The 144,179-nt window shown below is 37.6% G+C and overlaps 5 protein-coding genes and 1 pseudogene across 5 annotated transcripts; 4 read left to right on the top strand and 2 right to left on the bottom strand.

Annotated features, from left to right (window-relative positions):
• The first annotated feature begins 47,249 nt into the window (after positions 1-47,249).
• LOC104218959 (probable serine/threonine-protein kinase At1g01540) lies at positions 47,250-50,929 on the top strand. The gene is made up of 8 exons (XM_009769587.2): positions 47,250-47,864; positions 48,483-48,796; positions 49,363-49,467; positions 49,554-49,676; positions 49,771-49,941; positions 50,053-50,182; positions 50,270-50,479; positions 50,566-50,929. Exons 1-8 carry the CDS (start codon positions 47,580-47,582, stop codon positions 50,731-50,733), a joined length of 1,506 nt encoding a protein of 501 aa, XP_009767889.1. The 5' UTR covers positions 47,250-47,579; the 3' UTR covers positions 50,734-50,929.
• Positions 50,930-61,690: 10,761 nt separating this feature from the next.
• LOC104218958 (protein BPS1, chloroplastic-like) lies at positions 61,691-64,215 on the top strand. Its single transcript, XM_009769585.2, has 3 exons — positions 61,691-61,804; positions 61,907-61,983; positions 62,992-64,215. The coding sequence occupies exon 3, from the start codon at positions 63,007-63,009 to the stop codon at positions 64,063-64,065; it is 1,059 nt and encodes a 352-aa protein (XP_009767887.1). The 5' UTR covers positions 61,691-61,804; positions 61,907-61,983; positions 62,992-63,006; the 3' UTR covers positions 64,066-64,215.
• Positions 64,216-69,459: 5,244 nt separating this feature from the next.
• Positions 69,460-76,601, top strand: LOC104218957 (mitogen-activated protein kinase homolog MMK2). The gene is made up of 6 exons (XM_009769584.2): positions 69,460-69,902; positions 71,466-71,595; positions 73,093-73,230; positions 75,046-75,378; positions 75,642-75,825; positions 75,948-76,601. Exons 1-6 carry the CDS (start codon positions 69,739-69,741, stop codon positions 76,118-76,120), a joined length of 1,122 nt encoding a protein of 373 aa, XP_009767886.1. The 5' UTR covers positions 69,460-69,738; the 3' UTR covers positions 76,121-76,601.
• A 129-nt stretch (positions 76,602-76,730) lies between these two features.
• On the bottom strand, positions 76,731-79,566 carry LOC104218955 (probable polygalacturonase). The gene is made up of 6 exons (XM_009769581.2): positions 79,468-79,566; positions 78,598-78,951; positions 78,032-78,152; positions 77,762-77,936; positions 77,599-77,669; positions 76,731-77,500 (listed from the first exon to the last, which is right to left on the bottom strand). The coding sequence occupies exons 1-6, from the start codon at positions 79,468-79,470 to the stop codon at positions 76,794-76,796; spliced, it is 1,431 nt and encodes a 476-aa protein (XP_009767883.1). The 5' UTR covers positions 79,471-79,566; the 3' UTR covers positions 76,731-76,793.
• A 165-nt stretch (positions 79,567-79,731) lies between these two features.
• LOC104218956 (putative UDP-rhamnose:rhamnosyltransferase 1) lies at positions 79,732-83,006 on the bottom strand (annotated as a pseudogene).
• A 14,560-nt stretch (positions 83,007-97,566) lies between these two features.
• LOC104218954 (putative UDP-rhamnose:rhamnosyltransferase 1) lies at positions 97,567-99,277 on the top strand. The gene has a single exon (XM_009769580.2). It carries the CDS (start codon positions 97,789-97,791, stop codon positions 99,184-99,186), a length of 1,398 nt encoding a protein of 465 aa, XP_009767882.1. The 5' UTR covers positions 97,567-97,788; the 3' UTR covers positions 99,187-99,277.
• Positions 99,278-144,179: the final 44,902 nt, after the last annotated feature.

Below are 144,179 nucleotides of genomic sequence, written 5' to 3'. Positions count from 1 at the left end.
CACTCAAGGAGTTAACTAGTCAGTCCAAACTCGAAACACAAACATTACACTTGCCTTATCAGAATAGGAGGGGGGATTTAGACAAACACGGAGGTTTAAGTAAAGTGAACAAACAAAAGTTGATAAAATCAAAACAAATATGAACAGATTTTTTTTCAAACAATCAAACGGGCTAAAACAATAAAGGAAAGAAAAAAACTTACCTCAACCGCAAAAGATCAAAACCTTAACTCGGACTTGGTCAGGCCTTTCTTAAGGCTGAACGGACTTTAAACGAAGTGTTTCTCAGATGAGAAACATTTTGATTAAAGTCCATTAGACCTTAATCTCTTCGGTTGAACCAGTGACGGAACATGCACAGGGAAAACTAGAGTTCAAAAACTTAGATCTGGGATTCGTGTTTCCCTGGTTAGATTCGGACCAAACCAAGTATGGTTTGGTCACGAGGAGGGTCTGGGGAGTGTCTGGTATGAAACTGGGGTTGGTTGGGTTAGATCGAGTTTTGACTCGAATCTTCAAATGAAGATTCGAGGATCTGGGGGGTGATTCGAACCATGGGGTTGGTAGATTTGGGTTCAGGATGGCATGGGGGTTCTATGGTGTTCAGGGCTAAGCCACCGGCGTTCATGCCGCCGGTCTTCATGGTGAAGAGTACAGGGGCGGCTCTAGGGTTTGTGGGTTTGGGTGAAGACGACGAGGCTGGGGTATTGGATAGGGGGGGTAGGGTAAGGATCTAGGCTTATATAGTTAGTGGGTGGGTTGATCTCAACCGTTAGATCAATCTAGATCTACGGTTTGGATCTGAGGGTCTTAAGTGAAACGGTGTCGTTTCAGGTGTTGAGGGTTGGGGTCGGTCCGGGTGAGACGGGTCGGGTTTATCGGTGGGTTATGGGGAATTGATCTTGGCCGTTGATCACTCTGAGATCAACGGCCCAGATCAGGCACGACTCAAACGACGTCGTTTGGACGTCCCAGGCATCAGGTGGTGTTGGACCGGGCAGGCTTGGATTTTGGGCTGTTTGTTTGGGCCAATTTTGTTAAAATTGGCCCAAGTCCGGAAAGGAAAGGGTCTATTTTTATTTATATATTTATTTATTTTTATTATTATTTCTGATTTATTTCAAAACAAAACTAAGCCAAAAAATCAAAATTTAAAATTAAATACACACTCAATACAATTATTTGCACACACACTAAAGTATTTCAAAACAGGTAAAGTCAAACCAAATAAAATCACGGACGAAAATGCCTATTCATGATTTTCTATTTAACGACCGGATTACGGTTTGAATTATGCAGGACACATATATTTTTTGATTTTTATTTTAATAAAGTAAATAAATAAGAATGGGCCAAAGTCACAAATAAATCCACAAGGTGCCGCACAGAAATCCGAAATTGTACAGCAGGGCCAATTATATATATATATTTTTTTTTTATTTCTTTTTGGAGCGATTGTCGTGTGAAACAAAAATCACGTGCTCACAGCCCCCGCGAGGGGTGAAGGAGTTTTTCCAATTAAAGGACAATCGAAACGGGATTTATTTGTTTATTTCAGAGTCGCCACTTGGGAGATTTAGGGTGTCCCAAGTCACCAATTTAATTCCGAATCGAGGAAAAGAATGACTCTGTATTACAGTCCGCGAACCAGAAATCCGGATAAGGAATTCTGTTAACCCGAGAGAAGGTGTTAGGCATTCCCGAATTCCGTGGTTCTAGCACGGTCGCTCAACTGTCATGTTCGGCTTGATTATCTGATTTTTATACAAATACGAACTTATGTGCAGATTTTACTCTTTACCGCTTTCATTATTATTATTTATTATAATTTTACAGGAAATTGCAACGTTGTGGAAATGTATCTCGAACAGCGTCACAATCAATGTACCCGTGGTCGTCGACACACTTTGACTCCGTTGAGATTTGGATTTGGGTCACATAAATATGCACCCGAGTTTAAGAAAATTAAATTATTAAAGGCGCGCCTAGAGCGACTAGCGTATCATTTACTGTGGGTAGGCCGTGAAATTTTACTAAACGGTCCATCCCGAAGTCTAAGCAATTTTAAAACAAATATTTACTGAGGGCCCCGCAATTTTGTATTTTTATTCGACGAGGCTCATCTCATTCTTATTTTTAAGGGGATTTGCAACGTCATGGACACGCATCTCAAACCACATCACAATCAATGTACCCGTGATTAGAGACATATTTCGATTCCGCTGAGATTTGGATTTGGGTCACATAAATGTGAACCCGAATTTAAGAGAGTAAGATTAATTAAGACGCGTCCTAAAGAACTAGAGTGTTGTTATTTTGGGTAAGGCCGTGGAGTTCGCTAAGCGGCCTATCCCGAGTTCTTAAGGAATAGACACATACACTTTGTGAGGGCCCCGCAATCTATGCGTTTTATTTGGCGAGGCTCGTCTCATTTTATTTAGAAGGTCGTCCTATAGTGGCTATGTTTTCTATTGAGTTTGTCTCTAATAATGAAAGAAGAAGAACGGTTCAACTTTATTTACATGCTTACAAGTTAGTTATAGTCGGGTTTCGAATATGATTTGCAAAATCCGAATTTGAACGCATATATGGACAGTCGTTTAGACACTACGGGCCCAGGCCCAATGTGCATAACGTTTAAACTCGGCTGGGCCACCCTTATTCCAATTGGGCCTATTCAACTTATTTGATATATGTTTGACATTTATAAAAAAGGGGGGAGGGGCTGAAATGCGATGTACTGCTTGCCTTAATCAAGCCATATTCCTACCAACTTAAAACAGGCCATTTGTTTAAAGAAGGAACTGTTGGGTACCTAACATGCTTCTTGACAAAACAATAATGAACTAATAGAGCGTGGATACTACAACATTAATCCCTTTTAATTATAAGCAACACATAGAGTTTTCCAACTAAATAATATGTATAAAAGTTCAGTTACATCACAGCTAACTACATAGTTCTATTAGGGAAAGTAAATTATCATGCAGACAACCTATTTTCAATACATTTTTAAAGCTAATTCGAAATAACTTCAACCCTTCCAATTTTCTTTGTATTCATGCTTCAAATTTCAGCTTACATTGACAGTGTATCAGTAGTGTACCTGGTATAGGAAAGCAAAAGAAGAAAGAGGAATAATCAGTGCAGCAGTAGCACATACACACACAGCAACACAGTAGCGAGAGAAGCAGCACTCAGCAACCAACAACCCAGCAGGCAAATTTTTAAAACCAAAACAAACCCCAGCAAGAAAATCCAATAATAACCACAGGGGAACCAGCGACAGATTTGAACCAAACAGGAGACCAATGAATCTTCAAACAAACAGAAAAAACCAAGACACTCAGCTGAAACAGTGCTTGACAAGTAAAGGACCCAGTTTGCAGCTTAACAACATCAAAGCAGATACAAGCTAAGCAGAGAAGGAAACAGGTGCAGAAAAGCAGTAGCTTCTGACTGTTATGGTAAAAAATTCAGCACACCCTTCCTCTATAATATTCTGAAATTAGACTGAGCTATTCAAGGTTGAAAAACCAACCTTGTTTTTCCTTTTTCTTTTTATCTCTCAACACTCAAAACTGTCCAGCCTTAAAGTTAACTCTCCCTCCCTCAATTTCTGATCTCTAACCCCCTCCTATTGTTCTGAATGAGCTTATTTATAAGCCAAAAGGGCAAGCACCAGTTGCCTTCATCCCTTCAGCCCTTACCTCCTTAAACTAATCCCCAATGCCCATCCTTCTGACAGCCCCCTAGCATGTGTTTTCTGCCCAAAGGTATGGGCAGCCTATAATATTCAATTACCCTCATGCTATCAAGTTTTGTTCCCCACTATTGTATTAGTTTAATCATATTACAGTACCCTACTGTCAGCCCCACTTAAACTAAACATTTCTGATCTTTTCATATCCCCAAACTACCCCTGTTAGCCCCTGGTTATTACTGTTTTACCCTACTTCAACATCAGGAAATTTTGAACTTCTGAAAGTTCAAATACAAGCTGCCCTAAACTGAGTTCTAACCATTTCCCACGTGCACTGCAACCACAAACCATTCCCAGCTAAATTCAAATAATCAGCTACATCACAATGGTTTGATCAAACGCGTGAGGCTTATCAGAAACAGACCTTTTGAACATTCAGCCCTGTACAACTAATCGACGACGTTTATCTAATCGACTATACTAATTATAACATAGAGCAATCAATCGATTAAACAAATAATACGAACAGGGTCCCAAATGGCTTCAGACAACTTTGCTCGACACAAGGAATCTATATGAATTATCTATTCGACGATATTAATCAAATTGAAATATGTATATCACCATACGTATTCAACCATAAACAGAAGAGTAATTGACCAAATAAAAAGGTCTTACGAAGATGGAGGAAATTGAAAGAAAAATATCAGAAACATCATCCAAACTAACTAAACATGCTAACAAACATAAACACCATTCAAACAAGAACAGAAAAGGAAAAGAGAACTTACTCTGGAAGCTCAACAACAAACGACCCAAGCTTGAACCAGACTCGATCATTTGAGGTTGAACAAACTTTAATCGAAGTGTTCTCAACCGAGAACACTTCGATTAAGGTCTATTAGACCCCAACCCTCCATTTAAACTGGCCGGATTCCAAAGTTCTTGTGTTCTAGGGTTCGAACAATCCGATTTGGGGCTTGAGGATTTGTGGGTAGATTCGGACCAAACCAAGCTTGGTTTGGTCACGATTGAGGGCAGGGTAATGGCTGGTATAAATCCGGGGTGGGTTGGTGTAGATCGGGGTTTTGCTCGAACCTTCAAACGAAGATTCGAGACGATGGGGAATGATTCGAACCCAACGGTTTGCAGATCCGTGTTCAGGGTGGTTGGGTGCATCAGGGGTGTTACTTTGGTAGTCACCGGCATCGTTGTTGCCGGGTTCACTGTGAGAGTGTATGGGGGCGGCTAGGGTTTGGCAAGGGGTGTTAGGTTAGTCTCTTGAGAGAGACAATGAAAAGGGGGAGGGGTGTTCGAATAGGGGGCGTGGGGTGTGATGAGGGGCTTATATACTGAGGGGGAAAATGGATCCTGGCCGTTGGATCAGGTAAAATCGAGGGCGAGGATCCCTTCACTTAAAGGGAACGGTGTCATTCCACTTAAAAGGAGGTCGGGCGGGTCCGGGGTTAAATGGGTCGGGCATATGGGGATGGCTTGAGGCCGTTGGATGGGATTGGGTTAATGGTTGAGATCAGATGGCCCTATACGGCGTCGTTTGGGTAAGTGAATGGCCTGATCTGGGCCGTTCATTTGAATCAATCAATGGCTCAAAATGGGGATGCTAATACGGCGTCGTTTCATCATCTGTGAGACCGGGTCAATGTGGACTGGGTCAGCCATAGATTGGGCCTGATCTGCTTGGGTTGAACATGAGCCCAAAACCGAGTTTCTCTTCAATTTTGAATTCTCTTTCTTTTTCTATTTTTAATTAACAATCAATAAAATTCTAAAAATAACTTGTAAAACCAAAATTATCCTACAACACTATTAAACTTTAACAACAATTATCACACCAGGTTAAATATTTAATTAATTAAAACAAAATTACACAGCGGCTCACATAAATGACAAAATGCAACAAAACTGCATGTTTTGTAATTTTCTTTCTTTTTCCATAAAACATGACTCCATTAATTTCAAGACGTACAATTAAATCTTGAATGTGCATGCAACATGTATTTTTGTATTTTTTAATTAATCTCATCAAAGGTAAACATTTACGGACAAAAATAATTACCAAAATGTCACGCAAATTCTTAAAATTGTACACAGATGAAATTTGTTTTATTTTTTTGATTTCTTTTGGAGTAGTTTTCCGTGAAGAAAAAATCACGTGCTCACAGCTGCCCCTCTTTGGCCGAAAACACAAAGAGTTTTCGTGCAAAGATAAAGTGAGCGATTTTTGCCCACCCGAGTACTCCGTGTGAAGCATTTTTTTGAAAAGATTTAACCGAACCTTTGCTTCAAAGGTTTCCTACATATCCCTGGCTAAAGGGGAATCAGGTTAATGTAGTTCGGGAAGTTTTGATAGCTGGGACTACCATGGGACTGCAATGTTGCTGTTGTTGCATGCTGCTATCACTGCTTACCGATCCCCTTGTTACACCGTGCTTAAAAGAAAACAAGAAGCTAGGCTAGACTACGGATCATAAGATCTCATCTATCTTCAACTTGTTCTTGTTGCCTTGCTTTCTTGTCGGCTTGTGTTTCTTCCGGTGCTTTTCTTCCGAGAATTTGGGGACGACACTGGCCTTTTGCTTTTCTGAATACCAGTTTTCATCATTTTGTTCGGTCTGCTGGGGATATGGCTTCCTTCATTAAACTTTTCGGTGGTTCCTCTGGGGATACGGCTTTCTTTATCAGATTTGTTATGTTGGGCATAATTTAATGTTCACAGGCCGCTTCTTTCAAGACGCGTCTTTTCTTCCTTTTGACTCATGCGCTTGAATTTGTGTTGGGACCTCTTGTTGCAACCTTCTGCTTTCCGGTGCTGAGGATTTTTATTGTTTCCTGCTGGGGGTTCCTATTGTAACCTTCTGCCTTCCGGTGGGTTACTGATTTCAAGATCTGCAGTATAAGACTGAAAAGTATTCCTCTCGTTATACAGGTGGGCGCCTGAAACATGAAATGTAAAGACTGAAAAGTATTCCTCTCGTTATACAGGTGGGCGACCTAGTTAACTAAAGTATAAAAATATTCCTCTCATTATACAGGTGGGCGCCTATTTATCTAAGACATAAAAATATTCCTCTCATTATACAGGTGGGCGCCTATTTAACTAGGACAGAAAAGAGTTCCTCTCATTATACAGGTGGGCGCCTATTTAACTAAGCATAAAAGTATTCGTCTCATTATACAGGTGGGCGCCTATTTAACTATGACATGAAAATATTCCTCTCATTATACAGGTGGGCACCTATTTAACTAGGACAAAAATGTATTCCTCTCATTATACAGGTGTGCGCCTATTTAACTAAAGTATAAAAGTATTCCTCTCATTATACAGGTGGGCGCCTATTTAACTAGGACATAAAATATTCCTCTCATTATACAGGTGGGCGCCTATTTATCTAAGACATAAAAGTATTCCTCTCATTATACAAGTGGGCGCCTATTTAACTAGGACAAAAAAGTATTCCTCTCATTATACAGGTGGGCGCCTATTTAACTAAGCATAAAAGTATTCCTCTCATTATACAGGTGGGCGCCTATTTAACTAAGACATAAAATATTTCTCTCATTATACAGGTGGGCGCCTATTTATCTAAGACATAAAAGTATTCCTCTCATTATACAGGTGGGCGCCTATTTAACTAGGACAAAATAGTATTCCTCTCATTATACAGGTGATCGCCTATTTAACTAAGCATAAAAGTATTCCTCTCATTATACAGGTGGGCGCCTATTTAACTAGGACCAAAAAGTATTCCTCTCATTATACAGGTGGGCGACTATTAACTAAGCATAAAAGTATTCCTCTCATTATACAGGTGGACACCTATTTAACTAAAGCATAAAAGTATTCCTCTCATTATACAGGTGGGCGCCTATTTAACTAAGACATGAAAATATTCCTCTCATTATACAGGTGGGCGCCTATTTAACTAAGACATAAAAGTATTCCTCTCATTATACAGGTGGGCGCCTATTTAACTAAGCATAAAAGTATTCCTCTCATTATACAGGTGGGCGCCTATTTAACTAAGCATAAAAGTATTCCTCTCATTATACAGGTGGGCGCCTATTTAACTAAAGCATAAAAGTATTCCTCTCATTATACAGGTGGGCGCCTATTTAACTAAGACATGAAATATTCCTCTCATTATACAGGTGGGCGCCTATTTAACTAGGACAAAAAAGTATTCCTCTCATTATACAGGTGGGCGCCTATTTAACTAAGCATAAAAGTATTCCTCTCATTATACAGGTGGGCGCCTATTTAACTAAGACATAAAATATTCCTTTCATTATACAGGTGGGCGCCTATTTATCTAAGACATAAAAGTATTCCTCTCATTATACAGGTGGGTGCCTATTTAACTAGGACATGAAAATATTTGAATTTGTTTCCTCGTTCCTCCGAGAAAATTTTTGACAACGGCAGAAAATATTCTACCCCGGTTTTGGTGACCTTCCTTGTGGGGTGTCTTTTTGCCATTATCAACCTTTATTTTCCTGTAGAAATCAAAGAAGATTTTGTTAGTTTTAACATGGTGAGTGATCGTGTCACTCCCGCTGGGGGATGATTCTTTCTTTCCTTTTCCCTTGCTCTGTGCTCCCAAAACTGGTTGGGGATGAAGTTGCTTGCTGGGGATGGCGTGTATGTGGGGGATGGTATTTCTTGCCGGGGATGGTTTTCCATTTATCCCTTCCCCGCTCTTTTGTTTCAAAACATGTTGTGGGAGTCCTCTTCAACTCCAAAACTACTCCCTTAAAAGTTTATTTTCTCCCAGCACTGCAGGGCATAAAATGTTATCACCTGGGGATAATGTTATTGAGGATAGGACTCTTGAGGTTATCTTGCTGCGGATCAATTCTCTCTTCCTCCTTCCTCCTTTCTGCAGTCTCTGACCACCTTGGACCTTGGTCCGTGATCTATCAAAGTTCTGCTGGGGATCTTCTTGGAACTTGGTCCATAAGCCCCTCAACCGTCGTTTTCCGCTTTTCTTCATGTCCCCCTTAACTATCTAGGCCAGTTTGTCATTTGGTTTTGCAACAAACGCCTTTTGTCTTATTGCCTTGACTTTGTCTAGTCCCATTCGCCTTTTGCTTTGTACCATTTTGGCCCCTGATAGTAAACTTCGAAAAATCCTTCTCAAAACAAATTTCTGGAAAAAGTCTTTAGACAAAGAAATGAAAAAGATAGAAAAGAAAAAAAATCTTTCTGAACAAATGCTAGGGGAGAAGAAAAGGAAAGAACTTATCTGGACGGTATGACTGGTCCCAACGATCATGTCGTGCATTACGGATTAATCGACCCAGTCTATTTGTATCAATCAATATTCCTGGTGGCCTCACCTGCTGGGGATAAATAGGTGCCCATCTCTTCGCAAATGCGGATCCTTTTTGCCAATCTATCTTGTCGCCTTATAGTGCCCTTCGAGGGGTTTTCACTAATAAGACTCTCTTCTTTCTCTCAGCTCCTGTCGCCTTATGGTGCCTGTGAAGGTTTTCACCGATAAGACTCTCTCGTTTTATTTCTCTCATCTTGCGTTGCCTTATGGTGCCTGTGAAGGTTTTCACCGACAAGACTCTCTCATTTTATTTTTTCAGCGGGGGATTGGAGTGCTGCCGCTATGACTCTCTCTTCCGGAGATTCTTTTCGGCTATCAATTCATTTCCAGTTTATGATCCTCTTCTTTGTTGGGGATCAGTGTATTATTCTCGGCTTTCATTTGCCTGACTTGGCAACTCTTGGCTATTGATCGGGAGGTCTTTTTTGGACATTGATGTTGGTTTTGTGTAGGGTTTAAAGAATGGCTAGCAAAAATTCAAAAATAACTTCGACGGGTGAAACACTACAACTCTTGGAATCAACCCTTTTTGAAACTTCAAAAACATAACTCTTGCCCCAGTTTTCTTGCTTGGGGATTTTCTTATTTACACTATGTGGAGCTATGCACACTATGAACACTATGCACTATGACCGAGCCGTGAGGCGCCTACGTATCCTCTTTGAGGAATCAGGTCAAACGTAGTTCCCACGGTTCCTCTATTTTCTTATGACCTTTATCTTGTTTTCATTTTTCTTTTCTTTTCTCTTTTTCCATATATTTTCCTGTTAGTGATTCCAAAAGAGGGGTATGAAAGAATAAATAAGGCTCAAAGGGGGGAAGCAAAGGTTAAAAGTGTTTGGATAGAATAAAGAATTGCCTCTGTCATTTCATTATCCAATAAATACCAAGTACAAACAAACAAACCAATAACTATCATAATCAAAGAAATTACGCATAATATCTTTTGACTGCATCAGAATTGATACACATGTCAACGCATATTCCTTCGATATCTGTTAGACATAAAACGCCATTGGATAACACTCTGGTCACAACATAAGGCCCTTGCCAATTTGGGGCGCACTTGCTTTTGCTTCGATCTGATGTGGGAGTATCCGTTTCAATACTTGTTGCCCTACTTCAAATTTTCTGGGGCGCACCTTCTTATTGTATGCCCTCGCCATTCTTTTCTGATACAACTGGCCATAACACACTGCTGCCAATCTTTTTTCATCTATTAAGTTCAACTACTCCAGTCGAGCTTTGACCCATTTATCGTCGTCAATCCCGGCTTCAGCGACAATTCGGAGGGACGGAATTTCGACCTCTTCTGGTATTACTGCTTCAGTTCCGTATACCAACAAATAAGGAGTTACACCTATGGAAGTCCGGACTGTAGTGCGATAATCCAACAAGGCAAAGGGTAATTTCTCATGCCATTGTCTAGATCCTTCTACCATCTTCCTCGGTATCTTCTTGATGTTCTTATTGGCTGATTCAACTGCTCCATTCGCCTTGGGACAATATGGGGTGGAATTGCGGTGTGTAATCTTAAACCGTTGGCATACCTCTCTCATCAAATTGCTGTTAAGATTTGCACTATTATCCGTGATGATCACTTTTGGGACCCCAAATCTGCAGATGATATGGGAGTGAACAAAATCCACCACTGCCTTCTTGGTTACCGACTTGAAAGTTTTAGCTTCAACCCACTTGGTAAAGTAATCGATGGTCACCAGAATGAACCTATGGCCGTTGGTCACTGCCGGCTCAATGGGCCCAATGACATCCATTCCCCATGCGACAAATGGCCATGGCGCTGACATTGTATGCAACTCCGCCGGCGGAGAATGAATCAGATCTTCGTGTATCTGACATTGATGGCATTTCCTCACGAAATTGATACAATCATGCTCCATAATGAGCCAATAGTACCCTGCTCGAAGAATCTTCTTTGCCAATACATATCCGCTCATATGTGGCCTACAAACTCCCGCATGCGCCTCTGCCATAACTGTAGTGGCTTGACCGGCATCTAAACATCTTAGCAATCCCAAGTCTAGGGTTCTTCTGTACAACACTCCTCCACTGAATGTGCAATAAGTTCGCCATCCATTTCCTCCTCTACCACATTGCAATAAGCATGCTGATCACGAACCTGAATGTGCAACGGGTCAACATACATTTTGTCGGGGTGGTGTAACATTGATGCTAAGGTGGACAATGCATCGGCAACCTCATTATGAACTCTCGGGGTGTGTCTGAATTCCACTTATCGAAATCGCTTGCTCAGATTGTGCAAACATTGTCGATATGGTATGAGTTTCAAATCCCGTGTTTCCCACTCACCATGAATCTAATGCAGCAGGAGGTCCGAGTCTCCCAAGACCAAAACGTCCTCGACTTCCATGTCTATAGCTAATCGCAAACCCAAAATACATGCTTCATACTCGGCCATGTTGTTGGTACAATAGAAACGTAGCTGAGCTGTAACAGGATAGTGATATCCTGATTCTGAAATGAGTACCACTCCTATTCCAACCCCCTTCGCATTTGCGGCTCCATCAAAGAAAAGCTTCCAACTTAGTTCCACGGGTAATTCCAGCTCACCTGTATGTATTACTTCCTCGTCTGGAAAATACGTCCTTAAAGGCTCGTATTCTTCATCAACGGGATTCTCAGCCAAGTGGTCGGCCAGCGCTTGGGCTTTCATGGCCGTCCTCGTCACATAGACGATATCAAACTCTGTGAGCAAAATTTGTCATTTTGCTAACCTCCCTGTAGGCATAGGTTTCTGGAAAATGTACTTTAATGGATCCAAACGGGAAATAAGATAAGTAGTATATGAGGACAAGTAGTGCTTCAACTTCTGAGCCACCCAAGTTAGGGCGCAACATGTCCTCTCGAGTTGAGTGTACTTGACCTCATATACTGTAAACTTCTTGCTAAGATAATAAATGGCCTGCTCCTTCCTTCCTGTAATGTCGTGTTGCCCCAACACGCAGCCAAACGAATTCTCCAGGACCATCATATAAAGAATCAATGGTCTCCCCGGCTCAGGTGGAACCAACACGGGTGGATTGGACAGATACCCTTTGATCTGGTCGAAAGCCTCTTGACACTCCGTCGTCCAATCTACCGCAGCATCTTTCTTCAGCAGCCGAAATATGGGTTCACAAGTCGCCGTGAGTTGAGTGATGAACCTGCTGATATAATTTAGTCTTCCCAATAGACTCATTACCTCCATTTTGCTCCTTGGCGGTGGCAAATCTTGGATGGATTTGATCTTGGATGGGTCCAACTCAATACCCCATCGACTGACGATGAATCCTAATAGCTTTCCTGATGGAACACCGAAGGCGCATTTGGCCGGGTTGAGCTTAATATCATACCTTCGAAGCCTTTAAATAAACCTTCTTAGGTCCGCTACGTGGTCTTCCTGACGCCAAGACTTTATGATCACATCATCTACGTACACTTCAATTTCTTTGTGTATCATGTCGTGAAACACAGTAGTCATTGCTTGCATGTACGTTGCCCCAGAATTCTTCAATCCGAATGGAATTACCCGGTAGCAGTAAGTTCCCCATAGCGTAATGAAAGTCGTCTTTTCCGCATCTTCTTTGTCCATTAAGATTTGATGATATCCTGCATAGCAGTCCACAAAGGATCTGATCTCGCGCCCAGCGCAATTATCAATCATGATATGGATGTTGGGCAATGGAAAATTATACTTAGGACTAGCCTTGTTGATATTGTGGTAGTCGACATATACCCTGATTTTTCCATCCTTCTTCGGCACAGGTACCACATTGGCCAACCACTCGGGATATCGAGTGACCCGAATAACTTTTGCTTGCAGCTGCTTGGTCACTTCTTCTTTGATCTTCACACTCATATCCTTCTTAAACTTCCTCAGTTTTTGCTTGACCGGAGGGTATGCCGGGTCAGTGGGCAACTTGTGAACCACTAGATCGGTGCTTAATCCTGGCATATCATCATATGACCATGCAAAAATATCTTTGAACTCGATGAGGGCTTTGATCAATTCCTCCCTGATGTTTGGCTTAATGTGGATGCTGATTTTGGTTTCTCTGACATTATCTGCATCCCCTAGATTTACAGCCTTGGTGTCATTCAGATTAGGCTTGGGTTTCTCTTCAAATTGGCACAGTTCTCGGTTTATTTCTTCGAAGGCTTCATCTTCGTCATATTCAGACTCATCATCATAACCGATCTCTTGTATAATTAAGTCGGAGTCAGATTGATTTATTAGACTAGGTCGAAGATCCGTTGTGCATGCCATGTCATTAGAACCAGTAAAAAGAGAACTATTCAAAAAGAAAAAAGAACAAAACAAAATTAAAACGAGACAGGAAAAGAGAATTTTATTAAAAATGCGGGATAACAGGGTTCACACTTTACAAAATAAAATGGGATTTGGATTACACCCTGGAATAATCCGAAAAACAAGAAAGAAAAATCAAAGCCTACTACCAGGACTCCCCCCGGGTAGGAAGAGGAGTAACCGTCCAATTGTTGGTTTTGGCCTCAGGCCCCACAAACTGTATGCCTGCTCTGCTGGAACCCTCTCCAACTTCTATCACATGGACATCAGCGAACAGTCTTTCGAAGCTCTGATTCAAATCCCCGTCCATCCCAATCAATGGTCCGAGAATTTTCGGGACCGGTGACCCCTTGGCACTTACTCTAATAAAGGATCTTGAGAGACATGGAACGGGTTTGGGAAGAAACCAGACTCTCTTCTTCATTTTCCGCGCTCGCTTTACATCTGCCGTAGTCGGTTTGAACCCCAATCCAAAGGTCTCTAAATTCTTGGGCAAGGAGACAGGTTGAACAATCCCCTGAAGCTCAGCCCCCAGGCCTTTTCCTGGCATAAACCCATTACCCAGCATCTCTGAAACCATCATGACAGTTGCGGAAGCTACCCTGGGGTGTGGAATGCTTTCACCCTCGGGAATCTTGTTTGCTGACACTGCATCGAAAATCTGGTAAACCTAGGGACCTTTGTCATCATTGGTTTCTATGAAGGGCACAATGGCGCCTCCCATGGTGCACGCAGTGTCTTCCCCATGCAGCACGACATCTTGTCTGTCCCATTCGAATTTGACCATTTGATGTAAGGTGGATGGCACCGCTTTGGCCGCATGGATCCACGGTCGTCCCAACAAAGGGTTATAAGATACCGCGGCATCCAATACCTGGAACTCCATGGTAAACTGGACCGGGCCGATGGTCAACTCAAGTATGATATCCCCCACAGTGGTCGTTCCACTTTCGTCAAATCCTCGGACGCAAATGTTGTTCTTGTGGATTCTACCATGGTCAATCTTTAACTGGTTCAGGGTGGATAATGGACAATTATTGGCACTCGAACCGTTGTCCACCAACACACGAGTAACTGCCGAATCTTCACATTTGACAGTCAAGTAGAGAGCTTTATTATGTTCCGTGCCTTCCACTGGCAGATCATCATCAGAGAACGTTACCCTGTTTACCTCAAAAATTTTGTTGGCAATCGTTTCAAGGTGGTTTACTGAAATTTCATTGGGCACATGAGCTTCATTTAGTATCTTCATCAAGGCCCGGCGATGTTCATCTGAATGGATCAATAATGATAACAACGAGATTTGGGCCGGTGTTTTCTTCAATTGTTCGACCACGGAGTAATCCTGCACTTTCATCTTTTTCAAGAAATCCTCCGCCTCTTCTTCTAACACGGGTTTCTTTGTTACGGCTGGGTTGGATCTTCTCAACTCCACTGGAGCAAAACACCGTCCCGATCGAGTCAATCCATGTGCCTCACAACTATCCTCCTCCACTTGCTTTCCCTTGTACATCACCACTACCTTTTCATACTTCCAAGGCACGGCCTTGCTATCAATCACTGGTAATTGGACTACCGGCTTTATGGTGACCAGTTTCCTGCAGACCCCTTTCAACACAACTACGGGTGTGGATGATGTCCCTGATACTACCAATTTGGCTCGCTCTGGTTTCTTTGTTGTGGTGGACGGATTCTTCCCTAATATTACCACTGGCTTGACATCTTCCCCCTTCAACTGTACCCCTGGTCTCCCACCGGTCGATTCTTCTTTTGGAGCGGCCTGGATCATCATCACTGTCTGTGAGGGCTTCCTTGGCTCTCCTCCTTTATACACCAACTCGATCATGTGTGCTTCGTGGTGTGCTGGCAATGGGTTCTGGTTGATGTTGGGTGCCTCCGGCGTCTGGACCTCGATCTTGTTGGCATCAATAAGATCTTGTATGGCCTGCCTCAACCTCCAACATTTTTCGGTATCATGCCCTAGCATTCCTGAGCAGTACTCGCAGCTTATCGATCGGTCCAAATTTGGGGGTGGGGGGTTTGGCTCTGTAGGCTCGACAGGACTCACCAAACCTAGCCGCCTCAATTTGTGGAACATGGCGGTATAGGTCTCTCCCAACTCAGTAAAAGCTCTATGTCTCTGTAGCCTGTCATTTCTAGCAGCTTGACTTCCTTGAAAGCCTGCCCCTGGAGGGTTCCTGTATGCTCTTGGCGGAGGATAGGCGTTTTGTGGTAGAGGGTATGTGTTTTGTGGTGGTGCACATGTGTTTTGGGGAGCCGGAGCGCGCCATTGCGGGCGAACCGGAGGTTGAGTGTATGTTTGGGCTTGGTGCACGAAGAAGTGTGGTTCTTGAGGTGGATAGTAGTATTGTGGCGTGCTGTATGGATAATTTGGCCTGTGGGGTCTGGGTTGGTTGTAGTATGGTTTGCCGGACCTAGACCACCTGTTTGCCTCAATCGTGGCGACTTCTTCTTTCTTCTTCCTTCTCAGCGCACCTCTTGTGCCGCTCTGAATAGCCTGGGTCGTTGCCTTGAGCGCTGAGTAATTCAGGATTTTATCAGACCTCAGCCCCTCTTCTATCATAACCCCTATCTTTACTACTTCATTGAAGGATTTTCCAATCGTCGTCACCAAGTGACCAAAGTAAGTTGGATCCAGCGTTTGCAGGAAGTAGTCCACCATTTCTCCCTCTCTCATGGGAGGGTCAACCCTGGCTGCCTGTTCTCTCCAGCGGAAACCAAACTCACGAAAGCTTTCCCTAGGCTTCTTTTCGGTCCTCAGTAATGTGAGACGGTCAGGGACTATCTCGAGATTGTATTGAAAGTGACCCGCGAAAGCCTGCGCTAGATCATCCCAAGTGTACCATCTGCTGGGATCTTGCCTAGTATACCATTCCAATGTTGATCCACTCAAGCTTTGACCAAAATAAGCTATCAGTAGCTCATCTTTGCCGCCTACGCCTCTCATATTGCTGCAAAAACCCCGCAAATGTGTCATAGGATCACCATGCCCTTCATATAAGTCAAACTTAGGCATCTTGAACCCAGCCGGGAGTTGGACGTCCGGGAAAGGGCATAGATCCTTGTAGGCCACGCTGACCTGGTTGCCCAATCCATGCAGGCTCCTGAAGGATTGCTCTAGGCTTTTGAACTTCCTTATTACCTCATTCTGCTCGGGCACCTTAGCCGGCTTTTCGATCTCCGTCGGGTCATCTGAGTGTGGATTATAGGTATGGGGTTCTGGTGCATTGAATGTGGGTTCAGGGGGATAGTACTGCGCATCGTGAGCCTGAAACAACGGCTCACTAGTCGATCTTTGCAGTGTGGCTAGTGTGGGTCCCATAAAAGTGGGAACATTTGGTGGTGGGAAAGGTTGATGAGGTGGTGGAGCTTGGGAATCATAGGGGCTTCTCTCCCAATAATAGCGGTGATTCGGGAGGCTTGTTGACGGGCCAGAGTGAGGGTATTCCGGCATATGCCCTGGTGTAAGAGCAGCGGGTGGTTCAGGGCTCTTCTGTACTTTAGCCAAGGCTAACTGCATTGCATTCATCTCCAATTCCATCCTCTCTATCTTCTCCATCGCCTCTTTCAGCAACTGGCTTACTGGCCTCTCTTCCTCGGCACTGTTTTCTGAAGTAGTCATGATTGTCGGTACAGGTCCCTTGGATCTGGTTTGATAAGGATGCGTTGCCAGAACGCTTTAACAACTCACTGTCTGATATTTGTGGAAAACAACAAACTTTTTAGCGTTAGAGTTTAACAGATTTGGAAATAGCACATTGGGGATGCAATGCTTTCTAAACAGTTAACCATTTCTAACATGTTTTGCTTCAACCGCATGCGTCATCCCGGCTTGCTTTATTTGTGCTTTTAAAGTGTTTCGGGAACCCCCACTTTTCTCTCTATTATTCTTTTTTCTTCCTTCTCTCTTTTTTTCCTTTTCTTTCTTTTTTTTCCTCTTCTTTCCTTTTTTAGTGGCGGTCGAATCTTATGTGGATTGCCTACGTATCACGTCCCCGCATGAATCATACCGGGCGTAGTTCTGCCACAAAGTAAAAACGCAAAATTCTTTTGGAATCATTCAATTTATCACCAAAATTTGCTATTACAAACTACTTATTTTAAACAAAGAATAGCAATAGTACAGATTCCAAAATTCTTAACCTGACTCGATAAAAAACAACATAGGGGAAGATAATGGACCCATAAAGTCAACAAACAAGACTCGAACTAGGGATACATTAAGGATTTCAACTTAGGTGCTCGCGAGGCATCGTTCGGCCTTTCCGCGGGCTTTGGTGTGAGACCTCTTTGTAAGCTTTTCAACTCATTCATGATCCTGTAAACATAGCCTATGACAGAGGCGAGTAGGGTATCACGAGGCATCTGCTCACACGCCAAGCATCTCCTGTAAATGTAGTGCCCAATCTCGTCAATTTTATCTCGGATATTGTCCTTTTCCCTGAATAAGTGCTCTATTAGCCGGTTTTTCAGTCCCAAAGTGCTTGAACATTGTTGGCGAGTCGATCCTGGAACCTTTCCATTTGTTTTTCCATTCTGGTCATCACATCATAACAGTGCCTTCTGTCAGCTTGGGCATCTCGGGCTTGTTTGAAGATCCGCTCCTGAAGAGTGGAGTTCGTTTTCCTTAATAGCCCGATGCTCATTTCAGAATCCCTTATGACTTGTTGCAGATGCTTCCTCCGGGCCATTGTACCTTTTGCCCATCTGACCCTCATTCTTGCTATGCAAGCTTCAGATCTCTCCAAGTCCTCTCGGCTTTTGCTGACCTGACTCCTCAGCTCTGCTATCAACCTCTCATTGGACCGATTTTTCTGTTGGTCACCGGCATTCTTTCTGTCTTGGCGGATTCGGGCTCTCAGGGCCTTGTTTTCTTGAGTCAACTTGCTTTTCTCCCCTGTATCAGCATCAATTTGCAAGCGTTGTCAAATTCCAGGTCCCTAATCTGTTGCTTTAGCTTGCCTATTTCTGCCCTGTAGTTTTCTTCTTTTGCAAGCCAGCCTCATTGTTCTTGCGATGACTCAACAAAATCTTGGAGGTGAGGTCTTTTGGTTGGCCGTTCTGGTTCGTCTCTCGCAGTGCTCTTCTTTATGCCAAGAGAGATAGGCAGGTGAGACTTCACCTCTGGATATGTCACACACTCGAGTATTCGCCGGCAAATACTGGCATTCGCTCCATATATAACGAACTGTTTTTTCATGAAATTGGCCGTCGTTGCTGACCTCGACCGCATAAATACTGAGATCTTCGTCTGGGTGTACTACCTGACATCTTCCCAATTGTCTCATCACCCGGTAAGGAGCATAAGGCTGAACACCTCTGAGTCCCATTAAGAGGAAGTAAGGACCAGTGGCGGGCATGTACACAATTTCTTCAACAGGAAGCCAACCCAATGTCCAGTCTATTTGTTCTGCGGTAATGGCACGGAGATAGGATACCCAGTCTTCAAACCCTTCCGGTAATCTGAGCCTGAAACCCTCAGGTCATATCCTTCGATGCAGCCTTCGTTCGTAGATATATAGTGCATACACTGAGGATGATGACATAAGTTCTCGATCATCCACATCTACAATAACAAATTTCACCCTTCGAAGAAATCTGCCCCGGCTTTACAGGCTATGAGAGCTCGGTATATCTTGGACACTATCATAGGAGCAAGCGTGCTTTTGTCGTTGGTAATCAGGACTTTGACGATTCCAACCACCTTCAAATCGATATTTCTATCTTTCCGGGAAAACACCACAATGCCCAATAATGCTACCATGAAGGTGAACTGCCTATGTTCATCCCACTTTGTCTGATTCCCTCTGCTACAAACACCGCTTTCCGGATCATCGAACCCTCCTATATGCCCATGTAAGCACGTAATTTTTGCCCTATATGAGAAATACTCTCAAAAAATGCAAAATAAAATGATTTTCCATGGTGTGCAATTTTGAGTATTTTTGTGATATTTTTGGATAATTATTTGTATTTGTATGTGTTTGCTTATTTGTTAAATTAATAAAAAATATAAAAATATGTCGCATTTTGCATGTAGGATTTAATTCTACAATTGTTAGTAATTAAATTAGTTTTACAAAAATTAAAAATTACAAAAAATAGGCATCTTTTGCATTTTTAGCATTTAATGTCCAAATGAACAATTTTATGCTTAATTATTACTTAATTGTGCGTTAATTGTTATTGGAAATTAATTTGCGCTTTTATAACTTAATTTAGTTCTTAATAATAATTCAAGTATTTTTATAATTTGGTTTTAGAAAATAAAAGAAGAAAAGAGAACAAAAATACAAAGAAAAGTCGGATTGGGCCACTTCTTCAATTTTCAACCCCAGGCCCAAACAATTGTCCAATCTTCCCCATGACCCAGTCCACTTCAGACCGGGTCGACCCGGTTCGCCCCATTTAACCCATTAACCCAACAACCCCTCTTTATTTTTCATCCAACACAAAACAAAACAAAACAAAACAAAAACCCAAAAAAAAAACCCTAAAAAAGACCTAAGCTTACCCGCCCCCCTCCATCTTCTTCCTCTCCAAAACCTTCATCCCAAGCCAACTATGGCTACCACCCCATCCATGGCTGCCTCCCATGGCTTCGTCCTTCTCCTTCGACGACCACGGCTGGTTCGTCATCGTCGTCACCACCAAGCTCACGTCAAACCCCCAGCTCCCCGCCACCACCAAACAACCAGTCAAGACCACCCTCGCACTCCCCAGCAGCGAACCAAACACCACGAACAAAGCTCCAACCATCGCCACCACCAAACGACCCTTCCGGCGATCCACCATAACCCCACTCCCCAACACCTGAATCCCCGGACCCCCGTCGAGCAGCAGTTGTCGCTGCTGTTGCTGCTTCACGTTCTTCTTCATCCTCAGCCCTACTCCGTCACTGCCCTCGTCGTCCAGCCCGTTCCGCCATGGACGTCGTCGACCAGCTGCTCATGTTCTGCCGCACTTCGTCTTCTTCAGCTTGAGCATCGTCATGACCAAGTTGTCTCCGAGTTGCTGCTTCATCTTCCTCCTCGACGAACAGCTGCTCGACGTCTTTAAGCCAAACAGACCTATCGAGCTGCTGCTACTGTTTCATCTTCTTCATCTTTGCCATCGTCGACCAGCTTCTTCTGCCTCTTCCCGTTCACGATGATGTCGAGCCCGTCGGAAAACCTTCCCAAACCATCATAGCTTCTATGGTGTTTGCCGTTACTGTTTCGACGTACTTCTTAAAGTCGAGTTCGTCATTGAGTCCGGACAGATTTATTCCCATTTGAGGTTTGTCGAAACAGTCCATACAATCTAATTCGTCGTTGTTCATCTCCGGTTAGTAGTTTTGAGTTTTATTTTGTCCGCATTTTGTTTTGATATTTTCGAATCTAAAATCGGCAAACGTTTGTTTTGTTCATGTCTATGGTTAGATATTTGATTTTTGGTTTTGTTCATGTTCATGTGTTTTTGTTGAATTAATTTTCAGATTTCAAATGGAAGTTAATTAGTTATTTTTCATGTTTATTTCATGTTTGTATTGTTGTTTAAGTGAATATTTGTTAGTTTAATGTTTGTTAGATTCAAATTGAAATTTAATTGGTTATTTCTTCAATTTGTTTCATGTTGTTATGTATTTTCCAGAAATTATTAATGTTGTTTGAATCATGTGAATCCGTCATGTTTTGTTGCTTAAAAATAGATTTAATTCATGTTCGTCTTGGTTTGAAGTTCATGTTTAAATCCAGTGATTTAATGTGAGTTTATGTTTGTTTTTGATTGGTTTGATTTAGTTTGAATCATGTATTTTGTTGTTTGTATTGTTGTATCCTTGCTAAATTAACTAGGATTGGTTCCCAATATGGTTAATTTGGTTCCATTAATTTGGAGTTGTGTTGTTCATCGTGTTCATATAATTGTTGTTGAAGATTATTGAGAAATTGGTCATCTTGACTATATTTTGGTCAAGTTATGATTAATTGATTGTTTAGAGCAGAGGGGTAATTTGGTAAATTGCAGTACGTTCAGGGGTAGTTTGGTAATTTCAGTAAGGTCGGAGGGGTAGTTTAGGTATTGTACATTTTGTAATTGTTTATATGAAGCATGGGGGACAAAATGAAATGGGGTGAGTTGTGATATAATTGTTTAATATAAAGGGGGGACAAGACAAAATTTAGTGGGGGAATCTTGTATTATTTTATGTTAGGCATGGGGGACAAAATTTAATGGGGTGGTGTGATATGTTTATTTAATGTAATGGAGAGGAGTGGGAAGATAATGGGTTGGGTAGAGAAAAAGTATTGATTTTAATTAATTGAAAGATTTATGGGATGAGTTATAAGAAGTCTTGAAATCAGAATGGACAGATACGAGAGAATACAGAAGAGAAAGAACGAATCTGAACAGAAAGAAAATAAGAGAGAGAAAAAAAGGCTGAACATTTAAGAGAGAGAAAATTCCGAAAAATATTTAAACTTTCAAAAAAAAACTAAAAAAAAAATCTTTTGCTTTCTTTCATTGTTTGAAATCAGAATTAATTGTTGTGTCATCAAAGCTTGAAGCTTTTGTTTTTGGGATTACTACTTCACCGATTTGCAAATCCGGTTCCTGGGTTACTGTTGCTGGACTGTTTGTTGCTGCACTGTATTGTCATTACTACTGCTGATTCTTATCTTCATTTTCTTTTTGCTTCCAATATCAGGTACACAACTGACACGCTAGTTATTGTAATCCGAAATATGAAGCATGAATACAAATAAAGAATAGAGTGTTAAATTTTTAATTTAGTTTTAATTTTTTTTTTGTATTGTATTTAGATTATTCATGTATTATTATTCTGTCAATCACTGTCATTTGGCATAATTAGACATGTTATAGCGATATATTAAATAACGCCTTAACCGGATTATTAGGAAATATATTCAAGACGGATTACTAATTAAAACTGTTTAATAATCAAAATAGAAGAAATAACGTAAAAAAATGGCGTTATTGAATCAGTTTGGCAAAAATTGATTAATTCCTTATTCATAAGGTTTTTTGTCAACATTAAGTTAATCGGAATCATGTAGTTAATTTCAGTTAAAACATGAATTAGTTTGCGAATCAAGTATTAGGACATGATGTGAATTAAAACAAGGTTAGTTAAGTTTAAATTGTTTAACTTTTAGAAATATGGTTTAGTAATCAAGTTTTTTTTTAATTTTCAGTATTTGTAAATAATTAATTTCAATAAGCTTAAGTCATACTAACAATATGAATTTTAATCCAACTATGGGATAATTAGTTTTTATTTTTATTTTTGACAATTCCATGTTGTTTGAAATTATAATTTTAGTAATATTACTTTCCATTAATATTTGTTTTAAATTAGTAATTAATATGTTATTTTTAAGTATGTAGAGATTGACTTCATAATTATAGACAAACTTAGTAATAATAAAGACGTAGTCATTAAAGAGTATTCGTAAAATAAGGGAGGATCTCGCTAAAAAATAAATAAATATAAATAATACAAAAAATTGCAGTCCTCCAATCTTATTTATTTATTTATTTTAATATAAGAAAATATCTAGATTCCGAGATGGACGATTTAGTAAAATTCACAGTCCTACCTAATAGTACCATAATACGTAGTATTTTGGCGCATATTTAATAAGGTTATTTTTTTAAATACAGGTGTACATTTATGTAACCCAAATCACGATCTTGACGAAGGCAAAATGCGTCAACAAATCACGTGTGCACTGGTTGTGGCGTGGTTCGAGATGCGTTTTCGCGACGTTGCAATTTTGTATAAAAATAAATAATGATAAAAGCAGCTTTAAAAGTTAAATTTGCATATAAGTTCTTAATTGTTTAAAAATCAGATAAATGAGCCAAATATGACAATTGAGCGACCGTGCTAGAACCACGGAACTCGGGAATGCCTAACACCTTCTCCCGGGTTAACAGAATTCCTTATCCGGATTTCTGGTTCGCGGACTGTAATACAGAGTCATTCTTTTCCTCGATTCGGGATTAAACTGGTGACTTGGGACACCCTAAATCTCCCAAGTGGCGACTCTGAAATAAATAAACAAATTCCGTTTCGACTGTCCTTTAATTGGAAAAAACTCCTTGTACCCTCGCGGGGCGGAAAAAGGAGGTGTGACAGCTCTGGCGACTCTGCTGGGGAATCTTATCCCAGAACCACTAGTTCAGGGTTCAAGAATTCGAGCTTAGAATAATTGTTATATTTGGCTTTATTATCTGATATATATTGCATGTTCTGACATAACATACTAAATGTTGTCTTTTACCGCTTTGATATTATCTGAACTGTATATAAACTGTGCCGAAACCCTTCTCTTCTTACCTCCGGGGAGAAGCTCGCTGGTCGAGGCTCCCTATTCTGTTAGTGTCAATACCTGAAATAAGAAAGAGGACGGATAAGTTACGAAGCCGGATGGCCTTTTGGTTCCCGGTAAGTTGCCCCCTCCTCGACTCGAGTTGTCCGCTCGGGTACACAGTCTAGAACATATACCCAGGTTATAAACCTAGTATAACGAAACCTCATGCCGGATCCCTAGTAGGAACGCTTATTTGCATCACGTTGCATTTGACTTAGGGGACTCAACACAGGGGTTGGGTCCGTCTAGGACTAGCAACCTGAAATGAAAAGACCATTCTGATGCATCCTACTTGCTCTGTACATATATTTGTTTCGAACTTGCATGTTGATCGGTTTCTGAATCTCAGGAAAATTGAAAAAAAAAAGAAAAAAAAAGGGAAAAAGAATATATCAGTTAGGGAGTTAATTGATTATTTTAGAAAAAATCAATGACCAATTACTGGCGAAACTCTGCCGAAATTTTGAAGAAAAAAAAAGAGGAAAATATTTTATTTTGTTTTACTAAAAATATATATAAAAAAAAGAGTCTTTTATTTTTGGAAAAATAGATTATTTTATTGTTTGTTGAAAATGAAAAAAAATCGTTATTTTGTCTTTTTCAAAAAATAGAAAAGGAAAATAGTTTGTCTTGCCAGGAAAATAAAAATGGAAAAGAGTCATGTTTTAAAATAGTTCGGTTAATTTGCGCGAACTACGCGGGTTTGATTCTCACCGGATGTGAGATACGTAGGCAACCCTCATCGGGTTCAACCCCCTTTTTGCTAAAATAGCCAAAAACAAATAAATAATTAAAAAAAACAAAATATATATATATATATATATATGTCAAAATTTTAATTTTGTCATGAATAAGTCGGGTGATGCTGTTTTGTCAAAAATAGCCGAATGTTCCCGAAAGGGACGCCGGAGGGCTGACTTTTCATAAACAGCCACTTTTCCGGTCATGTTTAAGATTTGGTCTAGTGGACCCCCACAGCCTTAAAAATCTTCGTCCCCGAGGCGTTGAAAGGCCGTGTTTGCAATGTTGAGTTTTCTATTTTTGAAAAATGATAAAAAGAGTCATAAATAAGTCGGGTGATATTGTTTTGTCAAAAATAGCCAAATGTTCCCGAAAGGGATGCCGGAGGGCTGACTTTGCATAAACAGCCACTTTTCGGGTCATGTTTAAGATTTGGTATAGTGGACCCCCACAGCCTTAAAAATCTTTGTCCCTGAGACGTTGAAAGGTCGTGTTTGCAATATTGAATTTTCTATTTTGAAAAAAAAACGATAAAAAGAGTCATGAATAAGTCAGGTGATGTTGTTTTATCATAAATAGCCGAATGTTCCCGAAAGGGACGCCGGAAGGCTGACTTTGCATAAACAGCCACCTTTGGGTCATTTTTTTTAGGGATTTTGGTCCAGTTGACCCACACAGCCTTAAAAATCTTCGTCCCCGAGGCGCTGAAGGGTCGTGTTTGCAACACCAAGTTTTTATTGTAATTTGAAAAAAAAAACAAAGAGTCAGCGGTCAGGTGAATACCGTTTGGGCTTTTGGTCAAAGTAAGTCGAGCCAGCTTCGGCAGTGTCTTAAACCGTTCTTGCCGAAATATCCTTAGAGTATCTCTCAATTGTCGAAAGGTTATTTTCGTAAAAGAATGGACAAGTTTGTAAAGTGTCATAAAATAATCCTCCCCGGCCTCAAAATTCATGTGAAATTTGGAAGGGGCCACGTTTGCAAAAATAATCGTTCGGTTGCATTTGTCAAACGGAGAAAGGAAGCTGGCCATTTGTTTTTGGAGTTTGTAAATCTTTTATTAGAATATGTGGGTTGTTTGATTTTCGAGTTTGTAGGTCATCTTCAAACCTTTGAAATCCAGTTTGTTTTAATATGAAAATCGAAAAAATGTTGTTTATCTTTTATTGGTCCGAACTACGCAAGGTCTGATTCATGTGGGGTCATGATACGTAGGCAATCTCCATAAGATTCGACCGCAACAAAAAAAAAATGAAAAAAAATCGAAAAAAGGAAAAATGAAAAAAAAAGAAAGAAAAAAATGAAAAAATCGAAAAAAAAAAGAAAGAAAGAAAGAAAAAGAAAAAATGTTGTTAATAATGAGGACCGACTGAATCCATTCTAACCTGTTTGTTTCGCAAAGAAAATTAAGGTGGTTGGTTTGTGGTAAGCCGGACAATGACGCCCAGAATCCTTTGTTTGCACCTCATGATATACACTCTGCGGGGATCAGGCCTGATAACAGAAGCACTTGAATCCTATTGGAAACTTGTTGACGGAGGTTGATGATATTGAAGCTGGTAATGGTCTTGGCAGTATTGATGCGAAGCTTAGTGGCTAAGATGCCAGTTTTGATAAAGTGGGAGTACGCTCCGTTCCTTGATTAGCAAGAGAGAAGCTTTCGGTGGCTTATTTTGTTGTCATTTCTATTGTTCGGGTTATTAGGATTGCAATTCAGATATTGTTCTGTGTCAATATCTTTCCGCTTATCTTTCCGTTTGGTCATAGCAGTTTGTTTAAATTTTGTCCAGTTTGTTTTAAGATTTTATTTTGATTTGTTTTGTTCGTCTTGTTATTCAAACCCTTCCACCGGTAATCTAATGCAAAATCCGGTCTTTTATTTCCAGTCATCTTTTTGTTTAGTCCTTTTATCGTTTTTATTCAACGCCGATTCTAGTGACATGACATGCGCACACAGTTTGGGCCTAGTCTTTAAAGTTAATCATAAAACCCTGGAGAGGTGATCAGAACATTTAAAGAAAATAAGGACGGTTTGAGATTATTCAGAGCTCGAGTCATACAGAACTAGGGCAAGTAAAACATAAAGAAAACCGTTAAAAGCAAGATTCACCTTTCATGGTAATGAGAGTGAGAGTGTCGCCCAACGGTGCTTGAGAAGTGACAAATGAACAAGCAGATGTTGAATATAATTGTCAAGTCCAGCACCATCGGAAGAGGCTGCAAATTTTTGTTTCATTGTGTTGTTTGCATTTGGCATGTTTTGAAGACTGGAATGACGAAGGCATTTTATTCTGCTACCTAAACACTTTATCCTTCGTTACCCCTTTTGAGCCTTATTTATTTTTCTTTCATACCCCTCGTTCGGAATCAGTAGCAACGAAAAAAAAAAGAGAGAAAGAATGAAAACAACAAAACGAAAAAAAGAGAAAAAAAAAAGAGAAAAGAAAAGAAAATGATAACAAAGAAAGAAAAAGAAAGTCAAATGAAAAAGAGGAATTGGGAACTACGTTTGACCTGATTCCTCAAAGAGGATACGTAGGCGCTTCACGGCTCGGTCATAGTTTTGAAAAATGAAAAAAAAATCAATTAAAATATCCCCAAGCAAGAAACTGGGGCAAATGTTGCGTTTGTTATAAACAAATCTAGTTCCGAAGGTTGTAATTAATAACCCAAAATCGATGCATTTTTGAGCTTTTAATACCCTTTCTTTCTAGCCTGTCCAAAAACCCACATTACGGTCCAAAGAAAGACCTTCTGACCAGTCTGCAAAAGATGTCAAGTCAGACAAATGAGAGTCTTACCGGTGAAACCATTACACTCTGTTCCACAGCAGAAAGGACTCTAAGCCCCAGCAGAAAGAGTCATGCCGGCAACACGCCAAATCCCCAACTGGAAAGTCAGACAAATTAGAGAGTCTTATCGGTGAAATCTTTACGGACACCATAAGGCGATGAAAGCTGAGAGAAAAACCAAAATGAGAGAGGCTTGATAGTGAAAACCCTCCGGGCACTACAAGTCGAATAAGATTGAGAATTAGATGGGGAATTGCCAATTGAAGATCTTGAAAGATGATTGGCGGTAGAGGATAGGCCACATGCGCATGTCATGACCATTAGAGTCGGTATCTGCATTTGATAGATTTTTATTCTTTTGTTAAAGAGTCATTTTTTCCTTTGTCTTTTTATTCTATTCCCTTTTATCTTTTTCCTTTCATAGAAAAATCCCCTATAGAGTCTGTTTGGTCAGAACAAGTGTGAATTGACTTCAAAATATGCCATCAGCTTCCCAAATATGCAAGATGAGATCTGACTAGTACATCCAAGTGGTATAGTCAGCGAGGAACAAGCGCGAGGCCAGTGTCAAAAAAGATATCCCCAGCAAAAGGGAATTGACAAAAGGATTGACGAGTGGCAAAAGGGATATCCTTGCCAAAACCAAGGTTATAAACCTCAAGGCCAAGGCCCATGAACAAAGAAAGGAAAGCAGTGAGCATGATTTGGAGAAATTCATGCGAGACTAAAAGGTCGGAAAAATGCAAGTTTCCGAGCTATGCCACGAAAGAAGAGGGATATCCCCAGCAGAAAGGGATTGTCCCCAGCAAATAATATCATCCCCAACAAGTTGTGGAACACACAGCAAGGAAGGAGAAAGGAAAAACCATCCTAGTAGGAGTATCACAACCAACCACCACGTTTTAAACTAACAAATTTTGTTTGATTTGAAACAGGTAAAGGAAATGGCATTGATGCCAGAAATGCATGCCACAAGGGATATCATCAAAACTGGGGCATAAAATTTTCCTTCCATTTAGAAAATTTTCTGGAAGTCAGGTACCCATTTGGGGAAGAATAAATATAACACCAGTTTCAAGGGAAGTGGTCTCTGAACCAGTGTTGCCCCCAACATAATAAGTTTCAATGGAGGAAGTTGTTCCCCAGCAGACAGAACAAAGGGATGAATCTTGTGCTCAGAAAAGCAAAAGGCCAGTATCATTTCCAACAGCCTTTCGAAGAGTGAAGCACTAGTTCTGAAAGAATCAGAATCCCCCAGCAGTGTTATCCTCGACAGTGTTATCCACAGCTGATAACATTTTATCCCCCAACAGTGTTATCCCAAACAGTCTCGAGGAGTCCAACACAAGTTTAGTGAAAATCGGTATCCTCAGCGGTTCCTTTCGGGGAAAGGCTCGTAAGGGAGGTAGTCTTCGAAGGAAGAAGCTATGTAAAAAAAAAAAAAAAAAAAAAAGGGAAGTAGTTTGCAGAGGAATGAAACATCCTACTCAAAAGGAAGTAATTTTGGAAGGAGTAAGATAACATATTTACTCAGCAGAGTTATCCACAGCAGTGTTATCCCCAGTGGATCATCGAGATGTAGAAGCATCCTCGACAGAGTTTCGGGCAACCCAGAGTGGGTAAGGAAGAAAAGGAAAAGTCATCCCCAGCAAAATAATCCCCAGCAGTTTCGAGGGAAGACAACACAGGTAAGTAAATAATTCAGGAAGAAGGAAATGGTTCACGCATAGGAGAGGCATTTCCTCCTAAGTTTAGTTTTACCCATAGGAGATGCATTTCCTCCTAAGTTTGTTTTAGTTTCACCCATAGGAGATGCATTTCCTCCTAAGTTTGTTTTTACCCATAGGAGAGACATTTCCTCCTATGTTATTGTTCAACCAATAGGAGAGGCATTTCCTCCTAAGTTTAGTTTCACCCATAGGAGATGCATTTCCTCCTAAGTTTGTTTTAGTTTCACCCATAGGAGATGCATTTCCTCCTAAGTTTGTTTTAGTTTCACCCATAGGAGATGCATTTCCTCCTAAGTTTAGTTTCACCCATAGGAGATGCATTTCCTCCTAAGTTTGTTTTAGTTTCACCCATAGGAGATGCATTTCCTCCTAAGTTTGTTTTAGTTTCACCCATAGGAGATGCATTTCCTCCTAAGTTTAGTTTCACCCATAGGAGAGGCATTTCCTCATAAGTTTGTTCTTTTACCCATAGGAGAGGCATTTCCTCCTAAGTTTGTTTTTTTACCCATAGGAGATGCATTTCCTCCTAAGTTTAGTTTCACCCATAGGAGAGGTATTTCCTCCTAAGTTTGTTTTTACCCATAGGAGACACATTTCCTCCTACGTTTAGTTTTACCCATAGGAGATGCATTTCCTCCTAAGTTTGTTTTAGTTTTACCCATAGGAGAGGCTTTCCTCCTAAGTTTGTTTTAGTTTCACCCCATAGGAGATGCATTTCCTCCTAAGTTTAGTCTTACCCATAGGAGAGGCATTTCCTCCTAAGTTTATTTTACCCATATGAGAGGCATTTCCTCCTAAGTTGTTGTTGAAATCAGGAGTCCGCCTGGAGAATAGAGACATTCAATTTCAAAATTAGCAGTCAGGAGTCCGCCTGGAGAACAGAGACATACTTTTCAAGTTTGATGTCAGGAGTCCGCCTGAAGAACGGAGACATACAGTTTAAATTTTAAAAGTTGGGAGCCCGCCCATAGAACAGAGGCATACATTTCAGTCTTTTCATTTCAAGTGTTGAAGTTGGGAGCCCGCCCATAGAACAGAGGCATACATTTCAGTCTTTTCATTTCAAGTGTTGAAGTTGGGAGCCCGCCCATAGAACAGAGGCATACATTTCAGTCTTTTCATTTCAAGTGTTGAAGTTGGGAGCCCGCCCATAGAACAGAGGCATACATTTCAGTCTTTTCATTTCAAGTGTTGAAGTTGGGAGCCCGCCCATAGAACAGAGGCATACATTTCAGTCTTTTCATTTCAAGTGTTGAAGTTGGGAGCCCGCCCATAGAACAGAGGCATACATTTCAGTCTTTTCATTTCCAAGCATTGAAGTTGGGAGCCCGCCCATAGAACAGAAGCATACATTTCAGCCTTTTCATTCCAAGCGTTGAAGTTGGGAGCCCGCCCATAGAACAGAGGCATACATTCAGTCTTTACATTTCAAGAGTTGAAGTTGGGAGCCCACCCAGATAACAGAGGAATACATTTCAGTCTTTAATTTTCAAGTGTTGAAGTTGGGAGCCCGCCCAGATAACAGAGGCATACATTTCAGTCTTTACATTTCAGTTGTTGAAGTTGGGAGCCCGCCCATAGAACAGAGGCATACATTCAGTCTTTACATTTCAAGCATTGAAGTTGGGAGCCCGCCCAGATAACAGAGGCATACATTTCAGTATTTATATTTCAAGCGTCGAAGTTGGGAGCCCGCCCAGATAACAGAGGCATACATTTCAGTCTTTAATTTTCAAGTGTTGAAGTTGGGAGCCCGCCCAGATAACAGAGGCATACATTTCAGTCTTTACATTTCAAGCATTGAAGTTGGGAGCCCCCCAGATAACAGAGGCATACATTTCAGTCTTTAATTTTCAAGTATTGAAGTTGGGAGCCCGCCCATACAACAGAGGCATACATTTTAAGATCAAGTCAGAGGACAATAAAACAGAGGGTTACAATAGGAATCCCCAGCAGGAAACAATAAAAATCCCCAGCACCGGGAAGCAAAAGGTTGCAACAAGAGTTCACAGCACAAACTCAAGCGCATGTGTCAAAAAGAAGAAAAGCACCGGAGGAAACACAAGCCGACAAGAAAGCAAGGCAACAAGAACAAATTTCAGTCTAGCCTAGCTTCTTGTTTTATTTTAAGCACGGTGTAACAAGGAGATCGGTAAGCAGTGATAACAGCATGCAACAGCAGTAACATTGCAGTCCCACGGTAGTCCCAGCTACCAAAGCTTCCCGAACTACATTAACCTGATTCCCCTTTAGCCAGGGATATGTAGGAAACCTTTGAAGCAAAGGTTCGGTTAAATCTTTTTCAAAAAAAAAATGCTTCACACGGAGTACTCGGATGGGCAAAAATCGCTCGCTTTATCCTTGCGCGAAAACCCTTCGTGTCTTCGGGCAAAGAGGGGCAGCTGTAAGCACGTGATTTTTGCCCTATATGATAAATACTCCCAAAAAATGCAAAATAAAATGATTTTCCATGGTGTGCAATTTTGAGTATTTTTGTGATATTTTTGGATAATTATTTGTATTTGTCTGTGTTTGCTTATTTGTTAAATTAATAAAAAATATAAAAATATGTCGCATTTTGCATGTAGGATTTAATTCTACAATTGTTAGTAATTAAATTAGTTTTACAAAAATTAAAATTTACAAAAAATAGGCATTTTTTGCATTTTTAGCATTTAATGTCCAAATGAACAATTTTATGCTTAATTATTACTTAATTGTGCGTTAATTGTTATTGGAAATTAATTTGCGCTTTTATAACTTAATTTAGTTCTTAATAATAATTCAAGTATTTTTATAATTTGGTTTTAGAAAATAAAAGAAGAAAAGAGAACAAAAATACAAAGAAAAGTCGGATTGGGCCACTTCTTCAATTTTCAACCCCAGGCCCAAACAATTGTCCAATCTTCCCCATGACCCAGTCCACTTCAGACCGGGTCGACCCGGTCCGCCCCATTTAACCCATTAACCCAACAACCCCTCTTCCTTTTTCATCCAACACAAAACAAAACAAAACAAAAACCCCCAAAAAAACCCCCTAAAAAAGACCTAAGCTTACCCGCCCCCCTCCATCTTCTTCCTCTCCAAAACCTTCATCCCAAGCCAACCATGGCTACCACCCCATCCATGGCTGACTCCCATGGCTTCGTCCTTCTCCTTCGACGACCACGGCTGGTTCGTCATCGTCGTCACCACCAAGCTCACGTCAAACCCCCAGCTCCCCGCCACCACCAAACAACCAGTCAAGACCACCCTCGCACTCCCCAGCAGCGAACCAAACACCACGAACAAAGCTCCAGCCATCGCCACCACCAAACGACCCTTCCGGCGATCCACCATAACCCCACTCCCCAATGCCTGAACCCCCGGACCCCCGTCGAGCAGCAGCTGTCGCTGCTGCTGCTGCTTCACGTTCTTCTTCATCCTCAGCCCTACTCCGTCACTGCCCTCGTCGTCCAGCCCGTTCCGCCATGGACGTCGTCGACCAGCTGCTCATGTTCTACCGCACTTCGTCTTCTTCAGCTTGAGCATCACCATGACCAAGTTGTCTCCGAGTTGCTGCTTCATCTTCCTCCTCGACGAACAGCTGCTAGACGTCCTTAAGCCAAACAGACCCATCGAGCTGCTGCTACTGTTTCATCTTCTTCAGCTTTTCCATCGTCGACCAGCTTCTTCTGCCTCTTCCCGTTCACGATGATGTCGAGCCCGCCGGAAAACCTTCCCAAACCATCATAGCTTCTATGGTGTTTGCCGTTACTGTTTCGACGTACTTCTTAAAGTCGAGTTCGTCGTCGAGTTCGTCGTTGAGTCCGGACAGATTTATTCCCATTTGAGGTTTGTCGAAACAGTCCATACAATCTAATTCGTCGTTGTTCATCTCCGGTTAGTAGTTTTGAGTTTTATTTTGTCCGCATTTTGTTTTGATATTTTCGAATCTAAAATCGGCAAACGTTTGTTTTGTTCATGTCTATGGTTAGATATTTGATTTTTGGTTTTGTTCATGTTCATGTGTTTTTGTTGAATTAATTTTCAGATTTCAAATGGAAGTTAATTAGTTATTTTTCATGTTTATTTCATGTTTGTATTGTTGTTTAAGTGAATATTTGTTAGTTTAATGTTTGTTAGATTCAAATTGAAATTTAATTGGTTATTTCTTCAATTTGTTTCATGTTGTTATGTATTTTCCAGAAATTATTAATGTTGTTTGAATCATGTGAATCCGTCATGTTTTGTTGCTTAAAAATAGATTTAATTCATGTTCGTCTTGGTTTGAAGTTCATGTTTAAATCCAGTGATTTAATGTGAGTTTATGTTTGTTTTTGATTGGTTTGATTTAGTTTGAATCATGTATTTTGTTGTTTGTATTGTTGTATCCTTGCTAAATTAACCAGGATTGGTTCCCGATATGGTTAATTTAGTTCCATTAATTTGGAGTTGTGTTGTTCATCGTGTTCATATAATTGTTGTTGAAGATTGTTGAGAAATTGGTCATCTTGACTATATTTTGGTCAAGTTATGATTAATTGATTGTTTAGAGCAGAGGGGTAATTTGGTAAATTGCATTGCATTCGGGGGTAGATTTGTAATTGCAATAAGGTCGGAGGGGTAGTTTGGTAATTGAACATTATTTTGATTCTTTATGTTAAGCATGGGGGACAAATATAATGGGGTGGGGTTTTTGATGTACTTGTTTAATATAATGGGGGACAAGACAAAACATAATGGGGAGGAATCTTGTACTTGTTTAATGTAGGCATGGGGGACATATTGTAATGGGTTGGGAATGTGGTATTTATTTAATGTAATGGGGAGGAGTGGGAAGATAATGGGTTGAGTAGAGAAAAAGTATTGATTTTAATTAATTGAAAGATTTATGGGATGAGTTATAAGAAGTCTTGAAATCAGAATGGACAGATACGAGAGAATACAGAAGAGAAAGAACGAATCTGAACAGAAAGAAAATAAGAGAGAGAAAAAAAGGTTGAACATTTAAGAGAGAGAAAATTCCGAAAAATATTTAAACTTTCAAAAAAAAAACTAAAAAAAAATCTTTTGCTTTCTTTCATTGTTTGAAATCAGAATTAATTGTTGTTTCATCAAAGCTTGAAGCTTTTGTTTTTGGGATTACTACTTCACCGATTTGCAAATCCGGTTCCTGGGTTACTATTGTTGGACTGTTTGTTGCTGCACTGTATTGTCATTACTACTGCTGATTCTTATCTTCATTTTCTTTTGCTTCCAATATCAGGTACACAACTGACACGCTAGTTATTGTAATCCGAAATATGAAGCATGAATACAAATAAAGAATAGAGTGTTAAATTTTTAATTTAGTTTTAATTTTTTTGTATTGTATTTAGATTATTCATGTATTATTATTCTGTCAATCACTGTCATTTGGCATAATTAGACATGTTATAGCGATATATTAAATAACGCCTTAACCGGATTATTAGGAAATATATTCAAGACGGATTACTAATTAAAACTGTTTAATAATCAAAATAGAAGAAATAACGTAAAAAATGGCGTTATTGAATCAGTTTGGCAAAAATTGATTAATTCCTTATTCATAAGGTTTTTTGTCAACATTAAGTTAATCGGAATCATGTAGTTAATTTCAGTTAAAACATGAATTAGTTTGCGAATCAAGTATTAGGACATGATGTGAATTAAAACAAGGTTAGTTAAGTTTAAATTGTTTAACTTTTAGAAATATGGTTTAGTAATCAAGTTTTTTTTTAATTTTCAGTATTTGTAAATAATTAATTTCAATAAGCTTAAGTCATACTAACAATATGAATTTTAATCCAACTATGGGATAATTAGTTTTTATTTTTATTTTTGACAATTCCATGTTGTTTGAAATTATAATTTTAGTAATATTACTTTCCATTAATATTTGTTTTAAATTAGTAATTAATATGTTATTTTTAAGTATGTAGAGATTGACTTCATAATTATAGACAAACTTAGTAATAATAAAGACGTAGTCATTAAAGAGTATTCGTAAAATAAGGGAGGATCTCGCTAAAAAATAAATAAATATAAATAATACAAAAAATTGCAGTCCTCCAATCTTATTTATTTATTTTTTTTAATATAAGAAAATATCTAGATTCCGAGATGGACGATTTAGTAAAATTCACAGTCCTACCTAATAGTACCATAATGCGTAGTATTTTGGCGCATATTTAATAAGGTTATTTTCTTAAATACGGGTGTACATTTATGTAACCCAAATCACGATCTTGACGAAGGCAAAATGCGTCAACAAATCACGTGTGCACTGGTTGTGGCGTGGTTCGAGATGCGTTTTCGCGACGTTGCAATTTTGTATAAAAATAAATAATGATAAAAGCAGTTTTAAAAGTTAAATTTGCACATTGGTTCATAATTGTATTTAAAATCAGATAAATAAGCCGAATATGACAGTTGAGCGACCGTGCTAGAACCACGGAACTCGGGAATGCCTAACACCTTCTCCCGGGTTAACAGAATTCCTTATCCGGATTTCTGGTTCGCGGACTGTAATACAGAGTCATTCTTTTCCTCGATTCGGGATTAAACTGGTGACTTGGGACACCCTAAATCTCCCAAGTGGCGACTCTGAAATAAATAAACAAATCCCGTTTCGACTATCCTTTAATTGGAAAAAACTCCTTGTACCCTCGCGGGGCGGAAAAAGGAGGTGTGACAGCCCATACCTCTGGTATGTGAATTGCAAAGTAGAAAAACCTCTATCCAATTCAGAGTACGGGACTCCCTTTCTTATCTTCAGTAGATCCATGAACTTGTGCAAATTTACGGCTCTCCGAGCGATCAAATATTTGTGCCTTAACCCCTCAGTAACGTCCATGTAGCCTGCTACCTCTTCTAAGGTTGGGGTGAGTTCAAAATCCGAGAAGTGAAATACATTGTGGGTCGGGTCCCAAAATGTAACCAAAGCCTTTTTGATGTCGCATCTGGGCCTGACATTCAACAAACTGGTCAGACCTCCCAGATGCAGTTTGATCTTGTCTTGCTCTTACTTTTCTAAATCCTCCCACCACAAGCGCAACTCCAAAGGGATCTTGCTCCTAACTGTTACCGACAAACTTGGACTGTGCTCATTCTGCATGTTTATTAGGGTGATTAAGCAAAAATCCAGACTCATTTGACTCAAAGACAGAATTGACACACTTTGTCTTTTCCCTTTTTTTTCAAAAATAAAATCTGATTTTGCGAATACGGCCTTTCAACACCTCGAAGACGAAGACTTTAAGGCTATGTTGGCTAACCGGTGAAAACCTTGAAAAATGACAATATGCAGTTGTTCCAAAAACAGCCTTCCGGCGCCCTTTTAGGGACATTCGGCTATTTCTGAAAAGAATGACATCACCCTAACTAATTTCAAATAAAAGTAAAAAAAAAATTCTTTTGGATTATTTTTGCAAAAGAAAGTTGGACCCAATGGGGGTTGCCTACGTATCTCACACCCTGCGAGAATCAAACTGGCGTAGTTCGGGCAGAGACTATAAACCAAATTTCGGAACCATGACAAACTATTTTGTTTTTTGGATTATTATTTTTTTATTATTTATTTAACAAACAATAACCATCCTATTTTCCAAACCAAAATAAAAGACTATTTTGTTTTGCTTTTTTTAGTGAGACAGACTATATATATATAAAAAACAAAACATTTTTTCTTTTTTTTTTCCTTTTCCCAAAATTTCGGCAAAATTTCAACAGTATTTGGGCATGTTTTTTCTAAAATAGGCAATTAACTCTCTATACTATTACCTCACTCTTTTTTTTCCACAATTTTCCCACATTCCAGATCTTTCGAAACCGGTCAGCATGCAAGTCTGAAGCAAATAAATGCATAACGCAAACAGGATGTAGCAGGATGGTCTTTTCATTTCAGGTTGCTAGTCCTAGACGGACTCAACCCCTGTGTTGAGTCCCCTAAGTCAAATGCACATGATGCAAATAAGCGTTCCTACTAGGGATCCGGCATGAGGCTTCGTTATACTAAGTTTTAAAACCTAGGTGTTTGTTCTAGACCTGGCTTACCCGAGCGGACAACTCGAGCCGAGGATGGGAGCTGTGTACCGGTAACCAAAGGGCCATCCGGTTTTGCAACTCCTCCGAATCCTCGTTCTATTTTTGGTATATGACACTAACAAAAAGAAGTCACGACCAGCGTGCACTCCTCAAGAGAGAGAAGAGAGGGGTTTCGGCACAGTTTATATATACAGTCCAAGTAATATCAAAGCGGTAAGAGCAACATTTTGCACATTTAAGCTAAAACATGTAATAAAATTAGATAATAAATAAAGCCAAATAATAATAATTATTCTAAGCTCGAATTCTTAACCCTGAACCAGTGGTTCTGGGTATATCATCCCCAGCAGAGTCGCCAGAGCTGTCACACCTCCTTTTTCCGCCCCCGCAAGGGGTGAAAGAGTTTTTCCAATTAAAGGACAATCGAAACGGGATTTATTTGTTTATTTCAGAGTCGCCACTTGGGAGATTTAGGGTGTCCCAAGTCACCAATTTAATCCCGAATCGAGGAAAAGAATGACTCTGTATTATAGTCCGCGAACCAGAAATCCGGATAAGGAATTCTGTTAACCCGGGAGAAGGTGTTAGGCATTCCCGAATTCCGTGGTTCTAGCACGGTCGCTCAACTGTCATGTTCGGCTTGATTATCTGATTTTTATACAAATACGAACTTATGTGCAGATTTTACTCTTTACCGCTTTCATTATTATTATTTATTATTATTTTACAGGGAATTGCAACGTTGTGGAAATGTATCTCGAACCGCATCACAATCAATGTACCCGTGGTCGTCGACACACTTTGACTCCGTTGAGATTTGGATTTGGGTCACATAAATATGCACCCGAGTTTAAGAAAATTAAATTATTAAAGGCGCACCTAGAGCGACTAGCGTATCATTTACTGTGGGTAGGCCGTAAATTTTTACTAAACGGTCCATCCCGAAGTCTAAGCAATTTTAAAACAAATATTTACTGAGGGCCCCGCAATTTTGTATTTTTATTCGACGAGGCTCATCTCATTCTTATTTTTTAAGGGGATTTGCAACGTCATGGACACGCATCTCAAACCACGTCATAATCAATGTACCCGTGATTAGAGACACATTTCGATTCCGCTGAGATTTGGATTTGGGTCACATAAATGTGCACCCGAATTTAAGAGAGTAAGATTAATTAAGACGCGTCCTAAAGAACTAGAGTGTTGTTATTTTGGGTAAGGCCGTGGAAGCGGCCTATCCCGAGTTCTTAAGGAATCGACACATACACTTTGTGAGGGCCCCGCAATCTATGCGTTTTATTTGGCGAGGCTCGTCTCATTTTATTTAGAAGGTCGTCTTATAGTGGCTATGTTTTTTATTGAGTTTGTCTCTAATAATGAAAGAAGAAGAACGGTTCAACTTTATTTACATGCTTACAAGTTAGTTATAGTCGGGTTTCGAATATGATTTGCAAAATCCGAATTTGAACGCATATATGGATAGTCGTTTAGACATTACGGGCCAAGGCCCAATGTGCATAACATTTAAACTCGGCTTGGGCCACCCTTATTCCAATTGGGCCTATTCAACTTATTTGATATATGTTTGACATTTATAAAAAAGGGGGGAGGGGCTGAAATGCGATGTACTGCTTGCCTTAATCAAGCCATATTCCTACCAACTTATAACAGGCCATTTGTTTAAAGAAGGAACTGTTGGGTACTTAACATGCTTCTTGACAAAACAATAATGAACTAATAGAGCGTGGCTACTACAACATTAATCCCTTTTAATTATAAGCAACACATAGAGTTTTCCAACTAAATGATATGTATAAAAGTTCAGTTACATCACAGCTAACTACATAGTTCTATTAGGGAAATTAAATTATCATGCAGACAACCTATTTTCAATACATTTTTAAAGCTAATTCGAAATAACTTCAACCCTTCCAATTTTCTTTGTATTCATGCTTCAAATTTCAGCTTACATTGACAGTGTATCAGTCGTGTACCTGGTATAGGAAAGCAAAAGAAGAAAGAGGAATGATCAGTGCAGCAGTAGCACACACACACACAACAACACAGTAGCCAGAGAAGCAGCACTCAGCAACCAACAACCCAGCAGGCAGATTTTTAAAACCAAAACAAACCCCCAGCAAGAAAATCCAATAATAACCAAACAGGGGAACCAGCGACAGATTTGAACTAAACAGGAGACCAGTGAATCTTCAAACCAACAGAAAAAACTAAGACACTCAGCTGAAACAGTGCTTGACAAGTAAAGGACCCAGTTTGCAGCTTAACAACATCAAAGCAGATACAAGCTAAGCAGAGAAGGAAACAGGTGCAGAAAAGCAGTAGCTTCTGACTGTTATGGTAAAAAATTCAGCACACCCTTCCTCTATAATATTCTGAAATTAGACTGAGCTATTCAAGGTTGAAAAACCAACCTTGCTTTTGCTTTTTCTTTTTATCTCTCAACACTCAAAACTGTCCAGCCTTAAACTTAACTCTCCCTCCCTCAATTTCTGATCTCTAACCCCCTCCTATTGTTCTGAATGAGCTTATTTATAAGCCAAAAGGGCAATCATCAGCTGCCTTCATCCCTTCAGCCCTTACCTCCTTAAACTAATCCCCAATGCCCATCCTTCTGACAGCCCCCTAGCATGTGTTTTCTGCCCAAAGGTATGGACAGCCTATAATATTCAATTACCCCTATGCTATCAAGTTTTGTTCCCCACTATTGTATTAGTTTAATCATATTACAGTACCTTACTGTTAGCCCTACTTAAACTAAACATTTCTGATCTTTTCATACCCCCAAACTACCCTTGTTAGCCCCTGGTTATTACTGTTTTACCCTACTTCAACAGCATGAAATTTTGAACTTCTGAAAGTTTAAATTCAAGCTGCCCTAAACTGAGTTCTAACCATTTCCCACGTGCACTGCAACCACAAACCATTCCCAGCTAAATTCAAATAATCAGCAACATCACAATGGTTTGATCAAACGTGTGAGGCTTATCAGAAACAGACCTTTTGAACATTCAGCCCTGTACAACTAATCGACAACGTTTATCTAATCGACTATACTAATTATAACATAGAGCAATCAATCGATTAAACAAATAATACGAACAGGGTCCCAAATGGCTTCAGACAACTTTGCACGACACAGGGAATCTATATGAATTATTTATTCGACGATATTAATCAAATTGAAATATGTATATCACCATACGTATTCAACCATAAACAGAAGAGTAATTGACCAAATAAAAAGGTCTTACGAAGATGGAGGAAATTGAAAGAAAAATATCAGAAACATCATCCAAACTAACTAAATATGCTAACAAACATAAACACCATTCAAACAAGAACAGAAAAGGAAAAGAGAACTTACTCTGGAAGCTCAACAACAAACGACCCAAGCTTGAAACAGACTCGATCATTTGAGGTCGAACGGACTTTAATCGAAGTGTTCTCAACCGAGAACACTTCGATTAAGGTCTATTAGACCCCAACCCTCCATTTAAACTGGCCAGATTCCAAAGTTCTTGTGTTCTAGGGTTCGAACATTCCGATTTGGGGCTTGAGGATTTGTGGGTAGATTCGGACCAAACCAAGCTTGGTTTGGTCACGAGTGAGGGCAGGGTAATGGCTGGTATGAATCCGGGGTGGGTTGGTGTAGATCGTGGTTTTTCTCGAACCTTCAAACGAAGATTCGAGATGATGGGGAATGATTTGAACCCAACGGTTTGCAGATCCGTGTTCAGGGGGGTTGGGTGCATCAGGGGTGTTACTTTGGTGGTCACTGGCATCGTTGTCGCCGGGTTCACGGTGAGAGTGTATGGGGGCGGCTAGGGTTTGGCAAGGGGTGTTAGGTTAGTCTCTTGAGAGAGTTGATGAAAAGGGGGGGTGTTCGGATAGGGGGCGTGGGGTGTGATGAGGGGCTTATATACGGAGGGGGAAAATGGATCCTGGTCATTGGATCGAGTAAAATCGAGGGCCAGGATCCCTTCACTTAAAGGGAACGGTGTCGTTCCACTTAAAAGGAGGTAGGGATGGTCCGGGGTTAAATGGGTCGGGCATATGGGGATGGCTTGAGGCCGTTGGATGGGATTAGGTTAACGGTTGAGATCAGATGGCCCTATACGGCGTCGTTTGGGTAAGTGAATGGCCTGATCTGGGCCGTTCATTTGAATCAATCAATGGATCAGAATGGGGATGCTAATACGGCGTCGTTTCATCGTCTGTGAGACCGGGCCGATGTAGACTGGGTCAGCCATATATTGGGTCTGATCTGCTTGGGTTGAACATGAGCCCAAAACCGAGTTTCTCTTCAATTTTGAATTCTCTTTCTTTTTCTATTTTTAATTAACAATCAATAAAATTCTAAAAATAACTTGTAAAACCAAAATTATCCTACAACACTATTAAACTTTAACAACAATTATCACACTAGGTTAAATATTTAATTAATTAAAACAAAATTACACAGCGGCTCACATAAATGACAAAATGCAACAAAACTGCATATTTTGTAATTTTCTTTCTTTTTCCATAAAACATGACTCCATTAGTTCCAAGACGTACAATTAAATCTTGAATGTGCATGCAACATGTATTTTTATATTTTTTTAATTAATCTCATCAAAGGTAAACATTTACGGACAAAAATAATTACCAAAATGTCACGCAAATTCTTAAAATTATACACAGATGAAATTTGTTTTATTTTTTTGATTTCTTTTGGAGTAGTTTTCCGTGAACAAAAATCACGTGCTCACATTCATCATTTGTAGTCTCAATATGATAGTCATTTTGGCGAATATCTTTGAAACTTAATAAGTTTCTTTGAGATTTACTACAATATAGTGCTTCATCAATAGCCAAATTTGTTCCTCCTGGTAGTAATAAATTGGCTCTTCCAGAACCTTCAATTAATCTTGTACTACCGGATATTGTATTAACATTCGCTTCTTTCATTACCAAATAAGAGAAATATCTCTTATCTTTTAAAATAGTGTGTGTTGTAGCACTATTCAGAAGACATATATCATCTTTATTAATCTTGAGTCCAACTGAAGACTGGAAAATTTTCATATTCTTCATAAAAAAGATAAATAATACATCATAAGAAATATGAAAGACAAGTAGGAAAAAAAATATTAAGAAATACATTAGAAATGTAGAAACTAGCAACACATGATGCATTAGGAAAATACACTCAAGAAAAATAAACTAGTTGCAAACATAAACATAACAACTTTTATAGCTTCATTCCCCAGTAAGATGATTAGTTCTTCAGTCAATATCCTCAAAGAAGTCCCCAACTTCTAAATGAGTAATATTTGTTAGGCCTTCAAAATCATCATCTTTATATGCAAGATGTGCCTTAGAATCATATTTATTTGAGGGACCTGCTTCATCATCATTATTTTGAAAGGTCAAGTGTGCCTCCACATTATTTTCTTTTTTCTTGAGGGAGGCTTGATAAAGTTTGACAAAATGTTCTGGCGTACGACAAATGCGTGCCCAATGACCTCTCATACCACATCGGTGACACATACTAGCTTTACCTTTTGAATGATTAATTTGAGAACCCTTATTGTTCTCCAATTTATTTCCACCATAATGACGATAATTGTTTCGCCCCCTGCCACGTCCACGTTTACGACCATGTCCACGACCACGGTAATTATTTTGTTTTCTTTCAAACTTATCATATGTTGCTACAGCATTCACTTCCGGAAATGGAGCTGACCCAGTGGGACGGGCTTCATGATTTTTCATTAATAGAGTATTATTCTGCTCAGCCACAAGTAGACATGTGATTAACTTAGAATATTTCTTAAAACCTTTTTCACGGTATTGTTGTTGTAGCACCACATTTGAAGCGTGAAAAGTAGAAAATATTTTTTCCAATAAGTCCTCATCTGTGATAGTGTCTCCACATAATTTTAATAGAGAACTTACTTTAAAGATAGCAGAATTATACTCACTTACGGTTTTAAAGTCTTGCAACCTTAAATGTATCCACTCATACCGAGCTTTCGGTAATACCGTAAGTTTTAGGTGGTCATATCGATCCTTCAAATTAATCCATAATTCAAGTGGATCTTTTACGGTTAAATATTCAGTTTTTAACCCTTCATGTAGATGATGACGAAGGAAAATCATGGCCTTCGCTTTATCCTGATTTGATGCTTCATTTCCTTGTATAATAGTATTTCCAAGACCTTTAGCGTCAAGGTGAATTTCAGCATCAAGAACTCATGATAAATAGTTCCTCCCGGTGATGTCAAGTGCCACAAATTTAAGTTTTGATAAATTTGACATAGTGAAAACTTAATAAAATATGGCTCAACTTAGCGGGAGTTAAGAATAAAATTAGAGCTTCGTGCTGATAACGTGTTATAAAATAAAAGCAATGTAGTAAAATGTAAACAAGAAGAGATAGAGAGAATGAAGAAGTGTTTTCTTCTTTCACTTTGGTGTAATTTTTCATTGCATTTACATGGCCTTTTATAGGCATAAAAAGTAAAGATGATGGACATAAAATAGGAAATTTAATGTTTAAGTTATTCACAACATGGGCATCCAAGGTAGTATCCAATGTAGTATCCAAAGTAGTATCCAATGTATAAACTATTCATAACACTATAAGATTTATTACCTCTTTAACTTTTACATATTATGCTCCTTTTTTCTCCCTTCAAATTCATTTTACATATTATGGTCTTTTAATAGTTTAGTCGATGCATTCTGAGTTTTATTTTCCTCCTTTTCGTCGAGGCTCTTTTAGTTCATGCCCAAAGTAATAGGGAATTGCTAGCGAATCTTTGAAATTTGTAAAGGCAAATTGTCTTCTAACGATGTGTCTAAACATTGGTGTATTTGGAATTTTTCTTTTAATTAAATGCGTGAAAGCAAGGGAAAAAAATCACTTTTCTGACAATTAAATACACTTGAAAGACAAGGGATTTTAAATGAGAATCTCCATGTTAGCCAAAATAGTAAAGCCAAATATATTATTGCAGATGCAGATTTGACTGACACTCTCACACTACTTGGCTAGGATTTAATTTTACAATTTTAGGACAACCAATACGAGTCAGCCTAATTAGGGTAAATTACTATTAATGTGAAATCGTATTTACTTTTTAGATCCCGATAAATATGCAAGTACCGAGTACATTAAGGGGTTGTTTAGTTGGAATACGATTTATATCGGTATAAGTTATATTGGGATAAGTTATGCTGGAATTGTTGTTTATTCATTGTTTGGTATGTTGTATTAAGAATAATAATTGCATAATTTCTAAGGAAAAGGTATAAGTTATACCGGGGCTAATTACCCCGTCTCCTATAAGGTATAAGGTATCCCAATGTTAAAATTAAGATCGGAATAACTTACACCTGATTTGCTAACCAAACAGAGTATTAAGGTAATATTAAATTTTTACATCACCCTACCTTCTTATAACTCGTACCAAACGCCCCTAAAGGATTCCTCAAAGATTTGTTTTTCAAAATACTCAACAACAGTAACTACGCCTTAACACTCTGTTTGGATCATTGTTACCCATCGTTTTATAATGTATTGTATTGTATACAGTCACACCTCTCTATAATCGAATTCCTATATAACAGTCATTCACTATAAAAGCCTAAATTTTTCAGAACCGATTTTTTATGTATATTTTACCTCTCTATAACAACATTCTGCCTATAACAGCAACAACCATCTTTATGACAGTATGTTTTTTTGTAAAATTACCCCTCTATAACAACCATACAGTTTTTCTAAGATTATTAATAATAATAATTCTAAATATTTAACCAAATATTTTATAATTTTAATGTACAACTTATAATAGCTATATATATATATATATATATATATATATATATATATATATATATATATATATATCCATATTATCTTAAGGATAGCAGTATGTTCCATGAACATATGCACATCAAATATTTTTATAACTAAAGATATACAAATGATACATCTTGCATTAGAAAAACGCCAAAAGATACTTAAAAGATCTATTTATACCTTTTGAAGTTATGCATATTATTCTTTTTTTATTTGAAGATATACACATATATCTTATATTGGACAATTACCAATAATATGTAACTGTAATATATTCGTATTTTTTAATGTGTACCTTAGAGTTTAAATATTTGTGCGTTTAGTTAAGAATTTTTTAATAATGTATTAGATTTCTTTAGCATTTAATTTGTGAAATATTTATATCTTTTGAGATTTTGGATTTAAATATTTTATTATACTTTTATATATAATATTATAAAAGAAAAATAATTAGTTTTTGGATAATTTTTGTCTATAACAGCTAAAATATATTTAAATGTCAAATGTTGTTATAGGTGTATAACAGTCATTCATTATAAAAGCCGAATTTTTTTCGAAACAAACGATGTTGTTATAGAGAGGTTTGACTGTATATGGTATTGTATTGTATCGTTTTATGAATACAACGTCTGGATAGATTGTATTGTTTGCTTTTGTCAAATAACATTTTGTTGTTTGATTTGACTGTATCGTATTGTACTGTAATTGATAAGTTTATTAAAATACTCTCAATTGTTTTAAATATTATCAAGAATTACACGTAAAGTAATTAGAGTTAGAATTAATGGATTTAATAATACAATACAACCAATTTTAACTAAACAATCAAAACAGACATTATTTTGGGATAACAATACAATACGATACAACGAGCAACAATCATCCAAACAAGCTGTAAGTCTCAAACAAAGTTAAAATATATAAATCTTCGCTTCTTATTTTAAGCTTAACTCATACCATCACTTTAAAATGCTCATATAAAAAATAAAATAAAATAAAATAAAAATACGCATCTCGTTCCATTTTATACAACACCATCACAGTTTAATTTCCTAATTGAAATAATAGATTATTTAATTATCATACTTAAAGTTCATCATTATCTTTTGGTACGGGAAAGGTAGTTGAAAACAAAAATAAAAATAAAAATGCTCTAATGATTCTGAATTGGTAATTTCAAGATTTTCTAGTCAATAAATATGGTGGTTAATAAACACTCCCGTGAACTCTCATTATCCCTCACGCCTGCCTTGGTATATATAAAATCCTTAATTAATTTGATTGTATAAACAATTTTTTTTGTTTGGGATTCATATAATTTAAACTCAATTAATTAATACAATAACACATAATTGTAAGAATTCCAAATCAGGGCATACACGTCATTTTCCTATTACCAAGACGCTTATCTCATCATGGTCAGCCTCATTTTTCTAAGCAATTATAAGTGCCCTCAACTTTTAGATATTGTAATTGGACCCTTCCAATTTTTTTTAATTTTTTTTCATATGTGTTTTAAACTCACTTAAATTATTGGAGGTAGTTTCATTAGAACTATCAAGTTTGCTTATGTTGTGAAGATAATGCTCCATCACATAAACCAACTGACATCTTAATTTTCAAAATATAGTAGTACAATTTTGAACATTCATTTTAACTCAAAAAATTGCACGCATGATGCTTCAATATTGAGGTTGAGCTCGAGGTCCAAATTTAAAGTTGAATTTATGACTTATTATGTCTTTATCTAATATTATATTTTAATTTATCCTTTTTTACTTATCAAATAGCTACTCTTTGGATAAGAAAAAGAAAAATCAAGAACTTACACGTCTTATTCATTGTAATTTTTTTTACATTGAGATATTTATTATTTCTCAACTTTAAAATCCAACACAGAAGCATTTTAAATATAATTAGTGACATTTTTCTTCAAATGTTTATCATTGTCCAATAAATTTTGACTTCTTTTTAAAGGATCATAAGGATCATTGCGGCAAAATTACTCGTTCAGGACAAAAAAGTTTGATGATAAATTTATACTTCTGAAAGTACATACTCAGCTCAATTGGTTAGGTACTTGCACATCAACTGATGAAATACTTTTTTTCAAAAATAATTGGAAGAATATAACATTTTTCAAAAAAAGACACTCAAATAGGAGCATTTCAAAACCTTAGGGGTTAATAATAATAATCACCAATCTTGTTATTAAACAGGAAAAACAGACAATATTACTAGTTGCTAGGCTGGCAGAAAAAAAAAAAAAAAAAAGGAAGAACAAAGGGGAGAGATTCTCACACGCACTCTCTTGTCTCTGCCCACCTCCCTCTGTCTCCCCATTACTCTCTTCTCCACCGGAATATCAAGACTCCGACACAACCTCGTCGGAAATCAAGAATCGAACCATAATCCCGCCGGAAACCCCCCATTTCAAGCGTATATCATCCCAAAATTAACTAAAAACCCGTTTTCCCATAACAATAAAAAAATTATACTCTTTCACTCTTCCCTTTTGCTAGTTTAACACATTATACAGAGACACATAGTTAGTTATATATTATCGGAATACACATGCAGTGCAGTGATTTCGATTAGTGAAGATTTAAGATGTCACTGTACGATGCAGCGTTTGTGAACAGTGAATTATCGAAAACCACTTCGATATTTGGATTGAAACTGTGGGTGGTAATTGGGATCTTTGTTGGAGTTGTATTTGTTCTCATACTCTTTCTTCTCTCACTCTGCATCACCGCCTCTCGCCGCCGCAACACTACCACCCAAAAAGGCAAACTACACCACCGCCATTCTGAGCTCACCCCAGTTGTCTCTAAGGAAATTCAAGAGATTGTTCACCATGACCCCGCCCCAGATCACCGACCCATTGTCCCTCAGGTGTGTTTTTTTCCTTATGACCCCAATTTTTACTTTGAATTTACTGTTTCAATGAGGTTTTTAGCTGGTTTTTCGATTGATATTTGGTTAAATATGTATTTTCATTGGAAAAATGTAATCTTTTCATAGCTTAGAGCTCTTTTGAGTTGGGAGTTTTGCTTTATATAGAAAAAATGTAATCTTGGATATATTTGAGATTTTTTGAATTGGTATTTTTGCTTTATGCTGAAAATAATGTTATCTTTGATAGCTTAGAGATTCTTTGAAATAGGAATTTTGCTTTTTATTTAAAAAAGATGTAAGCTTTGATAACGTAGATTATTTTCAACTGGCAATTTTGAGTTTGCTGAAAATTGTCATCTTTTGACAGCTTAGAGCTTTTTTGAATTGGGAGTTAAAGATTTAATCTTTGATAGCTTCACAATTTCTAGAAATGGTTTCTGCTCTATGCTGAAGATAATGTTATCTTTGATAGCTTAAAGAGTTTTTTCGAATCGGGAATTCTGTTTTTTATTGGAAAAAAGATGTAAACTTTGATCACTTAGATTGTTTTCAACTGGGGATGTTGAGTTCTGTTGAAAGTTGAAATTTGGTTGGCTTTTTATCTTTATGTATCAGGCGGTGCCAGAAATACAGATCGACATGGGGAAGGTGGAGCACAGAGTGGTTTTTTCAGACAAGATGCCTGGGGCATCAAGTGGTGAGAGTAGGGCGACGAGTGGGGCTGAAACGGGGTCGATAGGGAATAGTGGGCAATTGCCAGAAGTGTCACATTTAGGATGGGGAAGATGGTATACGCTAAGAGAGCTAGAAGCTGCCACTAATTGCTTGTCCGATGAGAATGTGATTGGAGAAGGTGGGTATGGAATTGTGTATCATGGTATATTGGCTGATGGCACCAGAGTAGCTGTTAAAAATCTTTTGAATAACAGGTAAAACCATACATTTTTATTATAGGAAGATCTCTTTTGTGACTTTCTTTTTTTGCTTGTTTCCCATTTGGGCATTGCTAAATATCTAAGTAGTGTCTTCAACTTTAATGTGATTAGTGGCGCTTAGATTGTACAGTTGATCCTGTTAACAATTATGATTTCTTCATGTGGACTCAATCTCCCTCCCCTTGTGAATGAAAGTACTTATTCTTTTCTTGGCTCTTCAGAACTTGTGCTTTAAATCTCCTCCTCTGGGTGAGATGAGAAGTGTTCTTTCATCTTTTCCAGTCGAAAATCAACTAGGTAGCTGAATTAACATGTTAACTTCAGGAAGGAAAAGATAATGCAATGCTCACATTTGATGCTTTTACCATATTTGACAGGGAGAACCTCTCTTTATTCCTTTCTTTGTGTTTGGAGAAATTTTGCGTCTTCAAACTAAAAATGGAGATTCTAATCTTACTTGGCAACTGCTTTATCACATTTTCCCAATCTTTAGCTCATGATAGGAGTACTTCTCTGGATAAATAATTTAGTAAAATTTTTAATGGGATCAACAATTTCAGGGGTCAAGCAGAGAAAGAGTTTAAAGTGGAGGTCGAAGCTATTGGGCGTGTAAGACACAAGAATCTTGTGAGGCTGCTTGGCTACTGTGTTGAAGGAGCTTATAGGTAACCATTGCAATTCTATATTTTGAATTTTGGATTGTAGTTTTCTTTGAAAGTCAAGAGACTCAGAGTATCTTTCTGCTGTTTAGGATGCTAGTCTATGAGTATGTAGACAACGGAACTTTGGAGCAATGGCTTCATGGTGATGTTGGGGACGTCAGTCCTTTGACATGGGATTTCAGGATGACTATAATACTGGGAACAGCGAAGGCGTATGTACTTAGAAACTTCTTTTACAGTTTGTGTTTGTACATAGCAAGGTTTTAAAACGTAGCTTGACTGCTAGTTTTTCTATGTGTGCTACAGTTTAGGCTATCTTCACGAGGGTCTGGAACCTAAAGTTGTTCATCGAGATGTAAAATCCAGCAACATACTCCTCGATCGCCAATGGCATCCAAAGCTGTCAGACTTTGGGCTTGCTAAACTCCTGAATGCAGAGAGGTCTTATGTGACAACTCGCGTAATGGGAACATTTGGGTTAGTGAATTCTTCCTCTTTTTTGGTACCTCTTGATCTTTTTTGATCTGTGAATTGGGCTTCCTCTATTACATCAATCTGCTATTAGGTAACACATTATTTCTGGACCAGTTATGTTGCGCCAGAATATGCGTGTACCGGTATGCTTAATGAGAAGAGTGATATTTATAGCTTTGGGATACTTATCATGGAGATAATTACTGGGAGGACTCCTGTTGATTATAGTAGACCACAGGGCGAGGTTAGTTTTTTCCGTCCGTTATCAATTTATGAGAAATGACTGAGTAAATGCTATTTCATACAACTAAAAGATGGAAATAAATGGCAGACTAATTTGGTGGAGTGGTTAAAAATGATGGTTGGGAATCGAAAATCTGAGGAAGTGGTTGATCCTAAGTTGCCTGAAATGCCTTCTTCGAAAGCACTCAAACGTGTTCTTTTGGTTGCTCTTCGGTGTGTTGATCCTGATGCTCAAAAGAGGCCTAAAATGGGGCACATTATCCACATGCTAGAGGCGGATGACCTGCTGGTTCGCGATGTATGTATCAAAGTTCCTTTTTTTCCCCTTTCAAATAGCAATCAGGATTATTCATCTGTTAATCTGTCACTTTCTACAATCTGTAGGAACGTCGTATTGGGAGAGAAAGAGAATCGTCTAATTCCCACCGTGACTACAAGCAAGACAACCAAACTGGTCCCAAGTTGGCCACAAAACAATATGGTGATGGAGCATCAGATACTAGTGAAGGAGATAGTAGTAGAAACCATAATTTGCCAACTAGTTGGAGATAAATTTAAAAATGAATATATATGATCAGTATTTAAATATTTAAATACTTGTGCAATTCTTTTCTGTACTTTATGTAATTCTTTTTCACTAACCTGTTTAATGGCTTCCATATTATTCTTTTCTTTCCTTGCAATTTTCACATAACCAAGTGCATTTGTAATTTTCATCAGGTTAAATTCATTATTTAATTTTTTTCAATTGAAGTCACATATTTCAATTTCCTCTTAAGTATTTTTTCTGTTTAGTTGTCTCTGTCCATACAAGAAAATCTGGCTTGATTTCCACCAAAGGGTGTGGTCAGCTAATTGGGTTGTTCTTCCCTTAACCAAAAGTTTCGAGTTCGAGCTCTGGTTCTTTGGTAGGGAGCGCTTCCCCTGAGTGTGGTTCTACACCGCGCAAATTCGGATATTGTCGGGTTTCGATATGGGTTGGACACTGGATGGGAAACAAAAAAGGAAAATCTGGCATGATTGCCAAACAGGTGTGTATCAGAGGCCCACTGGCCAGCCACTATATTAGTGATTTTAGAAGGATGAGGATTCCTTCATTGTACCTTTTTATAACTGGTGGACCCTATTTTTCCATTTGCCAGCTAATTTTTGCTGAATCAAAAGTTCATTGTGAACCCCTTATTGGCTTCTAGTTATTCTTTTAAATGCTTTGATCTGTGTCTTGGCACGTTCGATAGAGGAAATGGGGTCATTTGTTTGTTCTTGCTTTCAGTGCATGAACATGTCAATTCCCATAGTTTTAGAAAATGACATTTTGAAGTGATTTGGAGTGTAGAGCTGGCAACTAGGAAGCATTTGGGCTAAGATGCTCACCATTATTAGTTGATAATATTAGCTTTTGCCATTTACCAGGTCCATGTGTTTTCTTGACATGTCCAAGCGTTATCCATCTTGCTTTATTATGACCTTTTCTTTAACGGCTTGTTTCGATTGTTGTTACATATCGTTTCATAATATATTGCATCATATTGTATTGTATTATTTGATGAATACAATATTTGAATAGATTGTATCGTTTGTCATCATTCTATGATGTGACGCACCAACAATATGAAGAATAAACTTGTAACAATACTAAGAAAAAATAGGATCAGAGTCGAATTATTATATAAAAAGTAGGTTAAATAATAAAATATGATTATTTGATAATAACGAAGGGCAAAATGAGAGAGAGAAAAAAAAAAAGCAAGAAAACGATGTCACCTCACCAAATTCATCGCTCCACAAAGTGACACTTTTTCTCGTTATGTAGTGACGAAATTAACAATACGGTACAATAAAACTTAAGTAACAATCAAAACAAATATCGTATTTAGTAGGCGTTTGGACATAAGAATTGTAAAATTTCAAAAAATGGTGAAAAAAAATTTCAAGTGGAAATGGTATTTGAAATTTAGAGTTGTATTGGATATAAATTTCAGATTGGATTGTTTTTGAAGTTTGAGTAATTTGAGTGAAAATTTTCAAAATGCATCTTCAAGTAAAAAATGGAAATTGTATGAACAAACGTTGATTTTGAAAAAAAGGAAAAAAGATTTGGAAAAAAGGAAAAAAAAAAACTTATGTCCAAACGGGCTCTTAAAGTAACAATATCCAAACAAGCAGTTATTATAACCAAGAAATCTCCACAAATGTATGGTTCGAAACTCAGTAAATAATGAGTTCAATGGCTTTGGTTACTGCTAATACAGTTCGATCTTCCCTCTTTCTTCTTACTGATTCCATTAAAGGGGAAAAAGACATCATATCGGTTCTGATTATTACATTGAAATGCATTTTTATGTTCTTGTATTCTGGTTATATAAGGACATAAAATTAGGCATTTGATGTGAGAGAATTAACTAAAGTGGGACGCAGGGATATTTTTGAATGGAATCTAAATGTCAGATTTCTGCTATTACTATTTTGTTATTCCAAATCAAGATTGTCTTTAATTCCTTCTGGCGTTAAAATTTACTCTTATTTTTTGTCATATGGCCTATGGGGTTGATTGCCTGGTAAAGTAAGAATAGCGTAATGAGTGGAACAGGTCTGCGCTGGCAGCAAGATTGCTTATTGTTGTTGGAAGTTAGTGTGCATTCATGTGATTCTTTTATTACTAGATGTTCTCATAAATAATTTTGAGTGCCCTTTTGGTTCCTCACTCCCTCCCAATTTATAACTTCTGTTTTCTAGTTAATTTATTACTATTGTTGTTTATTTTATTTTGGTTATCTTTATTGTTTTTATTGTCAATACTTTTCTTTTTTCTAGTATTTTTATCTTAGCTTTTTGGTTCTTGTATGTTTCACACATTTTAAAAACGCTGAGTCGAGGGTCTATTGAAAACAACATCTCCACTTCCTATAAAGTAGGGATAAGGTTTACTTACATCTCATACTAGATATGTTATTATTGTAACATCTCCGTAATAAAATGGTGCAACCTGGCCCAATATGTAGTAAAGCAAAATATGGGAGGAAATGGGCTTTCACTTCCTCTCACTTTATCCAACTCTGATGCAGAGATTTAGCCCAGTATGTAGTTAAAATTGTACGGGGCACCTTATTTGGTCGCCCTCATTTAACTTATACCTAATTTTTTTTAAACTTTTAACTTGTACCCACTTAAATAACTTCAGCCCCTTTTCTCCTCCTCCTTCGCTTTCTTCTTCTTTCTTCTGCTGTTGTTGGTGCAGATTATTTCTTCTTCATTTTGTCTCAATTAATATTCTTTCAATTGACCTAATAATGCAAAAAAAATTAACTGTTTGCTATTACAAAGCATCCCAGAATGACCTAATATCTTTTTGAACCTCTGTATTTAAAAAGTTATAGCAAATTATGATAGTCTAGTCATACTTTCCATTTTCAATTACTCATCATGAGAGAAGAGGGAGCTGGAATTGTTCATATAGTACATGATTACTAAATCAAAGTAAATTTTTAGGTAATATTTGTAAACAGAAAGTTATTTTAATTGAAACAATTCACTTTCTTGCTTCCTAAAACCTCTGAAATCTCCTAATATTGTGAAGAAATTCTTTTCTTTGAATGAAAGCCTCTAAATGTGTCTGAATCTTTTAATGTTTTAATGCTACACAAGCTTTCTTTTAATATTTTTTTTGTTCAAACAGTCATCATCAGCTGGAAGAATACTTGTAATAGCAAATGATGGTGCCTGGGACGCATTGTCTACATTATTAGCTAAGTAAAATATTAGTACAAACAAAAACTTCAGCTCTAGAGCTGAAGTTCGACAGTTACAAACAAAAACTTCAGCTCTAAAGAGTTACAAAACAAAAACTTCAGCTCTAGAGTTGAAGCTTACAAACAAAAATTTCAGCTCTAGAGCTGAAGTTCGCCAGTTACAAACAAAAATTAGAGCTGAAGTTCGACAGTTACAAAACAAAAACTTCAGCTCTAAAGCTGAACTTCAGGTCTGGCTACTAGAATACTGAAGTTTTGCGTGATTGTCTTTGCTACTTCAACCCCGTATGCTGAAGTTATGCGAAAAAACGGGTACTTGCAATTTTTTTGAAAAGCAGGCACAAGTTAAAACGTGACACAAAAAACGGGTAAGATGCAAATCCCAATATGTAGCCTCTAGAAAGTGGGAGGCCCAACTATCCCTATTGGGCCGAAAATACTTGACAACTGAGTCTATAGGTTACTTGGCATGTCTCGTTGAACCCACTGGAGAATATGGGAACTGCAACCTGTGTCAAAAGATCGGATGTATTGGCCCGCCGACTACCGATATACTGTGTTTAAGTGAAAAATAAGATAGAATGTTAATTAAGTAACTATAGTTAAATGATAAAAAAATTATGTGCAAACACATGTTATTTATTTATTAGTATTGGGTGTGGATATAGATTAGTTTGCATAATCATTTCAATCACTTTCGCTTAATCGAGAAGATTTCTTCCTCATTTTGAATTATCTATATCTATCTATATCTATATCTATATCTATACTATATTAAAAACACGAAGGCCCTTAGCGAAATATTGATTGAACTTTTTACCCTTCATTAAAAGACAACACAATAGACAAAATTGTCATTTACTATTTTTCTCAAATTATTGCCTAATTATTTTTATAATATTTCACCTAATAATTACGCACAAATTTATTACAAGAAAGTCCTTATTCCCTTTGATTTCTTTCCAAATATGGAGACTTGAAGTAGTCACTATATAAGCATATCTCCAAGTAAATTTGGAGAATTGAAAACGTATAGTTGTCCAATTTGTTTCATAGTTTGTTTTGGTTTGATTTAGGTTTAGCTTTTTACTTTTGCTTTATTATTTGTAGTATATTTTCATGAATTAATATCAAATAATAATTTTGACTTTCAATTTAGAATTCCGCATAAACTCTTCGCTGAAGTTCTTGCTTATGCTCTCCTTGATTTTATTGCAATCTATAGTGTCAGCCGACCAGGTATGCTTTTATGTTCATTTAAAGTGCTGAGATTTTTTTGCTTAATTATGATATGGTGTCTCTTTTATTATTATTATTATTATTATTATTATTATTATTATTATTATTATTATTATTATTATTATTATTATTATTATTATAGTGCAATTTGCTTCTTCTAGCCCTTCTAAAGTAAATTTATTATTTTTCCTAAAATATAATTTTTTTCTTCTTGTATAGGATTATAATTTCTTACACAGTAATTGTCAAGTTCATTAATTCAATACTTGGCTACTTCCATGGGTTATTCGACATGCTAAAATTATCTAAAGTCGATACTTCTTTCACTATTTGAATTATCTATATCTATCTATCTATATATATACTATATTAAAAACACGAAGGCCCTTAGCGAAATGTTGATTGAACTTTTTACCCTTCATTAAAAGACACCACAATAGACAAAATTGTCATTTACTATTTTTCTCAAATTATTGCCTAATTATTTTTATAATATTCCACCTAATAATTACGCACAAATTTATTACAAGAAAGTCCTTATTCCCTTTGATTTCTTTCCAAATATGGAGACTTGAAGAAGTTACTATATAAGCATATCTCCAAGTAAATTTGGAGAATTGAAAACGTATAGTTGTCCAATTTGTTTCATTGTTTGTTTTGATTTGATTTAGGTTTAGCTTTTTATTTTTGCTTTATTCTTTGTAGTATATTTTCATGAATTAATATCTAATAATAATTTTGACTTTCAATTTAGAACTCCGCATAAACTCTTCGCTGAAGTTCTTGCTTATGCTCTCCTTGATTTTATTGCAATCTATAGTGTCAGCCGACCAGGTATGCTTTTATGTTCATTTAAAGTGCTGAGATTTTTTTGCTTAATTATGATATGGTGTCTCTTTTATTATTATTATTATTATTATTATTATTATTATTATTATTATTATTATTATTATTATTATAATAATAATAATAATAATAATAATAATAGTGCAATTTGCTTCTTCTAGCCCTTCTAAAGTAAATTTATTATTTTTCCTAAAATATAATTTTTTTCTTCTTGTATAGGATTATAATTTCTTACACAGTAATTGTCAAGTTCATTAATTCAATACTTGGCGACTTCCATGGGTTATTCGATATGCTAAAATTATCTAAAGTCGATACTTCTTTCACTATTTGAATTATCTATATCTTTCTATATCTATATTTATACTATATTAAAAGCACGAAGGCCCTTAGCGAAATGTTGATTGAACTTTTTACCCTTCATTAAAAGACACCACAATAGACAAAATTGTCATTTACTATTTTCCTCAAATTATTGCCTAATTATTTTTAAAATATTTCACATAATAATTACGTACAAATTTATTACAAGAAAGTCCTTATTCCCTTTGATTTCTTTCCAAAAACGAAGACTTGAAGAAGTCACTATATAAGCACATCTCCAAGTAAATTTGGAGAATTGAAAACGTATAGTTGTCCAATTTGTTTCATAGTTTGTTTTGATTTGATTTAGGTTTAGCTTTTTATTTTTGCTTTATTCTTTGTAATATATTTTCATGAATTAATATCTAATAATAATTTTGACTTTCAATTTAGCTCTCCTTGATTTTATTGCAATCTATAGTGTCAGCCGACCAAGTATGCTTTTATGTTTATTTAAAGTGCTGAGATATTTTTGCTTAATTATGATATGGTGTCTCTTTTATTATTATTATTATTATAATAATAATAATAATAATAATAATAATAATAATAATAATAATAATAATAATAATAATAGTGCAATTTGCTTCTTCTAGCCCTTCTACAAAGTAAATTTATTATTTTTCCTAAAATATTTTTTTTCCTTGTATAGGATTATAATTTCTTACACAGTAATTGTCAAGTTCATTAATCCAATACTTGGCGACTTCCATGGGTTATTCGACATGCTAAAATTATCTAAAGTCGATACTTCTTTCACTATTTGAATTATCTATATCTATCTATATCTATATCTATACTATATTAAAAGCACGAAAGCCTTTAGCGAAATGTTGATTGAACTTTTTACCCTTCGTTAAAAGACACCACAATAGACAAAATTGTCATTTACTATTTTCCCCAAATTATTGCCTAATTATTTTATAATATTTCACCTAATAATTACGCACAAATTTATTACAAGAAAGTCCTTATTCCCTTTGATTTCTTTCCAAATATGGAGACTTGAAGAAGTCACTATATAAGCATATCTCCAAGTAAATTTGGAGAATTGAAAACGTATAGTTGTCCAATTTGTTTAATAGTTTGTTTTGATTTGATTTAGGTTTAGCTTTTGAATTTTGCTTTGTTCTTTGTAGTATATTTTCATGAATTAATATCTAATAATAATTTTGACTTTCAATTTAGAACTCCGCATAAACTCTTCGATGAAGTTCTTGCTTATGCTCTCCTTGATTTTATTGCAATCTATAGTGTCAGCCGACCAGGTATGCTTTTATGTTCATTTAAAGTGCTGAGATTTTTTTGCTTAATTATGATATGGTGTCTCTTTTATAATAATAATAATAATAATAATAATAATAATAATAATAATAATAATAATAATAATAATAATAATAATGCAATTTGCTTCTTCTAGCCCTTCTACAAAGTAAATTTATTATTTTTCCTAAAATATAATTTTTCTTCTTCTTGTATAGGATTATAATTTCTTACACAGTAATTGTCAAGTTCATTAATCCATTATTTGGCGACTTCCATGGGTTATTCGACATGCTAAAATTATCTAAGGTCGATACTTCTTTCACTATTTGAATTATCTATATCTATATTTATACTATATTAAAAGCACGAAGGCCCTTAGCGAAATGTTGATTGAACTTTTTACCCTTCATTAAAAGACACCACAATAGACAAAATTGTCATTTACTATTTTCCTCAAATTATTGCCTAATTATTTTTATAATATTTCACCTAATAATTACGCACAAATTTATTACAAGAAAGTCCTTATTCCCTTTGATTTCTTTCCAAATATGGAGACTTGAAGAAGTCACTATATAAGCATATCTCCAAGTAAATTTAGAGAATTGAAAACGTATAGTTGTCCAATTTGTTTCATAGTTTGTTTTGATTTGATTTAGGTTTAGCTTTTTATTTTTGCTTTATTCTTTGTAGTATATTTTCATGAATTAATATCTAATAATAATTTTGACTTTCAATTTAGCTCTCCTTGATTTTATTGCAATCTATAGTGTCAGCCGACCAGGTATGCTTTTATGTTCATTTAAAGTGCTGAGATTTTTTTGCTTAATTATGATATGGTGTCTCTTTTATTATTATTAATAATAATAATAATAATAATAATAATAATAATAATAATAATAATAATAATAATAATAATAATAATAATAATAATAGTGCAATTTGCTTCTTCTAGCCCTTCTAAAAAGTAAATTTATTATTTTCCTAAAATATAATTTTTTTCCTTCTTGTATAGGATTATAATTTCTTACACAATAATTGTTAAGTTCATTAATCCAATACTTGGCGACTTCCATGGGTTATTCGACATGCTAAAATTATCTAAAGTCGATACTTCTTTCACTATTTGTAATATATGTCTATTTGTGCATGTTTGATCTTCTATATATTTTTGAGATAGCAAACATATTAAAACCGCAAAAAATTTATAGGTTGTGAAACACAAATAGCTGAACTCTAAACAGTTATGTGCTAATTTGCAACTTAGAATTGTTATATTTAATTTACAGAAAGGGTCCTGAAATATTTTGTTTGATGTCTCTAATACTTTATTCTCTTATGTTGTTTGGCGCGACACTTTATAGACAAAATTGTTATTTACTATTTTTCTCAAAATATTTTTTAATATTTTACCTTATAAAAGAAACACTACCATTTAGGAAGAAATTTTATCTCCCATGGTAACAATACATCATTAATACTCTGAAATATATTAAATTAAAAGAGAGAATTTTATTTGTTTATTTACAAGAGTTGTTCAGAACTTTGGATTGCTTATTTATTTTTTTAAATGGAATTAAATTGCACATGCGAATCTCCTAAAAAGATGGTTAGAATTAACTTATTCTAGTAACTACAAAGAAATATGAACTTATTTTTGTCTCATAATAATAAGAAGGAGTCCTTCACTAACTGTAATTACAATAAAACAAATTAGCAAATTATGTTTAGAAAAGATTTACGTAAAATCGTTTACAAATGTTTTAGAAATATAACCAATAATTTATCTATTTTATATTTTTTTGCAGGATACATATTATAAATTCAATGCACAAATAAATAATATAAAAAATAAAAATAATAAGGTCCTTAAAAATGTTGATTTAACCTTTTTATCACTCACTAAAAAATTCCATAGTCGACGAAAAAGTCATTTTCTATTTTCTTAAATATTAAATAAGTATAATCTTATACAAAACATATATAGGCTATTTTGGTAAGAATATGCTAGAAATAAATAGAAGTCTAAATAAATACGTTATTTAGTGTCACGATTCAAAAGTATCTTTAATTAAGAAGATACGAAACAATATCATGCAAATAATTAATAAAAGGAGTTTTTACTATAAAGTCGACAGTGATAAAGTTTAATACAATTCGTTTACAAAAGTTTTAGAAATAAAATCAATCTAATTAATTTATTTTATATTTTTCTAAATAATACATATTATAAATTCAATGCACAAACAAATAATATAAAAGTAAAAATGATAAGGTCCTTAGAAATGTTGATTGAAATTTTTCGATTCACTAAAAGATTCCACAATGACAAAAATGTCATTTGTTATTTTGCTTAGACATTAAATTAGTATAATCTTATACAAAAATATATAGGCTATTTTGGTAAGAAGTATGCTGAAAATATAAGTCTAAATAAATATGTCATTTAGTGTCACGATTAAAAGTACTTTAATTAAAGAGATACGAAATAATATCATACAAATAATTAATAATAGGAGTTTTTATCATAAAGCCACCAATGATAAAGTTTATCAAATAATACTTTACAACAATTTATTCTTCTTGTATACTATATTTTTTACTTATTGACGATGACATGCGCATGCAAAGCACATACACAAGGGGTATAAAATTTAACGGCAAACAATTTAGCAACTGTTTAATGACGAAGTTCGTAACTAATAGTCCATTTCGCCAAGCTTCTAAAATCACCTTATTTTGAGAAGTGTTTTTTTCAAAAGTATTTTTTAAAAAGTACTTTGGTGAGAAGTAGTTTGCATTTGGCTAATTAATTTGAAAAGTACTTTTGATCAGTAATTAGTGTTTGGCCAAGCTTTGAAAAACTCCTTCTAAGTGTATTTTTTTCAAAAGTGTTTCTAAGAAAAGTGCTTTTGGAGAGAAGTTACTTTTTTCTGTTTCTCAAAAACTGCTTTTGCTTCTCCTCAAAAACACTTTTTTTCCTTCCAAAAGCTTGACCAAACACTTTAGTTTTTGGCCCAAACAACTCAGTTTTTGATCAAAAGTGTTTTTGACCTAAAAAAAAGCTTGGTCAAATAGGCTATAAGTCCAAATTTTTTATGTAGTATTTGTTATCAAAAGAGGTACGCGTTTTAATCACGCAGAATGCGCGTACCCTTAAACTAGTTATGAAAATGAAGTAATATTGTTACGCGTACTTACTTGACCATTTGGTCAAAACCTCATTCATTGCTTGCTACCTTAAAATAAAGTGCAAAAGTATAGCACTAATTAATTAGGGCCTTTACGATAGAATTTGTTTTCAAAACTTTGCCAAAAAATCAAACCAAAAATATTTTTAGATTTAAGGATTTTCTAGAGAAACCCGTGCGGAAAAGTAAAAGCAATACTACTACAAACGGGAGAGTATGGGATATGATGGATCCCAACAAACAGACATGGCTGAAGTCACCAAAATATTAACCGTGCGATTCTTGCCGTCTTCAATCTTCTACACACTTCCTCGCCATATTGCAATAAAATAATTCCCATAAATAATAAAAAAATATCTGGATAAAAAAAGAAGAGCTAGAAATAAAATCTCTGTGTGGCCAAAGAGATTGATCAAAGGTTAATTAGCTACAGCTTAAAAAAAAGTTCGAAGTACAATGATCTCATTCGGGCTCCATGTATAAATAAAGAAACTTTAAATCCAAAAACAGTGCTAGTTGCAAATTAAAAGATTATTCAATTATAATCAAGGATAAATTTTTATTCAAAATAATGTGCATATATATATATATATTGAAATTTTTTGTACTATTTTATATATGATAAAATTTGGAAATAAAGATACTTACACTAGTAATACAAAAAATAGATTATTTAAAAACAAAATGGATATTACAGTGCATAAGCGCATAATTTTTTTAAATTATATTATTGGTGAATATATGCACAATCCATTAATAATAATAATAAAATAAAATAAAAGAAAGAAATCAGTGGTAACCACTCATTTATGCACACGTGTGATAATGAAAATCCAACGGCCAAATTTTTCCACAAGGACATTATTGTCCCCATAAAACCAAACCCTTATCACCTCCCAAAACAACGCGGACCTTACGAACTTTCCACGACGCTTCTGTTTACCGTTTCATCTCTGTACTCTATATCAGGTACGGCCATTTCCTCTCACTACTTCCATAATAGTTTTTCTTTATTCTTTGTGTGTGTGTGTATAGAACTTTTAGGGTTTGACTCGTATTTTTTTGATACAGCTTTGTGAAAATCGGTGCAGCTTTTAAGGCGTTGACCGTTTTGGATCACCTCCGGATTTGAATAATCCGACTATCAGGTCAGTGTTTCCGATTGAATTATCGCTTAATTTGGTGGTTATTTTGCTTTGATTTGTTTTTCTCTTATTTAGATCTGGAGTTTGTTTTAGATCTATGCCTTAATGAATGAATTTTGAGCTGTTTGAGATCTATGGATGTACCTGAGCTAAAGCATGAAATTTTCACTTAGATCTACGGATATGTCGGTGCTAAAATCTTAAATTTTCAACATTTTCTTAGATCCTTGTATATTTGTGTGCTTAAACGCATGGATTGTGAGTTGGTTTTGGATCTGTGGATATTTTTGTGCCACAAGCTTTGGTTTCTGTTTTTTTTTTTTTCGTTTCGTGAGATTCTAATGTAAGTTTGTGCTCTTTCCCCTCAACCAGTGATTAGCAAAAGATTACCTTAATGGTAATAAACAAAAAAAGAAATTGTTTTCTTTTGAAAAGGTTTATGGATTTGAGTTTCTGTACCTAGATTCTATTAGGTAACCTTTTTTGTGAATAAAAGAAAGAGTTGATTCCATTCAAGCAGTTGCTCTGTTTGTTTTTGTTTCCTTTTGAACCCTAGTTAAAAGTTCTAAGGTACTTTGGTTATAGTTTTGTTTTCCTTAACTCTTTATAAATGGATTATTGAGAATAGAGTGGATTTGTTGGGTGAGGCTGCAGCCATATGTTCATAGAAAGGAGAGATGGTTGGCATCTCCCCAACGGGTAGAGGAACAGCCATCGGGGCTTTCCCTGTTACCAGACTCATCCTCTAGATATGCTAGGTCCGTCTGTGTGGTTTGCAGCTTCTCTTTCGTTTAGCAAGAGTTCTTTTTGTAGTTGTGGCATGTACCTCTTGCTGCATAATCATAATTTTATAGTTTGTTTACTGTTATAATGAGAAGTTTGCTAGAATATTTGCTCCATATACAAGGGGAATCTTCTTTAAGTTATGGGGTGTGATTTCCTGGGTAAAAGCTAAAACTTGGTTTACTGAATGTGTAATTTTATTAACCTTTTTCTCTGCTTTCTGTGCAGTTTATTTATATCCAAATGAGTTTCCCACAGGAACCACACCGCCCTTCTCTCCGATTTGGAAATCCTTTCAAAATGATATTACCCAAGGGCTCATACTTGTCTCCTAGGCTTCTTGCTTTGTTGAATGCTTTTGAGGGGACATTAGCAGGGAGGCTTAAGAGTCTTAAGCCTGGAGGCAAGGAAGATATCCTTAGCCTATCATGGATGAAACAAGCAATAAGCACACTTTGTGCAATTCATACAGATGTGAAAACTCTTATTACTGATCTTGAGCTTCCTGTATCTGACTGGGATGAGAAGTGGGTTGATGTCTACTTGAACAATAGTTTGAAGATGCTGGATATGTGCATTGCCTACAGCTCTGAGATATCCAGGCTTAGCCAGGGCCACCTTTATCTTCAATGCGGCTTACACAACTTGGATGGCTCCTCAACACAGTTCATGAAGGCTCGTTCTTCGTTGGACGGATGGAAGCATCATATTAATTCAAAGAACCACAGACTGGAGAATTGCTTTGCCATCTTGGACAGCCTCACCGAATCACTGAACCTACCCAAGATCAAGAATTCTGCGAAAGGGAAGGTTCTGATGCAGGCAATGTACGGAGTGAGGGTTGTAACTGTTTTCATATGTAGCATCTTTGCTGTTGCATTCTCAGGTTCCGCGAAGAAATTGAAGGATCTTCATGTTCATGAGACTTGCTTGTGGACTGAAGCTTTTGTTGATCTTCATGATTTTATTAGTGGGGAGATCAGGAGCATATATTCCGGAGGCAAGTTCACAGCATTGAAGGAGCTTGAAGCAGTGGATGTAAGCGTGAAGAAGTTATACCCAGTCATACAGGATGGAATAGACCCTATTGACTCAGAACAGTTGGAACTTCTAACTTCAGATCTGACTAAAAAGTCAGAAAAACTTTCGGAAGGACTAGATCTCCTAACAAAGGAGACGGATAAGTTCTTTCAGATCCTTCTAACCGGACGTGATGCTTTGCTTTGTAACCTTAGAGTTGGTAGTGCAGTCATTAAACCAGTGCAACCAAACAACAATTTACATAAACAAATGGTGAAGTGACTGTTAGGAAAAAGGGAGTCTTTTGTGTATACACATGGGTGTGGGTGCGTGTGTCGATGTGGAGTTTTGTGCTTTCTGGTTAAATATGATGTACTGCTAAGAAGTGCAATATATAATAATTATTGTGATAAAGGTTGTTTATCGTTGCTATATACTTGTTTTATGGTGGTGGATATATATCTGTACTTTTATACTATGTCTATGATGTATAAAAATGGTTTATGGTTCACTTTAAAGTTGTCATCCCTGCTAACAGATCAATTTATAACTTTTCTGCTGTCTTTTGTTTTCTGGAGCTACATCTGTTTTCTTTTTGTGTGTGTTCAATCTTGAAATAATGTTGGGTAAGGGTCAATACCGTCAGTGGATCCATGTCTTTAGGTTAAGGGGCATTGCGGTATGGAGAAAATTTTCTGACTTGTGATTATGCAAGTGGGTTGTTGGATAGACGTGTTTCCGACGTTAAAGACAGCTAATTCCAACGTGGTGACGAGAAAACAAAGGAAAAGAAAAGAACTAAAGTACAATTTCGTGAAGAAAAAATATGGTCAGAGATGGCGCAAAGAGCGGGGGAATTGACTAGTTTCCAACTCCATTTACATCACTATTCTTAGACCAAATACGTAGACGGTTCTTCAAACTGTAAAAATTGTACGGTGCTCCCTATTTGATCGCCCCTATTTAATATATACCTATTTTTTAAATTTTTTTTAACTTGTACCCACTTTTTAAATAACTTCAGTCCCCTTTCTTCTCCTCCTCCTTCGTTTTCTTCTTCTGTTGTTGGTGCAGATTATTTTTTAGGTAAAATTTCTTTTAAGTTGTTGGTGCATAAAAGTTAAAACTTTCTTTTGTACCTTTATATGATTAAAAAAGAAATTATTTTCCATAGTTCCTTTTGTAAGTGGAAACTATCAAGATAACATTGTTAAGTGACGACGTCTTTACATTTTAATCGTATTACGGAGCTCATTATTTGTTCTCGCAATCAGGGATGATTAATTTGCATTTATTTACTTCTTTTTTGGGGTTGTTTTGATAAATATTATTAAGGTGAAAGTTGTTTCTTGTAAAGCTAAATTGAGTATGTTAGCACATAAAAATTCTTGAGCCCAATGCTGAGATTTTACCCCAAAGATTTTAACAAACTAGCAAGTTGTTTGATGGATGGTATCCTATTCTAAAGCTAGCTTCCAAATAACTTCAGTTCTAGAGCTGAAGTTCGACAATTACAAAACAAAAACTTCAGCTCTAGAGCTGAAGTTCGACAGTTACAAAAACAAAAACTTCAGCTCTAGCGCTGAAGTTCGCCAGTTACAAACAAAAACTTCAGCTCTAGAGCTGAAGTTTGACAGTTACAAAACAAAAACTTCAGCTCTAGAGCTGAAGTTCGACAGTTACAAAACAAAAACTTCAGCTCTAGAGCTGAAGCTTACAAACAAAAAGCCAGTTACAAACAAAAACTTCAGCTCTAGAGCTGAAGTTTGACAATTACAAAACAAAAACTTCAGCTCTAGAGCTGAGCTTACAAACAAAAACTTCAGCTCTAGAGCTGAAGTTCGCCAGTTACAAACAAAAACTTCAACTCTAGAGCTGAAGTTCGACAGTTACAAAAAAAACACTTCAGCTCTAGAGTTGAACTTCAGGCCCGACTACTATAATGCTGAAGTTTTGCGTGATTGCATTTGCTACTTCAGCCCCGTATGCTGAAGTTATGCGAAAAAGCGGGTACACTTGCAATTTTTTGCAAATTGGGCACAAGTTAAAACGTGGCACAAAAATCGAGTATAGATACAAATGCCTCATTTAAACTTAGGCCCACATTTTGGCAAAATCCCAAAAACACCCCAATTGATGATTTTGAGCCAAAATCCCAAAACTTGGGAATTATATACATGTTTTTTCAAAATAAAGTTGGAAAATATGTTTTGAAAACGTATGTCCAAACACATTTTCATCTTCAAACCAAACTTCACCCAAATCAAATTTCAAAACAAATTTGGAATCTATGTCTAAACGCTAGCTTAGACTCCAGTTTTTATTTTGGGACTTTTAAAATTTGTTGAAATAAAGTTTGTATAATTTAAAATTTACATAATATATACTCAATAAAAATATTTAGAAAGAGTGGGAAGAATTCGTAAAGAAATCTGTTTTGACTTTTCAAGTGCCAACAAGTAACAACAGTGTATATTAATGAAGGTAGAGATGATAATAGTTGAAATAACTCTTCTCTTTTCTTATAATGTTAGTTTTTGGTAGGTGGCTTGGGTTATTTAACTTATCCCTTTGAATTATGAGACGAGTAACATATTTACTTGTCGTAAGAATTAAACATAGCACACCAACCGCTGGCAATAGCAAATGTCATACACTGGCTAGTCCAATTCATGATTTATCAGTGGCCACCTAATGAAGATAGATCCCTCTAGTTTATTATTAATTGCTAGTACTACTATATTGGATGGATTAATAAGTGGGGTCTAATATATGCAAGTTGGAGCCATCCCTCTCCGAGATATAGTACACAAACTCAGAGATAAGGTCCTAGAAGTTGTAATTTCATCTTAGGATTGATGTCATTTTTAATATTAGGTTGCCATCCTCTTATTGATGATGTTTTTCTTTTAAAAAGAAGGTTCTCTTGTTAATGGGAAAATGGTAAGAGTGGAAATGGAATATTAGTTTGGCTCAATAGTTAGGAGAAGCATGAATGGGGTTAAGTCCATTGTTCTACTTTCAATTCTATGGGTAGACCAAAAAACCAAAACAAAGATTTCTTGCACTAGTTGAACAAAATGAGGTTATCAATGGCCAACTTGACTGGATAAAAAACAATTTTTTTTCCAACTGCTCAGAGTTTCCAAGAATAAAATATCAGAGTCTTCAAAGAAAATATGTAGAACAACCAACCATATGTACGTAATTACTCAAAATATTCCAATTCCAAGCTGCCACGATATAAATATATATACTTGGCGAGGAATGATTAATTTGATACATTGAAAAGTCAATGTGATAATAGGCTATTAAGGTAGACCATAGTTTCCTACGCTATTAGCAATTTTCCTTGATAACCTTTTCTAGAACATTCTTACTTTAATTGTTGGAAATTTTTTGATAGTATATTGAAGTTAGAAAGAGCATTAAAAGGTTGAAAGTTGCATTATTGTGCAAAACATATCAGGGGATCCTACCAAGCAGCCGTCTACTTTTCATCTGACTCGAATAATACATTACTAGCTGAGTTCAATATGAAAATAATTAACTACTTCGGGTGTGTTTTGTATAACGAAAAATATTTTCCGTAGAAAAAATGTTTCCAAAAAAATATTTTCTTGAAAAACAAGTAATAATCTTATTTAATTTTTGGTGTTTGGTACGCAACTTAAGGAAAATAACTTCTCAAGAGTATTCATAAATACTTTAGATACAATAAACATGAAACCGTAAACTTTCGAACCAACAACATTCCGAACCCACAAATTTCACAAACTTCCGATCTGCTAAACTTTTAAAACCGCGAACTTTCGAACCCGTAAACTTCCAAACATATAAACCTCCGAACTCATAACTTTGGAACTTGTAAAATTTTGAACCTGTAAACCGAAAGATGAAAAAACTAAAACTGAAAATATATAAAAATTATTTATTCCGGGTAAAACTTATTTTTTGTGCGAGGTGAGGGGGTGAGGGCAGTGAAGTGGGGTGGGTGGTGCAGAAAAAAGAAAAAATAGAAATTTAAAAATTACAAAAAAAGTAAAAGTAAAACTTTTTTTGTGGGGTGGAGGGTGCACGGTGGGTGCGGGGGGTTAGATGGTAGGGAGGGTGGGTGGTGCAGAAAAACGAAAAAATAAAATTCAAAATTATAAGAAAAAAGTAAAAAAAAAAGCCTTTTTGCGGGGGATAGCAAGATGGGTGATGACGGAAAAAAAGTTGAAATTTAAAAAAAAAAAGCATTTTTGGGAGGGGGAGGTAGGATGGAGTTGGATGGGCGGGTGTGGGGGTGAGTTGGTGAGGGTGGGGAATAGGGTGGGAAAGTTGAAAAGAAGTTTTGGTAAATATTTTTCCCTTCTCTTGGTAAGGAAAATATTTTCCTACAATTGAAGGAAAATGAGTTCATAAGGAAAATGTTTTCCAAAACATTTAAGCCAATCAAACAGGGAAAAATTGGAAAATATTTTCCGAAAAATGTTTTCCTTTATACCAAACACGCCCTTCATTCGTTCAATTTTACTTGTCTACTATACTAAAAATATATTATCACTTTTACTTGTTTATTTTAGCAAATTAAGAAAAAAAAAACTTTTCCCTCCTACTTTATCCTTATTATTAACTATTCACTCCCCGAATTATTTTTCAAAACTTTTTAAAATGGTATTATTAGTATAAGTTAAATTGTAATATTCATACTTTATATTTTTTAAAGGTAGTGCAAAATCAAAAATTGATAACTAAAAATGAACGGAGGAAAGAGCTAATAAGGTAACCAAGTTAGGCATGCTTTCACAATAGAGCTGGCATAGGACCATAACTGCTTGTTTGGATGGTTGTTACGTATCGCTTCATAATGTATCGTTTCGTACTGTATCGTTCGATAAATATAATATTTGGATAGATTGTATCGTTTGTCATCGTTTCATTATACCACGCACCATCAATATGAAGAATAAACTTGCAATATTATAAAAAAAAAAACTATGATACATGATAAAATTAATATATATCAAGGTATGGTAAATAATAAAATAAAATTATTTAATAATAATGAAGGGCGAGATTGAGAGAAAAAGACAGGGTAACGACGCGACCATATCAAATTGGTCGTTACATAAAATGGCACATTTCATCGTTACGTAACGACAGATTTAACGATACGATACAATAAAATTTAAGTAACAATCAAAACAAACATCGTATTTAACATAACAATACGATATAATACAATAGGTAACAATCATCCAAACAAGCTGTAAGTGCATCTAGTATTGAAATAGTGAAGGCAAGTGTATCAATTATTTTGGAGTCGAATAATATATATATATACATATTTTAAAAATTTAAAAACATGAAATTACTTATATAGAGACTCTAAAAAAAATTAACCTTTTTTTTCCTGGTTGCAGTCTTTAAAATATATTTTATCCAACTGAGTAACAAAATGAAATAAGTCATCCGAAATTCCTATCGGAAAAAAAGGTCACCAAATAAAAAAAAAAATTTACTTTGCATGCTACCAAGAAACTTTAGTTTTAGAAAAATCTAATGTAAAAGTAGTATGGTAAAAAATTTGGGAAGACTATTCCACAAAGAAAAGAAAGGAAAAAGAGGCAAAAATCGACAAGTCAATTTCCTTGACGGAATAAGGGAAAAACAACAACAAAATAGTCCCGTTCATAAGTTCACACTTCACACACGTCCTTCCCCAAAATTTTCTCTGGAAAAATTGCTGAAAAGAGAAAGGAAAGTAAAAGAAAAGGAAAAAACAAAAGAAAAACAAGAAAGAAGGTCACCACTCAGAGAAATGTCAAAAGTGCTCTTCACATCTTTTTCTTGAAAGGCCACCGACAGAAATAGGCCCATAAAAATTGTCTTTGGAACTGGGTTTTGCCCAGATTTCAGTTATTTTTTAAGAAAAAGAATTTTCTTACTTCTTTTTGGGTTGATTTTATTATGGAGGCAAGTTCAGGTGATCAAGGTGTTCAAAGTAATTTCAAAGGAATTCCAACTCATGGGGGTCGTTATGTGCAGTATAATGTGTATGGTAATCTTTTTGAAGTTTCCAAAAAGTATGTTCCCCTTAGGCCTGTTGGTCGTGGAGCTTATGGCATCGTTTGGTATGAATAATACTACTACTATCCCTTTTTGAACTTCAAGTTTTTTTTCTTTGGATTAATTCTTCTTTTGTTTTTTTTAATAGTTTAGGTTGTAGTCTATGAGGAGGAACTAAGCTTGACCTATAGTGAACATTGACCTATACAAGTTATCTGTCAAAAGTCTTGTTAATTGATATGCGTGCATGTTGGCCCTGGTGACCATTGTGATTAAAAGAAAGATTGTGTGTTTCTGGGTATCTTTTGGTTTCAAATTTCTTTGATTTGGTCGAATGTGGAAGTTTGTGAACTATCAAGAAAAATTAAAGTGCCTTTGATAAGTTTCTTAGGTTGTGTTTAGTGCTTAGTTATGTGTTTTTTCTTGAGAAAACATAACCGAAAACTATCAGTGCAATTCTTATCGGTCCATCCTAACTGAATAGTTGTGGCACTGTTAAATACTTAAATCTGATATCTAGTCAACTGCTGTAGCTTCTTTAGGTCTAAAGTTTAATTTCAGGAAACTAGGAATACAACGTTTACTACTGCATGACTCAAGTATTTGCACAAGTTTATGGAACAAGCAGTTGCATTTCATTATGCTATCAGTGACCTCTCTAATCAGTCCACTTACTTTGGTGCACATTTAGCTCATAACTAGGCTACTGCTGTAGTTATGAATTACGAGAACTAGTGTGTGAAACTTGGCAGTTATTAGCCAGCTAAGTATCTTGTGAAATTGCTAGTCAGATATTTGAAAACCTAACTAGGTAAATTAGTTACCTGAGTGAACAAAAAGATACGTGATTAGAGATGGTCAAATTGCCGATCCTCCTTACATATTGAACAAAAAGAAGGTCAGAGGTCTCATATTGACTTGTACTAGGCTAGAAGTTTTGGAAGAATAAAATTTTTAAAGGTGTTAATGCAAGAATTGGCTTGAACCTGAAGTAAAATGGAAATGACCTCCTTGATGTGAAGAAAAGTTTCACCACCTGTAATTTGGTCTTAGGACGATGGGCACTTGGCTTGGAAAGTTACTAAGTTTGTGTTAAGAAGAGTGGCGGAGCAGAGATATTCTGACTCCTGATGAAGTTTTCTTATGTTGGTATTTCCTGATACAAAGAAGCCACTAGGTGTCCTATAATGAGTCGGGGGGCTTAAACTTAGAGCTTTTTGCTGCTGAAGATTGGCAAGTATGTTTTTCCCTATGCTGTTTCTTCCTTATTGTCATATAGGGAACTGGCTTTCATGTAACTAATTTTTTTACTTTCACTCTTAGTTTCATTATGTCACAACTATATCTAATTGACGCTCTTTAGATCATTCTGTAATATTCTTGAGAAAAAATTATCACATAATCTGCTAAAATTTTTGTTGTCCAACTAGTAGTAGTTTCCCTCCATGATCACTTTACTCTTAAATATCTATCTTGTGTTCGTAAGTGGAGTCTCGGCAAGAGAAAATAGAAGTTTTTGCCTTTTGCTTTTCCGAGGATCTTATATGTTGTCCTTGTCCTCTATTTAACTTATTTCCTCTGTTTATTTACTATGTGAAGGAAAAATGTGATTTTTTATTTTCCTTCAGTGCTGCTATGAACTTGGAAACACGTGAAGAAGTAGCTATTAAGAAGATTGGCAATGCATTTGATAATAGAATTGATGCGAAAAGGACACTACGAGAGATAAAGCTTCTTCGTCACATGGATCATGACAACGTGAGTATTGCCATTGCTTCACAAATTCAAAGATTGACCCCACTCCTCAGATTGATCCTTTACTTTGTCATGTTAGCTTGCGCATTTACTTGCATGAAAACTGACTTATTTGTTATTATGCTGGTCTTATTCTGTTTGCTGTTCAGTATCGCAACATATAACTTAGTAGTCTTCTTGTCATTGCAGTTTATAGTTTGCTGTTCCCCTAGCCATTTGTAAGGATCAATCCTTGTATATTTCTTTTTGTTTTCTTTGCTCCTTGGTTGTTACTGGTCATAATGAGCTGTTGTTTCCCCTTCCTTTCTATTTCTTGGGGGGAGGGTGGGTAGGTGGAATGGTTGTGAACTGTATCACAAATTACTAGAGTTGGCAGAAAACAGGGTTATGAACCAGAGATGGTTGATCTGAGAGAGATTTGAGGCGTCCAGAGCTACCATCTTTGCTTTGCTGAAATAATTATGTATACCACTTATTACCAAAAGGTGATAGACACCACTCACCAGTAAGAATTGGTAATGATAGTAGTTGTATTCACCTTTTAGATTTGTTTGAACTTTTAGATACCTTGCCTGTATAATTTGGAGAAAAGAAATTGATAGAAGAAGGAACTCCATGGAAATCAGGTTTTTAATGGCAGAGCTTTTCTTGATGGGTAGAAATTGAAGAGGGAAGCTTTTCTCTTGAGTTCTGGCAATGTAGGCGATAAAATTGAAGCCTGATTTCTCTGGAAAAAAAAGTGAAGCATGCTGGATCCTATATCTATCTCCTCCTGCCTTCAGTTGAAGCCGAGAGGTAAAGGAAGGGAAGATGTCTCGAGGGTCGTTACTTTTTATAGATAGTTAGCTGTAAAAAGAATAGTAGAAATTCCTTAGAGTACAGTTTTAGGTAAATAATGCTTTCAGAATTCCTTAGTAATGGTTAACCCTTTGCCAAGAGTTCCTGGTGTAAACTGTCTTTTGATTTTTATGTAAACTCTATTACTGATTTCATACACTCCCTGCAAGCTTAAAGAGAGGGAGGATGGATTTTTGGCTGTACATATTTGCTCCTTCTTGGTGCAGTTTAAATGAAATTTCTCACCTTATATTAAAAAACCTCATGACTAAGAGTAAGGTGATCTGTTGACTCCTATGCATAGAATCTGCTGTTAAGAAATTGGAAGCATGTGCATTAATGGTAATTTTTTTTTGATAAGGTAAGGTATGTGCATTTAGGGCAACTAATGCCCCTTACTGTTAAGATGGTCAAATTGCCGATCCTGCTTACATATTTTCTTTCAAGGATAGTTTCTTTCATAAATTCTTTTCTTCGTTTACTTTCCAGTGCATTTGTCTTATCTCTTATGTTAGATATTTTCCTATCTTCTTCAAGAGAATTTTATTTATGGAGTTATTCTTGTATTGCTGGTATTCATATTCTTTTCTTTTCTTCAGAATAATGATTCGACGTATCAGTTTTTTCAGAATGATAACATTTTACCTTTTATAATTACCATAGGTGATTGCCATTAAAGATATTATAAGGCCTCCACAAACTGAGAATTTCAATGATGTCTACATTGTTTCTGAATTGATGGACACTGATCTTCATCAGATAATTCGTTCCAACCAACAGTTGACTGATGATCACTGTCGGGTAAGCTAGACTTTCTTATGGTTTACTGATAACTCCATTTTATGTCATTTAATTAAAATTTAAAGCAAAGGGACACCTGGTCAAGTATGATGTTCAAGTAAAAATGAGAAACCATTACTCAACCAATCAACAAGGAATAGGTGACCCGTCTATAATTTCCTTTAACATAATGAATTCCCATGTAGCTGGTATAATTGGTTTCTGGATTGTTTTGTATCAAAGACTTGAACATAAAGTGATCTTTGGGTTACAAAGATGGTACTATTTGGCCTTGCTTTTGCTGTTTCTTATATCCACTACATTTAATAATCACTCCTGCTGACTTGGTATTTTAAAATTGTTTATTTTTTTTGTAATTCAACCCCCCCCCCCCCCAAATTCCGGATTTAAGAGTCCAGCTTAAAAATGTTGTTGGATGATTTTTTGAGATTCTGCAATTTGTACTTTTACGTCTGGTAATTCCTCCATATAACTCTCTCTGTCCCAAAATTTTTGCACAATTTTGATCTGCAAAGGTCAAATTGGGCTTTGGTCACAGCTACTTTAGGACAGAAATTCAAATATTTTCGGAAGAAATGACAAAAATAATAAACTGCTTGGAAAATTCTATCATGTAGAAGTTTGAAAGTCAACATGAATATAATTTTAGGGAGAGTAGCAAACAATCAAAAACTTTTTTTTTTTTTTGAAAACAGTAGTATTTAGAGATTTTGATTACAAGTAAGAATCAATTCATAGAAAGGCTCTATTGGTGGAGTAAAGTTTAATATCCACATAAAATCCAGCATTAATAATACAATGTTTGGTTACTACTTTTGCTTTCCTCATAAATAATACTTGCATAAGTTAAGGATAGAATGTGAAATAAGAATGTGGGTAATAGTAAATAAACGTTTATTTTTCTTAAAAGGTAAACACATGTTAAATTATAACATTGTATACTAACTTGTAACATATCAAGCCAAACATCCAAGTATCCAACAACAAGCTATACCTGCATTACTAATCTCTGGATAGCTTGTCTCTAGCTTGATATATACGCTGTTATATTAGATCCCCAGGTAATAAGGATAGTCCAACTTAATTCCAGCTCAAGAAAAGAAAAAGTTAACAAGGATTGTCCAAATATCTATTTCGTGTCAGGGGTTTCAATCTTAAGAAAATCTATGGTATCGTTCTGTTCCAGTATAGGATGTAAAAGAAGAGAGTTGTTTGCTTGATAATCTGAAGGAGGTGGAAGACAACTTTTTGGAAGTATATGAATAATGTATAACCCTTTCTCTCCATGTTATATTGTTTTTACTTGGCAAGCATACAAGCAGTAAACTAATAGTATATAAACTCCAATTAGGTAGTGATATTCACTGCATCCACATGACACTCAATGTGAAATTTGTCCATGCCAAAAACTACACTTGTTCACACATCAGGCTTATAGAGCACTGCTTTGTATGATATTACAAAACAATCCACTGTAAGGCCAAGTTGTGAAGAGAAGGTTAAACAATTTTATGATTATTCAGAATTGAATGTGCAGAAGTCAGAAGGTTTTTTGCTGTTATTAACCGATAAAAAAAAGGTTGGAAACTTTTGTTCCCTAAACATGACAGGATGAGCAGTCATGAGTCATCTTAGTTATCCGAGTAACTGTGCTTGTCCAGATCTGTAATCTGGTCTCAATTTACTACTGTTTATAGCTACAATTGTGCGTGCCTATATTGCCTTAAAGAGGTCTATTTCTTTAGGATATATCTACGTTTTCCATATTGTGTACTTCCTGTACATGACTGGCCTTCTCCTTGTTGCTTTTTGTAGTATTTCCTATACCAAATATTACGAGGACTCAAGTACATTCACTCTGCCAACGTCCTGCATCGTGATCTAAAACCTAGCAATTTGCTTCTCAATGCGAATTGTGACCTTAAAGTTGGAGATTTTGGGCTTGCAAGGACAACATCTGAGACAGATTTCATGACGGAGTATGTCGTAACGCGGTGGTATCGGGCACCGGAGTTGCTCCTAAATTGTTCAGAATATACAGCAGCAATTGATATCTGGTCAGTAGGTTGCATACTGGGTGAGATGATGACAAGACAACCTCTCTTTCCCGGCAAGGACTATGTTCACCAGTTGAGACTTATCACAGAGGTAAATATGCATTATGTGTGCTTGTCTACCTTCAATGCCTATCCTGACAGATTCCATAAGTTTAAAACAGCAATGATGAATAATAACTGCTCTCTATAATGCTTTAACATGATCTGTGGCCTATCCAAGTGTATTTTGCTTCGAAATTTCTTCAGCTACCTGTTTATTTAGTTGTTAATTACTTAATTTGCACAAAAAGAGGTTCACTTTTGGTAATTTAGTCAGTTCAATCCTGATATGGTCCCTTTACTTGTTTAAAATAGCTCATAGGATCACCTGATGATGCCAGTCTTGGATTTCTCCGGAGTGATAATGCTCGGAGATATGTTAGACAGCTCCCCCAGTATCCAAGACAACAATTTGCTGCTAGATTCCCCAATTCATCTCCTGGAGCTGTTGATTTGCTTGAAAAAATGCTTGTCTTTGATCCAAGCAGGCGTGTTACAGGTAAAGACAATTCATTAGAACTTTCTTTGAGTCAATTCTAGCTCATAATTCTATATTTAGAAACAAAGTTTTATGCTGAAACTGATTTTGCCATTGCTAATTCTCTTTATGATCTTTTGCAGTTGATCAAGCGCTCTGCCACCCCTACTTGGCGCCTCTTCATGATATCAATGAGGAGCCCATTTGTCCTAAGCCTTTCAGTTTTGACTTTGAGCAGCCATCTTTCACTGAAGAAAATATCAAGGAACTCATCTGGAGGGAATCCGTGAAATTTAATCCAGATCCAACTCACTGAGAGACACGCTGTTTTACAATTTATGCAGTTAAGAGTTCGGTGACATAACTTTGTAGAATACTGTATCAAACTTTGTAATGTTCCCCAGTAAAAATATAACAAATGCAGTGGAGGTGAGGTGAGTTCACGGCTCTGATATTAGCTTATGTTAGATTTGTTCTATTAATCTTTCAAGGTGATCAATGCTGTACAAAGGAGCTAAAACCAAACTTGAATGGCAGTCCATGATCAGAACATTTCCAAGTACCAATTCCATCTTGACACCAGATTCTTCTCTGAGTGGTAGGACTAGGAAATCCTGAGTGATTACAGCTTGTTATCCTGAAAATTTGACCTATTGCTTTCAAGTAGTTTGACGGTAGATGTATGTATTTTTTAGTTTGGATGCCCTGTGTGATTGTAGATCTGTATGCCTATAAACAAGCACCTAGTTTTCTTGATTGGCTAATTGTTCTTTCTCAGCTAAAGTGAGAATTTGCTATCTGGCATGTGTCGATAACAATTCCTGCTTGGTGCCATGTGCTTATGGTTTGTCTCTATTAGATGTGTTTATCATGTTGAAGGGTGGAACCATTATTTGTAGCATAAAATTGAGTGGGAATTCTATAAGTAGCCATGAAAAGAACTGATAGTTCGCTAAAATTATAAAACTGGTACATGAAAGGAAAGCTTATCAGTAATTCAATCTATAAGAACATCTTCGCATCTCTATGTTATCTATGGGTAAATTTTCTGTAGGAAAATCACACATCCTACTCTTTTTTGGACCCTGATAAGCCAGCAACTGACAAGGTGGAGGTTGCACATTGCTGCTAATTCCTTCAATATTAGTGCAAGTCCATGGATATTTCTTGGCCTTCTTTGCTAAACCAATTGTCACATTGGACATGCAGATTCCAGTGAAAGGATCCCCGGACATCCCCTCCAGCTGGGCGGCCATTGACACGTTCTCAGCCACCACATCCCGGTAATTGATCCCTTTTATCTCTGGTAAGGCTTTAGGATCCCAATGAGTGTCAGCGTGTGAACCATAGTTGCCTGTCATCCAAAATACCCATTTCATGGTGTGCAGTTTCATCCCCTTGACATATACATCTTTGACGAAGCCGCCTCGTCCCACGGCTGTCTTTATCCTTACCCCTGATTCTGTGTTGATGGCTGTAATGTCTTGAACTCTCACATCTTGAATTCCACCTGACATTTCACTTCCTAATGCTATTGCTGCACTGTAAGGTGAAATGCAAGTGAGACGTCTGATGATCAGATGACTTGTTGGCATTCCATATTTTATACCAAATTCATCCCAGCCACTTTTGACTGCTACACAGTCATCTCCGGATACAATGTAGTTGTCCTCTAGTCTTGTATTTGTGCAAGAATCTGAAAATTTGGAGAATAAGAAAAGTTGACTAAATGAATCAGCTTCATTGGCTTCTTTTATTAAAATGCTTTTAGAAAAAAAGAAAAGAAAAAAAAACCTGGGTCGATTCCATCAGTGTTTGGGGATGTTACAGGTGCTAAAATAGTGAGTCCTTGGATAATGATATTGCTGGAATTTCAGAAGTATGAAGATTATGAAAAACTTGAGAAAAAAGTAAACAATCAACATGTTGAATAATGTAGATTTGGCTGATTTACCACCTGCTATAAACGGGATGGATATTCCAAGAAGGAGAGTTGACAAGGGTTAAATTTGATATCTGAATTTTATTAGAATGCATGAGTTCAATCAAGTAAGGTCTTGTGTATTTTAGCTTTTTCCTGTGAAATTGTTGCCACCAGAGAGCACCCTGCCCATCTATTGTCCCATTCTCACCTAATCATGCAGAAAAGACAAGTATCTTTTTTAATGTTAAAAGATAGAACATAAATTTATCATCTTCAAGGTGGATATAGTATGACTTTAGTTACCTGTGATGATGACATCTGTGAGGTTTGTACCAAAAATGAGACTGATATACCTGCCTCCTGGTGCATCCCTTCCATGACCATAGGATGGTAAGGGGTCTATCAGGGGCCACTGGTTTATTTCCTGAACCAATTCAATGGCACTCTTATTAAAAGCAAGAATAACAGGGAAGTTGCTTTGACTACAGAATCATGACTGTTAGGAATGAGAACTTTGAGTTGTCAAGACTTTTTTGACTAGGCTTGGCCCGGCGGCCCTATCGACTGGCGCTTCAAAGGGTGAAACACTCAGTCGTGGTTTGTCGACATATCTTCAATATGTGCCTTTAGTTTTTTGGTTAGAGTAGGGATGGCGCGAGAGCATAGTGTACTGCCCTGAGACTCTTTAATATTTACTTTTTCTTTTTCACAACAAGGTTTCTTGTCTAGTTGAGAACTTTGAAATTCCAATGCAAGAAAATAGATCAAGACTGACATACATATTGTATCATATCTTCTACTCTATTTTATGAAACTCTAGGAAAGATTAGAAAAAGAAAGTGAAGTAGAATTGAAAATATTAGTAGTACCTGAGATGCAAGAAGAACAGCATCCTTGTGAAGAAAAAGAGTGAAATGGCTAGTAAGATTGAAACTACCAGTGAGCCACTGACCAGCAGGGATAACTAGCTGAGCTCCACCATCTGATGCATATTGGCTCAGTTGATTCACTGCTTTCTGAAATGCCTTTGTGTTGAGTGTTTTTCCATCTCCTACTCCTCCAAAATCTTTTATAGATGCACTGTGCTTTCTGCAGTTTATTGCTGAGTATGCTAACTCATAGGAGGACCCTTCAAGAATTCTTGTCTTTCTTCCCTCTGCTCTTTCTATACTTGAAAACACCAGTCCCATAAGGACTAATAGCAACCAATCTGTCTTCACCATCTGCAAGAATATTATAAAACAAGATATGATTTCAATTCCCAACAGAGACAAAAATGCCAAAGCCTTGGTGGACTATGTTAGTTGGTACTTGTAATGATGAGAATTAGCAGGTATTCGGGTTATTAATAAAATAAAAGATATAGCAAGATATGCTTTTTCACATTTTTAGGAAAACCCATAATAGTGAACACAAAAAAAAGAGCAGCCTAGTGCATAAAGCATCTTGCATTCACGCAAGGTACGAGGAAAGACCACACCTCTAGGGTTGTGATATTGACAACCTATTGCTTTTAGGGCTGGAACCTATGACTTATAGGTCACATCGAAACAACTTTGTTGTTGCTTCAAGGTTTCCCTTCATAACAGTAAGCACAATTTACGAAAAACGTATAACTTAAGAAGCAATTATAATGGCATGTTTCTAGAAGTGATGAACATTTTGAAGGTGAAGAATTGCTTTTTAGAGCCAGCATTTGGAGTAAAAGGAGGTAAAATGAATTACAATCTGCACTTTACCATGGAAGAAAGGAGTGAAGTAAATGTTTTGGTAGTTCACTTGAGCTCTACACAACCTCTATATACTTAGCTTGAATATGGTGTATGGAGTTGGTTTGTTGTTTAGTTACAAATATAAACAAGTGGTATATATAGGCAAAGTTTGAAACTATTATAGGTGTGGGTAAAGTTTTACCATACCAACACTTACGTAGGATATAGACTCTATTAGAGACATTTCAAACTTCAATATGATGAATCATGACATGACACAAGAAACTATAAAAGCAAGATATATAATTTTCCACCATGTTAGGTGTATATCGATTACATTTTTCATGTTGTTGGAAAAGTTAGATGGCTGTGGAAGCTAAGCATAAATTTAGCATTTCGAAATTCGAAGTCGCAAAATTAGGGGAAAAAAGTCAAAAGTGGTTTGTTTTTAGTCGTTTCGGTTAGGCAGTAGTTCGCAAGGGTCCCAATAAATTCAACTATTGTTGAAAAATAATCCCTTATTTCAATCTTGTGGGCTCATCTATAACAATATTTGGATATTCTTTTCCTTGGTAAAGTTATTACTATACTTAAAGGAAACATACTTTCTAATAACTGATCGAGTACTAACCTTATAGTGTAGTTCTCACTCCGTTTCAAAAAAATTGGCACTATTACTATTTGGAAAGTTTACAAGGTTGTTCTTTGACCATAGTTTTCTTAAATATTATAAATATTTTAAATTATGAATTATTATGACTTATAATACTCTTTATGTAGTTTCTGAAAATAAAAATTTTATTCTCAGAAACTTGAAGAATCTATGTCCAAATTTACTGTCAAAGTTAAGTGAAGGACCATCTTACTCTGAACTATGCCAATATTTTTGAAACGGAGGGGTAGTAAACATAATAAGTGAGAGGAAACAAGTAATTTTGTACCCCATCAATTGCTCTGCTATGTTTATTTATTAATATCAATAAAAAGTTACATTACATGGGAAGTTGAAAAAGAAACAGACCAAACATGATTTAATTTCCTACAGTACCAAAGACTAATGATTTTTCCAATCAGTTTTCAGATACTCAACAAAGTTAGCAATGTAAGAATCATGCAACTTCCGATCTCCAAAAATAGCAGTAGCTTTTGTTGTTCTTTCCCTAAGCTCTTCACTTTCTGTAGAAATCATGGCGTATGTCAATGTGTTAGATATATCATTTCTAGTAAATGAACCATCTTCTTCATTTCTCTCCACTTCAACACCGAGTCCTTTTTCTACTAGCATTCTTACATTTAGGCCTTGATCATACATTAATGGCAGAAGAACAAGAACATGACCATGTTGCAGACTTTCTGCAACAGAATCCCAGCCTCCATGATTTAGAGTAAACCCAATACAAGGATGTGCTAAAATCTCCTTTTGTGGGGCCCATCCAGTATGCACCACCCCTTTCTCCCCAAAAGTTGTAGGCAAAGGATCTGAATTAATCATCCAACTACTCTTCTGTAGTATCCATATGAATGGTAGCCCAGAGAGCTCAAGCCCATATGCTATTTCATGCACTTGGTCTTTACTCGGTTCCATTTCGCTTCCAAACCCAACGAATAAAACTGACATGGGTTTCTGTTGATCGAGCCATTTGAACATTTCCTGCCATGATATTGATTGATCATCATCTTCGTAATTGAAGCTACAGTTTCTTGATGTTTCAGCGGGTGGTAATAATCCAACAGGAATAGCAGGCTTGTCTATGACTTTATGTACTGCATCCAAATACTCACCATCAAATTCTTGGCAACCTCGTATAGCCATGGCTTGACATGCAAATATTATATCAGCTCCACGTTGAGCATATGACACCCCTGAGGCGTCTTCTTCAAAATATGAAGACATAATCTCTAATGCTTCATACCTTCGGTAACACAAAGTCGACGATGGAATATGCAGCATCTCAGACGCTGGTGAGGTGAAACTTTCAAGCACTGACTTATCTGTAACTGATGCAGCAATTGAGAAACCTACTGCAGCAGCAGGAAAAATACTAAAGTAAATTAAAGGTATATCGTGAGTTTCAGCAAACTCAACTATCCAATATTGGGCGAAATCGACAATAATCCAATCTGGTTTTTTATCTGCAATGAACTTTTGGATTGGTTCTTGGAGAAGATCATAAGCTGCTTTCAAGTACTGGAGTTGTTCTAAATAACTAGGAAGATCAGAAGTAGCTTCAGCATCTTCAGGCAAAAGACTCTTGTCATCAAGAGTTGGCATTGGAAATTCCACTAGTTTTACAAGGTGTGTTAAGTTTGGAGGAACTTTAGGGAGTCTTTTGATATTTCTGGGAGTTTATATGAATGAGATATGAATTCCTCCTACTTTGGCTAAAGATAAGGAGAGATTGAAAAATGGAATAAGGTGACCAAATGCAGACCATGGTAGCATTACTACATGACCATCACTCTTAGACATATTTTTTTGCTAGATATTAGCTCTCTTAATTTCACTATTTGTGTGAATGAAAGAGGATACAACTCTTATATACATGTATAAATAGCATATTTTCCTTAGAAGTTTGGATCATATTGCGTTCAAGAGTGTGGGAATACCAAGAAATTAACCTAGTTCCCATGCATGAATAAAAAAGGTTGCGTTGCCTGCAGATTCAATCACTAGTTGTTTGGGATATTCAAACCAAGTAGTAGTAACAAAATATACAGGTGAAGGAACCAAGACTTGCCAATCCCACTCTCTTTTTTTCTTTCTTCTCCCGACTTTGACATAGGTCATTGGCATATAATGGCATATTGTTACATTGACTCGTTTAAATCGATAGTTTTTCATACATATAGAGGTTTAATTCAATATCAAATCTAAAGATACCTTCAACATGACACTAGTACACTTAAATGCTACAACTAAGTTGTTTTCTCATCACATCAATCTAAAGTCTTGTTTTCAAGGGCACTTCATGAACCGTTTGTCAAGTGGAGGAGATTAAAAAAGAGGGATAGAGACGGTTTTTGTTCCCCCTTATTTGCTGGCAACTGGCAAGCCGGTTCATTCATCTATGTATCTGATTGCGGTTTTATATTTATAAGAAAATCTGATTGCGGTTTGAATCTCCCAAACAAAACTTTGATTAATTTAAAATCAACTGATTGAATGTGCAAGTAAGGCAATCTATTTTGCTACTAATACTGGCAAATAAGAACCATGGGAAGTTGCGTCGTTTCTTTGGTATTTCCTCACTATTTAATGCATGATCCAACTCCAAGCTTCTAAGGAAGATTGGCCAGCTAATATAACAGTTATCAGCCTCTTGGCTTTCACCTGGCTTCATACAAATAGTGTCATTGAGAGAGTATATGTACGAATTTAGCTAAAATAGAACGAAAATGAGAAAGGATGATGTTCATGTAGTAGTAGTGCTACCATGGTTTGTATTTGGTCACCTTATTCCATTTTTCAATCTCTCCATAGCCTTAGCTGAAGTCGGTGGAGTTCATGTCTTATTCATATCCACTCCTAGAAATACCAAAACTTGAAGCCTGCAATTCCAGTTGGATTACTACCACAACTTGAAATTAAACATTATCACCATCAACAAAGAATATATTCAAGTGGCTGGATCAACAAAAGCCCGGGTCAGTTTATTCTTTGGGTTTGGAGCCGAGAGTAAACGTGGAAATGACATCAGGTAGCCACTCTAAAGCGCTACTATTTAGAAATTAGCCAGTGTGTCCTGAATTTCAGTTTTTCAGAAAAAAAAAAATATCCTGAAATGCCTTCAAGTTTAAGATATTTAGTTCAAAATTTTAGGACAGAATAAGTACCGACTAATCTCTAAATAGCATCCTTGAGAATGACTATATGTGCACTTGCCCCAGAATAAAGACCTAATAGATGAAATAGCTTGTGGGCTTGAACTCTCTAGGTTACCATTCATATGGATACTACAGAAGCCCGGTTGGATTTCAGATGAAGTGGATCCACTGCCTGCTAGATTTGGGCTGAGGACAGGGGAGAAAGGGGTGGGGCACATTGGATGGGCCCCACAGATGGAAATTCTGGCACATACTTGTATGGAATTTTTACATTCCTATGCCATATAAGAAACTATATTACCCTAAATGTTTAAGGTTTAATATAGTTACATTTAGTATACCTAATTACCAATTATATACTATTAGTGGTTTTTAAGGGTATTAATTACACTCCTAATTTAATGGTATCGTATATTCCTTCTAATACCACTCGCCCCACGTTTCTCTCTCCAATTCCCACACCTTCACCCACGTTTCCCTCCACACCCACGATTTCTGTATCAAAATCCCATTATTTCTTCCATAGCCAAGGCTTTGAATTCGAATTTAGGTTTTCAAAAGACATTGTTTGTTTGGATTGGATGTAATTGCAAAGAATTGAGAATTCTCTCTACGTCTCTATCTATCTCGCAATCCTAAATTTCAGTAATATAAGAGGAAAGAAAAAGAGAGCAGCAATTCCACCATTAATAGCCATTAAAAAACTTTGGATTCTAATTTGGGTTTTCAAAAATCATTATTTGTTTGGATTAGGTGTTGTTGTAAATAATTGGGAATATGATTTGGAGTTTATATCTCAATTTTGAGGGGTTTTAGTGAAGATTAGACTTGGTTTTGGCTGAATTTCAGATTGAAACTCGAAGAAGAAGAAGACATGACATACATTATATTGCAGAAATTGTAGATAAATTGTAGACTGTTGTTTATTTATTTTTGAGCTTTGTGTTTTTGTGTTAAAAGTTTTGATGGTAGCTTGTTATTCTACTTCGTCTATTTGGAGCTAACTTGTGCAGAGGAGAAGATGTTTTTTAAGTTATACATATTGTTATACCTTTAAATTCAAGAAAGTTGGTTATATTGTATTTAAAGAGGCGTGAATTTGTAGAATAGGCTGAATGTGAGGAATGAGTCAAATAAGACTCACAATGACTTGTTTTCTACATTTAATATACAACAAAACTACATATCATTTGAAAAATCAATATGAAAATACAGAATTTCAATGTTTCTATAAATTATCTACAAATTTTTTTAGGAAGATCTATCCCTTCATCATGTTTTTTTGGATTCCATATTTAGCATAGCAGTTTCATACGGAGTAACAAGAGCATATATGAGAATCACATAATTGTAGCATAATCGGGATTTTTGACATAATTGTGTTTTTCGCAGAAGATTTGTAGAAGTTTTAGTCGTTTTTGATTTGTGAAAACAGAAAACAAAATATCTACAATCAGAATACAAATAATCTACAATTTATCTACAAAATATCTAGAAACTAGGTATATTGAATTTAGTATCCCAATTCCCATTCAATTGTAGCATAATTGGGATTTTCAACATAATTGCATTTTTTGCAGAAGATTTGTAGAAGTTTTAGTCGTTTTTGATTTGTGAAAACAGAAAACAAAGCATCTACAATCAGAATACAAATAATCTACAAAATATCTACAAACTGGGTACATTGAATTTTAATATCCCAATTCCCATTCAATTGTAGCGTTGAGATTTTTGACATAATTGCGTTTTTCAGAAGATTTGTAGAAATTTTAGTCGTTTTTATTTGTGAAAACAGAAAATAAAGCATCTACAATCAGAATATAAATAATCTACAATTTATCTACAAAATATCTACAAACTGGGTACATATTTGGACTCGACATGCTTCCCTTGAAATGTATGTTTCACATTTTTGATACATATTTTTGTCCAAAACAGTACTAAATCATCCACTTAAATATAATTTTTATACAATGTTGTTCAACTTTCATACAATAGGTAAATGAATAAAAGAAAAATAAATAAACAACTGTCTACAATTTATCTACAATTTCTGCAATATAATGTATGTCATGTCTTCTTCTTCTTCTTCTTCTTCTTCGAGTTTCAATCTAAAATTCAGTCAAAACCAAGTCTAATCTTCACCAAAACCCCTCAAAATTGAGATATAAACTTCAAACCATATTCCCAATTATTTTCAACAACACCCAATCCAAACAAATAATGATTTTTGAAAACCCAAATTTGAATTCAAAGCTTCAAAGCTTTTTATTGGCTGTCAATGGTGGAATTGCTGCTCTCTTTTCCTTTGCTTTGTATTTTCGCCATAATTGCTTTTGTTTCAGAAGAATTGTAGACGATTTTGTCGATTTTGATTTGTGAAATCAGAGAAAATGTTGAAATAGAGTTTAGCGCAAAAAACAGAGTACGGAAATTTTGTAACGAAGTCGACGATAGTGATTACTGTGCGTGATTTGCGTTGGAAGATCTGGATAATATTTAATTCCCCTTTTTTAGCGCGCCTAAATAAGGAATCCTACAGCTATAATGATTCTTTATTTAATGCATTGTATATATTATGTAGAAATACTATTAGCATGAAGGGTAATATGCAAACTATGAACATATTTGGTAATATAGTTTCGTATATGGTATAGGAACGACAGTACACTAGTTCAAGGAATGTGGGGTTCTGTTACAGAAATTCAGCAGCATGGTCATGTACTTGTTATTTTGGCATTTGTGTATGATCAAGGGTTTAATGCAAGTCTAATAGAAAAAGGCTCGGGAATTGAAGTGGGGAGAAATGAAGAAGATGGTTCATTTACTAGAAATGATATAGCCAAGGCAGTGAGCAAAAAAAGCTACTGTCAATTTTGGAGATCAGAAGCTTCACGATACGTTGCTAGCTTTGTTGAGTATTTAAAGAAGGCGAAATACATAAACGGTCACTTTAAATTGTTCTCAACGATCAGACAAACACCCGACCACCCGACCCAGTCAGCTCATCTTGCATGTAATACACTCACCGAGACACACATCGCCTATCCATTCCAAACTTTAATAACAGTAATATACCTTAATGAAGTCTCTAATTTAAGCCCAAATCGGAACTCTAATTTTCACTTTATCTTCTCCATCTTCCTTCTGATATACCCCTCCATTTTGGTGACCTTCCTTTCAATTGGAAAGAATTTTTCAAATTCAGGACATTAGACAAAGAACCTGTTCCAAAACAGGATCCAAACAGTATTCCATAAGTTTCAGAGAAGAAAACCGTTTGCGCAAACAGGAAGATAACATGGGTAGATTCTCATCCAACAACACCGCCTCAGCTTCCGCCTCAGCTTTATAACCTTCTCCATCTTCATCTTCATCTTCAAGTCCCCATCTCCGGCGGAGGTTGAGCAGTTGGTTTCTCCATCATCAAATAGCCGCTTCAATCTTAATCGATAGCTTCTTCTCTTCCCCGGACTCTATAACTTGCTTCATCATCTTCATCAGCTCACCGTCGCCGGCGAAATTGGCGCTATCAATTTCTCCGCCGCCGAATTGCCGCTTCATTTGATAGATGAGGAAATCAAGGAATTATATGATTAGTTATTTGGAAGAAACCCACTTGCTGGTTGCTTCTTAAATTGATGTTAAAACATTTACATAACTCCAATTGGACAGATTATTGGTGGGAATTGGTTCTTAATTATCAATTTTTTGGGTTTGGTCTATTATTTTTTCGTTGTATGCATTATTCTGGGATAACCTGGTGGATTTGAGTAGAAGGGACGGGCTGAAGAAGATGAAAGAGAGGGGATAGGGGAGGGTGGGAGGGGAAAGGGAGGAGCGCTGGTTTAGGAAAAGAAGTTTTTTTTAAAAAATATATTTTTTATTAATTACATGTGTTAAATTCTTATGGAAAAATTACAGGTGTCAATTTTTGATTGGTCCATTTGACATGTCATTGGCAAATGTAACTCACGCATATGGCCTGCTATACTCGGGTGTTTACTTGAGAGTTCGAAACCTAAATGCCAATATTTTGGACTCAAAATACCTTTCTACTGTGTAAAAAAAAGATACTTTTCTACCTATAATGCGATATTATACCGCGCTATAGTTTAATGGTGTTTCTACCGTTAAAGTATAGCGCGGTATAATACCGTGTTATATATAGAGCTGTATAATACCGCGTTATATATAGCGCAGTATTATAACACGCTATACCTATTTCTGAGCCCAGTAATTAGTTTCCTGCGTTTAACTGACGTAACTGTAATTCAAATATATATAGTACGGTATAATACCGTGCTATACATGCTTGTGGGCCCACCAATAACTCTCCTGCAGTTAACTGACATACCATTAATTTAAATGGGTATAGCGCGGTGTAATACCGCGCTATACATCAAAAAATTCAACCCCCCCCTCGGGCTTGGTATTGTCTTATTTAAAGGCGTTAGGATTTTATGAAAATCCATTCAAAAAATATTCAAACTTTTCTTCTTGTTATCAAGCATTTTTTATAATGTCTGAAGAGCCAAAAATAAGGGTTTAATTATATTGGGGAGAGGGAGGGTGAGGTTGTAATGGAGAATAACCCTGTGAGGTATAGCTCATCTCCACAGTGTCATGTTAAATTGCCGCTTAAATGGAGTACGATAAATTGATATCGTTGTTACGTAAAAAAATGAGTATGAGGAAACGTTCGGTGAACCTTAAAGTAACCGTAGATTTCCGTATTCTGTGACTCCGCAGGGGTTTGCTTATTATTCTGAGTTTAACATCGAAGCTGATAAAACTTTTAGAGATTTTTTGCGGATTTCGGATGAATACAGGGAATTTATTGTAACAAAATTATTGGAAATGTACGTCAATGCTGAAGACATTGGCAATAATGAGATTGCGAAAAGCAGGGATAATCCCCAGTCATCGGGTGGTTATTCTGAAGCAGTTTTTGCCGGACAGATTCCTGATGAAAGAGTTTGCCTTGATTTAAATTTATCACCACCGGCGAATGAGCAGCGAGGAAATAATTTTTCGACTTTACATAATCCACAAGACGACTGGTAAACTTTAATTTTTCTACGCTTTAGCGATGTTTATTTTATGTTGAATTGTATTTGTATTAACACTCATATTTTTCACAGGGGGTACCGTCCGGATATGAATTTTACAAGTTATGACCCCGCTCCTAGTTGGAATATGCATAGTTCTGGCGTGTTGGATCACGGTGGTCTATCCGGGAGTCATCACCAACAAGAAAATGTCCATCATGGAATGTCAACACAGTACGACTTATCAGTGAAGTGATATAGGTATATGTAAAGTATTTATCAATTTGAATAGCTTATCATTTTGTTCTTTTTGTGCAGTGAAAACGAGCAACTTGATGTTCCTGACGTCACATAGTTTCCCGTAGACGACGTATTGACTCGTGATTTGGCAAATATGCAGAGTCAGGAAGATGATAGTGATTATGACAATAATGCCGATGAGTCTAGAGATGACACACCCTTCCCTGATGAGGGTGATGATGAGGAGGAAATGAATGTCGAACCTGAGCTGACGAGGGAGCATGCTTCTCCACCTCCCGTTAGACCAAGAGTGTACGAGTACCATGTGTCGTTTTATGAGCAAAATATTCCCTGCCTTGATAATTTGCCAAGTATGCCGGATGTGGATGCCCCCACAAGGGATGCTGACGAATTTCGGTCAGCAATATGGGATGAGTCTAGACCAGCGGTGCTGGCAAATGGCATGTATTTTCCCGATAAAGCTCACCTAATCAGGGCTGTAAAAATTTACAACGTAAGAGAGTGTCGTGAGATTACGGTAAGGGAGTCAACTTCGGAGGTATACAAGGTCATATGCCGTAGATACTTCATGGGTTGTAACTGGATGTTGCGTGCGAGCAAGAAGGAATCAGGTTTGTGAAAAGTGGGTAAATACATTAGCACCCACATATATGAAATGAACACATTCAATGAGAATCACTTCAACTTGGATGTAGACTTGATTTCTCTTGTCTTGATTTCATACTTGGAAGTGTCCATTAGGTTCAATATCAATGAGTGTATTACATCCATCCACCAGGAATATGGTGTACTATAACCAAAAGAAAGGCATATCTCAGGCGCAAACGTGCTTTTGAAATTATTTATGGTGATTGGGATAAGTCATTTTCATCTCTGCCCAGGTACATGGCCGCACTGAAACACTTTAACCCCGGAACTGTTGTTGAATGGAGGCATGAGTGGAGTCCGGAAAGACCAGAATATATTTTCACTATGTGTTCTGGTCATTTAAACCAGTAATTGATGGTTTTGTACATTGCCGTCCGGTAATTTCCATAGACAGTACTCATGTCTATAGAAAGTATGATACTAAGCTTTTGATCGCCAATGCAGTAGTTGCCAATGGACAAATATTTCTACTAGCTTTTGCCATTTGTTCCAATGAAAGTAAAGAGACGTGGTTGCTTTTTTTGAACCACTTGAAACAGCACGTTGTCAAACAGCGTTCAGATATTTGTCTAATATCTGATAAGCGTGGTGGTGTTTTAAGTTTTGTACGACATTTGCCTGAATGGCAGGAACGCTATGCATACCACTGTTACTGTGTGAGGCACCTGAAGGCCAATTTTCAGAAGAAATATCACGACAAGGCCTTGCATGATTTAATGTGGATGGCTACAACTGAGCACCAACAGTGCAAATTCACGAGGCGCATGGAAGCGATCCGACAGTTAGATCCACGAGCCTATACTTGGCTGATGGGACATGAGCTTCACAAGTGGACATTGCATGCTGATGGTGGCAGACGATGGGGAGCCCTGACTACAAACGTGTCGGAGTCATTCAACGACTTATTGAAGTCTGCACGTGGATTGCCTATCACTGCCATGGTCTGGATGACATTCAAACAGGTTGCAAAGAGGTTTGTTGAAAGGCGTAGAGCTGCATCGGAATTGATGGACATGAGTGTTCACTTTATGCCAATACCAATGAGAAGATTTGAGAAATACAGGAGGCGAGCACATTAGCATTCATTTTTATAGTATGATCAAAACCGGGGTGTATTTGAAGTTTGCACCACTATTCACGGACACCGGAGGAATAATTTACAAGTCGTGAATAAAGCTAACAGGTTGTGTTCATGTGAGAAATGGACCATATACCACATGCCGTGTGCACATGCCATGAAGTGCTTTCAACAAGTTGGTTTAGGGGCAACCAACTATGTTGATAGCTAATACAGTATTGCTGCATACGTAAACACATGTAGTGGGCAGTTGCAGCCATTGGGTGCTGAGCATTATTGGCCGCCGGAACCATTTAAAATATTGTGTAACAAGGACTATTTGCGCAAGCTGCAAGTGTAAAAGAGAACGCGTATACGGAACTAAATGGATGTTGGTAATACCGTTTATGCGCGTAAATGTGGCATATGCTCGCAAACAGGACACGACCATCGTAAATGTCCTTCAGCTGGTGTGGGTGGCGGTGGTAATCCAGCTCCTAGTGCAGGTTTGTCGAATGTACCAAACTATCAAGGATACAGCTAGTGTTTGTTTTCGTAATATTTTTTGAAGTGCCTGTACTTATTTATGTTGCAATATCTATCAAATAAAATTATGTTCCCACTATCTTGTTACATCTTATTTTTTAACATGACCTTTTGAATTGGGATGATGATATGGTAGTTCCAACATTCAACTTATTGGTGTTAGTAAAGAAGACCAATCTGAAAATTGAAATTTCATAATATAATATTCGAATAGATAAAAGCACAACAACCATAACTAAAGCAACATACATGAAAATAAAAGATAATAAAGGATAAATCAACACATTGTTGTTTCATTTCTGAAAAATTAAATATGTATAGCGTGGTATAATACTACATTTTGTGTGTTATCTTGTCGGTCTAAAAAGCTGAACCGACAGCGCAAAAGCTATTTTATTTCAGAAAAATTGAATATGTATAGCGCGGTACAATACTACATTTTGTGTGTTGTCTTGTCAGTCTGAAAAGATGACCGAGTGCGAAAAAGTTATTTTGTTTCAGAAAAAGTGAATATGTATAGCGCGGTACAATACTACGTTTTGTGTGTTGTCTTGTCTATAAATAACGGGTGCATTCTAGTTATTTTCTACGCTTAACAATAACTAATAGCAAATTTTTCCATAAAAGTAAGGTGTTTCTTTAAGCTTTAATAAATGTCTGAACCCCTTTATGTGCCAAGGTGCGAGTGCGACAAAAAATGCATGATGCAAGACTGTTGGGATGATGGTGAAGCTAGACGCCGCTACTGGGCGTGTGTGAACAAGTTGTATAGGGTTCCCGATGAACCTGTTTGCAATTTTGAGGCATGGATTGATGAACCATGTCAGTAGGAATACTACAAAGAAAAGTTGCAATATCTTCATTGTTTGTGTTTGAAGTAGTGGGAAAGAGAGCGACAATCCAAACGAGAAGTTGCGGAGTTGAAGGAGAAACTCAAAGAGGTGGAAAAAGAAAAAAATAAGCTGGAAGACAAATTTAAGTGGTTGGAGCAGAGAATATTAGGCGGCCATGACTAAACAATGACATGTACGTGTTGAGCGTAGAAGTGTATCTTTATGTTTTTCGTGTCATGTGTTTTCATTAGTTGTACTGAATTTAAGTTATGTTAAGTTTTTATGTTTGTGTTTGTGTTGTATTGTTAAAATAAAGAAGAAACGGGGTAATAACAAGATAATGCGCATATTATGTAAGCATAAAAAATTGTTGTTATTATTTACATAAAATAATATTTACATAGCATACATAAAATACAAAACAAAAAACTCAATGAGTCCCACAACCTTTGTGCTTCAATGCAGCCGCTGACCTGAGGCGTATCCTCTCACACCCGGATACACTATCAGGATCATCCTCATCAAATCTCCTCTTTATATGAGGATGCGCTGCAGGATGATCGTCAGTTGGGCTGGCAGGGTAGGTAGAAGGGGCCGTCGGTTCATCAGCAACCTACAAAACAATAAGTAAGCTCAGTATATGAAAATGTATGTTAGTGATGTACGTGTTAAGTCAAAAATATTTTCTTACCATGGTCTTGTCGGGATCCTCAATATAAGCATATGTGGTATCCTCATCATTCCATAAAGTGGCCTCCGTGACGAGGTGGGATGAAACCTTAATAAGAAAATAAAAAATAATTTATGACAAATCATTGAGAAAAAAACAAATTAAAATTTAATAGTAATACAAACATACCTACGCCTGTGATAGATCCGCCACACCCGATGACGATGAGCCAAAACTCAAAATGCAACCACCATCCACATCTCGGGTCGACCAATCCTCTGCTGCGCTCGATGGACCTGAAAAGAACTGCTCTATATATGTGGTGAAGCTCGTGCCCATGATCAATAATGGATCTGACGGGGTCACTTGCGATGCTGGCAGCTCCAGCTGAAGGCTGTACGACGACATGCTGCTGTGAGGCTCGTCTTGCCGAGGGATGTAACCCGGCAGATCAGCTCCAAGATCCTCATCAGGTACCTCAACAGGAGCCTCAATGCCCCTTGTTGGGGACCACCTTCTCGCCAGCCCCCACGACCCCGTGGGGCACCCCCGCCTCGTAGGACAGCCCTGCCTTGTCCCCGTCCCCTCGGGCGTGCGATAGGCATACCCCGCTGGTGGTGCTCTGGCTCCACATAATCAGGGTCATGATCTAAGCGCTCGCCCAGTCTGGCTCGTTGCAGTGTCCGAGAGCCAGCTCTGTCACCTGCCGTCCATACTCAATGACTGTAGAATCGCCGACATGCTGCTGCATCTGCAGTCCCAACTGGTAGAATAAATGATGACCAATAGCCTGCACAACATTTCAAATATTAATTACAGAATGCTATATCACAATTATAAGTAAGAATACCAAATAACATACCAGTGCCTCGTGCCTCCCGGCGTATGGTGTGTACCGTCTGCTAGCTTGATGAATGGGTTTCCCTATAAAAAGTCGGATACAGAGGCGGTACCAGGATGTATACATCTGAATAGTTGCCGCCTGGATCTCTGAAGGTGGGGGCAGAATTAGGTCCTCTCGCCCCTCCCAAGTATGGATCTGCACCTCTAGCCATGCCATAAATGTGTCGTCCGCCCTCGAACGATCATCGCGCCGATAATGTGTAGCCTTCTATGTAGGCCCCCTCGGTATAGTCTGCAGACGGAAAAACTGGAGAAGTACCCACTCTGTGCCATGATGCTCCATAATATCGAGGCACATCAACGGGACGGAAGTGATCCAAATCAGTCGGCCTACCGAGCAATAATCGGGCAGGCCACCTATCAAGTCGTCGTTGTATGGCGTCCAGATGAACTATTAAATAATAACATAAAAATGAGTATGCGCAACACAAGTGAATTTATAACAAGTAAGTTTAGGTACACATTTACTTGTGCGCCCTCCAGCATATCCACATCTCTAACTAGGGGGAGATTATAATGAGCATCAATAGCTCGGTAATTTCTATGCCAGAGAACCCACCTTGTAGATAGAGGGAGAAACAGAGGCTATACATCCGTAGGTAATGGTGGTAGAGGTGGCTACAACGGAAGGAACCGCTCCCAGGCCCAAACCTAACATACAAGGTTGACATAAAGTTTAAGAAAATTTTTGACTAGATAGAATTGGAAGTAATGAACAGAGTATTTGAATATATTGTCACCTGTAGAAGCTGCAGAAAACCACATACGTCGTCTGGGTGACCATGCTTGCCCGACACATATTCCTGTACAGGTAAGCGAGAACAGCAGCACCCCAGCTGTACTGAGGTAAAACATCTAGCTGTTGAAGATGATGTAGAAAGCGCAAACTCACTAGATTTCCCGAAGTGTTCGAGAACAAGACACCCTAAAAAAGAAGGAGCAACACCAACCTCGTGTACTGCTGAATATGTAGATCATCTGTCTCGCCGATGATGTCAGGTGTAATATCTGCAAATGCTGTCTAATTGTTGTCAAAGCTATGCAACTGGCCCCTGAAGCTGAAGTCTCAGCCTGTGGCCTGAAACCAGTGAACTGCTGCAGCAAGTCCCAATACTGTTCACACGACATAGATCTCATATAATGAGGCAGTACAATGGCCAGTCCATCAGCAGGCAGCCCATATAAAACCTCAACATCATGCAGCGTGATGGCGGCCTCGCCAATGGGCAGGTGGATGTGCGTCTACGGTCGCCACCGCTCTATCAAGGCCGTGATCAGAGACCAGTCAAGCTGCAACCGCCCAATCTCAAATATCCTATAGAATCCGGTATCCCTCAGGCGGTGGACTAAGCGGGGATAGAAATCTCTGCCCCTCATAAAGTCCCACAAGTCGTCCACTCTCCTGGCGCGAAGAGTCTGCTCCAGTAGATCTCCCTCCCATACGTAGGCGGACCTATGATGCCCTGTGACACTAATAGCTCATCCGAGAAAGGTCCAGGATACATAGACGCCGCGTCCATGTCGTCTACTGTAAATTAAACAATGTTAATTGTCTGTTTGTTTTGTAAATAATTAATATTTACTTATTTAAATGGACAGAGTATATATCTATGGGTTCCAGGCTCGATATTTGAGTCTCAATAGCACCAAGCTATCATGTATTCTTATGTGTGTCAATTTCAATACTTTTCATAATTTTGTTTGTTTGTTTTATGAATTAAATATTTAATTATTTAATTAGACAGAGTATATATCTATAGGTTCCAGGCTCGATATTTGAGTTCCAGTAGCACCAAGCTATCCTGAATTCTTATGTGTGTCAATTTCAATACTTTTCATAATTTTGTTTGTTTGTTTTATAAATTAAATATTGTATTATTTAATTAGACAGAGTATATATTTATGGGTTCTAGGCTCAATATTTGAGTCCCAGTAGCACCAAGCTATCCTGAATTCTTATGTGTGTCAATTTCAATACTTTTCATAATTTTGTGAGTTTTATAAATTAAATAATTAATTTTTAATTGGGCAGAGTATATACCTATGGGTTCCAGGCTCAACATTTGAGGCATAGTACCACCAAGCTATCCTGAATTCTTATGTGTGTCAATTTCAATACTTTTCATAATTTTGTGTGTTTTATAAATTTAATAATTATTTTTTAATTGGCCAGAGTATATACCTATGGGTTCCAGGCTCGATATTTGAGGCCCAGTAGCACTAAGCTATCCTGAATTCTTATATGTGTCAATTTCAATACTTTTCATAATTCTGTGTGTTTGTTTTATAAATTAAATAATTAATTTTTAATTGGACAGCGTATATATCTATGGGTTCCAGGCTCGATATTTGAGGCCTAGTAGCACCACGCTTTCCTGCATTCTTATGTGTGTCAATTTCAATACTTTTCATAATTTTGTGTGTTTTATAAATTAAATAATTGATTTTTAATTGGACAGAGTATATACCTATGGGTTCCAGGCTCGATATTTGAGGCCAGTAGCACCAAGCTGTCCTGAATTCTTATATGTGTCAATTTCAATATTTTTCATAATTCTATGTGTTTGTTTTATAAATTAAATAATTAATTTTTAATTATTGTAATTGGACAGAGTTTGTCTTTGATCTATCAATATAGTAGATACTTAAACTACAGAGATTCTACGCTAAAAGGCTCTACATTTTACTACGCTAAAAGGCTCTATATTTTACTACGCTAAAAGGCTCTATATTTTACTACGCTACAAGGGCACTAGTCTTTAAACAAATAAATAATCTAAAGAAAATAAAAACAACAAACATATTTTAATAACATAACATTCACGAAATTACATATAAAACAGTAAAAGAATTATTTCTCAGCTTTTAACTATTTTTTTAAAACACTAATATCTTAATCCAGATAAAAATAACATACTAATTTGATCGCAAACAAAACACAAAACAACATGGAACACATTCAAGACAACTAATATGCATTATTATACGAGTTTCAACATAAACTAAATCGGAATACCTCGATTTATGTTTTTAGAAAAGTCAAAAAATTGAAATTTTGAGCCCGAAACGAGAAAATCACAACAATAGAAGGCTTGGGTTGGATGCGGGACCTACAATACTATCTTTTTATGTGACGGGTGGGGTCCACTTGAATTATTTTTGGAGAAAAAGAGGGGGGTACCGCTGTTACATTTTAAAAAATGGGGGGGGGGGGAGGGGAGCTTGTGTCTCTGTCGTGGGGAAGACGAAGGGGGCTTTATTTAATAGGTATAACGCGTTATAATACCGCGCTATATATAACGTGGTATTATATAGCGCTATATATAATGCGATATTATACCGCGCTATACTTTAACAGCAGAAACACCGTTAAACTATAGCGTGGTATAATACCGCGTTATATATTGAAAAGTATCTTTTTACATAGTAAAAAGGTATTTTGAGTCCAAAATATTGGTAATTAGGTTTCGGACTCGTTTACTTGACCTACTTAATAGCCACTTGAAGTATTAAAATAAAAAAGGGCTTAGTTAAAGTGTTTGTCTGATCGTTAATGACTACTTAGAGGGGTCATTTATGTATTTCGCCATTAAAAAAGAACAGGGAAAAAATATGTCCCAACTAATACCATTAGAGCCATCAATCCTCTATCTTGTTCCACTAATTTCAATGTAGTTGAACTTCTTATTGTAACGAATAAATTGAAATTGCAAACCCAACTTTTCCAGAAATGCATCCTTCTTAGAGGGGCAAGGTAGAAGGTTCTATTCTCATTTGAATTTTTGTCTTAATTCTGTTTTTCCTATACTGAGCCTCCTCCCATGGGGAAAAGATAAGGAAAAAAGTAAAAACAAATAAAATTATAATTATCTACATTATACTATCTAGTAATTATTTATAAGGACACAGATGAGCTTTTTGTACTGTAAATTTTGCAACTATATCTTTGTAGCCATTTATATTTTAAAAAACGAATTAAATAGAATAAGTAAAACTGAGATTGAAATAGAGACATTATTGTCTCTGACCTCAATTAAATAAATTTCGTATTAATTGTTTTTTTTTATTGTATGTGTGTGGAAGGGGGGGGGGGGGCATACGTTCTTGATAGTTGCTTTAGATATATTGATATTCGTTCTTCTTTTCAATTTATCAATATTCTTTTGATAGAAAATGTTCTTCTAATTATTCCTTGCTTCTATAGATTATCTTGCATCCAAAAGCACCCCCAGTATCTGATTGAGTAATAGGTCTACCACTTGAAATTCCTTCTTAGTGCAACTCGACTTGAGTCTCCCAAGAAAAACTTTGATTTAAAACTCAGTGGCTGAATTAGCAAGTAAAGGCAATCCATCTTGTTACCCATACTGCCAAACAAGATCCTAGGTGAACGTTGAACTTCTTATCATTCCCATGCACAGTCATGAAAATGCATGATCCAACCTCGTACAACAAACTTTTAAGAAAGCTTTGCCAATATAAAAGCTATCTTCTTCACTTTCTCGTTAATACAAACAATGTAATAGAGAGAGCATACATAAAAATTCAGCTAAAATGAGAAAGAATGATGTTCATGTAGTAATGCTACCCTGGTCTGCATTTGGTCACCTTATTCCATTTTTCAATTTCTCCATAGCCTTAGCCAAGGTAGGAGGAGTTCATGTATCATTCATATCTACTCCCAAGAATATCAAAAGACTCCCTAAAGTTCCTACTAACTTGACACACCTTGTGAAATTAGTGGAATTTCCATTGCCAACTCTTGACGACAAGAGTCTTTTGCCTGAAGATGCTGAAGCTTCTGTTGATCTTCCTTTAGAAAAAATCCAGTACTTGAAAGCAGCTTATGATCTGCTCCAAGAACCCATCAAACAATTCATTGCAGATAAAAAGCCTGATTGGATTATTGTCGACTTCTTCCAATATTGGATAGTTGAGATTGCTGAAGCTTATGACATCCCTATGATTCACCTCAGTATTTTTTCAGCTGCTTCAAGAGCTTTCTTGATTGCAGCAAGAGCTTCAGGACCGATTCCTGAATGTCTCACCTCACCTGTTTCTGAGAAGCTGGAATTTTCATCAACTTTGGCTTACCGGAGTTATGAAGCATTAGAGCTTTTCTCCTCATCTTTCCTTGAAGACGCCTCAGGGTTATCCTACGCTCAACGCTCAGCTAAAATATTGAGTACATGTCGAGCTATGGCTATACGGAGTTGCAAAGAATTCGAAGGTGATTACTTGGATGCGGTGCACAAACTCATCTCTAAGCCTACTATTCCGGTTGGATTACTACCACCTGAAACATCATCACTAGGAGGAGAAAACTTCAATGGTGATCAATCGTGGCAGAGAATCTTCAAATGGCTTAATCAACAGAAGGCTGGGTCAGTTTTATTTGTGGGATTTGGAAGCGAGTGTAAACCTAGTAAATACCAAGTAGATGAAATAGCTTACGGGCTTGAGCTTTATGGGCTACCATTTATATGGATACTACAGAAGCCAAGTTGGAGTTCAGATGAAGTGGATCCTTTGCCAGCAGGATTTGGGTTGACTACTGCAGAGAAAGGAGTGGTGCACATTGGATGGGCCCCACAGAAGGAAATTCTGGCACATCCTTGTATTGGGGGTACTCTAACCCAAGCAGGCCTAAGTTCTACCGTAGAAACTCTACAGCATGGGCATGTTCTTGTTGTTCTGCCATTTGTGTATGATCAGGGGTTGAATGCAAGATTGTTAGTGGAAAAAGGAATGGCAATTGAAGTAAAGAGAAAGGAAGAAAACGGGTCATTTACTAGAAAGGAGATAGCCAAGGCATTGACGTACGCCATGGTTTCTGAAGACGGTGAAAAGCTTAGAGCTAGAGCAAGAGAAGCTGCTGCCATATTTGGAGATAGACAGCTTCATGATTCTTACATTGCTAGCTTTGTTGAGTATCTGAAAAATAAGGAGTAGGGAATAAAAATCTGCTCTGTCCGCATTTTCTTCTACTTCCTATGCAGTGGAAATTTTAATTAGAATGAATAAACAACAATTTGCAACGGCATTTAACATTACTTGCTTCCTCTCAGTGGATTTCTTTTATAATGTATCCACAACACCAAGGATTAGCCAAATGTTGCTTCATTATACGGGCTGTTTGCAGGAGAATATCGTGTTCTGTCAAACCTTACTCTGAATACTTAAAGAGGGCAATCGTCTACTGAATGAAGAGATTCACAAATCATGGCTGAATGAACAGAAAATCATAAGCATATGTTCAGATAGATTAGATATAATCTGATCGCTTTTTCACATTCATATGCCAATCTTACATATAAACTCTTACTTCTCCTACACTTCCAACTCATCCTTTATATTACCTCCTATTTTAACTTCACTTGTAACTTAAAAGTTTCTTGAGAGAGGGATTGGACTTTGGAGGTTGTTGCGCTCATATCGCTAAGTTTTGGCAAATATCAACATAACTGAATAAACTTCTATGAAACAACAGAAGACCAGGTAAAATTTATTAATAGGATCTCAAAGCAAGCGATTAATTTCGTATGTACTGGGCTACTGCTTAGCAATATTGAAGGTCAGGTGCACTCCACCTTTAATTATAAATTATATCTCAACCGGATCCTTATACATTCAGAAAAGAGACAGACAAAATCAGCATGAAGCTAATGAACTTTAATCATGAACAGGAAAAGAGAGAATATTTATCGATAGTTATGGTCGTCCGTTCCCAGCAACTTTCTTCATTTATACAACATGTACAGCAGTACAGGACCTTGTGGAAGAGCTTTCATGATCTTACGACAGTCAGCACCATTAGGAGACTACCAATATATGAAATGGTGGAAATTTATTCAGACAAAGGGATTTTGAAAAGGCTAGTTAAGGTTAACTTCTCTAAAATAACAAAGAGCCAGAGAGGGCAAATTGAAGAAACAAACAGTGGTTCTTGGCAGCTAGTTACAACTACAATTTTAATATGACAAACAGGAATGCCCGTAAAGTGTAAACAGAACTAACAATGTGATAGTGCACATCTTTCGATCAAGCCTTTGTATATTTTGAGTTGAACTTAGCATTTCAAGATTCATGAAAGGTAATTTGGAACCTAAAAGAGCACTTAACAATGATAATAGTAAAGAGTTAAAGAGAAGAGAAAATCACACCTGACAGGAAAACAATGAATTTGGGATATTAACATAGCAATTTTCAGCGTGAGACCCGTTTTTACACCTCCACCCTCCGCTGATCCAGCAAATCTTTAAAAATATACAAGTGGATCAATGGAGGGTCGAGTTGTAGAAATGGAGCTCGCAAGTCACAACTACACATCGCTCAGTGCATAAAGAGTTCCGCCCTTAGCTAGTGGTTCTTCAGTGATTTTTGGCAGAAGCTCTTAGAATTTTCTTCTGGGTTTGAAGGGTTTTATTTTTATAGAAGTAATATGAGGGCTACTGATGCTACTGGTTGGCTACTGATATGTATCTTCAATATATCTAAACGATGCTTACTATATTTTTTATATTGCTGTTATTTTATCTTATATTATTTTATGTTATTTTGTTATAAATTTATTGATAGTATTAATATATCGTCTCTTGTCGTTTTCTTGAGCCGAGTGTCTCCTGGAAACCCCTCGGGATAGAGGTAAGGTCTGCGTACATATTACACTTCCCATATCCCACTAGTGAAATTATACTGAGTTGTTGTTGTTATTGTTGTAAAAGTAATATGAGGATTTTGGAGGGAAATTTGGGGAAGAAAGCGGGAATGGCTGATGAATTTGGCGCCAACGCTCGAAAATGGTGAAGCAATGAAAAGGGTTCTTCTGTGTAGAGTTGAATTTTATGGAGATTTTCGTGAAGGTGGTGAGGGAGAAAGTAGCAAAAAAAATAAATATAAAAACCTGGCTAATCCGTTTGGATAAAAACTTAGGAATATCTATTTACACTAAGCTATACTAATTTATCATTACAAAGTAGTATAAATTAAGATAAAATTATGTATTAATTAATTATAATTTAACGATAGAACTATAATTGAAGATAAGTATATTTATTGTGTTGAGATAAATACCGGGGTGAATTGTTCTTTATTTTCTTTTTGTTCTTTCTTCTAAAAAAATAATTACATGATGAGGCTTAATTATACTTTGTGTAGACACTTCTTACAAAGTCCGTTTGGACCAAATAAGCAGCATAATTCACTATATAATATAAATTTGCTAAGCAAAAGGCAAAAATAAAGTAAGAGCTTACGCTTTAATTTCATTAAGACTTCCCAATTGACCTGCAAATACAAATTTTAAAATAAGCTTTCTAATAAATAAAAACGTTTTCCTGCACATCCATGCGCATACATGGACTAAACTGAAATAAATTTTCAATAAAAATTAAACTTCGTCGAAAATACATCCACCTCAATTCACAAGAACAAAAACTTCTTACAAAATAACGGGTTCGATAAATTTAAGAGTCCATCAAAAAAGCATACACAACATCAATAGAAGAGGCACATCCCTTTTATCAAGAATAAAACAAATACTACAAGAATTAAGCAACTCTTGAATAAGTGAAACATGAAACAGAGAACATAATAAGAACAAGCCAACACCTTAAGAAACATGCTAAATAGAGTTATATTCGAAAATCACACAACATTAATAATGGACAGTGATATTCAATAATAGACGCTATATTCCAAAAGTTAATCACATTATGGACAGTGCAACTTTTTAAAGAGTTATCTAATTTTCAAATATGCTGTAAATCAGAATCCATGAAAAAAATATAGCCTATAAATCAAGGGTGTAAGGCCCCGAGAAATTTCTACTCAAAAACCCGAGTCTTGCGGTGCCAAGTTAAGATCATGTGTTAGAAATTCATAAACTCGCCGCGGTTCGGACCCTTTGGATTGATCTGTGCATTAAAAAGTTAAAGAATAGTGTTTTCCAGAAAAGTGCTATTCTGCGGTCGCATAATAGCTATGCGGACCGCATAGTCACCACAAAGTCAGGCAGTGTGAAGGTTAATTTTGAGGTCAACTATGCGGCCAAATATGCGATCGTATAATCCCCTTGGAACTTTTGCGAGGAGCAGTTCTGCGGTGCATTTTGCGGCCGTAGAATAGGTATGCGGACCGCATTCTGATCGCATACCCAGGCAGATTGTTCAGGTTTTTGGGAGCATTTTTGCGGGACATTCTGCGGCTCGCATGTCGACTTTGTGATCGCATATGCGATCGCAGATCTGAGTCGGGGCTCCAGATTTCTAAATTTTAAACCCGACCCTCTATTGTTATATTCTGTGCAGTAGCTCATTTTGAGCCTATTTCCTGGTGCTTTTAGAGTGAGAAGGAGGGTCTAAGAGAGGGGAAGTGCCTTTCATCAAAAAGTGCTCCACAAATCCTTGTTAAAAACATTGAAGATAATCAAGTGGAGCACCAAAACCTTCATCCCAGGAGGTAAAACTTCATCACCTCAGCTCTTAATTTTATACATAGCTATAAGGGGTCATTAGTGAGGAAATTCATGGAGATAAGGGTGATTGCATTGTATGCATGTGTTCTTAGAAGATATGGGGAAATTATAAATAGAGAAGCATGGGGAATGGGCTAAGTGTAATCCTGCATAAAAGGACCATAAGGCCTTAATGAACACTCAATGCTTGATAAAATGCTCGAGTGAGCTTAGATTATGATCTTTTCCTGATTATGGGTTCAATTGTGCTATATTGCTTAAATAGATTGAAGTGCGAACATTTCGGAACGTTATAGGATTAAGGAAAGCTCAGTTGAGGTATGTGTTTAACCAAAAATCTGAGTCTTTGGTCAAAGCTAAAAAGAAATTCGGGTTACTGATAATCAGGAGACAAAATAAAATACTTTTGAGAATGATGGTAAAAAAGCAAATAGTCGTGTATTTCAATGAATTCTCAATAGTATTTCGTGTCCTTACAAATGATGATACTTCTTCCTTTTATAGATAATTCTAGGTAAAGGAATGAAGTCTCAGCTTTAATGATATAATTATGAGTAATAAATGACATTAAATAAGCCGTTATACAATCATTCCTATTAAATACCAATTTTGTAACGTATCAAGTATTTAATAATGAATTTGGACTCCTTTCTGTCATCAGATCTTTGTCTTCAATGCCTTCTAATCCGTTGGCTGTAAATAATTTAAATTGGTACGAGACTCGTATCTATACGTCGTCTCGTGCCTATTTAAATTCTTCTTCCCGTGGCTGTCTCCATCCGTGCCTCCTAGTCAATTGTTGCGCTTTGACCATTTAATTAATCCACGTGTCATGTCACATCATCTTTAATATAAACTCAATTTTTTCCCAATACAGATAGTCCCCCCACTTTCCATTTATTTATCAATTAAATAATTGGAAAGTGGATCTTCATGAAAAAGGAATTTTTGCCACAATTAATGTTCATGACAGTATTAGCGCCTCAGTAGTCTTTTCCATTTAATGTTATGCACATGTGTCATTTTCTAATTGATTCCGCTATTCACACCCTTTTCGAGACTTCTTCATTCTTACTATTTACGAAGTGATAGTTGCCTTTATTATAGGATTTCCATCATTACACTTCTAAGGTTGACGGTTCCCATTTTACCCATAACTTTTTCTTCCTTTGTCTTCTTCACAAATCTTCAGCACACACTTCCTTCTTAACAATGTCTTCTTCAAACCCTAACCGTAAAAAAGTTCCAATTCTAGATCAATTCCCCAACGCCCCTGTTAGACACAGAAGAGGCGGAGGAGGTAGGCTTCGAACAGGGTTAGAATCTACTCGAGGCGGCTCCTCTGGTTCTTCTTCAAGGAGTTCTATCCCAAAGGCCCCTTCTTCTAAAAGTAGGGAAATTCTTGATTCTTCTCAAGAACCCTCAGTTGATGAAATAGTTCCCAGCGATTTGTCTTTTGAAAGTGACAAAACGTCTCTTCAAAAACAAGTTGCAAATTTGGAAAAACCCGATACTTACCCCACAATAGTAACCGAGCTTACAATCCCCACCATAAGAAAAGATTGTAACTGGAAGGATAGTCTCCGAATGTCAATTCCTTCCCCAAATCAAAGAATTTCCTCTTTTAGAAGTGGGTATTCTTTTGTTTATACTTACCCCTTCACTTTAGGTTTTAATCCTCCGATTGACCCAGTTATTCTCGATTTTTGTCGTTTCTTTACAATTTGTTTGGCCCAAATCGGTCCATTAGCGTGGAGAACAGTGGCTTGTTTGAGATATTTATCCTCCAAAGACAATGTCAATTTCACCTTTTCTCACCTCATTCATCTGTACCATCCTAACTTAATACGCCATGGGGTTTTTACCTTAATTGTAAGGAGCAAAAAAGTTTTGGTAAATCCTGAAGATGACAAAGATCGTGGATGGTACATCCGTTATGTTGCTATTCATACGATGTACTTGATTGGCGAAACAAATATTCCCTTCCCTGAGAAGTGGAATTTTGAACGTAGGTTTCTTTTATTTACCGTACCTACTTTTGAGAATTTCAAAAGAAATTTTGTTTTTAACCTCGTCTCTTCTTGTTTTTTTGTAGCAACCATGGGAGATGTGGAACCTATTCCCAACTTCCGTGGTTGGGTAGACTCACTTTTGAAGATTGCTTCTAGGGAGCAAAGAACTTGGAAATCAATTTCTTCCTTACATGGCTGGAAGGTCAAAACACATGGTATCCCCCTTTTTATATGTATTTTTTTACATGTTAAGTATTTTTTCCTCAACTTTGATCATGTATATCCATCCTTTAATCAGGATTTGGCATTAGAGGAATGACGGCTGAAGTAGCTATGGCCATTCGCATGTCTGCGAATGCTGCTCTTGATTTGGATAAGGCTCGAGCCTTGCTGCCAAAAAGGAAAGCTATAAAGGAAAGTTCTGAAGAAGAAGAGGAGGGTACCTCCCTAATTACCAGGCCAAGGGTCAGGAGGCGAATAATCATTGATGATGAAATTGAAAACACTCCTGCTCGAACCTCCACCACCGAGCCTGTTTTGATTCATTCTGACGAGGACACCGAACCAAGAGATAATAATGAGTCAATTCAGCATCTTTTTGACAGTGGTTTCGGGAGTGGCGAGCTCGGCCCTGTTTTTGATGAAGCTCCTCTTTCCTCATTTGTTCCTATTTCCTCCATTCCTCTGCCAACCGTAAGTATTTCTTTACCAGCTTTGACGACTTCCGTTCTTTTGCCAGTTTCTACCGCTCCTATGTCCGTTCCCTTGGCTGTTTCTACTGCACCTGCTTCCGCTCCTGCGTTGGTTTCTACATCTTCTCCTTCCATTCCTGTTTCTTCATCTTCTCCTTCCATTCCTTCCATTTCTCCTCTTCCTCTGTTCATCGTACAGAGACGGGTTCTAGCAGTGGAAGTATGACTATGAGGAGTGTTACTCTGGAAGTTCCTACCAATCATAGCCTTTTGAGGAAGACTGGTAGAGTCGATGTTTGGCTCGAGCCCCTAATTGGAGATATCGAGAAGAAGAAGATGGAGAGCCATAGCTGCTTAACTCTGATGAATGACATAGTTCATTCTACTTTGAAGGTATTTTCTCTTCTTACCAAAAAGTTTTTTTTTAATTATCTTCAATCTCTCATTTCTATGAGTTGTCTCTGTAGGCTAACCTTATTGGCACAAAATTAATGGGAAGAATTTCCCTTCTGGAAAGAAAAGCCCGTGAGTCTAAAAAGACTGTCCACGAGGCCGAAGAAATAGCTAGGGGAGCCCAGCTTGAAGCAACCAATTGGAAGGAACAGTTTAAGAATGCTCAAGGGACCATAGAGGAGTTTCAAGAAAATAAAAATCTCCTGGAGCAGCAAAACCGTGTTTTAACTTCTGAACTGGCAACTGCCAAAGCTTCTTCAAGCCAATTGAAAAGAGACAAAGAGCTTTTGGAATGCTCTTTGTCAGAACAATTATCCAAGGCTAGTGAAGAAGTTAGGGAGCTTAAGGCACTTTTGGCTAAGAAGGAAGAGTATGCAGGAGAGTTAGTGCAAAGCTTGACTCAAGCTGAGGCTGACTTACAGACCTCTTCTGACGAGATTCATGCCTTGAAGAGTTCTCATGCCTCTCTTGAAGCTTCCCTTGATTCCCATTTAGCTGAGCACCAAATCTTAAAAAACGATCTTGCTATGTGGGAAAAGGAATATGGACTTCTGGAGGAAAACTTCAACATAGAGGTGAGTTGGGCTTTCCTGAAATCTCGTCGTGATGCTTTGACGGAAGCTGCTCAAGAAGGTTTTGACTTGTAGTCTGAACTGGCCAAAGTCGTAGATACCATCGAGAAAAGCCAACAGTATACTGATACTCCTTCTCTTGCACTTGAAGTTCCTGGAACAGAAGAACTTTTAAATGAAGAAGTGGCCACTGCAGCAATTGGGGTTGCAATTGCTGCTCCCGAGGGTGAAACTTCTGATGTTCCAAACTCTTCAGTGACTAGATGAAAATGAAATTGCTGTAAGGGATATTTTGATGAAGTCCCCAGTTATTATAATGGGGCATTTGTATAAAACAAATATTTTATTGACTAAGTTTGTACTTAGTTTTTTTTTTATATTAAGAAGTTTTATCGGTACTTCTGCATATTCTATTCTTGCCTATTTATCTAGGACTCATGGAATAGCTTAGCATTTTTATCCTTTTAAAATGCTTTACGATTCTTCTCATGGAATATCAACATGAGGCTTATAAAAGAGGGCCCTTTTATTTTATCGACACTTAATGAAGAAGACGTCTCAACTTCATAATGGTGTTATAATACGATGAAAGAAATAGGAAAACACACGTTTTGTATGAAACAACTTTGGCAAGTTTTTATTCATAAACTTTTAACAAGTGTTTGACTGTTACATGTATTACAATACATCTACAACTTTCTCGTAACTGTTTTTCTTGTAACAGATTTGTACATAACATAAAATAAACAAGGTTTTTCTTCATAACCTGTTTCAGTACATAGTCATGACCCTATCTTTACATATTAAGAAGGGTTTGAGAGGTGACTTTGTTTATGAGTTTGAGAGATGACTCTGTTGTTCTCATGAATGCTGAAGACTTCATAATTTTTTCTCAACACTTGACTTCTATCGTTCGATATTCGTATCTACGTATCTGCATTTCTACTTGTATCTGTGTACAGTATTGTAGTCCCCCAAGTGTTTGAGCGGTGAAGTATGAAGCCTCGAGCACTTGTTTATTTCTTTTACTTTGGCCCTTTTTCCTGAAACAGAAAGATATGCGGGACCCGAAGGTGCGATTGTAGATGAAGACCGCCTAACTCGTGTGTATTTCCATCAGATTAATTGTAACCCTGGGCTAGGAATTTAAGAATACTCCATTTTGCCTTGCAGGTTGTGACTCATCATTTGGCACGAGTTAGGATATTTTGCCTAGCATCTAAAATCGTTAGTAAAATATTAATAAACCAAGAGAGAAATTTTAACATGATGATACCTGACCGTAGGTACTTTCTCAAAAGTAATATCTTTTTAAGTGGACAACATTCCAATGTGAGGGTAACACTTTACCATCCATTGTCTCCAACTAGTATGCTCCTTTTCCCGCAATGCCACGGACTTTGTACGATCCTTCCCATGTTGGACTTAACTTTCCTGAGTTAGCAGCCTTTGTAGATTGGAACACCTTTTTAAGCACGAAGTCCCCAATTTTGAAAAATCTGAGGCGTGCTTTCCTATTGTAATATCGTTCTATTACTTGTTTTTGTGCTGCCATCCTTATCAAAGCAGATTCTCTTCTTCCTTCAAGTAAATCTAGGCTAACCCGCATCTCTTCATTATTAGATTCCTCCGTTGTCTGATCGTATCGTGTGCTTGGATCACCTATTTCAACTAGAATTAAGGCTTCCGTACCATAAACCATTGAAAATGGTGTTTCTCCAGTGCCTGTTTTGGTCGTTGTACGATAAGCCCATAATACTCCAGGTAACACCTCAGGCCAATTACCTTTTGAATCTTGTAACCTCTTTTTCAAGTTATTGATAATGACTTTGTTAGTAGATTCTGCTTGTCCATTCCCTACTGGATGATATGGCGTAGACGTTATTCCTTTGATCTACCAACTTCGAAGAAATTCTGTAACTTGTGCTCCAATGAATTGTGGTCCATTGTCACACACGATCTCCTTTGGTACTCCAAAGCGGCATATTATATTTCGCCATATGAAGTCTTTAACTTCTTTTTCTCGTACCTGTTTAAATGCCCCTGCTTCTACCCATTTAGTGAAATAATCTGTAAGTACAAGTAGAAATTTTACCTGACCTTTTGCTTGTGGAAGTGGACCTACGATATCCATTCCCCATTTCATAAAGGGCCATGGGGCTAAAACAGGATGTAGTAACTCAGCTGGTCTGTGCATATTATTGTCGTACCTTTGACATTTATCACATTTGGACACGAAACTGGTTGCCTCTTCTTCCATCTTAGGCCAATAATATCCTGTGCGAATTAACGTTCTTACCAGTGACCGTCCTCCTGCGTGATTCCCACAATGTCCTTCATGTACTTCTCTCATGACATATTCGGTTTGAGAGGGACCGAGACACCTTGCTAGTGGTCCGCCGAACATCTTTCGATAAAGATTACCTTGATATAAACAATATCGTGCAGCTTTTTTGCGAAGCGCGTAAGCCTTTCCTTTGTCATTAGGCACGGTTCCGTGCTGTAAAAAGGCAACAATTTCATTTCTCCAATCCCATGTTAGATGATTAAAATTTACCTCGTTTTTATCAGGTTCAAGAACGGAATGAAATAGATGTATGACTGAAGCATCTGTATTGTTTGCCACGTCTGCTGCGGATGCAAGGTTTGCTAAAGCATCTGCCTCTACATTCTCATCTCTTGGGATCTGCACTACTTTCCAAGTTTGGAATTGCTTTATTAATCCCGTACCTTTGCGAGGTATTCTTGCATTCGTGACTCTCTGGCTGTATAAGTCCCCAGCATCTGATTAATCACAAGTTGAGAATCACTCTTGATTATAATCTGTGTTATGCCGAGTTCTCGTGCCAATTCTAAACCTGCAATTACAGCCTCGCACTCTGCTTCATTGTTAGTTATAGAATGACATTTTATAGCCTGTCTAATGGTTTCACCCGTAGGTGGTACGAGGACTATTCCTAGGCCTGCCCCTTTTACATTAGATGAACCGTCAGTGAATAAAACCCAAGTCCCCGGGTTCGCACCATTAAAAACTAGTAATTCTTTTTCTGCTTCTAAATGCATCCCCTGGCTAAAATCAGCTAGTACTTGAGACTTTATAGCGGTCCTGGGTTGATAAATAACTTCATATTCACTTAGTTCTATAGCCCATTTTGCTAATCTTCCTGAAAGTTCGTGTTTATGCAAAATATTTCGAAGCGGAAAAGCAGTAACTACAACAATGGGATGACATTGAAAATAAGGTCTTAACTTTCTAGATGCCATGATCAAAGCTAATGCTAATTTTTCTAGCTGTGGGTATCGTGTCTCAGCTTCCAATAAGGACTTACTTACATAATAAATAGGAGATTGTTTACCTTGGTCCCCGCGGACTAAAACAGCACTCACTGCGACTTCAGATACGACCAGATAAATGAGAAGTTTTTCCCCCACCTTTGGTTTTGCCAACAACGGTGGTTTTGACAAATAAGCTTTCAAATTTCTAAGGGCTTGTTGACAATCTTCATTCCATTCAAAATGATCTTGCTTTTTAAGTGCAGAGAAAAACTTAAAACACCTTTCTGAGGATTTGGAAATAAATCTCCCCAAAGCTGCAATTCTTCCCGTTAGTCTTTGTACTTCCTTTTTATTAGTAAGGATATCAGGGATTTCTTCTATTGCTTTGATCTGAGAAGGATTCACTTCAATACCACGATTAGAAACAAGAAAACCCAAAAACTTACCTGATGCAACTCCAAATGCACATTTTTCTGGGTTGAGTTTCATATTAAATTTTCGCAAAATTTCAAAAGTAACAGATAGATGAGAAATATGATCATGAGATTGCTGGGTTTTGACGAGCATATCGTCTATATATACCTCCATTGTTTTCCCTAAATGTTCTTGGAACATTTTGGTGACCAACCTTTGATAGGTTGCCCCAGCATTTTTGAGGCCAAAGGGCATTACTTTATAACAGTAAGTCCCCCTGTCTGTGATGAAAGAAGTTTTTTCTTCATTACCAGGATCCATTTTAATTTGATTATATCCCGATTATGCATCTAAAAAACTTAAAAGTTCATGACCTGCGGTTGCATCAATTAGTTGGTCTATATGCGGTAAGGGAAAGGAATCTTTTGGACAGGCTTTATTTAAATCGGTATAATCTACACAAACACGCCACTTACCATTTTTCTTGGGTACAACCACCGTGTTAGCTAACCAAGTAGGATATTTTACCTCACGGATTGATCCGATTTTTAATAATTTTTGGACTTCATCCTGAATCACCTGGTTCTTGAAGGCACCTTGCTTCCGTTTCTTTTGCTTTATTGGTGTGAAAGAAGGGTCCTCATTGAGTTTGTGAGTCATCACATTTGGTGGTATCCCTGTCATATCAGCATGGGACCAAGCAAAGCAGTCTAAGTTAGCTTTTAAAAATTTGATTATCATACCTCGCATGTTCGTGCTTAAATTGGCCCCGACATAAACCTTCCGTTCAGGCCATTGATCAAATAACATCACTGCCTCAAGCTCTTCAATTGTCGTTTTGATGCTTTCATTTTCTTCAGGTTCTTGAATTGTGTCAGGTCTTGAGTCCAAATCCGTCTTTTCCTGTTCAGTTGAAGTTTGATCTTTTTTACCTTCAACTGTTTCCTGTAATTGCTACTTTTCTTTATTTGTGGTGCTCGTACTTGTTACAGCGTTGACACTTCTAGCCATCTGCTGATCCCCACGAATTTGGCAAATTCCCCATGGTGATGGGAATTTAATAACCTGATGTAGAGTTGATGGGACAACATCCATATCGTGTATCCATGGTCTCCCCATGATCATAATGTAGGCCATTTCCATATCAACTACCTGAAATTTAGTTTCCTTCACAACACCCATAGCAAAAGTTGTTAGAAATACCTCACCTTTTGTTACTACACTTAAATTGTCGAAGCCTGACAAGGTGTGCGCCTTGGGTATCATTTTGTCTTCAGCTTGCATTTCCCGTAGTACCCTTAGTAATATAATATTTACAGAACTCCCTGGATCAATCAAAACTCGTTTTACATTAGTATCATGTACAAGTAAAGATATTACCAGTGCGTCATTATGTGGAGTTGTCACCCCTTCGGTATCTGCGTCATCGAACGAAATACTTTCATTTTCAAGGACCTGCCGCACCCGTTTCCCGTGTGTAATCATTACCTTAGAAACCTTGTTGGAGGCTGTATAGGTTATGCCGTGAATATCTTCTCCCCCGCTTATGACATTTACTGTCCTCTTGGGTGAAGGAGGTTGTGGTGGCTCTTGTCTGTTTTTCATATAAGCTTGTTTTCCTTTCTCACTAAATAACTCAGTGAGGTATCCTTGCTTCAATAAATGATCCACTTCACTCTGCAAGAATCTACATTCTGAAGTTTTGTGCCCGTGATCGTTGTGAAATTCGCACCAATGATCCGGATTGCGTCTACTTGGATTTGACCGCATCTCTTTTGGCCACCGTACCTTATATCCCATGCTTCTTAAAACAGCTACGAGCTCGGAGGTAGAGACATTAAAATTATATCCGCCGAATCGTGCCTTTAAACTCCTATCATCATCTTGTGATTCTTGTCTGTTCCGATCATTCCTGAATTTTGAAGAAGAGCCAGAATCCTGATTCCTCGATTTTTGATCATATTGCTGGCTATCTTGTTTCGACCGTGGGTCTTTTCCTGCAGGTACCATATATGGATCGTACATGTTCTTACCTAATCTTTTTTCGATTTCTGACCTTCGGGTACCGCCCCTTTCTTCATGATGGAGCTTAGGTACAGTATCTTCTTCAATTCGCAGCTTCGTGCTATACCTGTTGTAAACATCATTCCATGTGGTTGCAGGAAATTCTCAAAGGCTTTCTTTGAGTCGTCTCGTGGCTTCAGAACTTTTGTCATTTAAATTACTTGCAAAGGCTATAGCAGCCCAATTGTCAGGCACACGAGGTAGAGTCATTCTTTCACGCTGGAATCTATCAACAAAGTTTCTAAGCAGCTCCGAATCCCCTTGTTTGATTTTGAAAATATCTTCCATTCTTTTCTCAACCTTTTGTGCTCCCGAATGTGCTTTAATAAAAGAATCTGCAAGCTCAGCAAAAGAATTAATAGAATTTTCAGATAAAAGAGAATACCAGGTTAATGCACCCTTGGTGAGTGTTTCTCCAAATTTCTTGACCAATACTGATTCAATTTCTTGTTTGGTCAAGTCGTTGCCTTTTACGCCGGTTGTAAATGCAGTCACGTGGTCACGTGGGTCTGTAGTACCATCATATTTCGGGATGTCAGGCATTTTGAACTTTTTCGGAATTGGAAGGGGAGCAGCACTAGGCTTCCATGGTTGTTGTGAGTATTTGTCCATGTCTACTCCTTTTATTACAGGCGGAACTCCAGGGATTTGTTCAATACGCTCATTTTGTTCCTTAAGCTGTTTCTGCAAGGTTAGTACCAAATTTTGCAAATACGAATTATTTAAATTACCTGGTCCCCCTTCCTGTGGTTCACTGGGGGTTGCTCCGTTTCCAGAATTATCAAGACCAGAACGGGGATTCTCCAATGTATTATTATTAGGAGTTGGTGTGGGTGGCGCAGCAGGCAATCGACTAACAAGTGCCTGAAGAGCTTTGCCGACCTGTGCATCAATTAGCTTTTGCAAAGCTTCAGTTGTAACTCCTTCAAAATGTTCAGATTGCTCTTGTTGATCAGCACGGGATTCAGTAACAGGAGTGCCTTCACGAGATTGACGTGGTGAATTTAGAGGAGAGGGAACCACGTCATCTTGATTTTGATGTATTTGATTCTCATGGTTTCCCAATGTGTTATTACTGTTATTGTTGGTGTTGTTGTTTGACATGGTGACGATAAACAATACAGATAAGATATAGTTTAAAAGAAAAGATTATCAGATTCCCGGTAACGGAACCAATTTGTTTAACCAAAAATCTGAGTCTTTGGTCAAAGCTAAAAAGAAATTTGGGTTACTGATAATCAGGAGACAAAATAAAATACTTTTGAGAATGATGGTAAAAAAGCAAATAGTCGTGTATTTCAATGAATTCTCAATAGTATTTCGTGTCCTTACAAATGATGATACTTCTTCCTTTTATAGATAATTCTAGGTAAAGGAATGAAGCCTCAACTTTAATGATATAATTATGAGTAATAAATGACATTAAATAAGCCGTTATACAATCATTCCTATTAAATACCAATTTTGTAACGTATCAAGTATTTAATAATGAATTTGGACTCCTTTATGTCGTCAGAGCTTTGTCTTCAATGCCTTCTAATCCGTTGGCTGTAAATAATTTAAATTGGTACGAGACTCGTATCAATACGTCGTCTCGTGCCTATTTAAATTCTTCTTCCCGTGTCTGTCTCCATCTGTGCCTCCTAGTCAATTGTTGCGCTTTGACCATTTAATTAATCCACGTGTCATGCCACATCATCTTTAATATAAACTCAGTTTTTTCCCAATACAGTATGTATGGCTAAAAGCCCGTCTTTTAGAAATTGAGCTCCATCGGTGTTTGTGTAAATACGGTAAGATTAAAGTTGAATTGTTGTATTGATTGTAATTTCACATGAATTTGGGGTTGCGATCTTATATGCGTGAAAAATGTGTCTCAATATGATCCATGTGCTATTCTTGATAACTTGAAAAGGGTCAAGGAACATGAATCATATAATGAAATGCTTAGGCCTTAAATTGAGATTGAAGCTGCATATGTTGTGCCATCTATGTGAAGTATCCTCTATGCTTACAATGTTATTTACTCTTGTGTGCACCTATTACTCTAAATTACAAATCTAACACTGAAATTGGGAATGATGTGAAATGTGGCCTAATGCCAAATATATGACGTGATAGTTGTGGACCCAAGTGCCTATGAAATGATATATGTGAAACAAAGATTGAATTGAGATGATTGATGGAAAAGGAAAACACCTTGGTAAGGCGGCCTAGCCGATCGGACCGTGATCGGACTCATGCCGCACACATGATGGTATTGTACTGATATTGAATTTTGGAAAGTGAGAATGAGATTGTGATTGAGGTACATGTCTCAAATAAGGCAACCTAGCCGATCGGGTCGAGATCGGACTCCATTCAAGCTAGCGGTGGTATAGTGAACAACGATAAACAGTATGAAATGCCTCAAACTAAAGGTTATGGAAACAAATATGAAAATTGTATGATTCTCTTACCTTGATATTGTTGTGATCGTTTAAAGCTTTTGAGTTATACTTGTGATTTCCTTATGTTTGGTATGAAAGTTCTTTCTAACTAGATGGTGTTTAGTTATATATACTAGTACTATCCCATGGTACAAATGTCCCTTTTGTCGAGGGCGCTACATTTTTAAATAAATGTAGGTGGCTCTATTGCGGATAGTGCCGATCGCACGTAACAGAGTACCTTCTTCTCAAAGTCTTGGTGAGCCTCTTTCTCCTTCAAGGGGTTATATTGTACATCTTATGTTGTTGACTCCCACTTTTGAGGTATAGCTGAAGTCTTGTTGTCGGCATTGTCATACTTGTCTTTCATATCTTTAGAAGCTCCGTAGACATATGCGTGGGTTATGTATGGGTGTTGGATGGGTCTACGAACTATGTTGTAATTCTAACTCTTGATTATCTAAAGTGTAATTGTATGGAATCTTGGAACTTAACTACAGTTTAACGTTATGATATAAAATGAACTAACAACGTTGAATGTACTATCTTTCCTCGTCTAAATAAATGAAAGCATGGTTTCCTTATTCATATTGAGTTGGGTAGAAAGTGTTTGATAAGGCTTGATCAGTTGGGTTCACTCAATTGAGCGCCGATCGCGCCTCCCGAGGTTGGGGGCATGACAAAGGGACCACTCAGTTTCAGAGAAAATTGGAGCTTAACAAAATTATTTGGATAATAGATTTAGAGTTTATTAAGAATGCCTTTGCTAGCTATTGTTGAACTAAAAATTTGAAGCTAAATAAAATTTTATTTATCTCCATCTCCAATTATCCATGCTCTTATAAATAAAAGATAAATTTCAAAGTAAGAGCAGCACTAATTAAATATTTGATGTCTGCTACTTTTTCAAAGTAATAAGAGGAATTGAGGAAGAAGGGTTCTATTTTGGAGTGAGGAGCGACGGTTTTGGGTTTTGGCCTTTTGGGATTTTTGACTTTTGGGATAGGATTTTGGAGAAGAATAAAACAATAAAGTTGACTATTATGTACAACTATTACGATATAATTAAATTCAAATTAGAAAAAATAAAAAATATAAATCAATCAACTATTATATAGTGTTGTACAGTAGTACTAGAACATATTCCCCATTATATAAAGTAAAACAAAAAGGAAAACAACTAAAAAGGCGCATTTACAGGAACGGGTTCGTACCCGAGACGTCAACTAAGTGAAGGAACTCATGCAACACAAAAGACCATCACTCCAACCCGCTTTTAGTTATTGAGGGGCCAAGAAAATTATTTAAGGGGTCACTAAAGTATGTATATATATATATATATATATAGTATATTTACATGGGTTTTTATCGAGGCTAACGGGTTCCCGTGACCCCCAAGCCCCTGTATAGGTTCGCCTCTACTCTACATAACAAGACTTTTATAATATATCAGCTTTAGAGAATAGATATTCCTTAATTATAGGCTCTAAATTACCTTTCTCTTATAAAAAACAAAGATACTAATCTAAGCCGCTTCCTATCCAGTTCCCTTAAACTACCAAATTCATAAAATTCCTCTTATAAACCTACAAACAAACGACAACAATATAGGTCAAATAATAATACAATTATCTTATATTTATAGTCTTTAGATTGTAAAAAGGATTATATTAATCACAAAATAATCTTGTTCCTAACACATAAGAGAACGGTTAACTTCTGAACCTAAGTAATCTTGGGTGTGTTTGGTATAACGGAAAATATGTTTCGTGGAAAATGTATTCCAAGAAAATATTTTCTTGAAAAATAAGTAGTAATTTTATTCATTTTTCGGTGTTTGGTACGCAAATTAAGGAAAATGACTTCTCAAGAGTATTCATAAATATTTTAAATATAATAAACATGAACACATAAACTTTCAAACAACAACCTTCCGAACCCACATTTTTCAAACTTTCGAACCGCAGAATTTCGAACCCGTAAACTTTATAATTTCAAAACCCATAAACCTCCGAGCTCATAACTTTGGAACTTATAAAATTTTGTACCTTTAAACCGATAAATTAAAACACTAAAATTGAAAAATATATTTAAAAAATATTTTTTTCGGGGGAGAGGGGGGAGGGGCAGGAAAACGAAAAAAACAGAAATTTGAAATTACAATTTTTTTTGCGCGGGGGGTGGGGCGGTGGTGGAGGAGGAGTAGTAGGGTGGGTTGTAACAAAAAAACTGAAATTTAAAAAGGTTGAGAACGAGTTTTGAAAAATATTTTCCCTTCTCTTGATAAGGAAAATATTTTCCTCCAATTGGAGGAAAATGAGTTCATAAGGAAAATATTTTCCAAAACATTTAAGCCAACCAAACATGAAAAAATTGAAAAATATTTTCCTTCATACCAAACACACCCCTAATCTTTTTCTTTTTTCCTTTTAAAATTTGAGAAACACTATGCTTGTATTCACCTATTGGGCTGATTGACTCAGAGCCCAATTGACTAACTAATAGCACAAAGGTTGATTTATGCAAATGCCCTTTTTCAGATCACTATTCAGATTTTATTCTTATTCTAAAATGTTGCGTAAATATAATCCTTGAAAATGTTATAAATATTAGGGATATTTATTTAGTACTCCGTTGTAAATAAGCTTCCTGAAGAAACTTATCCATATGAGACTCCGTCGTAAATATGTTTATCTATTTAATACTCTATTGGAAATAAGCCTCCTGAAGAAGCTTATCCTTTCGATACTCCGTTATGGATAAACATTACCCTCGTTAGACGATTATCCATACCTGGTACAATGAGCTTATCCTTTCGGTACTCCATTATGGATAAACATTACCTTCGGTAGAAGATTATCTATATCTGGTACAGTAGCAACTTACACAATAGCTTCCTTTCTTATATAAATAGAGGAGATTTCAGTTCATTATGTACATAAGTTTGAAGTTAAATAATATATCAGTTTCTCTCTATACTTCTCTTTAGTTTATTTACTTTATAATCGCTATTTTATAACACGTTATTAGCACGAGACTCTTCCATCTCGAGCAAATACTTTGAAATTACCTGAGGTACAGACTTTCTTTTTCTATATAATGTCAAATCTTTCTAAACTTGAATTTGTAGCCCTGAATATTGATAACTAGGGATTTTGACGCATTTTATACTCCTTCTTACTTACGCTTTGATTATAAATTCATACAAAATAGTCCCAAAAGGCTCATGAGTTGTGCTTGATTGCAGGTTTGATCAACAAAGTGACAAGATGTCAAAGATTATCTCAAAAGGAGCGAAACTTGCACAAGTACCAAAGACAAGACAAACTCAGGAAAAACATTCCTAGTGCGGCCGCACTACACTTTGTGCGGTCCGCACTAGGGAGATTCAGAGAGCTGGTATTTCAGGCATTAAGGCAGTTTGGCCGCAGAAGGTTTTGTGCGGTCCGTACTGAAGGCAATGCGACCGCACTACCATTTTGTGCGGTTCGCAGAGCCAAGGTTCAGAGAGGGTAAAGTTGGAGCTTTCAAGCCTGTGCGGTCCGCGGTCCAGTTTGTGCAGACCGCACTAGAAGCCTCCGCGGCCGCAGTCCATTCTGTGTGGTCCGCGGAGCCTGAGTTTAGAGAGTCAAGTTTTCGAGTTGAAGAGCCTAGTGCAGCCGCACACCATTTTGTGCGGTCCGCACTAACCCCGCAGGGGCAATTTTGTTCAGATTTTTCAGCTTAGTATAAATAGATCCTTTTTCCATTTTTAGGGTATCAAACATTTTAGAATAGCTGTTGCGCTCGTAGGAACATATCTTGTAGCCATTTTGGGCATTTTTACTTACTTTTTATCATTGAATCTTTGTATTTAGCGTAACAATTAATTAATATGTGTTCATCTTCATCTATATCTCTGTTTTTCTCTTCAAGCATGAGTAGCTAGACCTATTAGCTAGGGTTGTGGCTCAATCCTGGTGTGGGTAATTGATGGGTGTTGTGATTTAGGGCTAGATTGACTATGAGTGTTTGTTATTTGGGTCAATTTCATGGTTTAACTTATGAATTAGTGGTTGCAAACACTAGTTTGTGCTAAGTCGACTTGGGCTCTTCTTGAGAAAGAGAGCCTAAGTCTCCAAAATTGACTCAACAAGGAATTGGGATGTACTCAAGAGATTTGATAGTCCCAATTAAAGGGTTAAACCTCGAGAGAATAATACCCGACTTGAACCCTAGTTGCTTGGGCAAATATGCATACCCAATTGGTCTTGAGAAAGTCAATTGGGCAAAATTACTCTTTCTACCGAGAGCTGTAGAGTGGGTAGTATCGAGCACCGGTTATAATATATTCCCTAATCATGTCAATCGTGTCTTAGATGCAATTACCTGTCAATTGAGCACCTAGGCGGAAGTCACTACCCTAGTGCCTTTTAAACCATTAGCTACAACTTGTAGCATTTAACTCTTAGCTTAACCTAGTTGCAACTGTAATTTGTAGTTTGATAATATTAGAGTATAAAGAAAACCCAAAAATTGAATAGAAGTGCAATTTGGAACAATCACGCAATCCTAATCTAAATAGACACCTAATTCTATTCCTAGCTCTCTGTGGAAATCGATCCCGACCAACAAATCGGGTAAAAGCTATTGCGACCCTCTCTCGCTACTTATTAGTGGTGCGGAGTTGGTTGCGATCACGTTTTGGTGTTGTTGCCGGGGGAGCTAACAGTTTTGGCTATTTATTTAGTTAGTTTTGTGTATTGTTCTTCTTTCCTTCTTTTTACTTACTTGTTTGTGTCACTACTCAGGTACTAAAATGGCATTTAACAACGTAAATGACCCCCTTGGAAATGTGATTGCGAGGGAGGAGGTAGATGATGTTGAACAAGATGAGGTGCTTATTGTACCTCAATGACAACGTAGAGGCCGCAATGCCAATGCTAATCCAAATGACAATATTCCAGACCCTTCTCCGCTACCTCTAAGAGTGGCTCCCAGAGTATTTCCGAACCAGGGTTATGCAAGTGCTATTGTCTTGCCTAGAATCCGGGCGGATAACTTTCAGATAACCAATGTGATGTTGACCTTACTTGAGCAGTGTGGGTACTTCAAGGGCGTTGCGGATCAAAATGCCTACAAACATCTCAAGGGGTTTGTGGATACATACTGGGGGAGCAAACAGACGAATGTGTCCGATGATGCTCTTAGGTTGAGACTTTTCCCATTCTCACTTCGGGGGAAGGCATTAGATTGGCTCGAGAGACTTCCCAACCATTCCATCACAACTTGGGATGAGTTAACGGATAAATTCATTGCTAAATTCTTTTCACCTGGGCATATGGCGTCACTTTGAGATGAGATATTGGCTTTCAAGCAAGAGCCCACGGAACCTTAGCATGAGATTTGGGAGCGGTATAGAACGATGATGAAAGAATGCCCCAATAATGATATGACCGATGCTATGATCCAACAAACTTTCTACCAGGGCATCAATACAACAAATTAATGCATAGTGAACCAACTTGTCGGGGGCAACTTTATGAAGTTATCGTATGATGAGGCATGTGATGTACTTGATGAGATGGCTGACACTTCTTCTGCATGGCAAAGTAGAGCCAATGTGCCTCAAGGTGACCCTTTGGTTATTCATTTGCACAAGGAATTACATGACCATGGGCAAGCTATAGCGGAGTTGACAACTACTATGAATCAATTGGCTAAGGAACAGTTGCAACAAGTCCAAAATCCTCACCCTGTGAATGCCATGGAGGGTGTTAATATGCTTGTCAACAAGAGAAGGCAACAAAACCAAGGGAATTATGAGCAATTTGATGATGGATCTGATGGGTTTCAAAATGGTGGTTATGATGACCAAAGTGAAGAGGTTCAATATGTAAATAATTATCAAGGCCAACGGGGCAACTCTTCCAACCAACAACAGTGGAGACCTCAAGGCAATTGGGGCAATCAACAACAAAACATTGGCAATTGGGGCAATCAACAACAAAACAGTGGTAATTAGGGGAACAACAACCAAAACAACAACTGGGGAAATCAGAACAACAATCAAGTCAACCAAGGGAGTTGGAATGGTAATAATAATAATTGGGGTGGTAATAATAATCAAGGAGGATGGAACAATGGAAACCAAGGAAACCGAGGGCAAGGCTTTCAAAGTCCCCCAATGTACCAACAACCGAACAATCCACCACCATTTCCGTCTCAAGGTCCTAGTTCTTCGGGTAATGATATGGGTAGAATTGAAATGATGTTCGAGCAAATGATGAAGAAGAATGCGGATTCTAATGCACAGTTAGCTTCTCACAACACCTCTATCCGAAACTTGGAGGTGCAATTAGGCCAAATCTCTCAATCATTGAATACTCGCCCGAAGGGTGCTCTACCAAGTGATACGGTAGTGAACCCAAAGGGTAGGAACAATCATGTTATGGCGGTTACAACAAGAAGTGGGAGAGGCGGTGATGAGAATGCCTCTAAGCAAAAGCAAGTCGTGGATGATGATGTTGAGATGCAAGATGACGAAGTCCCTTTGGTAGTTGAAGATGTGGTTGATGAAAATGTGAACAATGAAGTGAGGATTGATATCCAAGAAGTCGAGGTGGAAACTCAGAATGATGTGAACCCGTCTAGGGAGCACATAATTGACATGCCGGAGCCGGTTGTGCCTAAAGCCAAAGCACCTTTGCCAAGGCCACCTCCACCTTATCCTAAAAGGCTCGCGAAGCAAAAGAATGATAATCAGTTTAAAAAGTTCATTGACATGATGAAGAGCTTATCTATTAATGTGCCTTTGGTTGAGGCACTTGCACAAATGTCGGGCTATGCAAAATTCATGAAAGACTTGGTTACAAAGAAGCATTCTATGTTGTGAAACTATAAAGATGACTCACCAAGTTAGTGCTATAGTGCATTCAACGGCCCCGAAGCTTAAGGATCCCAGTGCTTTCACCATTCCTTGCACCATTAGGAGTGCGGTTTGGCAAGGCTCTATGTGACTTGGGAGCTAGTATCAATTTGATGCCCTACTCGAGTTTCAAAACTTTGGGTATCAGGCAACCTAGGCCAACCTCAATGAGACTTCAAATGGCGGATCGATCGATGAAGTGACCTTTGGGCATTATTGATGATGTGCTTGTCCGAGTAGACAAATTCATATTGCCAACCGACTTTGTGATTTTGGATTGTGAGGTGGACTATGAGGTTCCTACTATCTTGGGAAGACCTTTCCTTACAACGGGGAAGGCATTGATTGATGTTGAAGCGAGTGAGCTCACTTTCCTAGTGGGAGATGAAAAGATCATCTTTCATGTGTGTAAATCTATGAAGCAGCCCAACAGTACCGAGGTGTGCTCTTTTGTTGACCTCGTCACAACAGTGATAATTGATGACACCAGTGCAATGATCAATGTGGAGGACCCATTAGAAGCCATATTTTTAAATCTTGATGTCAATGAGGATGCAAGCCGAGTGGAGTGTGTGAATGCTTTACATGGAATGGGATCTTATTCTTACGAGCCTAGAAAATTGTATTTGGATCTTGAAAACCGAAAAACTCCACCAACAAAACCATCAATTGAGGAGCCACCGGTGTTGGAGTTGAAACCACTTCCTCCACACCTCAGGTATGAATTCTTAGGCTCAAATTCCACTTTACCAGTTATTCTTTCTTCTTGCCTAACTAACATGCAGGTTGAGGCCACTTTGGCGGTGCTTCAAAAGTGGACAAGGGAAATGATATGGACTTTGGCTTACATTCGGGGAATAAGCCCCGCATTCTGTATGCACAAAATTATCTTGGAGGATGATTTAAAGCCTTCCTTGGAGCATCAAAGAAGATTGAACGAGGCAATGCAAGAAGTGGTGAAGAAAGAAGTGATCAAGTGGTTGGATGTCGGTATTGTGTACCCCATTTCCGATAGCTCATGGACTTCTCTGGTGCAATATGTACCGAAAAAGGGTGGTATGACTGTGGTAACAAATGACAACAATAAACTTATTCCCACTCGGACAGTTACCGGATGTAGGGTATGTATGGACTACCGGAAGCTAAAAAGGTGACCCGAAAGGATCATTTCCCATTGTCATTCCTTGACCAAATGCTTGATCATCTTGCAAGGCGTGCTTTTTATTATTTTTTGGATGGATACTCAGGGTATAATCAAATCTTAATTGCCCCAGAGGACCAGGAGAAGACCACCTTTACCTGTCTATATGGAACCTTCGCTTTCTCTCGGATGCCGTTCAGGTTGTGTAATGCTCCGGCGACCTTCCAACGATGCATGATGGCTATTTTCACTGACATGGTGGAAGATATCTTGGAGTTCTTCATGGATGATTTCAGTGTGGTTGTTGATTCCTTTAAAGAGTGTTTGAGAAATTTGGATAGAGTTTTGGCCCGATGTGAAGACATAAATCTCGTACTTAATTGGGAAAAATGCCACTTCATGGTGGAGAAAGGCATAGTGTTGGGCCACAAGATTTCAAAGCGTGCGATTGAAGTTGACAAAGCCAAGATAGAGGTGATTTCAAGGCTTCCTCCCCCATTTCCGTCAAGGGGTTGAGGAGTTTTCTTGGGCACGCGGGGTTCTACCGGAGGTTTATAAAATATTTTTCAAAGGTGGTAAACCCCTTGTGCAAGCTACTAGAAAAGGATGCAAAGTTTGTGTTCGATGAGGGATGTATGCAAGCATTTGAGATTCTCAAGCTTAAGTTGACCACTACCCCAATCATTAGTGCACCAAATTAGAGCTTGCCTTCGAGCTCATGTGCGACGCAAGTGACATTGCGGTTGGGGCTGTCTTGGGTCAAAAAATTAACAAGATATTTCATCTGGTGTACTATGCAAGCAAGACCATGAATGAGGCTCAATGGAACTACACGGTTACCGAGAAAGAGTTGTTGGCTATAATGTTTGCAATGGAAAAGTTTCGGTTGTATCTTATGGGGGCCAAAGTCATAGTGCACACCGATCATGTTGCCCTTAGGTACTTGATGACAAAGAAATACTCAAAGGCAAGATTAATGCGATGGGTGCTACTACTTCAAGAGTTTGATCTAGAAATTGTAGACTGGAAGGGTAGTGAGAACCAAGTGACGGACCACTTATCCCGTTTGGAGGAGGAGGGGAGGCCTTGTGATGGCCTTGAGATCAATGATTCATTTTCCGACGAACAACTCCTTGCGGTATCAATGAATGATATGCCCTGGTTTGCCGATGTTGCTAATTACCTTGTGACTGGAATAATCCCGTGTGAGCTCTCTTCTAACCAAAGGAAGAAGCTCAAGCGGGATAGTTTGGATTTTTATTGGGATGAGCCATACTTGTTCAAGATTTGCATGGATGGTGTGATCTGAAGGTGTGTCCCGGAGGAGGAGCAATTGAGTATCTTGGATGCTTGTCATTCCTCTCCCTATGGTGGCTATCATGGCGGGGTGAGGACGACTTCTAAAGTTCTTAGTTGTGGGTTTTATTGGCCAAATTTGTTCAAAGATGCGGGTGAGCTTGTGAAGAGATGAGACGAATGCCAAAGAGCGGGTGGGATTTCAAAGAAAGATGAGATGCCTCTCAATACCATCCTTGAGGTTGATATTTTTGATGTGTGCGGCATTGATTTCATGGGCCCATTTATTAGCTCTTGTGGGAACACTTACATTCTTGTGGCGGTTGACTATGTATCAAAATGGATTGAAGCCGTGGCTTTGCCGGGGCATTTGCATCTATACCCGCTTTTTGTGTCACATTTTAACTTGTGCCCGCTTTGCAAAAAAAATTGCAAGCGTACCTGTTTTTTCGCATAACTTCAGCACACGGAGCTGAAGTAGCAAAGGCAATCACGCAAAACTTCAGCATTCTAGTAGTCGGGCCTGAAGTTCAGCTCTAGAGCTGAAGTTTTTGTGTTGTAACTGGGAAACTTCAGCTCTAGATCTGAAGTTTTTATGTTGTAACTGTGAAACTTCAGCTCTAGAGCTGAAGTTTTTGTGTTGTAACTGGGAAACTTCAGCTCTAGAGCTGAAGTTTTTGTATTGTAACTGAAACACTTCAGCTCTAGAGCTGAAGTTCGCCAGTTATAAAATAAAAACTTCAGCTCTAGAGCTGAAGTTTTTATTTTATAACCGGGAAACTTCTTGTCGAACAATTGCAGTGACCTGTAAACACAACAAACGAAAATTTGTTCAAGTATATCGTCAAGCACATGGGCTGCATCAAAATTCTCCTCTAATTCAACTTAGCTTCTGTTTAGATGCAATTCAGTCAGTGTGACCAGTATCGGTGGTAATGTGTCGGATTTTCGGTGTGTAAACCTATGCGTAAAATTTTCATAAGGTATTTGTACAAAGAATCACATGCATATATAGAATTCACCATGAAAAGATGAAGAAGGATAATAAATCCAGATTCATCTAATTTGTAATCTCTTCAAATTTGCTAGTAAGCACAAAGATGAAGAAAAGACAAAAACTTCAGCTCTAGAGCTGAAGTTTCCCGGTTACAAAAGAAAAACTTTAGCTCTATAACTGGCAAACTTCAGCTCTAGAGCTGAAGTTTTTATCTTTGTAACTGGGAAACTTCAGCTATAGAGCTGAAGTTATGTAGTTCATTGTATGTTTACTAAACCCAAATGACACTCTTTTCACATAATTTTTACCTGGATTCTTTTACTGCAATTGTTATGGCCCAGTTCTCAGTTTCTTTTCTTTTCAATGGAACGATGACATAATATACAAACCTGAAGTTCATCACCCAGGAGTAAAATCTAGATAGAAAACAAGCTTCTGGTGCAATATCTCGCCTTCACAAACGGTAGCAGACACACAATGTCATATGGAAATCATTTAAGCATGAGATTTTGTAAGCAAAGTCAACCTATTGCACCTTTTAGCAAAAAAAAAACATATTGCACTAGCAGATCATCTTTTCCCTAAGGTATTAGACTAGTAGACTAGATAGGAAATAGTAGCAGAAGAAAGAAGAAGAAGAAGAAGAAGAAGAAGAAGAAGCAGGAGAATGAGGAGGAGAAATGGGGCTGAAGTTATTTAAAAAGTGGGTACAAGTTAAAAGTTTAAAAAAATAGATATAGGTTAAATGGGGGCGACCAAATAGGACGCCCCGTGCAATTTTTACGGCTTTGCCTAATAATGAAGCCCGGAGTGTTGTTGCATTTCTTAAGAAGAGCATTTCCACAAGGTTTGACACTCCCCGTGCGATTATTAGTGATGAGGGATCTCATTTTTGTAGTAAAGCTTTCGACACGTTGCTTTCTAAGTACGGTGTCAATCACAAAGTATCTACCCCTATCACCCTCAAGCAAGTGGTCAAGTGGAAGTCTCCAATAGGGAAATCAAAAGTATATTGTCAAAGACGGTCAATGCTAACAATACCGATTGATCGAAGAAGTTGGATGACGCTCTATGGGCTTATTGTATGTCCCCGTATCGGTTGGTGTTTGGGAAAGCTTGCCATCTACTGGTTGAGTTAGAGCACAAGGCCATGTGGGCTTTGAGGAAGCTTAATCTTGAGTGGGATATTGCAGCCAATCTTCGTGTGGAGCAGCTCAATGAACTTGATGAATTTAGATTCCATGCCTACTCTAGTTCGTCCTTGTATAAGGGTAAGATGAAGTACCTTCATGATAAATATGCTCGTGGAAAGGAGTTCAAAGTAGGTGATTTGGTTCTCTTATTCAACTCTTGGTTATGTCTGTTTCCGGGAAAGCTTAAATCAAAATGGAGTGGGTCGTTTGAAGTTGTGTTTGTGACCCCTTTTTGTGCTCTTATTTTGAAAAATAAAAATGATGAAGTCTTCAGAGTTAACGGGCACTGGGTCAAGCATTATTTTGGGAAAATTGATGACAGCCACGTGGTGGCACTTCTTCATTTCAAATAATGTGATGATAACCTGCGTCGTGCCGCGACGTTAAATTAGGTGCTTCTTGGGAGGCAACCCATGTGTTTTTCTTCTTGCTTTCTTTGATTTTCTTTGAAGTATAGGATTGATTTTTGGGCTAACTGGTTGTGAGATATTATAGGGTTGTGTTGATACAGTGCAAGACATAGTGGAAAAAAATGCACAGGTCTCTGAAGTTGCCAGTGCGACCACAGTACATTTTGTGCGGACCGCACTGGTGTGGGTAAAACGAAGCCTATCTGGAGTTTGCCACCGCGACCGCACTACATTTTGTGCGGTTCGTAGTGGACCTCTGTGGCCGTAGTCTATTTTGCGCGGACCGCAGAGTGTTGCCTTCTCAAACTTGAACAAAACTGTTCAGTGCGGACCGCGGTCCATTTTGTGCGGTCCGCACTAGTAGGTGAGACTGGGCCCCATGGGTTTTTCTATAAATAGACCCTGAGGGCCTGCTTTTACTCTTTTCGTAAAATTGAATCTCAGATATTATAAATACTGCTCATCTTCTCCTTTGATCGTAATTACTTGATTTGCATTGCGTTGATTCAATTCATCTCATAATCTGGTACCATAATCTTCCTTTACTTGTTTAATTTTATCAATTTCATTTAATTTTTGTTTTTCTTAGGTTTACTTTCTACTCTTCCCGTATTTCTTTAATTGATAGGTTAGGTTAGTTTAAAATTGGATTCATATGGGCTTAGTTAGTGTAATGGGTTGGGTAATCATCTAGGGACTCTAATTAGGTAGAAAAATGGCCTTAAAGGCAAAATTCTATGAACCCTAACTCAGTGCCACTTTTGGGCACTTAGTTCGGACCGCGGTCGTTTTTGTGCGGTCCGCGGTGCCCCAATGCGGTCCGCAGTACTATTTTGTGCGGACCGCACTGATGAACTTCTAGAAAGCTGAACCTTGGGAAGTGCGGCCGCACTATATTTTGTGCGGACCGCATTGGCCCCTGTGCGGCCATACTACTATTTTGTGAGGTCCGCTTTGGTTAGATACAGAGGATGGGTAGTATGAACCCCATCTCTGTGCGGACCACACTGGCCCCTATGCGGCAACACTCTATTTTGTGCGGTCCACACTGGGTATCTTCTGATAACTATATGCAACATTTTGCCTCTTTTCTGCAATTCTTTCTGCAATAATAATCTGAACTGCTTTTATTGATACTAACAAATGTATTGCATGATGTTTGTAGACAATGGGTAAACAAAGAGGCAAGAGATCTAAACAACCCGGCAGATGTGAATCCTCCTGGGGTGGAAAGCAGAAAATGGTACGACTTACTGCCCAAGTGAGGCAAAACATCAAGAATATGAGAAAGTCTATAAAAGCAGCTGATAGGACCGTTGACATGTCGGGGAGTGAGTACGAGGCCTCCCAGGAAATCTCTTCGGATTCTATACCTGAATACATCCCTGATTGGCCGGGGAGGCATCGATTGAGAGACACTCTTCCACCATCACCCACTGCCCAAGCACCAACTGATGTTTCTTCTGGGTTGTCTGAGGGATCAGCAGTCAATAGTGGGGAATACTCCACCTCTCCCACAACTTCATTATCCGGGGAGGGTGCAGAAGTAGGTGAGGAGGAAGTACATGGAAATGAGCAGGTAGCTGAAGGAGGTGAGCCTCAGGTGGGAGGCGTTGCTAGAACTAGGAAACCCGAAGCTTGGGAGGATAGGTTTGTAAGTGAAGTGGTGTACCATAAGTTTAGGTAGTGGTGGTTGGTGAGAAAACTGATCCCAAAGAGGAGCTTCATAGATAGAGACCTGTCACACCTCCTTTTTCCGCACCCGAGGGGGCAGGGGAGTTTTTCCAATTAAAGGACAATCGAAACGGGATTTGTTTATTTATTTCAGAGTCGCCACTTGGGAGATTTAGGGTGTCTCAAGTCACCAATTTTAATCCCGAATCGAGGAAAATAATGACTCTATATTACAGTCTGCGTACCAGAAATCCGGATAAGGAATTCTGTTAACCCGGGAGAAGGTGTTAGGCATTCCCGAGTTCCGTGGTTCTAGCACGGTCGCTCAACTGTTATATTCGGCTTGATTATCTGATTTTTATACAAGTGTGAACTTATGTGCAAAATTTAACTTTTAACCGCTTTTATCATTTACTGTTTTTATCAAGAATTGCAACGTTGTGAAAATGTATCTCGAACCGCGTTACAATCAATGTACCCGTGGTCGTCGACACACTTTGACTCCGTTGAGATTTGGATTTGGGTCACATCAATGTGCACCCGAGTTTAAGGAAATTAAATTATTAAAGGCGCGCCTAAAGCGACTAGCGTATTTATTTTGGGTAGGACCGTGGAATTTTACTAAACGGTCCATCCCGAAGTCTAAACAATTTTTAAAACAAATATTTACTGAGGGCCCCGCAATTTGTATTTTATTTGGCGAGGCTCGTCTCATTCTTATTTTTTAAAATGAATTTGCAACGTCATGGACACGCATCTCGAACCACGTCACAATCAATGTACCCGTGATTAGAAACACATTTCGACTCCGTTGAGAATTGGATTTGGGTCACATAAATGTGCACCCGAGTTTAGGAAGGTAAGATTTATTAAGGCGCGTCTTAAAGAGTCTAACGTATTGTTATTTTAGGAAGAGGCCGTGAAGGTTCATTAAACGGCCAAATCCAAAGTCTAGTCAATGGTTATGTATTTTATTGAGGGCCCCGGCGGTTTGTGATTTATTTGGCGAGGCTCGTCTCATTTTTATTTTAAAAAGGATAAACCTATAGCGACTACATTTTTCTATTAAGTTTGTCTCTAAAATAAAAGAAAAATCTCCTAATTATTTACATGCTGAAAAACGCAACTTATTAGTTATTAAGTTACGGCTAATGTGAACGGAAAATTGCGATCGCATTTGTACAAGGAAAAACTGCTTTCATTCCACATTTTATTATTTGCTAGAACATGAGATAAATACACAATAATATCAAAACAGATTAACTATTCTTCGATTAATGTAAACTAACATTATTAGATGAAGAAGTTATACATATGCGACATCATTGCTCATTTAATCAATCAACTACATTTTTACACCAAGAGAGGGAAATTAATATTCAAACACAAATCCAAACAAAAGAATTCAACAGGAACAGGAGCCTGATTAATATTTCATTTTTTGCTTCGAACCAAGAGTGTACAAATGTGTACCTGGAAACAGCAATACAAGAACAAAAGAAGTAGGAGTCAGCAGCAGTAATAACACAGCAACAGCAGGTTCAGCAACACCGCGAAACCAGTAACAACCAGTAGAATGACCCAGTAACAGATTGAAAACTCAGCAGTGCAAAAGTACAATCGCAGTCAAAGCAGAAGAGAGAAAAGATACGAGATGCAGCAGCTTCGGATTTTTGAATAACACTCGAAGAAAAGCAAACAGAATTGTTCGAGTGAAAGTTCAAATTGTCTTTCTCTTTTACTATCACAAACTCTCTCCAGTATAAAAGTATGTCAACTCTCAAGTGTAAAAGTCTCTCAACAATAATCTCTCAATAATGTTCAACCTTTTTTCTTCTCTCTAAAAATCCTCTCAATGTTCAAGTCCTCCCTAAAAACCTCCCTCTAATGTCAAGAATAGTCCTCTATATATAGCAAGACAAGTCTTCAATTCCCAACCCCAAAATTATTCCCCCAATGGCATGTTTTGTCCCACTACTTAATGTTTTCTTTATTTTAAACTTTGTCCCTCATGCCTACATTAAATAAATACCACATTCCCAACCCATTACCATATGTCCCCCATGCCTACATTAAATAAATACGACATTCCCAACCCATTACCATATGTCCCCCATGCCTATATTAAAAAAGTACAAGATTCCTCCCCATTATGTTTTGTCTTGTTCCCCATTATATTAAACAAGTACATCAAAAACCCCACCCCATTATATTTGTCCCCCATGCTTAACATAAAGAATCAAAATAATGTTCAATTACCAAACTACCCCTCCGACCTTATTGCAATTACAAATCTACCCCCGAATGCAATGCAATTTACCAAATTACCCTTCTGCTCTAAACAATCAATTAATCATAACTCAACCAAAATATAGTCAAGATGACCAATTTCTCAACAATCTTCAACAACAATTTACATGAACATGATGAACAACACAAACTCCAAATTAATGGAAATAAATCAACCATATCGGGAACCAATCCTGGTTAATTTAGACCATTAATGGATGAACAAAGAGACAATAATACAAACAACAATATGCATGATTCAAATTAAACTAACAAATCAAAGACAAACATAAACTCACATTAAATCACTGGATTTAAACATGAACTTCAAACCAAGACGAACATGAATTTAATCTATCTTTAAGCAACAAACATGACGGATTCTAACGATTCAAACAACATTAATATTTTCTGGAAAATACATAACAACATGAAACAAAATGAAGAAAATAACCAATTAAATTTCAATTTGAATCTAACAAACATTAAACTAACAAATATTCACTTAAACAACAATACAAACATGAAATAAACATGAAAAATAACTAATTAATCTTTCATTTGGAATCTGAAAAATTAATTTAACAAACAACACATGAACATGAACTAAAAATTAATTCAAACGATAAACAAAACAAACCTTTGCCGATTTTAGATTCGAAAATATCAAAACGAAATGCGGACAAAATAAAATTCAAAATCTACTAACCGGAGATGAACGACGAACAAACGACTAAACCAACAACGAACTTGACGAGCCTCGATCAAAGCTCGAACCAACGATGACGAACACGATTAAGAAGTAACTGAAGAAACGGGACAGTAGCAAAATCTGGACGATGAAGCAGTAGCAAACGGGATGACGAAGGAGGCAAAAGCAGCTAATGACGATGCTGCCATGGCCAAGGAATTCAACTACCAGAAACGCGAGCAGCAGTAGTTCAGAGACTGAAGCAGTTGTTCGTGTGTTTGGCTAGCGACGGAGTAAGCAGCGACGAGCCGCATCCATGGAATCCATGGTGTTTCAGAAACAAGGGTAGCAGCGAGAGACAAAAGCAGTAGCGCGAGCTTGGAGTAGCCATGGACGCTCGTCGCAGCTAGACATGGGCATCAGCGTGACACAGTGGCGTCGACTTGTTCGGCTTAAGGACATCGAAGGAGAAGGACGCAGCAACCTGAGCAGCTGGTCGACGATGAGCTTGGCCATGGAAGCGACTGGGTGTAACAGTGGAAGGAGGCGACGGAACAGTAGGGTCGACGGGCCAAGCGACTGGGCGTAACAGTGGTGTTTGGTGGTGGTCGACGCGTGGGTGCCGGACTGGACGAAGGGAGCTGGTTTGGGCAGCCATAGATGGGGTGTTTTTGGAGTTTGGAGGAGATGAAAGTAAGGAAGGGGGCGGATGTTTAGTTTAGGGTTTTTTATTTTTGTTTTGTTCTTGTGTTTGGACCAAAAAAATGAAGAATGGGGTTGGGTATTGGGTTAATGGGGCGGACCGGGTCAACCCGGTCTGAAGTGGACTGGGTCATGGAGAAGATTGTGCAAATTTTTGGGCCTTTGGCTTACAATTGAAGAAGTGGCCCAATCCGATTTTTCTTTGTATTTTTGTTCTCTCTTCTTCTTTTATTTTCTAAAACTAAATTATAAAAGTACTTAAATTATTATTAAGAACTAAACTAAGTTATAAAAGCGCAAATTAACTCCAATAACAATTAACGCATAATTAAGCATAAAATTGTTCATTTGGACATTAAATGCTAAAAATGCAAAAGATGCCTATTTTTGTAATTTTTAATTTTTTGTAAAAACTAATTTAATTACTAACAATTATAGAATTAAATCCTACATGCAAATGCGACATATTTTTGTATTTTTTTATTAATTTAACAAATAAGCAAACACAGACAAATAAATTATCCAAAAATATCACAAAAATACTCAAAATTGCACACCAAGGAAAATCATTTTATTTTGAATTTTTTGGGAGTATTTCTCATATAGGGCAAAAATCACGTGCTTACAAGACCTATTTGTCACACCTCCTTTTTCCGCGCCCCCCCCGAAGGGTTAAATGCGCGAGGGAGTTTTTCCAATTTAAGTGACAATATTCGAAATGGGATTATTTATTTAATTCAGAGTCGCCACTTGGGAAAGGTTTGGCTTTTGGTGTCCCAAGTCACCGGTTTATCTTGAATCCCAAATCGAGGAAATTTTCGACTTTTCCAAATGAAGTCTGCGAACCAGAAATTCTAAGTAAGGAATTCTGTTGACCCGAGGGAAGGTGTTAGGCATCCTCGAATCCCGTGGTTCTAGCACGGTCGCTTAAATTGTTATAATGGCTGAATATCTGATTTAAATACATGTTATGACTTACGTGCTTTTATTAAGTTTAAACCGCTTTTATTATTATCATTTATTTTTATAGAATTGCAACGTCGTGAAAATGTATCTCGAACCACGTCACAATCAATGCACCCGTGATCGTCAACACATTTGACTCCGTTGAGATTTGGATTTGGGTCACATCAATGTGCACCCGAATTTAAGAATATAATTTAATTAAGTCGCGCCTAAAGAGTCTAACGCGTTATTATTTTTGGAGAAGGCCATGAGATTCACTAAACGGCCTGTCCTGAATTCTAAATATTTGTTATGGTTAGTTATTGAGGGCCCCGCAATTTGCATTCTTATTTGGCGAGGCTCGTCTCATTATTTTAGAGAAAGGATATCCTGAAGCGACTACATTTCTATTACATTTGTCTCTAAAAATAAAAGAGAAAAATACCAAACTTACTTGTTTAAACAACTAACATACTAAATCTCTACTATATGTGACGAGTCCGAATTTTGCTTGATTGCCTAATTGGTTGTTCATGAGGTGAGAATTATTTCCTGCCTCGTCTTCAAAGAGTGAATAAGCTTTGTTAATTTGATAAGAGAGATTGCAAACAACAAATAACTCATACTAAGTTTACATTAAACAAACCTTAAGTTTGAACTTTATAATTAACTTATTTAGGCTTGATAAATGAAATCGGCTACTTATTAAGAAAAAACTACTATTAATTGGATTCGAGAATGCCTATTAGTTTTCCTCGAAAGTCATCGCATTATTCCGAAACAATGAATCTATATTGAAACCCATATCGAACTTATATAGAAACAAGTAATCTAACAAAAGGGTTGGCATACATTATCACCCTGTTAACGTAACGCTGCATGAGAATTAGTTTGAGGTACACTTATCTTTGAAATCAAGTCAGACCGAATATAGCTGATTCGATAGTTCAGAGATCTAGGCAAAAATACATACATATGCTTGCTATGATTCTATGTTATGATGTCATAACTGAAACAAAACTAATGGTTGTATGCATTAAAACACATCTGATCTAACAAGCAAATGCTATCTAATTGTTCATCTCAAATCAGAGTGTATGTTAATTTATACAAAGTATTTGCAGTTTGCGGTTAAACAAATACAGGCTAAACTAACATTCGACCTATTTTGAACACAAGTATTATAAAGTAAATAGGCATTCATTTCTTTATTTCTGCTTCAAACTTCAAACTTTCAACAACATATGGTTTCAGAAGTTGTGTACCTGGAAATGTTTGACAATTGAAGAAAAAGAGAAGTCAGCAATGGCAACAAGTGTAGCAACAGTAACAGCAGGTAACCAATAGAACAAATCCCAGTGCAAGATGCAGTTAGAGCCGATGAAAAATGGCAGAATGAAGCAAATTCCAGTAGTATGGAATCAGAATTTAAGCAGAACAAATCCAGAAATGAACTAATGCTACAACACAACCAGTAACCTCAATCAAGACTCAAAAGAAAACCATATGGAGCAAGGAAATCCAGACCAGTGAGAATCAAGACAAAGATGAAAATGCAGTCCCTTTTTCGGTGCTATGCTTCTCCCTCTCTATTTCTGTCTGTGTGTGTGTATATCAAAATCTGTTTCCCCTAGATTTTTGTATGCCCCCCATTTTCTGATGGAAGTCCTCCCCTTTTATAAGCCTTAACATCAGCCCTTTAACAAACTGTTAGACCAAAAGAACACCCCTCCCATGTGCTATCTTCTTTTCAGTTTCCACTTAGCTATTTAAGTATTAACCCCCCATCACATTCCCTGGCAGACTTACTCTTTTAAATGAGGTTTAATACTTCTTAAACTAAAGCAGGGTAATGGGCAACAAAATATATCTGACAGCATATGCTGTCAAACTATTTTTAAATCAAAAAGCCCTTTATGCAGGAACCAGGCTGTGCATAAATGCACCTGTGGTGCACAAATGCACATGTTGCGCACAGGTGCACATGACCTCCAATTCAGAACTTAAACAAAACATTCCTTTTACATTTCTGATTTAAATTAACAACTATAAGTAAACAAACTCAGTTCCTAATTGATTCAAGCAAATGCTTAGCAGAAGTAAGTCGATTTGTTATTGTTCGGACAACTAAAACTAATTGACGACATATGTCGACTCGACTATACTAGTTATAACACATATAAGCGTAACCAAAAATCAGACATTTAACAGTATCACACAAGGGGTTCAGATTGCAATGTTAATACAGAAAGGCCCTAGGAACTAAATGAACGAACCAATTCAAATTCATTTGATTGTACAGCTTACACATACACATTATCAGTGAACAGAAGAGGGACTTAATCAAACACGTAGGTTCATACAAAGTGGACAGGACACAGTTGATAAAATTCGAAACACAAATTTTCACAAAACATGAACAGCCTTTTAAACAATCACATGGACTAAAACAAATAAAGAAAAGAAAGCAAAATTCACCTTAAACCCCGAAAAATCAAAAAACCCTAGCTTGGACTCGAACAGACCTTTCTTAAGGCTGAACGGACTTTAATCGAAGTGTTTCTCATATGAGAAACACTTCGATTAAGGTCCATTAGACCTTAATCTCTTGGTTTAAACGAGATACGGACCAGTGACGAGGAACCCTAAGGTTCCAAAAATTAGATCCGGGATTCATGCTTCCCTGGTCAGATTCGGACCAAACCAAGCATGGTTTGGTCACGAGGGGGTCTGGGGAGTGTCTGGTGTGAAGTTGAGGTCGACTGGTGTAAATCAGGTTCCGACTCGAATCTTCAAATGAAGATTCGAGAAGGTGGGAGGGGATTCGAAGTGTGTGATTGGTGGATTTGGGTTCAGGATGGTGAGGAGCATCTACGGTGTTAAGGGTGGGGTCACCGGCGTCCATGCCGCCGGCTTTTCATGGTGAAAGTATACAGTGGCGGCTAGGGTTTGAAGGGGAAGGGTCTGGTGAAGACGAAGGCTGGGGTATTAGATAGGGGGCAGGGTATGGTTGTAGGTTTATATAGTTAGTGGATAGGTGGATCCTGGCCGTTGGATGAGACATGATGAAGGGCCAGGATCCTTCGACTAACAGGGAACGACGTCGTTTCAAGGGTAAAGGGTTGAGGTCGGTCCGGGTGAGACGGGTCGGGTTTGTTAGTGGGTTCGAGGTGAGAGATCTTGGCCGTTGATCTTTCAGAGATCAACGGCTCAGATCAGCCTGGATTAAAATGTCGTCGTTTGGATATTCTTGAAGTAGGCTGGTCACGGACCGGGCAAGCATGGGTTTTGGGCTGAGTTTGTTTGGGCCAATTTGTTTAAAATTGGACTGGCCCAAGTTCCTTTTATTATTATTTTATTTTCTTCTTTATTTTAAAAACAAAACCTAAGTAAATCAAATTAAAATTAAATAAACACTTAATATAATTATTTGCACACACATATTAAAATATTTAAAACAGGTAAAATCAAACAAAAACACAATCACGGACAAAGATGCCTATTTATGATTTTCTATTTAACGAACGGATCCCGGTTCAAATTACGCATGACACATACATTTTTTGTATTTTGCTTTAATAAAAATAAAATGGGAAAAAATTATAAATAATTAACAAAGTGCCATGTAAAATCCAAAAAATTGTACAATAGGACCATTTGTTATTATTTTTATTTCTTTTTGGAGTGATTGTCGCGTAAAACAAAAATCACGTGCTCACAGCTGCCCCTCTTTGTTCGGAAACACGAAAAGTTTTCGTGCAAAGATAAAGTGAGCGGATATAAGCGATTTTTGCCTATGGACTACTCCGTGTGAAGCATGTTTTGAAAGTTTTGACCGAATCTTGCTTCAAAGATTTCCTACATATCCCGGGCTAAACAGGAATCAGGTCAATGTAGTTCGGGAAGCTTCGGTAGCTGGGACTACCATGGGATTGCAATGCTTGCTGTTACAGCTGTTGCTGTTGTCACCTGCTTTAATGACCGCCTTATTACAACCAAAGAAAAATTGAAACTGAACTAAATACTTATATGCATGTCAACTGCTAGTTACAAGATCCCTATCTATGATTCTTTTGCGACTTGATCATGGGTCTTAGCTGATTTCGCTTGGAGACTTCGACCCGAATCTTGATGCTTTCAGTTTAGGGTTTAAAACCCTAATGCTGACTGAAAGGAAAATTCAGTTTAGGGTTTAAAACCCTAATGCTGACTGCATTGAAAAGCTCAGTTTAGGGTTTAAAACCCTAATGCTGGCGGAATGGAAAAAAGTTCAGTTTAGGGTTTAAAACCCTAATGCTGACTGAAAGGAAAATTCAGTTTAGGGTTTAAAACCCTAATGCTGACTGCATTGAAAAGCTCAGTTTAGGGTTTAAAACCCTAATGCTGGCGGAATGGAAAAAAGTTCAGTTTAGGGTTTAAAACCCTAATGCTGACTGAAAGGAAAATTCAGTTTAGGGTTTAAAACCCTAATGCTGACTGCATTGAAAAGCTCAGTTTAGGGTTTAAAACCCTAATGCTGGCGGAATGGAAAAAAGTTCAGTTTAGGGTTTAAAACCCTAATGCTGACTAAAAGGAAAAATTCAGTTTAGGGTTTAAAAACCCTAATGCTGACTAAAGGGAAAATTCAGTTTAGGGTTTAAAACCCTAATGCTGACTGCATTGAAAAGCTCAGTTTAGGGTTTAAAACCCTAATGCTGGCGGAATGGAAAAAAGTTCAGTTTAGGGTTTAAAACCCTAATGCTGACTGAAAGGAAAATTCAGTTTAGGGTTTAAAACCCTAATGCTGACTGCATTGAAAAGCTCAGTTTAGGGTTTAAAACCCTAATGCTGGCGGAATGGAAAAAAGTTCAGTTTAGGGTTTAAAACCCTAATGCTGACTAAAAGGAAAATTCAGTTTAGGGTTTAAAACCCTAATGCTGACTGCATTGAAAAGCTCAGTTTAGGGTTTAAAACCCTAATGCTGGCGGAATGGAAAAAAGTTCAGTTTAGGGTTTAAAACCCTAATGCTGACTGAAAGGAAAATTCAGTTTAGGGTTTAAAACCCTAATGCTGACTGCATTGAAAAGCTCAGTTTAGGGTTTAAAACCCTAATGCTGGCGGAATGGAAAAAAGTTCAGTTTAGGGTTTAAAACCCTAATGCTGACTGAAAGGAAAATTCAGTTTAGGGTTTAAAACCCTAATGCTTACTGCATTGAAAAGCTCAGTTTAGGGTTTAAAACCCTAATGCTGGCGGAATGGAAAAAAGTTCAGTTTAGGGTTTAAAACCCTAATGCTGACTAAAGGAAAAATTCAGTTTAGGGTTTAAAACCCTAATGCTGATTGCATGGAAAAGCTCAGTTTAGGGTTTAAAACCCTAATGCTGGCTGAAAGGAAAAAAGTTCAGTTTAGGGTTTAAAACCCTAATGCTGACTAAAGGAAAAATTCAGTTTAGGGTTTAAAACCCTAATGCTGATTGCATGGAAAAGCTCAGTTTAGGGTTTAAAACCCTAATGCTGGCTGAAAGGAAAAAAGTTCAGTTTAGGGTTTAAAACCCTAATGCTGACTAAAGGAAAAATTCAGTTTAGGGTTTAAAACCCTAATGCTGATTGCATGGAAAAGATCAGTTTAGGGTTTAAAACCCTAATGCTGGCTGAATGAAAAAAGTTCAGTTTAGGGTTTAAAACCCTAATGCTGACTAGCTGGGGACAAAATTCGAGAACAACAACTGACCTTTTTTTTTTTGAATTTTCTTGTTTTAGTAAAAGACAAAAGGAGTTTCGTGGAAACTTACCTTTCGAGTGAATTCCTTATTGCCAAAATATTTCTTGTACCCATGTACCTTCTTCTTTGGGCAACGTGCGCTTCTTGCACGATTGTCTTGGATTAAACCTGTTTCAACTTTTCAGACAAAGAACAATTGTTAGTTCGGAAATGACGGTCGGTTTGGTGACCTTGATCGTTCCTGTTGCTTTGTTGCGTCCTTATTTCTATCGCGAAGTCCCGCTGTTGATTGGATTCAAATGGCGAAACTCTTTTGACTGCTCAGGCTTTGTATTTCCAGATTCTGTGATGATTTGCCTCGTAAGGCTCTTTTTTTTTTTTTGGTGTCCCATATTGCTTGGAGATTCTCAACGGGGATTTTATTGGGGATACTCTGTGGGGATTTGTACAAAAGGAAGCTCTGTGGGGGGGAATATTTACAGAGAGGATTCTTTGTGTGGATTTTTGTACAACGGGGCATGCCGGGGATTTGTTTCAAAGCGGGCTTTCTAGGATTTGTTGGGTTAAGCTTGTTGGGAAATTTTTACAAAGGGACTCGCTGGGGATGTGCTGGGGAAATTCCAACGGGATTTTTTTTTTATATTGGGGAGACTTTGTGGGGGATTGTACAAAGGGAGACTCTGTGGGGATTCGTCCGTAGGCGGACTTGCTGGGGGAAACTTCTCTTTTTCCTCTTTACTTTGAACGCCATCAAACATCATGATTCATCAGGCTTGGACAAACGTACCAACGAAACGAGGCGTTTTCCTTCATGAAACGGAATTCCGTGCAACCAAACCTGCCACCTGTCCTTTCCGGTACATCTAGAACTTGGGCTTAAACATAAAAGAGATTCGAAGAAAAACAAAGAAAAGATAAAACGAATTTCAGAAAAGGAGTGCCCCCTTCGGGAACGAGAAAGACTTATCTGAGGAAGATAATGCTGGCTTTAAATGACATGACATGCTCTTTGGACTGGACGCCTGACTTTCCATGAGCTTGCGTTTCCCTCAACCAGAACGGATCTGTGATTCCAAACCTAGTGGAACTTTGCCGAAACCTCCTTGGGTAGGGTCACTCTTTCGGCCAACAACGCCCTTTGCGGGTTTTCGCCGGCTGACCTCTCTCATTTCTCTTCCTGTCATCGCTTGATAGCACTCTTTGTGAGTTTTTACTAAACAAGCTCTCTCATTTTGGTTTCTCTACTCCCGTCGCCTCGTGGTGCCCGAAGGTTTTCACCGACGAGACTCTCTCATTTTATCTCTCTCAATTCAGAGTGTGCCGGTCTCCATTTGTGACGCTTATTGGTTTCCCACTATCTTTGGTAATTGATCTGAAGGCTTGTGCTTGGTAAAGAGAGGTAGATGATACTAACTTCTAAACTGCTCGACGTGCCCCGGTTTCAATTTCAGGGTGAATGGGATTTTATTGTTGGTGTGACTGAACCTCAGGGAGAGGCTGCCTACGTATCCTTTCGGAATCAAGTCAAACGTAGTTCAGGCCTCAATCAATGTTTTTTTTTTTTTTTTTGTAAGCGGCTCAAAGGTTTGTAGAGAGAATTGGGCAGTGTTTGGGGAGTAGTGGGGAATAAAACCTTCATCATTTTACATGTGTCAAGACTACTGGAGTATAATTCAGACGTAGTATCTCTTGACTGGATCCGCATTTACTGCTGTGTCGGGGTCATTTCCTTCGATATCACCTAAATACAATGCTCCTCTCGACAATATCTTCCTTATGATGTATGGGCCTTTCCAATTTGGAGCAAACTTCCCTTTTGCTTCCTCATGATGCGGCAGAATATGCCTCAGTACCAGCTGACCTACTTCGAAATTCCTGGGTCGGACTTTCTTGTTGTAAGCACGGGCCATTCTTCGTTGGTACAACTGTCCGTGACAAACCGCGGCCATTCGCTTTTCATCAATCAAAGTCAATTGCTCTAACCGAGTCTTGACCCACTCGCTGTCTTCGATTTCTGCTTCGACAATGGTTCGAAGCGAAGGAATTTCTACCTCTGCCGGTATTACAGCCTCGGTCCCATAAACCAGAAGATAAGGAGTCACTCCTACTGATGTGCGTACCGTAGTGCGATACCCCAACAGTGCAAATGGTAACTGCTCATGCCACTGTCGGGAACTTTGGATTGTTTTCCTCAAAATCTTCTTGATGTTTTTGTTTGCCGCTTCCACAGCACCATTGGCCTTTGGCCGATAAGGAGTAGAATTCCTATGCGTTATTTTGAATTGCTCGCATACATCTCCCATTAAGTGACTGTTCAAGTTTGCTGCGTTATCTGTAATGATAGTCGCAGGAATACCGAAACGACAGATAAGATTTGAGTGTACGAAATCCACTACAGCAATTTTAGTGACCGACTTGAGGGTGACAACCTCTACCCATTTTGTGAAGTAATCGATGGCAACCAGTATGAATCTGTGTCCATTCGAAGCCTTTGGTTCGATTGGTCCAATAACGTCCATGCCCCAGGCGACAAATGGCCAAGGTGCAGACATGGGATGCAGTTCCGTGGGAGGTGCATGAATCAAATCACCGTGCACCTGACACTGATGACACTTCCGAACGAAGCTAAAGCAATCCTTTTCCATGGTCATCCAGTAATAACCTGCTCGAAGGATTTTCTTCGCTAAGACATACCCGTTCATGTGAGGTCCGCACACACCTGCGTGTACTTCGTGCATGATCTTTCTCGCTTCCTCGATATCGACACATCTTAGGAGATTGAGGTCCGGGGTCCTCTTATATAACAATTCACCGCTCAGAAAGAAACCACTTGCATGTCGCCTAATGGTCCTCTTTTGATCTCCAGTAGCGTGCTCGGGGTATTCTTGTGTCTTCAGGAACCTCTTGATGTCATGGTACCAAGGCTGCGTATTTGATCCCGCCTCGATTACATTGCAGTAACCGTGTCTTTCCTTGATTTGGATTTCCAAAGGATCGACGTGGGCGTTGCCCGGGTAGGGTAGCATTGAAGCCAAAGTAGCAAGTGCATCTGCCAGTTCATTGTGACACCTCGGGATATACCTGAACTCTATTGATGTAAAGCGCTTGCTGAGGTCCTCCACATGCTGTCGGTAAGGGATAAGTTTGACATCCCGAGTTTCCCATTCGCCTTGAGCTTGCCGGATAATCAGGTCAGAATCTCCCATAATCAGTAAGTCTTCGACATCCTGATCGATTGCCATATGCATGCCCATGATGCAGGCTTCATACTCAGCTGTATTATTTGTGCAAAAGAAACGAAGTCTAGCTGTGGCGGGATAATGCTGACCAGAAGGCGAGATCAAAATTGCCCCAATCCCTACACCCTTGGCGTTCACGGCTCCATCAAAGAACATCTTCCAGACATGAGCGTCCTCCGAGACCACTTCTACGGTGTTTACTTCTTCATCTGGAAAGTAGGTACTCAATGGCTGGTATTCCTCATCGACCGGATTTTCGGCCAAATGATCTGCTAGCGCCTGGGCTTTCATTGCCGTGCGAGTGACATAGACTATGTCGAATTCCGTAAGCAAGATTTGCCATTTAGCCAGTCTCCCAGTAGGCATTGGTTTCTGAAATATATACTTCAAAGGATCCAACCTGCTTATGAGGAACGTAGTGTGGGCTTGGAGATAATGTCTCAGCTTTTGAGCAACCCACGTGAGAGCGCAGCATGTCCTCTCCAGCAGAGTGTATTTGGCCTCGTAGCCGGTGAATTTCTTGCTCAAGTAGTAGATTGCTTGCTCCTTCTTTCCGGTTACGTCGTGTTGCCCGAGGACGCAACCGAAAGAGTTCTCCAAGACTGTCAGATACAAGAAAAGTGGCCTCCCTGGTTCTGGAGGGACCAAGACTGGGGGATTCGAAAGGTATTCTTTGACTTTATCAAAGGCTTCTTGACACTCAGTTGTCCATTTAATCGCCGCATCTTTCCTTAACAGCTTGAATATGGGCTCACACGTGCTTGTCAGCTGGGCAATAAACCGACTGATGTAGTTCAACCTGCCCAAAAGACTCATCACGTCTTTCTTTGTTCTTGGGGGAGGCAGATATCTGATGGATTTTATCTTAGTTGGATCTAGCTCGATACCCCTCCTGCTTACGATGAAGCCCAAAAGTTTGCCCGACGGAACTCCGAAAGCGCATTTGGCTGGGTTCAGCTTCAAGTCATACTTCCTTAATCTCTCGAAGAATTTCCTCAAGTCTTGGATGTGATTATCCTGCGTCCTGGACTTGACTATCACGTCGTCCACGTACACCTCTATTTCCTGATGCATCATGTCATGAAAAATGGCAGTCATGGCCCTCATGTAAGTAGCCCCAGCATTCTTCAAACCAAATGGCATGACCCGATAACAGTAGGTGCCCCAAGGCGTGGTGAAGGCAGTTTTCTCGGCGTCCTCTTCATCCATCAATACCTGATGATACCCAGCGTAACAATCTACGAAAGACTGTATCTCGTGTTTGGCGCAATTATCAACGAGGATGTGGATGTTGGGCAGTGGGAAATTATCTTTGGGACTTGCTCTATTCAAATCTCGGTAATCTACACATACCCGAGTCTTCCCGTCCTTTTTTGGTACTGGAACCACATTCGCCAACCATGTTGTATATTGGACTACCCGAATCACTCCCGTTTTCAGTTGTTTGGTGATCTCCTCTTTAATCTTGTCACTGACCTCAGTTTTGAACTTTCGTTGCTTTTGTTGAACTGGAGGACAATCAGGATGAATCGGCAATTTATGAACCACTAGATCAACACCTAGTCCCGGCATGTCATCATATGACCAAGCAAACACGTCTTTAAATTCAAAAAGAAGTTGAATTATCGCCTCTCGCGTTTTCTTGTCCGTGTGAATGCTTATCTTGGTCTCCCGGATTTCTTCCGGGGTTCCTAAATTTACCGGTTCAGTGTCATTCAGATTTGGCTTAGGTTTATTCTCGAAATATTCCAACTCTCGGTTTATCTCCCTAAAAGCCTCTTCCGCATCATATTCTGGTTCTGGGTTCATTAATTCGCAGTTAAATAGCTCGTTGTGATCTGGGCGTGAAGTCCGCAAGCATGTCATATTTAAAGCCGCATTATTATAACTGAAAGGAAAGATAAAAAGAAAAATAACAAAAATCAGAACAAAAGAAAGAATGGGAAAGCAATGATGATTTTTTTTTATTTTCTTTGGAAAGTTGGAAGACAACAATGTTTACAACTTAGGAATTCAAAACAACAATGGAAAGGAAGAAAACGTTCAAGTTATGTCCTGGAGATAACTTGTGACACAGGAAAGGTGGCAGGACAGGTCTACCCGGACTTCCGTCTAGTCGGGAATGGTGTGGCCTCCCAGTTTTGAAGTTTGGCGTTCGGCCCTACGTACTTCATCTCAGCAGTGCTTGTGCCTTCACCTGGTTGAACCATGTGGATCTAGTAGAGCATCTCTCTCATCGCTCCACATATCTCCTCGATTTCCTCAGCTGTGAAGACCTCATCATTTTCTTCTTCGGCGTACCTTGGCCTGATGAAAGTTGCATATAAATTTGGCAGTGGTCGAGGTAACTTCCAACCCTCATTTTTCCTCTTCT

The sequence above is a fragment of the Nicotiana sylvestris genome, chromosome 1, assembly GCF_000393655.2.
Source record: "Nicotiana sylvestris chromosome 1, ASM39365v2, whole genome shotgun sequence".
Lineage (NCBI taxonomy): Eukaryota > Viridiplantae > Streptophyta > Magnoliopsida > Solanales > Solanaceae > Nicotiana > Nicotiana sylvestris.
Note: the sequence above shows the minus strand (reverse complement) of the source record. Positions and strands in the feature narration are given on the sequence as shown.

Coding starts and splice junctions, on each gene's coding strand:
- LOC104218959 (XM_009769587.2), top strand. CDS start 47,580: ATGTCACTGTACGATGCAGCGTTTGTGAACAGTGAATTATCGAAAACC. Junction 48,797..49,362: donor AAAAATCTTTTGAATAACAG/GTAAAACCATAC, acceptor CAACAATTTCAG/GGGTCAAGCAGAGAAAGAGT. Junction 49,468..49,553: donor TGTGTTGAAGGAGCTTATAG/GTAACCATTGCA, acceptor TCTGCTGTTTAG/GATGCTAGTCTATGAGTATG.
- LOC104218958 (XM_009769585.2), top strand. CDS start 63,007: ATGAGTTTCCCACAGGAACCACACCGCCCTTCTCTCCGATTTGGAAAT.
- LOC104218957 (XM_009769584.2), top strand. CDS start 69,739: ATGGAGGCAAGTTCAGGTGATCAAGGTGTTCAAAGTAATTTCAAAGGA. Junction 69,903..71,465: donor GGAGCTTATGGCATCGTTTG/GTATGAATAATA, acceptor ATTTTCCTTCAG/TGCTGCTATGAACTTGGAAA. Junction 75,826..75,947: donor TCCAAGCAGGCGTGTTACAG/GTAAAGACAATT, acceptor GATCTTTTGCAG/TTGATCAAGCGCTCTGCCAC.
- LOC104218955 (XM_009769581.2), bottom strand. Junction 77,670..77,761: donor ATCCATCCCGTTTATAGCAG/GTGGTAAATCAG, acceptor CTGAAATTCCAG/CAATATCATTATCCAAGGAC. Junction 77,501..77,598: donor CACTGATGGAATCGACCCAG/GTTTTTTTTTCT, acceptor CCAAATTTTCAG/ATTCTTGCACAAATACAAGA.
- LOC104218954 (XM_009769580.2), top strand. CDS start 97,789: ATGAGAAAGAATGATGTTCATGTAGTAATGCTACCCTGGTCTGCATTT.